The 144,179-nt window shown below is 39.7% G+C and overlaps 2 protein-coding genes across 4 annotated transcripts; both read right to left on the bottom strand.

The window, feature by feature from the left end:
• Nucleotides 1-29,347: 29,347 nt before the first annotated feature.
• TMEM245 (transmembrane protein 245) lies at nucleotides 29,348-116,632 on the bottom strand. Of its 3 annotated transcripts, XM_056331101.1 has the most exons (18): nucleotides 115,843-116,626; nucleotides 104,971-105,088; nucleotides 104,270-104,371; nucleotides 103,227-103,334; nucleotides 97,637-97,846; nucleotides 92,451-92,620; nucleotides 87,539-87,562; nucleotides 80,988-81,092; nucleotides 79,622-79,704; nucleotides 77,451-77,541; nucleotides 76,550-76,648; nucleotides 73,139-73,270; nucleotides 66,363-66,485; nucleotides 59,645-59,790; nucleotides 41,641-41,741; nucleotides 40,096-40,270; nucleotides 37,209-37,403; nucleotides 29,348-36,204 (listed from the first exon to the last, which is right to left on the bottom strand). In XM_056331101.1, exons 1-18 carry the CDS (start codon nucleotides 116,467-116,469, stop codon nucleotides 36,159-36,161), a joined length of 2,655 nt encoding a protein of 884 aa, XP_056187076.1. In that variant the 5' UTR covers nucleotides 116,470-116,626; the 3' UTR covers nucleotides 29,348-36,158. The 3 variants fall into 3 exon arrangements, 2 of the variants coding, with proteins under 2 accessions (XP_056187076.1, XP_056187077.1); XM_056331102.1 differs by lacking the exon at nucleotides 87,539-87,562 and having other exon boundaries at nucleotides 115,843-116,632; XR_008820681.1 differs by lacking the exons at nucleotides 29,348-36,204; nucleotides 37,209-37,403 and adding an exon at nucleotides 55,769-55,923 and having other exon boundaries at nucleotides 40,254-40,270; nucleotides 115,843-116,632.
• Nucleotides 116,633-126,207: 9,575 nt separating this feature from the next.
• FRRS1L (ferric chelate reductase 1 like) lies at nucleotides 126,208-139,802 on the bottom strand. Its single transcript, XM_056333206.1, has 5 exons — nucleotides 136,282-139,802; nucleotides 134,397-134,481; nucleotides 133,732-133,870; nucleotides 130,294-130,540; nucleotides 126,208-129,828 (listed from the first exon to the last, which is right to left on the bottom strand). Exons 1-5 carry the CDS (start codon nucleotides 136,487-136,489, stop codon nucleotides 129,656-129,658), a joined length of 852 nt encoding a protein of 283 aa, XP_056189181.1. The 5' UTR covers nucleotides 136,490-139,802; the 3' UTR covers nucleotides 126,208-129,655.
• Nucleotides 139,803-144,179: the final 4,377 nt, after the last annotated feature.

Raw genomic sequence — 144,179 nt, 5'->3', positions numbered from 1 at the left:
ATTTTGCGATGGTACATCTTGCAACAAGGTGTCACATTCTTTTTTGAAAACTTCAAGAGCCTGTCAGTTTATCCCAGTAGTTAATCACTCTTCCTGTTAAAAACATGGGCACCGTTTTCCAAACTCAACTGTTTCCCTCTCAGACAGAGTTTGTCTGGCTTTAACTTCCAGCCTGTGCTTCTTGTGATGCTTCTCTCCCCAAGATTAAAGGGCCTTTTAAGAACCCAGCATTTTCTTCTCATCGAAGTACTTGTGAAATTCACTCAACTAGTCACCTCTCCGTGCAATAAAGCTGAACAAATGGAGTTCTTGAAGTCCTTCACTGGAAGATGTATCTTACAGTTTTCCAGTCAGGCCTTGCAACCCTTTCTCCCCTTTTTCAATGTTATTCTTGAAGTGTACACAGGAGAACCAAGCATGCCGTAACAATCATCTGAGTATGAATCCATTGTAATCTTCCATATGTCCATAAACTCCCACCTATTTTAAAAGTGACAAACCCAAGGTACTGAACAGGGCTGGCTCAACACTGAAGAGCAACTATTAGCATGAGGATATAAGTGTAAGAATAATCTGCTCACAGACCTTATTCTCATGCCTTATATATGCCTAAAACTCATGCCTCTACTACAGTGGCTACTAAGTCATTTGGTACAGTGATTCTTTCCAGCATTTGATGCGTCTGAATTACAGATAGTAGCAAAGAAAACAGAATTAGAGAGTGAATGACTTTCCCTCCTTAAGCTGCCTAACAGCGTAGTGCCTACTATTAGCGAGAGACCAGGTACGTTGGGCTGGAGTTCAGGAGGAGTCAAGAAGTGGTTTAAAAACAGCAGCTCATTCCAACCTCCATCAGGTGCCAGCCCCCAGCCTTCCCCCTCTTGTACACTGCTGAGGAGTTCCTCAGCACCTCCACCTTCCTGATCCCCAAAGCAGCATGAGACACACTACCCTGTCACATTCATCTTCATGCCTACACCCCACCAGATTCAGTCATCTATATCTAATCAAGAGACCACCTCAAAATACGAGACCACTTTCAAGGAGATGCAAGTGGCAATCATTCAAATCTCACATTCAAGTCACTAGACTTACACACAGTACAGAGAAAGTTTTCCTAATTAAAAAAAATCCACAACTAAACAAAATTCAAATACCAGAAAAACACCAAGTAGGAGGGAGAAAATTGTGAATGGGAAAATTTCAACCTAACTCATTATCGATTACAGATAAAAGTGAGGTAGGCACACAAAGCCTCACAGACTGTCATTAGACTCAACTTAATTGTGCCTAATTAAGATTAAGGTAACAAGGAAACTGCACATGTATGGACAGTTGTTTGCAATCCCGTTTACTGCCTGTATGCCACCATCCAAGACCTGGTTACATTCACATACTGTTTCTTTTCAGACCAGGCAGCTTCCGCAGGAGACAGGAGAGCTGCTAGAGGAAGCTCTCACAGCTGAGGGACACCACCCGGCTCCCACACAGAGATAAAGAGCATCACAAATGCAGCACTTCAGATTCCTAGGGCAATTGCTCTTGATTTTTCATGTCTTTCCTTCAGCAGAAAATAGTATTGCAAGGTAACAGTGCCCCGGTGCAAGAATTAACCGTACATCCACCCACAGCACTGTTGCTCTCCAATTTTCCAACATAAATGCTCACTGAACAGAAATTAGTCGGCAGCTAAGTATATGCATGACAGTTATAATGTGTTAATTCTTCAAAACGAGCAGCCCTAACACTGGGGGCTTTGCTTGGTGTTGTGTGTTTTTTTTTAAAAAAAAACAAAAGAACAACCACAAACAAACAAAAACCAGCCACAACTGCCAAAAAAACCCCCACAAAACCACATTTGGCCAACCTTACATTCCATAATCAACAAAAGAAGAATGTACGTAAGATTCTCACTACCTTTTTGCTACAGGCATCTGCAACCTGCATTGGTATTTGTGGCTGTAGTCCAGAAATTGCTCCTGCAACTTAACAATCATACAACTCCATGGAGAGCTGATATTCAATTTTCTTTCCGCCCACCCTGCTGGATTCTTTACTCATAGCTATGGTAATTGCTGTGCAAAATCTAGAATGGATCTTTGCTTCCCTAGATGTCTAGGGAACAACCCCGCCCCCCCCCCCCCCCACCACCACCTTTCTGGCACATAGAGAACATGGTTGAATCCTGCAATTATAGAAAAGGTTATGAAATGAGCCATAGGGTTGTGGGGTTTTTGTGGAAGTCCATCTAAGTGGTAGAGAGAAAGACACTTAGAAAACCATTACCTTCCTCTTTTGAAGTCACAGGGTCATAGCAAAAATCCTTGGGAGTTCACTGCTTGCAAGCCAGTGATAGGACCATAACAATGACACACATCTTTGTAAGACAGGACAAGCCATGGGAATTTAACCTTCTGCCAAACAATATGCAAGAAATATTTTCTTACAGGGTTTCAGAGAAGAAAATAAAGCACAAAGGAGAAGGTGTCACCGCAACATGCTATGCAGCCTCAGAGCAACAAAAACCAAGCAGTTAAAAAGATACTGTCATGACAACGATGATGTGCTGGAGGGCCTCGCTTTCCATTGAAAAGTCCCCATTTAAGACCTCACCCTGGTTGTCCTGGCCTTGTTGAAACTTGTTCACAGGGTTCAGCAGCATGATGTTTGATGGAAGTAAACAACATTTTTCAGAAACATTTTCAGAAATGTTTCACATTATCTCCCCAAATAACTGCCTCCAGCCTAGGGAGGAAGCCATGGATTCTTCCCAGTGTATGCTACAGACCCATATAAAGGCCCCTGCACAGCTCATGGCACATACACAAATAAGGGCTTGTATCTCCCTCTGCAATGGTGTCTCACTGATTTTCCCACTCGGACAAGAGAGATGTTGCCCAAAGGCACTCCAGGCATACTGGAGACAGAAATGAGACTCAAATCTAATTCCTTTTGCTGTATTGCTTTCAGAACAAACAGGCTGTATTGGGCTTGTGTGGCGAGGTTTTGGTAGCTGGGGGGATCCAGGGGTGGCTTCTGCGAGAAGCTGCCAGAAGCTTCCCCCATGTCTGACAGAGCCAACGCCAGCCGGCTCCGAGACAGACCCGCTGCCGGCCAGGAGGGAATATCTTTGCAAAAATACTGCAGCGAAAGAGAGGTGTGGGAATATGTGAGTGCAACAGCCCTGCAGCCCCCCAGGTCAGTGCAGAAGGAGGGCAGGAGGTGCTCCAGGCACCAGAGCAGAGATGCTCCAGCAGCCAGTGGTGCAGGCCACCGTGAAGCAGGTTGTCCCCCTGCAGCCCATGGAGGTTAACGGTGGGGCAGATATCTACCTGCAGCCCACGGAGGACCCCACACCAGAGTGGGTAGATGCCTGGAGGAAGCTGTGACCCCGTGGGCAGCCCAGGCTGGAGCAGGTTTGGTGGCAGGACTTGTGACCCCATGGGAGGGACCCAGGCTGGAGCAGTTCGTGAAGAACTGCAGCCCTGGGGAAGACTCACATTGGAGAAGTTCATGGAGAGCTGTCTTCCATAGGAGGGACCCCAGGCTGGAGCAGGGGAAGAAGGTCAGGAGGAAGGAGAGGCAGAGAAAACACGTGATGAACTGACCATAACCCCCATTCGTCAGCCCACTGCACTGCTCAGGGGGAGGACATAGAGAAATCAGGAATTAAGTTAAGCCTGTTAAGAAGGGGGTGTGGCGGGGGGCGGTGGGGATGGTTCTGACTTGAATGGTAATAAATTAAACTACTTTTCCCCTACTTGAGTCTGTTTTGCTCGTGACGGTAATTGCTGGGTGATCTTCCTGTCCTCATCTTGACTCACCAGCCTATTGTTACATGTTCTCTCCCCTGTCTGGTTGAGGAGGGGAGCGATAGAGGGGCTTTGGTGGGCACCTGGTGTCCAGCCAGGGACAAACCACCACACAGGCCAAGGCTACAGACCTGCATATGCTGCAAGTCTTGTGTGTAAGCGCTGCTCCAGACACCATACTACACCTTGCCAGAAAGCAAAGCTGCTGTTTGTGATACAGTGTTTGAAAATATGCTGGCTACCAGAATCCCTAAACTTAGAGCCAAAGTTTGGAGGTACTTCCTCTACAAGCAAACCACACAAGAGAGAAACCCTAGTCTGTTACCATAGTTATGTTGGCTTAAGTGATAGAAGCCTAGGACACCTATACTGTGGAAAACACAGTATGTTCTAGAACTAAGGGGCTGTAACTATGCGAGTTGATCCATGTTGGAATAAGGACTACAGAGGTAACCTTTCCTCTTCCATTCAGAGTGTTCAGCTACACAATTTCAATGTCCTTTGAAAAGTTACCAGTGATGTCACAAGGGCACAGCTAATCACCTCAGAACCAACTGTCTGTGCTTTACCTGTTGGTCAGGATCAAATTCTATTTCCATTTAGGCCAGGTGGTGGTATGCGGATGCAATATATTTTCTGTGTTTCAAAACTAGCTCGTCACTGCACTTCCCAGTAATTAACACACCGAGCAGAAGAGACCAGACCTATATGGACCATGGAGATTAAACTAATTACTGCTCATAAGAAAATTCCTTAAGCGTCCCCCTCCCAAAAGGCAAGTTTGCACATTTATGTATGACAGTCACTTTTCCTAGCTGATCTTCTCCCACAGCACTATCAAGAGGACATCTTTTACCAGCATTACATCCACACTGTTAAATAAAAAGGGATGACTGGTGATGTGCAAGAGATTTATCATTAGTGCAAGAAGGGTATTATTTTCTGATTTTTGTACCATTTCACACACAGAGATGCACAGTAGTTGGCAGCCAAATTACTCCAGGAGTATTTTTCTGTGGCTTGCAGTTAAAGAAAGAGGTCCCAAACAGTTCTGGAGGTCTCTCTAAGCAGCTTCAGAGAAGTTCCTGAGATCGGATCAGCCAGAATAAAAAGAGAGGCCACAGTCAGAAAATACATCACCTAGTATAGATATATATGCTGGTGTTGCAGGTTCACCTTACCTGTAAAATCACTGCAGGCAGCTTCTAAAAAAATAAAGTTTGTCCCACAAAAGAGCCCAATGCACATCAGGCTTTGTTTCTTTCATAAGATCAACAAAAGGTAAGTCACAGCATTGTAATATATTTATCTTTCTCTCCAGAAAGTTAGACGTAATTAGGGAAGGGGGAAAAAAACAAGACACTGTAAAGAAAATTTCTAAGTACTGCCATGTTTTAACCTAATTTATTTCTATGGCCCCTAACCCAAAGTTAGACTATTTGCCATCCCATCAGTGATCTTGATCCAGCCTGATATAATCCAAAGCCTTCAGGAATACATGGCTGGTTTTTTGAATCTTTATTTAAGCTGCAAGGTGGTTGTGAAAACAGGGAAGTTACATTTCTACTTACAGGTACAAACTGCTTAAAGGTGTCACAACACTACAGTACATTTATAACTACTCTCAGGTAGACATGAAGTTCATTCTCTCACTTCCCTCCAACTAAAAGTAAGTATGTGGGAAAAATTAGCCTACCTCAGTGGATGACTGGTGAGTGGTTCACTAAAGGTTGTTGTAGTTAAATCACAAAAGCTCAGACTTAATTCAAATTTACACACGACAATTGAGTGAGTAAACAATATTGATTTTAGCTCAGTATTTTATTTCCATCAAAGGACAGAAAGAAGTGAGACTTGAAATGTTCTGACCAAATGAATTTAACGTAATTAGCCTTGAAACCTCTTTGCCATCATGATTTTATCATGATAGCGGGAAAATAAGACTGTAAACTCAAAGCATGTTGTAGAAAAAGACGGTCATGCAATACAGATATTTCCATCGCAGCTAGATGGAAAGCTGCACTTGTGCACACACATTTTAACAGCCACATAGTTATCAACCTGTCAGTCCTCTCCAGAAAAGTGTCACAAATACCTTTAGAAACAGTATAAAAATATCTACAGAGTGTTTCTGAAAATTAATGCCTCACCTGTAAAATTTTTCAAGTCTCAGAAATAAATATTTTTGCACATGTCTTGAAATATATATAAGACAATAATCTATGACCTTCATTTTGACCTTGGGAGAAAGCCAGTAGTGTCTCAGAGCATTATTTTTATGGCGATTAAGGTTTACATAGAGGCATGTAAGCAACTTCCTTGTTAAGCAAGTTTTTTTTGTTTGGGTTTTGTGGAGTTTGTTTTAAGAAAACCCCCAGAACATTTAAGTTTAACTTCTCAGAGAAAGTAAAAACAAAGTCTTCCCTGATCATGCCAGAATTTTGGTCTAAATAAAACAATTCCCTAATCCAAATAAAGTGTGAAGAAATGAATAAACATCTTTTGAGTTATCCATCATGTAACAAAATATACAAGAGTGATATTTCTGATGCTGACACTGAGAACTTATTTGGAGTTTCTGAAAGCTTTTGTTAATGTTCCTCACAGAAGCTTTATTTGGAAAAGTTAGTCAAGAGTCCTCTCATTAGCTTACAGTAGGGGACAGGAGAGTAACAGAAACTAAACAGATAAACAACTGACTTCTTGAACTTGGGCAAAATCAACAGCAAGGCACAGCAGGATGGTCACAGAGACAGGAGGTAGTTCATACACTTATTACTGAATCAGAAAGAACATCAAATTAAGTATTTAGATGACATTAATGTTTTCTATTTGTGAAACACTAAGAAGCTTTGGGAAAAAAACACACTGAATTAAAAAACTAAGCAAAGTGGCAGAAATATTGCTTTTTTTACACATTTATAGTGATTAGAGCGCTATCAAAGAACAGGCACTCTTCTCACATGTTGATGCACTTGGAATTTTCTAACAATCCTCAAGACACATGTGATAGCAGTGGCAGGTCAATAAAAACATTTCAGTGAGAGCTGTGGACAACTTTGCAGCAGCAGATGAACACAAATTTAGTCTGAAAGCAACTGGGATGGCTTAAGTTTGATAAGTGCACTATCAATGCAGTATTAGAAACAGGGACATGAGCAATGAAGAGTTGTCACAAAACGTGTTCGTAGGGTTTGAAGAAGTGAGCTACCCTCACTAGAAGTGTGAGATAAAACAGGTGAGTAAACAGCAAAGGTGAATAAGCACCATTTTTAAAATTTAGATTAGATTGGAAGATGTTTGTACCTAGATAATACACACAGCGGAGGAGCAATGAATAAACAAATAGAAGTCCGAGGAAGTCTGTCAGCAAAAAAAGAAACCTCTGACTAAGCACAGTGAGGTTTGAATAGCAGGAATGATGCTTGAGCTGGGAACTGCTGGCATTTTGTTCAACAGGAAATAAGAATGTGTTGTGAGAAACACATTAGGGCTCTACAAACATTCAAGGCAAAAAAGACAAGCAAGAGAAAAGCAAGACACTATAATTTGGAATCCCATGGGCTGCTGCCAAGTCAGGGAAGTAATTCTGTGCACAACTTGCAGAGGAACCAGCAGTTAAAGCCAGACAGCTAGAGTACTCTGTAAAGATGTCATCAAAAAAGGACGTGTCTGCAGAATCAGGCGATGCCCTGAGATGAAAGGTAAAGGGCCCTAAGACTCAAAAAGGTCCCAAAAAGCAACAGCCAGATCTTGTGAATTTATAAGCAAAGAGAAGCAACGTTGCTGTCTGAAAGAATGCCTGACTGATCCATGGAATAGCATATGAGCCACATACAGATGGAAATAAACTGATCAATTTAAGGACGGCTCATTGTAATTCCTATATTTTATTAATTGTAACATTGCTTGTAAATTCTCATTATTATCACTGTTTGCCTGGGAAAGGAAGATACACAGAACTGTGCTTTAATATGCTCTTTATAGTCAACTAGAAGCAGCCAAAAAGCCCTCCAAAACCCAACCACCACTGTGACATCACAGTCACAAGAATGGGTAACAATGCCTGCTTCAGGAATGGAAGAAATGCAATTGCTTGGGCTGGATCTTTCCTTATTGACTTTTTTTTTTTAACCTTGTATCTGTAACATTCTACTTCCATGACTATCTCTATTTCTGTCAACTTCATTACAGAGACTTTGTACATATGATTTTTTTAATTATTATTATTATTAGAAGGTCACAAAATCAATCCACTTCTGCAACCTCAAAGAGCAGTTTCACAAACCCTCAAAAGCCTCACCCGTCCCAAGCTACTGTTGCTTTTGAAAAGGTGTATCAAATGTCATGTCACAGCATTCCTCAAGGCATCCAAGACTTCCCCTTGTGCAGAAGTGGAAGACCGAGGCACTGAGCACCCTATTGCGGATAAATCCTCAGGCAAAGACTAACACAAACCAAACCTCCTCTCCTTCTTCCTCTCCCATCAGCACCTCTTATAAATTCTGGGTCATAGAATACAGTAGATGTTACATGGAACTACAACATCTTCCCTCCCCTCCTGTTCCCTGCTGCATCCAGCCCTCTATATGTACTGAAATGCACTTAAACATTGTGTTTGGTACAACACAAAAAGATATCAGCATTGACGACAGTTTTTGCTTGAGGCTTAATATTGGTTCCAGAAAACTCAACAAAAGCCAAGCGTTCCTGATGGTCCTAACTCCTCTAGCCTGTAATACAGAAAAATTTTTCCCCTACTATATAAAACAGAGAATTGCAAAAGGCAGGCTGTTTTTAGCAAGGTACTTTCTACGTAATGGTCGGGTTATGCTATTGCTAGAGCTATGAGGCAGCTGCTTTCCTAGTAAGATTGACATATACAGCTACCCTAGATTCACCACACTGAAACTTGCTGTATACAAAACCTGGATTTCAGTTTACTCAAAAAACAACTGCATGTCACATATATATTAAAAAAATAGTAAATATTATTAATATTATTGTATATATCTTATTAGTAAACATTAAGTTGTTATGATATTTAAAAGAAATATTTTATTTATCATAGCATTTATAAAATACTCCACAAGCTTTGCCTCTGTTCTTCAATTCTAAGGATAATTTAAAAATGATCTGTTATTACAAAATCCACACTTTTTCCATTTTTCCGCCTCTAAATCCTTTATTTGCCTCTTGCTGTGTATGTGTTTCCTCCTTTCTGATCTCCTCATCTGTTTCACTTCTCTCTCATCGTGTTGACATGGTGAAAATAATCACATATTGTACCCTGCCACATCACTTTATCCCTTAACTACATTATCAAGGTGCTTTTGCAACTTGCCCAGCCTTAACTAATCACTCAAAGCTCTCCAGTTACACCAGAAGTGTACCAAAACTCATCCAATTTACCTATTAAATTGTTCTTATCTCAACCCTCGAGTTTCACACTCCTTTCCGATTCCCCTCCCCATCCCTCTGGGTGAGGGGCAGTGAGCGAGCGGCTGCGTGGGGCTTGGTTGCCGGCCGGGGTTAAACCACAAAACATGCACAGAACACAGTCCCAAAGGCTGATGTAGCAGAAGCTGGGCTGCTGAAAAAAACAGTCTAGACTTGAGGCAAGGTCTGTCTGTAACGATTCCTAATTTTTGCCATGTGTTCAGACCAGCAGAAGACTGGACCTTCAGTCTTGAAGGTCTGGGGGTGGGTGCTGGAGGTCCCTGCACACAGCTCCTGCCATCGGGCATGTAGCCTCTTGCAGAGCCACACTGTGCCTCAGTGCCCTCCCCAGCCCCTGCTCACAGAAGCAGAGCCTTTCCCAAAAGCAGACACTAGAGCCTTGTGTTCACACACAGGCTAACGCGCCCTGCCCGTTTCTCCCAGCTGAGCTCTTGCAGCTGAATTCACAACCACACAGGAATAGCGGAAGCCTTCCTACTATTCAAAGGCAGAACCGCCCTGATGACAGCAGCGCTTGCAGGCTCCAGGGGACGTACTCAAACATTTCAGTTGCTGCAGCATAAAAAATTAGAAATACAACTGATCACAGAGATTGCTGTTTGGTTAAATATTCTCTTTCTTCACATTCACTCCAGTGCAAGATCACTTCCCCTTGGCTTAATCAAGTGCTTCCCTAAGGATACATTTCTTTTTACGAAATCAACATCCACTGAAGTTGATTTAAGAATTTTGAAGGCCTTGACGTCTGCTATTAACATCAACTTGGACAGCTACTCTGTTAAACACACACACTTACAGTGGTGATTCTTTTGCAAGAATCTGTGTGCACTGGCTAGTGAATTTATGTTCCATCAGAATATTCTGTACCAGCTTCTAGGAGGCGTCACTGTATTGTCACTGCTTGTGGCAGAGAGTTGTTTTATTAGTAACTGAAGTGTTTGCCTGAAAGCATTAGGCTTCTTCCACCTATCACATACCACCACCCTGAGACTCCTATCTACTTTTGCTATGCTGGTATGAGCAAATCATCTGCACTGCCTATTGGACCATCATGCAGCATTCAGAATAGAGAAGAGAGCCATGAACGCTTTACATAAAGTAAATACCACATTTTCCCAGATTTCAAATGGAAAAACACCTCAGAGATTTATGAAGATGTACACTTACTTTCTTTGTAAGCTTCTACTTACCTAACAAACTGGATTTGTGCCTACGTTTTCTCAAAAACGAAATGAAATATGATAAGAAATTACAGTGCCTCTGCTCCCAAAATTAGTATGTGTATTAACTATGCATATGTATGTTAATAATACACAATATGAGTAATACCTAACTCTTAAATAGTTTCACATCATATGCATGATGTGCTCAGACATTCGTGCATCTTTCTTCATCAGTGGAAAGACACACACACCCCACCCCAGGGCTTGACCTCCTGAATGCTGAACACTCCTGGCTGCTACTGAACTCCTGCAGTTTCAGGTGCTCGTTTCCAGGACTGAGCTCTACACCTATATGCAAGGTTCTAACAAGACAAATGCATGTGCAGCAAGGCATCAGAGACTAGCTGTACACAGGCAAGCACACACGGAGGCCACTCCACAGCTAGGAAAGCTGTATTAAGCTATACACACGAATGCATACTTACTACTAAAACTAAAAGTATACATTAAAAGCTTTTCCTTTTCTTGTGACTTTACTGCACCCTTTCTCCTACAATCAAAGGCAAAAAAGCAGGTGGGATGACAGGGTGGCCTGTTGGTTACAAAAGCGCCACCATTCTGCAGTTTAGCTCGCAGCCTTCTGCATCACCTATCCCAGCAAAGATGTTTCTGCAGAAAGTGGCTCATGACTTGTGGGAAAATCACTTGGAGGGGCGGAAGTTATAGAAAATTAGGACCTAGTAGAAACTGTAGTATTATAACAACCTTTTTAGGGAAAAATACAGTTGCCACTTTCAGGACGGCTGGCATGCACGGAATCTACTCCACCATGGTTCCCTGGGCAACACAACCTGCTATCCTAGAGGAGCAGTGAGGGTGGAGCAGATGGAGGCACGGCGGCCAGGCTCTGTACTCCCTGCAGGACTGGGAACTTGATGGTACCACACAGCCGATAAGCTGCATAGCGGCTGCCAAACAGAAAACATATGAGATTATGTCCGTTGCCTGGCCAACAACTGTGATGAAACTATTTTCCTTAGATGAACCTTGCTCTTTATAACCTCGTTACAATGCTAGCACACACCTCCATCCCAGTTACCAACCTCCGAGGCATGACCACCCCTCACCAAGCATGCACTTTCTATTTCTTATCAATTTAAAGACATAGGTCTTTAAATGAAAGCGAGAGAAGTTTACACCAATCAGTAATGAAAGAATGTATGACTGGAGTCACTCCAGCTCCACCTGAGAGTAAAGAAAAGTATAAGAAAGGAATGAATGAGGGGGGAAGGTAGGGAAGACCCCATCGTAACTTCTGGGATCAGTCAATGGGCTGAACCTGTCTTCTCCCCCACAAGAATGCCTATTGGGTGAGAGCTTTGTCTTATGTGCACTAAATAACTAAACCATGCTGTTATTAGTGATCAATGGTTTGATTATTCATAATCTCATTGTACATCATCATTTCAAGCTTGCATTTGCAGACCGTCCCTATCACCGACCATTAAGAATCTTAACTTGTCATGGTTTTATAATAAAGTGTGTTAGTACTAATCCTTTGTGGGCGCTAGCAGTTGCCGGCAGTGGGTAACACATTCAAATAAAGTGGGGGGACCTGCTAAGGGGTCCCCTGATGCTATTGGTGTGTTTCCCTGAGCACGGCTGTTGAATCGCCCTCCGATCCAGTAGGACTGTTTGGTGAAGGGTCCCTGTAACGGGACGCTGACAGACTGGTCGGGCACAAGGGTCTCAGCTTTCCTGGGGCACTGATAGACAGATCAAACACCTGGAGTTGGGAAAATCTACACACGCACACAAACCTTTCATGTGGCATGACTGAACCACGGCAAAAACCAGCCAAATTCACAAATGTATGAATAGATGCTCACTGGAGTGAGTTAGTTTCTTCTGAAGAGTTTTAAAAATGTTGGTTCTTAAGGCTCACTTGACCAGGGAGAGACCCCATCTCAGCTGCTACATACCTAAGGCTGAGGGAAAAAAAGCGACTGACTATGCAAAAAATGCAAAGCCTGTGCCTCATGATAATCAGGCCCAGAACGTCAAAATACACTTGAAAGACTTAACTTACACTTACAGACTCTCAGAAGAGTAGAGAGGCTTGGAGTGTTTCTCTCTCCGTTTCTTAAATCTATCAGCTTTAATTGATTCCAAAGAAACTCTTATTAAAATCAAGTCTAATTTTCACCCTCATGTATACCTCCTCCTTCACAACGTACTGAAAATCCAGGCTTAAAGACAGTATAAATGCAATTAACCTCACTTCACCTATCTGTTCCGGGGAACTGAAGTTGTCTGTTGAGCTGAACATATTTCAAATGATGGACCTTATTTGGTTTTAATGTTTTAAAACTTGCTAAGTTGTTCTTAAATGGTAGGTGAATTATTTATTTCAATCTTTACACAGATTCCTGTCTGACAAATACTCATGTAGAACAAACGGAAGTTTTAAAATCAAGGAATCTGATAATCCATTCCATAAGAAACATTTCAGCTGTGGAGTATGTTCACCATGTATCATGGATGATGCTGCAACAGAGTTTCCAGCTCACCTATAATTTGCAGTATTTTACACGTTACGTTTTATGGTGGTAGTTTTGGTAACTGTTGTTTGTTCAGGGTTTTTAAATTTTTTTACATTAAGTTACTTAAATCTCTCAAATTCTTCCTCTGTATTTCCTTATTTAAATTTTACTGAAAGCTTTAAAATCAAATATGAAATAGTAATTACATTGTATCTAATTAGGCAAAATGAACCAACATCTTTTACTGTAAGAGAAAAAAAACCTCTTTAAATAAGAAAATAGATCTAGTGTGAACAGTGATATACTGAACAGTGATTTGGTTTTCTTCCACAGCACCTCATGAAAAATCCATTCAATCCATTCACAAAAAGAGTAGCATGAAGTGTTTTGGTATACTTTTTTTTTTTTGCTATAGTGCTGCTTTTGCACAATTTTTCAGAGCAAGCGGGATGCCGAGAGAATTCTGTTTGTGTGCCTGATGATTTGCTGCACTTCATGGCTTCAGAACCATCATTTCCTAGCTTTATTTGCCTTGTGAGCAAGATTCATGTTAAGAAATTCATATCAGCTTCATCTCACATGCTCCACCAGTCTTTGGAGCGTACCACAGACAGCATTTACACAGCAACTAACCAGCACTGAATCCCTTCACTTTATGCAGTAATTACAAATTTCATCACTAACCAAGATCTCCCTTAATTCTTTCGATTGCACCTTGGATTCCTCCCTCTTGTTAAATTTAAAGCTGTTGACCCTCATTTTAGAAGGAGTTTTTAAGTTCTGTTCTGACACAATGCTGGTATATGACTGTGAAAGATCACTTAGATCACAGCTAGGTGACAGGCAGCTTTGGACCCAACAGCTCATACCAATGGAAATAAATCAGCTGAGGGAAGAGAAAAGACATTTGAGAGGTATTCATGTGATAAAAGGTTTGAAAATCTACAGTAGAGTTGGGAAACAAAACCAAAAATGTATAAATTATGGGAATTTCTACTGTTTTCCCATTTTTTATCAATTCCATCATATAATCTCTAGTGAAGGGATATTTGTAACACCCGTAAAATTTTCTCAAAGCTAAAATCTTTACATAGAAAATACCAACACAAATTTAATTACCTAGATGCAACTTCAGTAACTTAAAATTAGGAAAAAACATTCTTCTTCAAGTGCATTCCAAATGAAGAGTCAGGCTATCCAGTTAATAGGTAAAGACAAAACAACAAAGATCCTGATTGCAAAACCATGATTTCTTATATCAAAAGTGAAGCTTCCAAGGAAGGAGGAAAAATTCTAGAGTGATTGGGGGATGATTCCCCTCCCGCAGAGAAACAGCAGGGCTGAAGTACCTTTTGGCTGACATTTCATCAGGCAGCATGTAACTCTGTTAGTTCCACAACAGCAAACCACATTCTTATACTCTAAAAATCTAAGCTCTTCATTATACTGATTCAGAGGGTTGATTACAAATAACCAGTTGCGGGCACTAGCTGCATTCACCAACATGGAAAAATCTGCAGATGTTTGAGTAACACACAGATGTAATTATCACTGCAGATTAGATTCAGATAGATCACTAAAGCTGAAAAAATTCTTTATTCTCTCTGCAATGCAGGCACAAATACACAATAGCTATGATATTCCTCGGACACTGCTTAGCAGTTGTCTGCTCATCCAATACAAAAAATTACTTTATTATTTTGGATAAACATACTTGATTTAAAAAAAAAAATTATTCATATTTATTTCCCTGCAAAAAACCCCCACCTGATCTCTGTCATCCTTAGACCTCTGCAGCAGTATTATAAGTCAAGAGGAAACCAAGACAAATTAACATGCAATTCAGTTGAGTTCCCCTTTCTCTTGCACCTCAGAACACCCCTTTGCTGAAGTACAGGCTGAATTCTATCTTTCCTGAGACCTCAATATTATCATACAGGAAGGATATATGTTAGCAGCTCCCAAGTCAACTCTCACATGGCATACCACACAGTCTCCAAATAACATCATTTATACTTCACGGGGAACATTGCAAGCAGTACTTAGAAAAGTCAGTATCTTTAAACTTTTACACTTTTAAAATCTAACTATTACAAACTAAATCCAGTGGTTACTTAACTTTACCCCTTCATTCCTGTTAAAGCAGAAATTATATTTCAAAGTTACAGTATAAAACATTTTATTTCTGTGCTTTGCTACGCATGCAAAATTATTTTTCCCCTCTCTTTTCCAGAGGTGACACCTTAGGGCTCAGATGTGCAACCAAGTTACCATGGGTCCTGTGAGCACTAAAAATAGCTGATAGGAATCCTCTAATACCAGGGAAAATGCCAGGTAAGGCAGCTCTGCTGAACCAGCCTTTATTAAATCGACTTTCCTTGCATTTGCCCTGGGCTAAGAGCACACATGGAGACATGCAGAGATGTTGTAACTCATTCCCAAGCCTGATCGCTTGGCCTCAACAGTGCGACTGTCGGACAACTCCATGTTAACTGGAGTCAGAGGCTGAGGAAAAAGGCAAATATCTCTTATCCATGCCCTCCACCTAGAACTCCACCATCAAAAAGGCTGGGGTGTCTGTAGCTACAGCATTTCTCTACTGCTTAAGTTAATTGTTAGAGATGAAAGCAGAAATTTGTATAACCTGTGTCTAAAGCAGAGAAGGACCACACTACCTACCTGCACAAGAAGTTCTCCTCCACTGCTAGGCTCAAGAATAGGCTAGGACTCTGCTCAGGGTTAGGAAAAGTAATGCTTGAAGAGCACTCTTCCTTGTCTCAAGTGGATCTTTCTTCAAGCATACATATAAACACGTAGTCAATGTTGTCTTTCATATTTTCATGTTATAAATCCAACTAAATCACATCAGTCTTGCTCTGACTTATTTTCCTCTCTGGATTCCTAACTTGTTTCCTTGGGATGTTCTCCAAAGATAACCAGATAGAACACTATGCTAAAACAGTTTCAAAATCACCTACCAAGCAGTTCATGTCTTCTCTGCTTTGCATCTCTTCCTTTCTTTTGGTCAAAGACAAGACAGACAGTATAAAACAGAACAGTAAAAATTATAGCCATGCCTGAAAATCCAATGAAAACTTCAAGTACCCTTTCTTTGACAGACATAAGAATGAAACTGGCAGCAATGTCACATTTTCTATGGAAAACATACCACTTGGGGTAGAAATGTTCAGCCACCAAGGGAATATATGTGCCTATATGATAAATTGTAAAAGAGTACACTGAAGAGCTGCCAGCTTCATTATATATGTGAAAGCCATAGTTTAGATTTTAAAAATACTTTATTAAGACAAAATAAAAAGGACTCAAATACATGGCAGCATTATCTGTTAAATGCTGAAGCATTCAAGTGACCTTTAGTTTCAGGTGTTAATTATGCATCAGGCAACAGTATTCCAAATTCCTGCTAAGACAAAGCAAATCAATAGAGATACTTTCCCCAAGAACTAACAGCCTTACTTTACAACAGTAAGCCTGTTGACAGCACTGCATACTAAATTCTGAAATAATTCAGTGGAAGTAGCAGTTTCTCCAATACTGTCGGCTTCAGAGTTAGCCAGTAATTGCACCAGATTATAGGATACTCAGCTGTTCCCAGGATGGAACTATTTGCTGATGCTGAAGATCACCAGATTATTATTATTTATCAAGTGTCAATGAGATAAAACTGTAGGATATGCAAATACAACATATCACTCCCAAGGTATTTAGAGTACACACTAGAAAGATTATACAGTTTATCACACCACAGCGAGTAATTATATAAACTAACTTCAAGTCAGGATCTTTTCCCTGGTAGTCACTCTTTGTTCTAATGATACAGAGACACAAGTTTTGCAAACCACACTTCTCCTGAACCAAAAGGAAATATATTCATTTTCTAAGTTCACAGCTAAGCGTCTATTCTATGAAAGATTTTGGATTAAAGAAGTGTGGCAAATATATAGTTGTTGGGGTCTGCAGCAGGTCTGCAGACAAGTTTATGTTAAATATATAGTTGTTGGGGTCTGCAGACAAGTTAGTTGACTTCAAAGACTTAGTCGTGTACCTTTAAGACAGCCACAAACTGTCAGGTATGTAAACAGGGCGTGGAGAACTGGAACTTAGAACCGCAGCATGCGGGCACCTACAGCAACAGCAAACAGCAAGCAAGAAGAAGAACACAGAAACCTGTCAGGGTCTGACACGTACTGTCTAAGATATATAAGCAATTTGTATAAACAATAAAGGCCATTTTGGCATTTTGTCCGAACCCAGCCACATAGACATAGTGTTTTTCAGTCCACCTCAACCCTCGGCACCACATTTAGTAGACTTGGAAACTCCTAGCTTGGTAAACTACTACAACAACCGGTATTTTCAAATCACCTTCCCCTACCCCCCTGGAAAATCACCTATTTGTAAGCTAAGGAGAGGATCCTTTGCAGTGCCTTTCTGCAACAATACTTCTGTGAACGAAGTTCAAAGCCTATCTGTCGCTTTGCTGACCTAGTGCTTTTCACTTCCAAGATAATCACAGATGGTCAGGATTGGAAAGGACCTCTAGAAATCATCTAGTCCAGGGGTCCTCAAACTGTTTAACCAGGGGGCCGGTGCGCGGATGCAGTGGCAGGCAGCCATCTGCGGCTGCTTGGTTTCCCCCCCCCAACCCCCGGCGGGGGGTTCTGTAAATACCGGGGCCGGATTGAGGGCCCTGGGGGGCCGTATCCAGCCCGCGGGCCGTAGTTTGAGGACCTCTGATCTAGTCCAACCCACTGTGACAGCAGGCTCATGCAGAGTGGGTTGCACTGAGTCATGCCCAGGCAGGTTTTGAATGCACCCACAGAAGGAGTCTCCACAACCTCTCTGGGCAGCCTGTGCCAGTGCTCTGTCACCCTAAAGGAAAATAAGTTCTTCTTTATATTCAGAAGGAACTTCTTGTGTTTCCATTTGTGCCCGTTGCCCCTTGTCCTGTCACTGGGCACCACTGAGGAGAGCCTGGCCCCATCCTCTTGGCACTCACCATTAAGACATTTGTAGGCATCGATAAGATCCCCTCTCGGTCTTCTCTTCTCCAGGCTAAACAGGCCCAGCTCTCTCAGCCTTTCCTCATCAGGGAGATGCTCCACCCCCCTCATCACCTGCATGGCCCTCCACTGGACCCTCTCCAGCAGTTCCCTGTCCCTCTGGAACTGGGGAGCCCAGAACTGGACACAGCACCCCAGATGTGGCCTCACCAGGGCAGAGGAAAGGGGGAAGATAACCTCCCTCCAGCTGCTGGCCACCCTCCTCCTAATGCCCCCCAGGATCCCATTGGCCGCCTTGGCGCCAGGAGCACCCTGCTGGCTCATGGGCACCTTGCTGTCCTCCAGCACTCCCAGGTCCTTCTCCGCAGAGCTGCCTTCCAGCCGGTCAGCCCCGGCCTGTGCTGGTGCGTGGGGTTGTTCCTCCCCAGGGGCAGGACCCTGCACTTGCCTTTGTTGAACTTCATCAGGTTCCTCCCCAGCCAGCTCTCCAGCCTGCCCAGGTCTGGCTGAGTGACAGTACAGCTTGCTATCAGCCACTCCTCCCCTTTTTGTATCATCAGCAAACTTTCTGAGCATTTTTGGTTTCCTCAGGAGCTCTGTTCTGTTAATGAGGAAAATATACCACAAGTGCAAACTTAGGTGACCTTAGTTAACGTTATCGGAACATGACAATACTGATTGCCAGTAAGAAGTATGCATGTTAAATACCAGCCTTAAGAGAATTCTTACGACATCACTTATATCTGTTTTTACTTACTGAAGCCTCTGCATATTTTCCAAATACACATTTCTATTATCAGTCATATTACACTCTTTCATATCAACCATTGCACTAATCATACACTGTGCCTACAATCTTCTTACAAGTAGCTCCACCTAACACACACAACTATTCATATCTAATTTCTAATAATTATTTTTTTTAACAGTTTGTGTACGTGCCTATCTTAGCTACTGTTCCAGATTGGTCTGAAAAGGAAGGTATTTTTGAATGAATTTGTTAGTTCATAATACGTAGATATTCCTCCTTTACTGCTCACTGCATTCCAGACTAGCATAGTTGAACGTTCTTTACCTGACCACACAGTATTAGTCTAGGTCAAAATAATCAGGGTGGAGTAAAGCAAACACAGAGTCTTGAAATCTCTTTCTTCAGAGTCTGCTTTAGACTGTCATTTAAGTATAAAACTGTATGCTGAATGTCTCTCCCACAGTCAACAGCCACCACAGTAATACACAGCAGAACTCCCTGGCATTGGTACTTTGCATTTTCATTTTGCACTGTTTTCCTATTGTTTCACTTCCTGTTTTAATCAAAACTTAATTTTGAAACATCAGATTCTTTGCACGATGACCATCTTTCCTAAGGAACTGCAGCTCCTGGAAAGCATGTGGTCATCAGCACATCTGCAAACAGCAACATCAGAACCCACCAAACACGAAGGTCTTGGCAAATTTCTGTTACGTAAGCTGCCAAGCAGATCTTCATTAGAAATTTCATTTTTAACTGTGCAGTCTCAGCCCACTTTACGATGGTTCACTCTTCCATGAAAACAGATCTACTGCTGAAAATGGGGTGTGCTACACAGCCAATGCCATGATGCCACTGCTTTTTTTGAGAAATGGCTATTATTTGAAGAGCAATGTTTGGTTTTCATGAAGTTCTAACTCATTCAAGAACCCACCAAGCAGATGTTCTGGAAATGGCAAGTTAAATGAATAACTCCTCCCGAATTCAGAATCATACCCTTGGGTTTGGTCGTTTTTTTTCCCATTCTCTTCCAACAAGGACAGACGTGCTCTGAGCACTGTGTACTAGACAGTCATGGCAAAGATGTGTTTGGCATCCATTTTTCACTGGTGCTTAAGCAATTTTGCTTGGCACCATTTGGGCAACACCTTTTGGCTTAAGACTAAAAGTTTGGGACCTCCTAAAAGCATGTTTCTGATGGAGAACAGCAGGGAATAACTCTTCTTATCAAGCAGCCATAATGAAGAAGGGTCCATCCATCCCCTTTTTACCCAACTGTCTGAACACCTGCCTGAAAGGATTCATTACTATTTTCTGCCTAAAAGACTAAAACATTACTCCTTCCTCCTCACTTTCCTCCATCTAGATCTGGGAAGGCAGTTTCCTTTCTCAGCGGGAGCTGTGCTGTTGCACACTGAATATTTAAATAGCAATTAAATCAGAGTGAGCAGCAGGCTCTAGCCTAGATATAAAAATAAGTTCACTTATTTCATATGAAGTCAGTACCTGAGCAGCAGCAAGGAATTAGAATCCTCTTCCACACAGGCTGCTCTGAGGAAGATGACTAAGCTGAACTTGCATCCCCGATGAATATTTAAGACGCCAGGCTAATTTACAAAGGAAAAAAATCCCATATATAATGCTGATATTGGCCATGCTTTACAATACCATAGCAGTCACTTGTCTGTTGGGCCAAAAGCCCAAATTCAGACATGCAGAGTAGGTCCACTGAGAGTATGTGCACCTAAGAGAAGCAGAGGAACAACACTTGGTTACAGGTTTGGGAGGGCTCAGGTTCACGTCTGTTACCGAGCTGCTCAGCTCTGCCAAGCCTACGGGCTTCTAGGCTCATCCAGTTTTGGGGAACACAGTAATAAAAACAGTAATCATACAAACATTAGCTGCCTCAAGGGTTAAAATGAACTCAAAAATTCATTGTAACAATTGTGTTACTGGGCATATAAATCCAAATTCCCTTTCCAGATCTGATCTTTAGCCTGTGCCTCCATTCTGTGTCTGTGCATGAATGTGTATCAACACACAAAAAACAGCTTCCCTTGCTGGTCAGTATTTTAGACCTGTTGGCACACAAAAGCCCAGGGTTGCCTGGAAAGGAAAAGATGAACAAACCCCAAAAGATAATTAACCCCCGTGAGCTCCAGCTGCGGCCCCGGAGGGCAGGGAGGGCAGGAGAAGCGTGTGTTCCCTGCCACACGTCTCGAGGGGATGGCACACACCATCTAGGGACGTGGAGGTGGCTGGCGGCAAGAGGGGAGGCTTCAGGCAGTTCCACCAAAGGGGGTCCCTCACCCCCGTAACAACCACCTACCCAGGTCGCTCAGCGCCGTCTCACGCAGACCCACATCACCTGCTGCAGAGGTAACGTGCCGGAGCCCCTCCCGGATGAAGCAGCTCTGGTGGCAGCAGGCGTGCGTGGATGTGGCAGACACGAGATGTATCCCGTACGCAGGCAGAGCACACAGGGAAACAAAACCCCCGGTTCCTTGTACCACTGGGCTGCTGGCTTCCCCCTCTCCGACACAAAGCCCGCAGGGTGGGATTTGTCAGAGTTACTCAGTACGTTGGTTTAACTCTGATGCCACTGAAGCATCCGATTAAGCTCCCGCTGTTTGTAGTGAAAGTTTATCAACACTGTTCGTCCTACCCAGAATTTCCCACTACCTCATTGTACCTGTGAATAACCAACAGTTATCAACAGTCTCCTACTTCTCAGTGGGCTGAGCTGTTCACAAATTACCCGAACATCCTCATCTGGAAAGAAGTAAAAGAAAAAGAACTGTCGGGCAGTAGGAATATCCCATCTGTTTCCATGACGGACTCTGTGCATCAGCAAAAATGTTCCACTTTTTTTTTTTTTTAATAAAACGTCTGGATTATGCGAGGAAAAACTGTTTTAAAGACAACAATTAGTCATGAGCAGTCTCCTTACCAAGCCAGCACCAATGCCTCAGTATCGCTTAAGCATGATAAAGGGGCTGCAGCCAGCAAGTTTACCCAGTTGCTCTTCTGAACTGGATTTCACTGGGGGAAAAAAAGAAAGCCAAGAATAAGTGTCAGTCAGTGCCAGTGGGACTTTCCTATAGTTTTATCAACTCAGCAAAGCTACAAGGCCATTCTTGCACACCCTAGAGCGCTGTGGATTAGATTGCTGCTTCACCTAAGAGCAATTAATACTTGGAGGATAGGTGGACATGGCATGTAATTCCAGGAAAAGTACTGACTCTGGAAGAAAATGAAGAAGCACCTAAGCAAGCCAGAAAAGTTGACAGCATTTTCTAGCACCAAGCACCACAAAACAAACGTTACTGTTAAAAGAGACCAAGACAAGGCATCATCTTTTTAAGAAAAAAATAAACAAAACAAAACAAAAAAACAAACAACAAAAAAGCAGAATGTTTTTTCACTTGACATCACAGATACTTATTTAGAAAACATAAAAGTCAACAAGCTAACATCAAAGTAAAACCACACAGAGCTGAAAAATCTATCTGGCTTCAGCATGACTCATGAACCCATTTCCAACCCTAAACCCCCAGTAAAATGCTGTTTTGCAACCACCAGTTTTGTGTCACAATAAAAAGATACATTAAAGGACAAAGATCAGTAGAATGCAAGGAGCTATCATGAAATTTCAAGTGCTGATTTTGCAGCTGCCAAGACAGCAGGCCTTGCTTATCTTTGCAGACAACTACAGATGCTTGAAGTACACGAAGGGATTTAACTGAATTAAACATTCCGTATTTTAAGCATTCACAGAATTTTGTGACGCAGGGATTGGGCTAGCCCCTATTTTCCATCCTACACAACAGAGGCCATAGGGTTTTTTCATTCAGAAACTGTTGTCCTATCCAGTGTAATGAACCATTTTAAACCCTCAAGGATGATTAATACCTTCATCACTGAGATTTTTCCATTGGTTAATTAGTGTTCAAACACGTGCCTTAACTCTATGCCAAATTTATTTAGAATCAACTTCCAGCCACCTGATACTGACTTTTTTTTCCTACTGGAAACGAGGACCCTTTGATTTTTAAATCTGCTTTAAGGAGGCACTGGCTTCCAAAATATAATTCTCATAACAGAGGTATAATTCTGAATGTATCACCTTGCATTTGCCTTTATTAACATATACATTGTTAAAATGAGACCAGTTTGACAAGTAACCAAGATTTCTCAGAAGGAATTTCTACCTACCATTGCAAATGCTGAGTTATTACATTTAACCTTCAAATAATTTGAATTTTTCTTCCTATCTTTATATAAATCAACAACATTGTGATAGACCAAGAACAGTTTTTCACAGGAACCTAGTGCAAGACTTTCTGGAACAAGTATTCTCATTTATGGTTTCTACAGTTACTTGACTAGTTTATAATCCATCTAGTTTTCACGTTACCAGTTTTTTAATCCTGATGTTATTTTGACACGGCATTTGTCAGCTTTCACAGGAGTCTACCAGGTCAAGAAAATTCTTCACATCTAATCAATCAAAATGGAAGTATTTCCTTAGGCAAGACCTGTCATGTGTACGACTGCCCTGAAAAAAGGAATCCACTTTATCAAAGGATCATTTCAGTTTAGCCAAATAATTATTTTTCATATTTTATTTCATTTGTATGAACATTCAGAGCACTTCTACTTTAAAAGACAGGACATAACTGTAGAAATAAGCTGCTGTATCTAGGAAGCAGCAAGTGGCTTTGCTCTACGGCCATGGATATAGTAGATTTTTCCCAGCTAAGAGAAGTTAACCTCAATCATTTTCTTCAAATATTTATTCCTGAGAGATAAAGAGATGAACGACATTTGAAATTGCACAGGAAAATCTGATGTTTTCATACTGAGAAATTTTTGTTTAGCTACTTAATAACTACCAGCGCAAGGTAGTTCACTCTGACCAGAAAATTAAGTTTATTGGAAGTTTTTGTCACCACAGGACTATCGTTTGCCATCATAACAGAGTGGCAGTGCTTTGAAGGCAAGCTGTTTAATGCTTGTAAACCAGTGGTGATGGCAGGCAACGAGTCCACATTAATTGCAATCTCTGCAGCTTTATTAGGAACATTTAGGCATAAGGTTGACACTTTCTCTGATAAATATGGCTAGGAAAAGATACAGGGCTTCATCAATTTGCAATACTCTAAAGAGAAAACCAAATTTATTTCATTCTTGAGACAAAAATAGCTTTAATAGTTTAAATCTCCACAGAGAAATTTGCTTTACAGTGTACAAACAGCTTATGATTTCTCAGGATCTATCAAAAAATAACGAGTAGACTAACCACTGCTAGAACGGTTGCAATAGTATAGCAATGACAGTCTAGCTACAACTATCTACTAACTGTGTTTCATAAAGCAAAGAAATAACTTGTTATATGTCAGTTACAGACCACTGAGAAGTATACAAGAAAATATTTGACATTCCCAGTGTGTAAGCTTTTCAATTTCCCTGCCATTCAGTTCTTGAAAGTCTAGAGCAAAAACAGCATTTGATGAAAGCCAGCAGATTTGCTCTTCACAGAACAGAATTTCTTCAAAAAATTCTGTAGATTAACTTAATGGAAAAAAAAAAAAAAAGTCTGTCTAAAGAAAATCTGACGTTGCTGCCTCCTGATGGGGCAATATACTGGCTATAGGCTTTTACTCGGACATCTGAAAAGTTGTGATTTTTACCTGGTTGAATTGAAAGGAGTAGAACTGAACTGCCTTGACCAAGAAGTGTTCCAGAACACCTCAGGGAAAGATTATTTTTTCAGGATCTTTCTTCGACAGGGATCTAAGCAACCATTTCCTTTGATAAAAATCAGATCTAGATTCCCTTTCTGAATTGTACGGACTATTGTTTTGAAACACATCACATTTAAGCAAAATCTTAAACCAGAAGCCCACATTGTCCCCTTGGAGAATCATACTGTTCTCACTGCAAGACCAATATCCCCATTATCACAAAATACTGCAGCAAATTCCCAACCAGCACATATAAAATTACAAAGTTACCTTTAACTATCAAACAATATAATTCAACTCTTTTGTCCTCTATTTGGAGATCCACAGACTTGTAAACTCTAGGTGGACAGTTCAGGATTTGCTGTGTCTTGACACTCACTGGACACGTGTTACCTTGACACTTAGCGTAGAACACCTTCCCGTCCATCGTCAGTCCAATGCCAAAATCCTCGGGATGGTTCCAGCTGGCAGGGCTGCCATCTCCTAACTTCGCCGTCATTACTTTCAGTTCTAAAGCTACAGACGGCAGGTCTTGTCTTGAAAATCCCCTTAGTTTGATAAACCTACCTGGATAAAATCTCCCTTAAATAGCAATTATATGCATATATATCATTATAACTCATGAACTGTGGCCGCTTATAAAAGTTTAATTACTTAAATTATAACAGGTCAGTTGGTAAAACAGAGGTAGAATAGAATTATATGGAAATACTTCTTTGCTACAGTGCTTCTTGTTAATCTGGCAATCATTAACCTGTTTGTACCATTAGTTACTTGTTAATTTCCAAATCTCCATATCAAATGCTCTTAGCTTTTCACTCCATAATCACAGACCGAGGGCAGCAAGTTTAGCTGACCAGCATAAGGGCAAATGTCCCAAGAAACTGCTTAAATTCAAACAAGCCAAAGTCACCGAAGTATGCCTTTTCTAAACAAGCCCAATTGCATTCACAACCCTGACAAGGAAATTTTTGTCTTCAGAAAACTGAGACAAAGATGCAAAACTTGCAACCCAACCTCTCTCCAGTTCTTAGAGCAATCACACTGAGCAGTCAGCAACAGCAGCACTTTAAAAAGGATGTGCTCAGCAGGGTCAGGCAAAGGATTTTAATTACACCTTTTTTTCTCCCATTAAAAGAAAAAAAGGCAGCCTTAACCAAGGCCAGCCAAGATTACGTGTGAGTTTCCCTAAAACTTGTCAGACAACTTCTGCTGAAAGATACTACAAAAGCCGCAAAGGTTCTTGAAGTTTTATCACGTCTTTTCTCTGCTGTTTGTCTTAAGTGAATAAAAGCAGGTATTTGGCCAAGATAATTTTTAAAACTTTTTATTAATAAAAAAGATTAGATCCTGGTAAGAAAGGCAAAAGCAAAGCACAGAGCCTGTTTTACTTATCTAGGCCATAAGGATTTGATTCCACCTGTGAACCAAGAATGCGTGTTCACTGTTCTAAGTCTACAAGCAAATAAACAAGACCCACCCTGCGCAGCTGCTGGTACCTACTGCGACCTCAGCTGTCACCTGCATGCCTTCCAAGTACCTTCCGTGTTTCTTAGAACAGTTGTAGGGTAGAGAGAAGGAACTAGCTGAGGGAATGGATGGAGATTTTTATAGCTATTACAACAACACAAAGAACAGTGTAGAAAGCGTAGAAGTCTAGTGTCCTTCATTTCGGTTGTGTATTGCACAGGGGACTAGTGCAGTGTGTCCCTGCCAGCAGACCATCAGCTCCACTGCATGTGGTCACACAGTTTTGCATGGGGTGACAGCGAGGGCAACATCTCCATAAGCAGCTTTCAATAACTTGCTGCTTCCGGGCATTTCCACATACACAGCCTGGTCTCGGCACCACTCGCGTTCCCACTCCCCTTTGGTGCTGTGCTCCTACCCTACACACCTATGCTCAGGCTTATTCTAGTCTTAGCACTAGGGAACACAGCAGAAATTAAGAACATAAAATAAGGAGCCCAAGAGACCAGTAAGGGAGTTTGGGAAACATAAAAATCGTATTATCGCTTTGCTTCACGGCTGCCATCCTGTTTTTCTGTGCTAAGGCAGCAGAAACGCATGCAACATCACAAGACGGAGCTCTGGAAGACCGAGAACAGCTGGGGCTTTGTTTGCTGGAGACAGTTCAGCCCTACGAGGGGCTATGCACTCCCCTAGCACTCCCCTGCAGCCACCAAACCAGTAACCTCATGGCAGGTTGCAACTTCCAGAAACACACTCCCTCTTTCAGTTGAGCAGAACCATGAATTAGCTGTTTCATACCATCACGCACCCGCTAAACACGTTTCTGGTACGTTCCTTGCAACCATCTTGCATCCACCAACTTGATCAAAACGTTCATGTCTGCGCATGCTCAGAATTTCAGAAAAGCGGAACTAGATCCTCAAAGAAGTCATCAGGGCCCATCACAGCACAAATGATGGCAGCATTAATACTGTAATTTCAAAGATTACCTCTTATCAAGGAAAAAAAAAAATAAAAGTAACTACTTGCTATGATGTGAAACATGAACTTCCTTGTGAAAAGTAATTAGCATATGCAGTAGTTCCTGATTTTGAACGATAGAAAAAAAGCTATTGTTTGATACAAAGCTATGTCAAAGGACTTAAAACACCCTTCAGTCAAGAACGCAGGAAATTTTATATGGCAGCATGAGATACCATCCCAGTGTTATCACTCGTTGTGTGTTTGGATGTATGTCAACTAGATGTACTTGAACGTCCAGGGTACTTTTTCTCAAAATGCCAGTTGCTACTTTTATGAGTGGTAAAGCCAAAAGACTGCAATTGCCTTGTGAACAGGGATTTTACTGTTCGTGGGATTGAAAAACAAAAATCACCTTACCAGCTACTACTTTTCAGTGCTGTTGAACTAAAAAGCCAAGCTTAAGTGTATCGCTACAGTCTTCTGAAGCAGTAAGAATAAAAACCGTTGGAAGGAACCTTTGGAAAATTTACTCATGTTCAATCAAAGTTTCAATCTGATTTTTCAAGTGTAAGGCACTGGCTGTGTCTAAGAAGATACTCCAAGCACACATCTTCACAGCCAAATGTCCAGACCTGAAGCTGGATAAAACTATTTCTTACCATCATCAATCTACTCAAAATAAATGCAACCGAACTACATGCTTTGAACATACCTACACATAAACATCCACGCACACACAAGCGAGGGTATTTTGATATAGGCAGACATGGCATTTAGTACAGCAGTCGTTTGCTTTGGCCTCACTAAACAAGAGAGGAAATTCACATGTCACTGCTCACCCTGAAAAATAATTAGAAACCAACCTAATATAAAATTTGGTTCCAATTTATAATACATACAATAATTATTTTAGACTGGATGAAAAAAAATGCAATAAGGTGAAGTCTACTCTTCCAGTTTCATTCCCACCAGTCCCAAAAGACCAACAGGTTATCTTGCAAGTAGCAGCCAGCTACTTGCCACAGATTTTTTTCTCACATTTTAACTAAATGCTAACAGCTGAAACGATCTGATGGAGGGGCTTTTACCACCCCTTCCCCAGCAATTTTTTTAAATGCTAAACAAATTGCAGCAAGCATAACTGGGGAGGGGCATCAGCATGAGAAAGAAATTAATCTCTAAGGGAATCTACTGCCTTGTAAGATACTGTACTAGAAAATATTTGTGTAGATTAACAAGCCAATTGAATTCTCCAAAGAATAGATTTGTAGTTTGGCAGTGATGAAGTGATGATGGCTTCTTACAATGAAACAATTAGTTTTTAAATTTTATCTCTGGTGACGCTCAAAATACATCGGCAACGTATGTCTTTCAACACATTTTTTTGCCTATATCTGCCTGATAATTTTCATATTCTCTAGTCTCCCACCCCAAAATATTAATGAACGATATCAGGCATGCACCTCCTGAATGACTTTGAAGGAACAGTTGAGACTGAGCAAATAGGCTGTTTCACTGGTGCTACATCGCTATAAAGTTGCTATGGGTGCTGAACAGAACTACAGTTGTTTGACCTAAGAGAAAATAAGTATCTGCACATTATAACCACCAAAATGAAAAAACAAATGAGAGTTAAGGAGTTCTCACAGAATTGTATGTGCTTTGGGCTGCCTGATTACAGATGCATTTGTGTTGGTTCCAACTTAAGAGAAATTCTGAGCATCTTGGAAAATCTGTCCCAATTTTTGTTAAAAAAAAATATCATTATTACATTACTAGCATCAATTGCTAAAAAAACCCCCACCCTGTAAGCACTAAACTAGACAAGGTTTGATCCCTTCAGAGAACTAAAGAGATATTGGCTAAGATTGACCGTGCTATATGAATTAGTTCAAGGTGATGAGTCTGGTCACAGAATAGTGCGAGGGATGAGAGGTGGAACATCAGCCACATCCCTCTTTAAAAGGTGCGAGCAGTCATGCAGGGAGCGTTTGATCACTTCTGCTTTATAGTCATTAGAATGATCTAAAATTATGCTTAAGATGCTAAACAACCATTTCCATTTCAGAGAGGAAGCCACAACAGCAGGAACCTGAATTACCTACGGCTGCCAAATGTAAGCTTTTGTAGGGTCTGGCCACATGGTTGTGTTACTGCAGGCAGTACAGCAAGTTGCCAGATGTCAGCTGAGCCATAGTTACTGCTGAGGCACACGTACTTCATTACCACATTGAAAGGGTGAAGAAATAATGAGAAGTATGGCTTCTCTCTTTGAAATAAGTTATACACAGGGACTGCAGGTCCACTACCATATTTGCACTTTGTCTCCAGCAAACCTGTTATTTCACCAGATTAACTTCTTCTGCCTTTGTGGCTCATTCCAAAGATCCCATCGTTCAAACCAAACTCAGTTATCTTTACATTAACAGCATTTTATTTCAAAATATATTAACCATTCTGTGCTTACAAAGGACTGCAGTGTGAATACAATATTAAGTTAAAAGCTTCTTAAACCTGCTACAAAAAAACGTTTTTATTAGGAAGAGGACTAGTGCGTACAATCAAAATTATTTAAATACCTCTGCAGTCTACATGAATACTTCTCAGTCTTAACTCACACATTTTGTTCTGCCATGGATGGACACAGGGGTTACATTTTCAGTATTATACATGCAAAACCAGGTACTGTACCAAAACCAATTATGGCAACGTTACTTTTGAACATAGTTCCATTCTGAAGATGTATCACATGTACATTTACAGATAAAATTTGTGTCAACAGACAACAGAAGTTATTGCTCCAAATCCCCACAGGTTCTGGGTAGGAATGCACGCTTTAGAACAACCCGCGCTCTGTAATGCAAAAGATCCGCTGTTAGTTTTGAGTAGGGTCTAGCCAGTCTTAAGACTCAGCATCAGAAGTTTCTTTGGATTTGGTTTGGTCAAATTTACCAAAGGGGAAAAAAACCACCCGCTTCCCTAGTCTTCTGACCAAAACATCAAACACTACTTTATAAATATATATAGGTAAACACCAAACTATTAGTTTAAAAAGTTGGTTTCTAGCCATCACTGAAGCATAGAAAAATTGTTTTTAAAGGTAACTGAACAAATTGAATGCTTGCAGAATATACTGATGACAGAAGAGGGAAACTTAAAACACTGATCTACACAGCCAGTAAGTTATAAACACCACAAAAACAGTTGTTACTGATACTTCTTGGAAATGCTTCAGGTTTGGGCTGACAATGGCAGAAAGGGGCCCAAAAATTTGGATTTTGTTTTTCCAACTTCATAGCCTGGATGTCAGTTCTTAAGCTTAACGAACTTCTGTTCCGTGGCTACTTTATAGCTCTGTGATGTCTCCTGCTCTTAATCTACACAAGTACCATGAAAAGTCACCTTGAATTTAGGTCTTCTTGGCATCCAATGATGTAGTCTAGTGGCAAAAAGTGAGGCTAAGAAAAGAAATCAGCATTTTTGCTTTAAAACCATCAATGCTGAAAATTCTTCAGATATATACATGGATTCTAGAGCACTCACTCTGCCTTTATTAGCTTGCAAATGCATCCTGCAGCAAGCGAATATGCCCTGCTTCTAACTCAAACCTAGCTCTGGTATTGCCACATGGTGTTATAGCCAACGAATAATCTCTAATTCAATGCAACATGAATTACGTTTGTCCAAGTCCATCCATACGCAGAGCACATTAAGGACGCATTTACTTGCCAGTTAGTAATTCCTTCCTGAATTGGACATACTATTTCAGTATGGACATTCAAAGCATGCCCTTCAGGTCCTGGAATACATCCCAAAAGAGGATGAAGAAACAGTCTCATCTACTAAGTCAGATACAGACAGGGTTAAGAGACTGGGGAACTAAAGACATATTTCATGACCTATTAATTTTGGCAGCTCTTTAGTAGATATGTGCAAATACTTCCAGGAACAGTAATCTCTTAGCAATGTATTACTAGATGGAAGAACAGCTTTTCCCAGCTTTCTATTAACTACAACAACACAGTTCTAGTTACCCTACCAGTATTTGCTTGGCTTTTCCCCAACCTTTATCCAGTAAACATTAATTCTAGAAAATGCTGCTTGTTTTCACTATATACAAGCAGTATTTTGTCCTTTTCTATCTTTTAAAAAAAAGTAGTATAGGACAAAATTTCAGCTGAAGCCTTAATAGAAGAGACGCTGTTTATATTTATATAATACTGCATATCAACATACATATTTACAAACCCAACACTGAATCCCTGAATATGCTCATCACTTCTGGCATTGTTTCTGGTTTCAAAATATCAAGTTCATTTTCCACATTGCAATTTTTATTTTTTTATTTGCAGTTTTATCATTTATAAGCAATTTCGGAGAATTTTACAGTAAAACATTAAGGTATTTTACTAAAAGTGACAAACAGTATCAGGTTAAAGATCAAGCCTCCCTAAGGTTTCTTAAGTGTTTTAGGCAATTCTAGTTTTGTAGAAATAGAAACAAGAAGGAAATTGCCAAAGTATGCTTTACCAGAAAGTGTAAGAAATAATAAAAATAATAAGAAACCCTTTGAAATACAAGCCAATGTAGTTTGTAAAGATGATGCATCCATGGATTTAAGAAATACCAACTGTCACTCAGTAAAGATTGTTTAATTGGAAAATCAATTTTCACTTGTAAAACTGCAAGCAACTGCATCTCTAGAAGAATACCACCTGAAGTACTAAATATAATGAATACTAACTGCAGTCCCAACAGCTTTCAGCACCTTCGGAAGGAAGCAGTAGCCATTTCCAGAGATAGTATCCATAAAGGTGGCACTATATGCAGTGACAAACTTCAACCATTATAATATAAACACAATGTTAAAGGCAGTTGTGGGAGCATCTTCTACCACTTGATGCAAAGCTATAGAGTCTCAGTAGAATAATGGTATTTTCCCATGCTTACTGTATCAGGTCCATAGGAAAGGCAGCACACTGCAGTATTCTGTCACCAGTACCAGGGATTAGCAGCATAGCAATTCTGCTGCTGCTTTTACTGGGGAAAAAAATTTATCCAGTTTTGTGCTTTCAGGTTTTCTGAGAAAAAATGTTTTGACATTGCAGCCATACACCTATTCAAATGATATCCACAACGTATAATACTGGAGACAGCATCCAGTTTTCCCTACACAATGCTTTTTTCTCATTTTATTTAATTAAACAGATTATGGAATTCCTAATCCAATAAACACTGACAAGATATACATAATTTCCTCCCAAAGCCTTGAAGAGAAGCCACGTGGTCCTTGAAATCAGGAAAGCCTAAACGCACCCTAGATGACGTGCAAATACATACCATTACGCACAGAAATAGCTGACTGCTGTCTCCGTTATTAGATACGTGGGTATCAACTTAATTTCTGAAAAATGTATATTGTATGTATGACTATAATGTTAAGCAGTCTCAAAATAAGTTATTATTGCTCCCAACTGGTCGCGGTGCATCTGTGTTGAAAATCACCATATTGTAGTGAGGCTGGCAAAATGAACGTCTGCCAGATTCTCGCCCATTGCAGCCTGTGGCTTTATGTATTCAACAAGCCAGTATTTACAGTGACCTGAAGGATACGCTGGGCTGTAAACTGGCACACATTCACTTCTGCTACAGCTGCTACAGCACAGCAACATTGAGCTAAGCTACACGAAGGGGAAGAAGGGCTAACTTAAGACTCAGCACAAGAAACAGTCACCACTAGCCCTTCGGCACTACACTTAGTGGCAGCAAGCCTGATTTGCTAGAAAAGAATGAGAAAACCCAGCACAGTTGTATTTTACAACACTGTGAGACTACACTGTCTTGGTTCACTACAAGCATTCCCCTCTGAAATCTAATTTGTTTATGTTCAAATTGAATACGAAACATACTAAACACAAGTAAATACCTGCTCCTAGAATAACTGTTTACAGTAAATCGAAAGGCCATCAATTTCTTGCCTATAAGCATTATGAAAAAGATGGCCTCTTCTAAGAAAGCCATAGTTGAATGCTGCTGGCTGCTTTTGCAGATGAAGCAATACAACCAGGAACCGGTAGCTTACAATGATGAGAAGTCAAAATAACCAGTTTTTTTAATTTCACATTAACACAAAGTTGATTTAAACTCATCTGTTCTTAAAGAGGCTGTCCTTTTAGAAAAGGCTGTTAAATATGCAAGGACAAGTTCTTCTATTTCTACTGGCAATTAGACACTTACTAAAGACAAACCCTAAATAATCCAGGTATGCTTCTTCATAAGGTAGTCTTTTGTTGTATGTTGTTTTTTATTTAAACATGCCAAAATTCAGTGACTGTTTCATTTTCTAATATGCTATTATAGAGGGTTTGTTTCTTTTTTTTCTTTTCTTTTTGGCAGTGTACTGTTACTGTACCACCGCTGAACCATACAACTGGTTCCTCAATCCAGCATGGCACAGCACAGCATGTAGCATGAGCTCCATCAGCTAAATGTAGTGAGAAAGACTGTACTACGGATGGTTCTTCACGGTAAGTCTCAGCTGAATTTGAAAAAGGAAGCATCAGTATGAAGCCTCGTTTCAAAGGAGGGTGAACTAACAAGACTACATCAGATCTGAATTCTCTATACAAAATTATTTCTCTTCAAACCGGGAAAGGATGATTTTGAAATAGCAACACATTTTTTCAGCTGATTTTACTGATTTGTCATTATCAAAAGGTAACTGTGTCTGAAATACAGTTTTAATCTTCACTGCAGAGACCCTTCTTTGATCAAAGAAGGTTGGGTGAATCGGGAGGGAGAAAAGGAAAACTTAAAACAGAAGAATGCCTTATAATGACTCTTTCAAAAATGACTATGTTGAGTACCATAGGAATCTGAAAGTCTCAGAAATAACTGGGGTAGCAAAGGTGGACAAAAGAAACGTCTTGACCAGTAAGAAAAGAGGAGCAAGGGAACACTTGAGATCCATTAAACATCAGTATTTCTTGCCAGTAATTTTCTTTAAATGCTGTCTGCAAGAAGCTATAATAAGAACACAACATTTCAGTGCAAAACTGTGAACTAAAAAAAGTAATATAACAAAGAAGTTTCCCAACTATCACAGTGGTCTCATTCAAGCTGGTCAGCATGCTGCAGGAATACATAGGGACAGCCTCAGGCTCTTTGTCATCCTCTACTCCAGCCAGTAACAGTTATAAAAATGCATTTCATTAAAGATTTTCCATGAGCCCCATAACCAAGGAAATAAAAACACAGGACAGTTACTTAATTCAAACAATATAGCCTTCCTCTTCAGTTAGTTGGAATTGATGTGGAGGTCTTTCTGAATTTAAAATAGTAAGTGGGATGTTTGTGTATTTCAATGAACTCGAGTCAAACCACGAAACGAAGCCTGAGTCTGTCCTCCAAACACATACCTGCAAATTTGCAAGTAGAAAAACAGCATACCTGAAATCCCCCATTTAAGCGTAACATTTCACCAGTAGAATTGCAGCAGCTGATTTTCAGAATCTGAGGAGTAGGCTATTTGTGTCTTAATAGGAGCCTGGCTACTGCAAGCCTATGCCAGGACTTTCTTCCTTAGTGAGTATCAGATTACCTTCCGATCACTTTTCACCGCAATGTATTTTTAGAAACAATGTAAAAATACATGCAGTATCATGAAAACAGGAGCCTTCCACATCTATCAGCACTTTTGCAACTTGACCAAAACATCTACATTACTGAAAACTGTTTGTACACAAATCCCAGATATCTTTATCCCTAGATAAGGATTTTTGTTCCAACACTGTGTTATCGTCAGCAATAAATGCAAGAGATGCCTGTACTTTGTGTAACTCATTATCAATCAAACTGAAATAAACGCAAGAGAAGTTACTAGAAACTGAAAGGCGGTTCTTTGGTTAAGCATGTGCATCTGCTACTTTGTAGCCAGGGCCTCACCCTATTTGGGGAAAAGGTGTTCAATTATGAAATTTCTACCAAAAAAACCCACTTCCTATTTATAAACAGGAACCATTTATAAAGATCCATTGTGTCAAACTGTTTCAACAATCAATACAAAAGGCCTTAAATGCCACCAAACTGCAATTTCAAAAAAAAAAACTTACATACGAAAGAAAAGCACTAGAGGAGTCTGATGCTGTGACCTAGGCAACACACCATTTCAGGAATATAGGAGCTCTGTTTATTATTATCTTAAAACATTAAGATATATCTTAAGATATTTGGCCAGAGGCTTACAGAGGAAAAAAAAAAAAAAAAACCTGAACCAAAATCCATGCTCTCTCCTATTCCTCTTTGGAAATAAACTTAAATTTGTTTGAAAAGTTAACTGAACTTAGCCACAGCATTTGAAAACCAGCATGAAACAATCCCCATTCAACTTCTTCCTATTACTGCAACTAGACATGACAATCATACATTACCTCTGCCTGAAGACACTTAAGGCTTTTGATGAAATCTATTTGACAAGATGACTCCACTGGGATGGTGGATAAACAGCAAAATATTATTAGATTTCACTGCAAATGAGGGCAAGATTTAAACTATTTAAACAAGTCCTCCTATTTCAATAGGAAGAAACCCCACATTTACCAATTCGCGTGTCTGCTTATTGCAGGAAGATATAATACCAGTCTAACAACGTTACATTTCAGTGCATATAAAACTATAATATTTAAGTGTTATTAAGAGTTATGGATGATGGTCAAAGCCTCTAAGAAATAGTCTGAGGAGCAGCAAATAATTATATTCTATTTTCATTTAACAATGAGTGGTTTACACCTTTTTTGCCACCAGATTGAGAATAAATATTTTGGAATTGGCTTTCTTTAAAGATACTACAATCTAATAATACAAATAACCCAATAAATAAAAGCCAAGTTACTCATTTCAGCAGTTAAGACAGCGACTCCAGTGGATATACCTGTCCTCTTAACTATTCCATTTATGAAGACAGAATGTCTTCAACAAGGCAGTTGAACTCTGTTAGTGTGCAAAGCCATGGGAAGTAGACATTCTCTCTTGAAGAGGCAAAGTGTGCATTAATGTAAGGCCAGCAGATGTTCGAGAAGTGTTTTCTCCTAAAACCCAAGCTATGCTTCCCTGTGAGCTGCCCCTAGGTGCAGCTGGAAAGGGACAGAAGGCCATGGCTGTTGTGAACTCAAGACAGAAGACAGCGATTCTCCCATGTCGCGTAGCTGCGGCACAGCACCTTCATCACTCTGCAGCCATCTTCAACTCCTCAGGACTCTCTCTAGGTGACCTGGAGGGTGGGAAAAGTAAGACTCAGATTTCTTCAGTGATTACAAATACCTAGTTTCCTACAAATTAAACAGGAAACAAACACACATACAGATTTGTTGTGCGTACTGCAGGAAGGTCTATCTATTGCGTATACAGAAAATCTTGGAACATAACTTCTACAAATTAGAGACTACAGACAGGTCCAATTAGCAGCTTTTCTCCTAAGTTACCCATGTGAAAGAGGACAGCATTATTCATGTGAATGAAGCAAAGGATTATTTCTGACAAGCACAGAATCCTCTTAAAGAGATATGTATAATGAGCTAACCTATGTAATTTAACAAGACAGTAGAAACATTACAATGGCTACTGTCATTAGTAACTTCATGATACGATTTCCAGCTCTAATTAACTATTCAATTAGGAGTTTATTCATCGCATTCCTTAACAGTACAGTTTAAATGTACGTTTCTATATTCCATGTTTGGTAACTTTAATAAAGAGATTAATCAAGATCGAATTTATAATGAGATAATGGCATACCATGTTATCCCATTTGTAAAGTTCAAGTACGTTTATTTATATTTTGCAGTATTGTACAGTTACACAGAAAATGCAATATTTGCAGGCAGGCCTATTATCTAATAGTCAGCATTCATTGTTCTTAATATCTATGAATAACAGTTTTACACAGAAAGAAGGACGTCAGTCACCTCCTAGCACAACAGCAACATATAAATTATATGGTACAATATCAGAGAATTTTCGAAAGCAGCCTTCTTACAGAAGGCTGCGGAACACTAAAGAAACATTTCAAGTTTACAAGTTCCAGGGAGTGTTTTACTTTACCACAATTTCTATTTCTAGAATATAGGATAGCTGAATCCTCTCCAAATACTTCAATATGTGTGTAGGTGTGTATGCACATATATAAAACTCATACACACACTCCCCATATGCATGCATATATACACTGATCCATGTAAAAGCATTATGCATACATGTAAGGCATTTATAACTTACCGGTAAATCTGTAACGGCCATGCTGCTTGTGATGGAGTGGGCACTGAATTTGTTGGACTCACCAACATGGCACTATATATGTTGGAAGCAACCACAAGTATACAAAGTAGAATTGGTCCTATGATGGCTCCTTCCAGTCCCAGGTAATATGCTCCACCAGCGACTGCAAGACCTGTCAGGTAAGGATGACCACCTCTGGAATTATGGCACAAGCAGAATAAAATTAAATTAAGAACAATAAAAAACAACACTATCAATTATGAAATGCGAATTACTCAATGTTTTATTAAGCCTAGAAAATAACATAGCTAGCTATAGAAACCCATATTTACATTGTAAACTGCTTTCTGAATGACTGCACAAATATTCCAAGCTGTATTCTGCACTATATTTGCACAACAGATTAAACAATGTACTGTAGCCTATAACACTAGTAACATCCACAATGAGGTAGCCACTTCATAGACATCTGCTGAAAAATGCCTGAAGCTGATGGCAAAAACATCTCCATTTTGAAAACAGTGAGATGATTGATTACAAAGACTATTCACGCTTTATGGTCAAGAACTGTTACGTTTTAAGACAACTCGCAACATGTACTATGATCACCACTGAGCAAAGACATTAATTTACACAATGACAGCAACTTGCATCCCATCTTTCAAAGAACAGTAAGCATATATTCTTTAAATAAATAGTCATTTCTTCTTTTTTTTTTTTTTTAATAAACAACCTCTCAGACTGTTTGCTATCATTACCTTTTAATGTTTTCAGATGAAAAACAAAACCAGATTTTTATAAACAATATTTACTGGAAAGCTGGGGCCAATGGAGCTTTTGATAGAAAGCTATTATGGCAGCAAGTAAGCCATGCCAGTTATCTTTTCCACGTTTCAGTTTGGGTGCACAAGACAAAACTTAATCAACAGCATTTACACAAAACCTGCTCATCATGCTTAATCTTTATAGCTAAAATAAAGATGGTAATACAGGATTATCTAAGAAAAGCTACAGTTGAAACCTAGCATCCAATTTTCAGAAAGTTGCTCTAAACTGTGTGTGTAATGGAGTGAAAATACCAGGTAGTCAGTTTAGAGCTCTGGCAGTTTCTGCCAGGTTTCTACTATGGTTTTGACTTCTACCCAGCTCCCACACTGGCAGTCTTTGCCTTCATCACAACTGTGTGTGGAACGAGACCATGCAACTTTACATCATACACACCTCAGTCATGTCTTACCTAGATCAAATTTAACCTACTGGTAGGGCCAGATTGTTTTTCTTAGGGGACAGACTTGACCTTGAAGTTTTGCTTCTCCAACAGTAGACACATGATTAATTTCTAAATCTTTAAAAACTTTGAATACTTTTTTTCTAGCATTCGCATCAAACATTCTTCTGGCTAGTTTGCTACATTAAACAACAGATCACCTGATGAAATAGGGCTACAGGATAAATATAATGCATCTGGAAAATCCTGCATAACACTATTATATCTATTTCAAATAGATTTAATCTAATCTGCAAGACAGCATCATGCTTACTGATCTATTTACGGGGAAGACAGTAGACAGATCCTGCATCCTCTCCAGTCAAAAAATGTATTATAGTAAGCAGAACAATTATTGGCTGGTGAAATAGCTACTAGCTTAAAATTTAACCACAATTTATTCCTGGAAAAAAAAATCCTCATTTGATTATACTTCAACTGTTTGCTTTAATTCATGCAAAATAACTAATGCCATGGCCTAGGAGAATTAATAATATTGTGCATATTATCATTAGGTTCTCTCTGTTCGGTGTAATTGTATTTGGTGAACAAAAATAATAATTTCTAATAACACAGAACTGAAACATTTCATGTCTTTATTCTGCATTAACTCTACTGTAATAAAAATCTGCACAAATGAGGAACTAGTACCAGCACGTAACTAAGTCTGGACCATCAGGTCCTCAATTCAAACAGTTTAAGAGATGATCAAGACTGAAGCAGCAACTAGAGTCCAGCTTTCTATCTTTGTTGTACATGGTTGTGAACCTGTTTTGCACTTACAAGACTTTACAGTTCATATCTTTGCCAGCTCTGTTAAACAGTGCTGCTTTATCTTCTAGTCTTGAATTGCATAAAGGGATTCACTAGGTATTTCAGCAGCAGCCAGTATCGGTGGGCATTTCAGTTGCACTCCATACACAACTGCAAATGTTGACTTTGACTCCACAGATTGAAGTGCGTTTGTGTACAGTCTCAAAGTCAAAACCAGGAGACATTTCAAGTCAACAGAGACAGCAAAATACCTAGCAAGATTTTTCAAGAAATCTATGCCTACCTCCCACGACAGAACAGCTACTGTCTCAGTAGAAGCCCACCTCCAGTTTTGCAATTTCATCTGTCTCAACACATTTAAAGATCAATCCATAATCAATAGATTTTTACACTGGGGTATGGTGACACAACACAAAAGCTGAATTAAAAAAAAAAAATCCTCAAAATTCTCACAATTCATTCTGAAAAATGAAATATTTATTTTTAGGTCCCTAAACAGCTCATGGATTTCTTGTTTGCTCTGTAGCATCATCTGGCGTTACGTGATGTAAAGGAAAATGCTACACGGCTTTAGACAATGATTAGATAAAGAGCAAAAGTATTGTTAGAATTAGATTTTGCTGACTTTGAAAGTGAGTTCAAGACCTCTGAAGTGACAGAGTTTACAGAAGAGAGTCCTGGGAAAGTAAAGGCACTTAGGCCAGTTAAAAAGGTGGTATCACTTCATCTATTCCTATGCTTGAAGATACTGTTCTGCATGCTTCAGAAAGTAAGTTTAATTAAAGGTGTTGATGATCATTAAGCATTTTTACAATATTAACTTTGAAAAGTCTTCAATGTACTTACCCTGATATATCTGAATAAATTGCTGTATCTACAAAATAGGTCGGCAAGAGGTGAAAAACCAAGAGCAAAATGGCTTTGCATCCCTGTCCTTGCACAAGCCACAAATCTAGGACTGCAGGGATGGCTGCCCAGTATGTCCCCAGAAACGGCACTGCTCCAAGGATTGCTGCTAATGCTAGAGCACACAGAAGCAGAGGTATCAAAAAGACCAGAGAAACATATTTCATAAATATATTTGTAGTTAAATTCTGACACTTTTGCCACACTGGCAGTGCCACTTTATCAACTGTTGTAAATAAGACACTGGAGAAGTGCCACATAAGGCTCTTGGCATTTTATAGCTGTGGTTTAGGAAGAAACTGAAAATTACACTATTCCCCATATATAAAAGCTCCACTAACTGCCAGTCATAAGGAGCTACTTCCAAAAGAGGCACCAATTCATAAAAAAATTAAAGTTCTACCAATCACGCACATTTCAAACTTTCACATAACTAAACACTAGCAACTATGTGCAAGAAAGCATACAAGCAAAAGTCTTAATTGTAACTTAAGGCATCCCCTGCAGTTAACTGCAAGTAGGTAGTACTGTGAGAAACTAAGCAAATATCAAATCCATGACATATTTCTGTATGCAGATGTATACACACAGGCATATGCCCTTCTGATTATACAAATACCCATTGTAATCTCAAGTGTTGCAGCACTGCTGTCATTCTAACTAAATGCAAGAGGAATGAATGTAATACAAAAAAAATATTTTTCTCTCTTTTGCTGTCATTAACCCCAAGGAAAAACTTTTAAGATTTTGCATGTAGCTGAAAGAAACCGACCGATAACCTTCTAAGTAGGTCTTCATAACAAACAATAGCCTCTAAGGTAGCTGCATTTTATAATATAGTAATTTTCTATTATATAGGGGTTTGTTGCTTGATAGCTTCCCCTTTTGTTCCCTCGTACACGAAGGTACACCATTTTTTAAATTACTATAATTAATATTATTTTTAGAGGAAGAGGGGGAAAAGAGGAACAAGAGAGAAGACTGTTCAGTAAAAACTGTTCAGACATTTCCAAAGCTAAGATTAAGAAATAAAAGAAAACTAGAGGCTGGTAATACAGTCCGGCCACATCACTGAGAATAGACAGCATGCCTCTATCACACGTTTTCACACCACATCTTCCTGCATTTAGACATCTTGAAAAATCAGCACTTGCCAACTATGGAAGAAACAAAAGTCAAGGCAGGCAGAATGAAGTTAAAACCTGGAAAGACTTGGACTGAATATAAGGGAAAAAGAATTACATTCAGGAATAGAAACAGACAGAAGTAAAATAGCTGGCAGGGGATGTGTTGTGAAAACAGAAAGAGGCAAGGCTCTGAGGTAAGACAGCAGTCAGGGGCTTCTCTCCACCCGACCCATAGTCATGCTCTAAAAATAACTTCAAGACTAATATTATCAGCAACATTCAATCCTACTGTACTGCCCTTGTACAATGAATAATGTTGTATTATCTATAAATAGATTACCATAGTTCAAATTCTTACCAGATGGTATGAAGACTATGTTAATCCCAAATATAGTGTGAGTCAGCCAAGTGTAGAGTCCATAGAACCCAGCCATTTTGAGGGAAGCATCAAATACACCTCTAAAACAATCAAAGAAACTCTGTTAAATTTTATTGGCAATAGGATTCTGGGAACTATTAAGATATATACAAGCTGCTTTTAAAAACTGCAAAGCCATTAGTGCCACAAATAACACAACTCAAAATGTAACACTGAACCCTTTATGCATTTGTTCCCTACGAAAAGGATAAGCATCCATTGCATCTGTCATTTAAGGCATTTAGATGCAAAAACCCCAGACTGTTCTTTGCTGTAGTGAGTTCCAGGGATAAACTCCTTGAAAGAAACTGCTCAAGCATCAGACCATATCCTCTATAATAAAGATAACATTTTATCTACGAGAAGCAGTAACATTCTAAGTATGAACTACTTTTTATTCGCTCTTTCCCATTCTACCTGTTCATTCTTTTTTTTTTTTTTTTTAATCTGCTTACATACCTGCTCATTTTCATCAGATTAAAACCACTGGTCTACTAAGTGAAATTAGACTGCTTAAACTCCTACTTTCCTACATACTTACTCAGCTTTCCCGATGAAAATAATTAAGCACCTCGTATTTATTACTAGATTTTAGCCTCAATACCTTTATATTCCCAGGTTTTAGGTTGCTTACCAGGTTACACTACTAAAAACCAAACAGAAATCTGGCAATTTAATTCAATCCTGCTGAATCTATGTCCAGCTTGCTGGCCACAAAACAAAGTTCTCTCTTAAGTGTGACCACAGCTTCATGAGACGACACACAGGCAGCTAAGTGCTGTATCATTTTTACAGCACACTTACACATGTGGAGTATCCTAAAACTGAACTGAAAACCTGTGCTTTAGGACTACAGTCACAAAAACCATACTCTGAAGCCATCTTACTATGCCAGTTTCTCAGCCTTATTTGAGAAAGGCATGAAGTTTCCTGAAACCACTATTGTAGCTTGGATCTACATATCCCTGAGTTCCTCTCCCCCAAACAGTTCTAGCAGTTACATCATTGCAGAAGTGGTGGCACGCACACCCTCTTAGCAGAGACAAATGCAAAGCTTGCTGATGTTAACTTCCCATTTTACATGTCATGCTTTTAGTTACGCTGCTTGTGCCTTTGCAGTTTTGGGAACTCTGGCAGGAGGGCAGAGAGGACAGGAAGACATGTAACAGAAATCATGGAGCCAGACGATTAGCAGAAAGGTTTTCACTGCACTTCGAAGAGTTAACACAGTCTGCACAGAAAACAGCCCTTTCTGGAACTAAAGCCACTAAGAGCAAATTTTCTTTCCTTTGTTGAATCAAGAAAACTTTCTAGAAAATAAACTTCCTCTGCTATTAGACTACTAGGTAGAACCTTATCTTCTAAACTAACAGCAAGAATTCCAAGATTCCCAGTTTTTGCTTCTTTGGGCAATATACTCAATGTTACTTCCATGCGCAGTTTGCATATTTTTGCCCTCCTTTCCCACCTAAAAGCACACATAGATACCCAAGTGACTGCTGCATCAAAATTACCTTATTTAAAGATAATTTTAATTTAAACCCCACTGGATGTTATAACTGCATAATAAGCCTCACACACCAACACTGTTGTTTGAAATGCGAGATTCTCTTGACAGATTAACTACGAAAAGCTGTTGTCAGTCATACCCCCCCACACCCCCCCCAAAAAAAAAAAAAAAAAAAGAGGAGGAGAAGGGAAAATATGGAAAAAAGCAAGTGTATAAGAATGACCTGAAACAATAAATCCAACCTTTGACAGCCAAATACGTGGTGCTTGAAGAAGGAATATTTACAAGTATATGGTGGCCTCAGTGAAAATAGCCTGAATACTTCACGGTTCAGATAAACTTCTAGAATATTAAAATAGGAAATCACAGACCAAAATATGTAGAATCTAGAGATTTTGAAGAGCGAAATACTGACCTGTGTTTTAGTTATAAATAATTTTAAAAAAAGGCAAGACGACCCCCCCAAAAAAAGCCACAGTAAGAATGCTAAATGTGAGTTTGCATTAAAAACCTCAAGATGTTTTCATACTTTAGATACGCAGTCTTTAATCTTCTGCATTTTCTCTGACATTTAATTCATGCCTTTTCTTTCTGATATCAAAGGAACATAATATTTCTGTAACAAGAACCTGTTTATTAATTGATTGATTCTGTCAGCCATCAAGTATAAACAAGTATAAAAAGGGGGAGAAAATCAATCTATCAACGTTTTGTTTAAAGATGCCTTACAAAAACAGGCTAAATACCACTTTAATCCATATGTGCAAGTTATCTGTGGTTGGAATCCAAGAACTTAGAACACGAACAATTACAACGGGGTCTTTGGCAACGGAAACCTCTAGGCAGCTGGATAAATGAAGTGCTATCTGTACTGCAATGATCATAAGGATACAACAACAAAAAACCCCCATCATTTCTGCTGGTTGCACTAAAGATACATTTGTTCCCACTAAACCCTTCCTCAGCCTTGCTGGTCTCTTAAATCTTAGACCTGTCTCACATAAACCCCTTTGCACTATAAAGAAGGTATCTCACAATTTCTGAAACTCTTTATTTGGCAACACAAAGTTTTTTTCAACTTTTTAGAGTGCAATTTGCTAGGTCCTTCCAAAACAAAACCAGAAAGAAAAAGAATCCCACACATCCAGAACAGTTCATAAGAAGTTCATAAGAATATTAAATCTAAATATTTAGTAGTATCTATATGAACCCAGATTTCAACATGCTGTAATTAAATCTTTAAGTAAATATTTTTCCTATCAATCAAACAGGAACTGCACCACAAATACATCTCAGTTGTCAAAAATATTTCAAAATCTTTGAGTATCTTCTTATTTTCCACATAAAGATATTTTCTGTGCTGCAGTAAAACTAGCAAGATTTTAACAACTTTTGTAAGTATGGCCCAAAACAACACTTCAATATACAGGGGGCAAGGAAGGCTTGATGCAGGTATCTGAAGTATCAACTTCATTTGAAATTAAAATATCCATCTACAACTACAGAAAAGACTTTGTAAAGAGTCATTTCAGATTTTCTCAGACACTACAAAAGAAGAGAAGGCAGTCTTATCATGGTAACCAAGAGAAAGACAACCACCCAGAAAAACTATTTCATCAGCCAGAATTAGTTGCTGTGAATTTAACAATGTTAGGGTGTAACTGCAAAATTGGTTCTCATTCATAAGAAAGCACACAAAAGTGCCATTCTAATTTACACAAGTTTAACATTTCAGTTCAGACAAGCATAATTTTTATCTTCAGATTAATTTTATTTAAATTTAAATGCAAAGTCTCCATGTCTTTTGCCGATGTAGTCATGCAGCTTATAAGAAAACGTTACACTTATGTCCATTACTCATTACAAATACACTAACAGAATAGCAGAAAAGTTAACCACGGACCAACGGGTATATTCTGGTCTGACGTCATCCTGCAAGCTGTTATGTAGTACATTTTAACAGCAAAATAGCATATAACTCTAAAAGACTGTGGAACAGTACAGCACTCCCTCTAGCTCCTTGCGTCTAAGCACACACAACTAGTAAGCTGAAAGGAGAAGCATCACAGTGCTGAGAAACTGTGAGGTGCCAGTGGTCAAGAAGGAAGAGAGAGAAGGCTATATCCAGTTTCACTCTTCTTCTTTCTGCCTGCTTAAACTAGTCAGAAAAAAAGCACAGGGGTTCCTACTTTGTGGCAAGTGTAGCCCCGGAGAACTCTCAAGTCTCTGAAGACTTGTGTTTGTTACTTCTGTCAGAAAAACTAAGACTCATACCTTCAAGTCTCTAGAAATTCTTACCCATTTCACGTAATGGTTACGGCAGCTAAAAAAAGTAATGCTGCAAACACTAATCACAATCTTCATCAACAGTATGCTTCACCTACTCTGCCTCTGCGGTACCAGAACCTCAAGGTGATGTGGTATACTAGTGGAAATGCTGAATGAATTTATTACCATCTATAAAACGCAGACCTTCCTGGTGAAATTATGACAATAAATTAATTTCATCTCTTAATACCTCATTGGCATACATACAGCTTCCTTTTATATACAAAAGTAATTACACATTTCAGAAATCAGAAAATCCAACTGCTGCTCATGTCTCACTTTGGCACTGTATCCAGATGAACCACTTTACCTGCAAGAACAGTCATCTGCAAATGTGTAATTTATGAGCACTTCATGGCAATCTGGTGTAAGGCATACTTAGACATACATACTCCATTTTACTGAGCTTTGAAATGCATGTAAAATTAAAACCCAAAATTTTCAAAAGTATCAGAGGACATGGGTCATACTTCACATCACTCAGATTAAAAATGAAGAAACTTCCATCAAGTTGTCAAATGTTTCTGCATAGCTGGCCTAAATATTTTTTTGTTAAAGCTCTTTCCACTTCACTGAAAAGCTAGGGAATCTGCTTGCAGATTTGACAAGGGAAAGGACCAGCTTCTCATTTTATGGATTTTGTGGGTATTAGTGGATTATGTTTTTTCTCTCTTACTGATTTACCGAAAAAAGTCTACTGCTTCCCCTTTGCTTCTACCAAAGTTTACATTAAATGTATGTCCACCTGAATTTAGGTTCACTTCGCGTAGCCTGCAGGTTAAGATCTGTTCACCATTAGCAACATGGTGAAATTTCAAAAGTTTCAGCTTAACACTGCAACAACCCCAGCTGAAAGGAAAGAGGCAGAAAAGTGAAGACTCCTGGGATGCACAACATAACCTCAACCTTCAAATCATAGCGTTCATTTTTTTGCCACAGAATTAATTTTATTTTCTAGATCTCTCTGTTCCCACAGCACTGGAGGAAAAAAGAGCACATGGGCTGAAATGAAGAGAATTGGAGTTTCCAATAAGATTAGAGTAAGCATAGAGTAAGTTCAGAAGACTTTACTATACTAAATTTACAGTGAAGGTACATTGACCCTGGCCGCTGAATGGGCATATGGAATAAAAACTAAACAAAAGTGGTATTTATCTTTGGAAACATTTGCAAGAATTTGCATTTCCCTAAATACCTTAAAAAACACTTCACAAGCCCTACAGTGGTTTACAATCCAATTAAAATGTCAGTTTGATAAAAGGAACACCTAAGCCAAAAATACTATTAGAAAAAGACAATTTCATTTTTTGTCATCTTCTTTATCCCACTGATGTTTTGTATTTTCCCATATTCTCTAAATAGACATTACAAAGACTGTACTGTATCTTCATTGCAAAACCTTCCTGCATTCAGACCCGACCAATTCACAATGCTGCTGTAAGAAACACCAGCTACTCAATTTCTTTTCAGAACACAACCTTCACATCTTAAAAGTGGAGAGTTCAAGGCATAAAAGCAAATGCAATGCATTTTAAATTTCACAGCACAGTTTCACAATTTATTTCAAATCAGGTTAACTCAAAACTGCCACAACACGAGCTCTCCCATCCCCCTGTTCTCAAGCATTCATTTCTGCCCCAGACCACCTTTCCTTTGTCTACCTGCGAGCACAGTCTCTTTTATGTGCCATGACAATTTTTACAATGAATTCAGCTAATAATTATTTTTTGCCACGTTAGTTTTAATAACTCAGCTCTCTACTCCCCACCCAACTCAGAGCAGCGGCATAAATAGCTGCGTTGCCACCAGGAAAGGAGCCAGCACACACAGCTGGAGGGCAGGAACTCTGACCTGTACACTAGTGCTGTCTTATCCCAGCTGAAACTAACAGTCTCTGTCACCCTAACTGCAAAACCAAGTCACTTTTCCTTCAGACATCAACATCTGTTGCAAATGACAAGCTACCAGTGGCAATCAAAGGACAGCTATTATCTTAACAAGGACTGAAGTATTCTTCTACAATGATCCCCCAAATTTCAAGCAATCACCAGAACAACAGTGAAAAATGAAATAACTCAAAGAAGTCCTTTGCAAGAAAACTCTGAAGCTGCTCTATGACTCTAAGGGTTCTCTTCTTTTAATAATAATGACGACCCTCATTTTTCAGTTCCAAATTACACATAAAAATAACAAAGAGCACTAAAATATATTCCAGCTATAAATATAACAGATGCATTTCTTGACAGAGTAAGATCATCTCAGGAGCCATATAAACATGCAAATGATTTTCAGAGACAACTCCATGATGAGATTTCAACAGTTCTGCTGTTGAAATGAATTTGTCCTTAGGAATAATACAACTGAACAAAGAGAGGTAACAGTGCCAACATATGGAGACTAGTAATGACACTAATCAGATAAAGAAACGTAGTTTTGAACAAAGCATAGGTCCTTGCAATGGTTTAACTGATGCAAATATTACATCTCTCAAGGCAGGACATGGCTCCAGTGACTATCAAAACTTCAGACTTTTAAACAGCGGCAACTAGTTCAAAGGACACAGCAGAAAACAGACTTTCTTCTCTAACCAAGAAAAGTCTACAATTTTCTGGAAAAGAACAATTAACACATAGTCCAACCTGTAAGAAATTCTACATCTAATTAGTTCTTTGCAATACTTTCATGTTTGCAATATTTTAAAATTATTTTTAATTATTAATTTGGTCTGGTTTAGTCACATATACCACAAACTTACAATTAGTCTTCTGAGAAGCACATTTGAATGCATTAGTTATTTCTCAATCAACTATTTCTAACATTCTAGATCTTCACCGTGAGCAGACCACAATGCTTAAAATGGATCTTGGAACATAACAGAAAAATCCAAACCAGTTCAGACCAAAGGTCTGTCCGGTCAGCATCCCATATCCAGCAGAGGCCAGAAGCAGATGCTAAGGGAACAAAAGAAATAGGACAAACATATTTAAAAATCCACCATTTTTCCAGCCTCTATTTGCACATCAGGGGATATCATGAACCTGATGCAGGCTGTCTATTTAGTAATCCTAAGTATCTACTCTTAGCCCTGTCCAATTCTGCAAGTTCCTGCAACCAACATTCTTTGGCAAGACCTTCCCCATGTCTACTGCCTGTTACGTGAACCAACACACCTTTCTTAATTTTTGAAACTGCCTGCTTGCTGTTTCGTGGTCCCAAGATTTTATCTTGGAAGAGACCATGAGCTGTCAAACCCCAGCTACCCTTTTCACACTGGTTCTGATTTTGCAAACCTGAACTCTGTAACACCCTTTTTCCAGGCTGAAGAGTCCTAACCAGCTCAGTCACTCCTCATACAGAAATCGACATTTAGTTTGATTTCTCTAATCGGCCTTGTTGCCCTCCTAGCTTTCTGAGATGCACGAACCACAACTGCACTCAGCAACTCAGGGTATAGGCAAACCATAGATTCATACAATGGGAGGAACATTCTGTGTTTCCTCTGTAACAAAACTTAGTGTTTGATAAGCCTGGCAGATGTCTTCAGTATTGCTGAACACTGAGCTAGCATGCCTACCTGAAAATACAGCTCCCAAACAGTAACAGTTGGCACAGAGGCCATCGGTTTGTGTGTGAAATTAGGATGGGTTTTCAAGCACATGCATCACTTTCATCTACACTACATTTCATCAGTCATTTTATTCCACAAACATTGCTATCTGAGTTTGCATACAGTCCTGCTGCAATTCCACAATCAGTCTTCACCCCTACTAGCTCTGCAGCATCATTGAGGTGTCCCTCTCTACTTCCTTCCCAGGACAATTATGAATAGATAGGACAGTACAGGTCCCCACCTCAACAGCATTATTTACTCCTGCTCTCCGTTTCTTTAGAACTGATTCTTTATCTATGCAGAAACGTTCTCTATTATCTCATCACTACTTAGTTTCCTTGGAAGTCTTTGGAAAGAGATGCTATAAAAAGCCTTTATGAAAGTTCATCAGGATATAGCAGCCAGATCGACTTCTTAATGGTCCTGCTTGCTGAACCACTTCAAAAAACAGGAAGAGTATGGAGTAAGGCAGAACTCTGAGAACAAACTCCATTGACTCTTCACAACTAAATCATATTCACCAGGTGCTGGTATGTCCTTAACTTTAGTTCCTACTAAGCTGCACAGTACTGACGTCCAGCTTACATGTCTACTTCCTGGGTTTCCTGGAATATTTTTATTTTTATTTTGCCCTTCAGTTTTCTCTGGTGAGTTTGTATCATCCACTCTCAGCAATCTGCTACTGCTCATTTTGTCTGTTTCTTCCACAACCTTTTCTACAGTCACTGTAAATTCTGAGAGACTCTGGTGCAGCTCATCCATAAGAATGGTTTTGCAATGTGACTCCCTCCCTTCACTTACCTTTACAGCAACAAAGAACACAGCGTCAATTTACCTCTCCCCTGCAACAGACTTCTTGTTGCCGAGTTCTCCTTATCATCCCTCAGCTGCCCTAAGTGCTTTTTGCTCCTGCTGCATATGAAAAATAGTATTTTGTTTCAGCAGCATTTTGTGGAGCTTTGAGGAAATGAATCAAACTCCTCCTCCCTTCCACTTTAGGTCTATTTCCTATCTGCTAAAGTTTATGATCCTCTTCTTCATTTAGCCAAAAGTTCAGCTTTTTAAAAGGATGGTTTCCCACTTCCTTGGCCTTTGTTAGTTTGCTCTTCAGCTATGCAGTCAGTCTTCCCTTTAGTCATACTCAAGCCTTTCTTAGCTGTTAGCATGTGCTGGCACTGTACACTGAACATTTATTATTCTCCACACCACTTGGAAGATGTAATTCTTTTAGATCCCTATTTTAGCTTGAAAAGTTCATGAATGAGAGCAACAGCTAGCTGGACTCAATAAAGCTCGAGATCCATTTCAGTCCTATATTAAGAAGCTTCCAGTCTGTTCAGATTATTACTATTATAAAATTATGAATCACATGCATAGGAAAGAGGGTATTTTGATTGCTTATGCTGGTGGAAAGAACAAATAATGGATTGACCTTTTAATTCAATCTAATATGACAAAAAAGTTGTGATGTTCAAGTCTGAAATGTCAGGAAATCCTGAAGTTTTATATCAACCTTCACGTTTTCTTCTTACATTACAATAGATCTGTATTTTAAATAGCAGAAATCTAACCAAGGTTATAATAATATATACTGCAACCTTAAATACACACATTCTGTGAAAGCATAGAATCCTTCAGTATGTTATATTAAAAATCATTTTCATTGTATCCCAGAATTCTTAGAAATGCCCGATAGAAGATCTCTTCTGTGTATTTTAGTAATTCTTTCAGCAATCCTTGTCTTTCCATTCCTCCTAGTTAGCTACTAGGCCTGCCTTAGAAGCAAGGAGAAAAACTAACTGTCTGAGCTGAATTCCAGATGCAAGTGTCAGTGGTTTTGCTGGTACAGTCTATGTCACATACCAGCTACACTTCCATTCAAATAAAGACTGTAAGTTCTGACATACAAATAACCATTTAAAAAAGTTGGTGCTGTAACAATAGCAGCATATATTCATAATTGCAGAATTGCAATCTGTAATTAAAGGACTAGTATCTAAGATGCAACACACTTACATAATTCTTAAAGACCGCCCGCTCACCTGCTTACATGTTTAAATTTGCAGACGTGCACACACATGCATGCACTAACCCACACCCTCTATGTGTTTATAGATGCCTTCAGTACAGATGACTTAAACTGGACAGTCACAGAATTACAAACTACAAAAACAGACAAAGAGAAATTGCTGTTAAAACATACAGAACGCTCCATCTGGAATACCAAAGAAGCAAATGGCAGAATACTGGCACTGCCTGATATAAACTAAGGAAGCCCTCAATAATCCATCAACATGTTTGAAAATATAGTATAACAGTTTGCATGGTGTAGAGAACAGAACTGTTTCAGCATCAGCTTGTGCACTTACATAATCGTGTGAATTAGGGGTAGTAAACTGTTAAACTCCTACAGACTTTGTGACTTGCTTGACCCAAATTATGCATGTACAATAATGAACATTTTTTCATAATTTCAGGTAAATTTGGAAAAAGAGTATAAAGATTAAGCATGAGCAAATGAATTATTTTCTGAAATTTTCTTTCAATTGAGTAACTTTTAAAAATCATGTACATAAAGCAATACATAGACTGCTGCATTTAATAACAAGTACTTTTGATATTAAAGAAAAAGGAAATACAGGTAAAGACAAATTCCCCTTTTTTTCTTTTTTTGCATATAGGAGAGTATTTAAGACTAAAATAGTGTTATGAGTGATCCTTCTGGTTATTGCTACTAAATCAATTAGCTGATAAATACTACTATTTATCCCACTAGGATAATCAAGTTACAGTTACTGTCAGTTTGGTTCTGCATATGTACTGAAACCTTGTGGCATCTCTTTGTTTACAGACTACATTCTACTTTTTGTCAGTAACTCAACTGAAGCTTTCCTTTCCTCCATGTAATTGAAAAAAATAAAAAATAATTATCTGTTATTTCCAATTTTACACTAGGATATTATTTCATTAAGACAGAATAATTTTCAATTCTATTCCCATCTTGTAACATATACCATAAGTACAGCTTATAGAATTTCAGTAAGGCCCTGTTCAATGCATTCCTGTGACAAGAGATTTCTGCAGAAGATACTCCTGCTACTAAAGAACATATATTGCATGCAAAAATTCGGTCAAAACATAATCAGTCAACAGTTGTTGAAAAAATTAATCTGAAAGACATTATTAAGGTTGCAGTAAAATAAACAAGATCACACATTTTGCTTTTTCTAAGCATTACCTTAACATGCTGGAAGATTATTGTTTTCTGAGGGAATTGTATCACTATCTCATTTTCTCCATCATTACTGCCGGGATGCCACACCAAACTAGCCAGATGCTTAAACAGCTGAGATTTTTTATTATTTGTTTGCATCGTAGCTCATTTCAGATCTCTGTAAGTGCTAATAAATAAAAGCTAAAAATCCAGTACAAACCTATTTCAGCCACCAAGGCGCTATAGGTTTTCTTCATATCAAATCTCTCTTTGACTTTCTGGCAAATTTCAGTTAAGGATACAATTGCTATTTCTTCTTTAAAAACGCCTAATATTTTAAGAGACTTTTATATAGCCAATGAAAAATCTGATCAAATTTGAGGTGTACATGGCAAGTGAAGAAAATGAAGCAAATAATGATAACCCTTCTCAAACTGAAAACAAACGGTACTCATCTTCCTGGCATTACAGAACAAACTTCCACTAACACATGTTTCCAGGCATCACTCAAAATTCTGATATGGGTTTCAGACCATTTCACAATGTAATTAGGCCCCACCAAAATTGAAAGCTGCAGTAACTTTAAGCCACAGCCATACCCGTGTGCATGCACTCATGTGAAAGTATCGCACACACTAAATTGCACTGAGGCCGTGAGAACATGCAACTTAGTAATGTGCAATATCTCCACCAGAGCAAGCAGAATGGGAGCTTCAGGGAAGAAGGGTATGGTGCATTCAGGAAGAGAACGACATGCTGCTCGGGGAAAGGAAAATGGTTCAGGCAAAGGTGTGCATGCTACTACTTTGGAGACCTGTTAATTGGAGAATTACTGCTTCATCCAAGACAAGAGTACCACCTATGTAATTGAGGGGTAAAGGACAGGACTTTCCTACGTATGTAGTGAGGTAAGGGACATAGGAACTACCTTGATTTTAAAGAACCTTTCTGAACAAAGCATATCTCACACTGATATGTGCAGATAATGATTTCTCCCCATCCTCAAAATACTACCTTATTAATATAACTACAATGAGAAATTTCATAAACTAGTATTGAGAACTCAAATTATCTAAATACAGTAGACTGAGAACCACTTGGACCACACATTCCTAAAGCAAGACATCTTCCTAACCCTGACTGACAATGCTGCAGCTCAAGCCTTCTGCCACACTCACCAGTCCCCTCCCTGTTCCCCTTTCTCCACTGGTTCCTGTAGCTGACTTCCAGTAGTTTCAGTGAAAGAAATCATGTATTTACTATATTCACAGGCCACTAAACATCACTGCCACTCAAGGGAGACTCTTGCATGCGATGAAGGTGCTATGCTACCTTCTTAATTCATCACATTTTTGAGCGTATTGAAACCCACTTACATAACGCAGAAAACAGGGAAAAAAAAATAGGAAAAAAAAGGAGAGAATGACAGGAGGGAGAAAGGCAAAGGGCAAACAAAGCATTTATCAAGAAGAAATAGTAACAGTGTGGCCATACCATGAAAGTTAAAATTGGATAAGAGAAACCCGAGACTGATTGCAAACCAAAGAAAAAGAGAAACAGATAAACCAACTAGGCATGAAAGACCAAAACTATTAGAGAAAAGAAGCTATTTTGCTAAGCATTAGCAGTATTCAGGATTATTATTAATTCCCTAAAATCTTATTTCCCATCTAATTTGCAGGCAATGGCACAAGAAATTCCAGCTCAGAATTTGACATTGTGAATTTTGAATTAGTTGCTTTATCTGTAGCACCAGTACTTCACAAATCAGTCAGAAAACCCTGCAGTCACACATGCCTTCAGCAGTGATCTTCCACCCAGGCTCTTTACTACTTTTTTATAGAATTATCACAGAAATACTCATGCTCCCTCTCCTGCAGATTAAATGCTGCCTTCCCCAAGATGCAACCAGTCAGGAGGAGCAAAGGTAACAAAGCACACACAGGTGCTTACTCTAAAACGACAGGAGCATTTTCATCATAGAAGTTACTCAAAACTGGGAAAACTGATGTACAAACAATCTGCAAAACTGTTTGTTCCATAGTCCAAACACTGTCAGTTCCCTTCTGGAGGATTACTCGGAGGCCAGCAGGACCTACCTGTGAGAACTGGTACAACTACATCAAAGGCATGTATCTGGGGCAAAGGCAAATGCCCAGCGCACAAACAAAATCACATTCTCAACACAGGAAAAAGACCAAACAAGCAGCAGGCCATCCCTTGTGTTTTCCCTTTGCCTCATTGTCCCTGAAGAAGCCTAGAAACACTGAATTATGTTTCCAGGCTGAGAAGCTCCACCCTGATGTCTTGGCATCTCTACTTCTCCTCTGAGTGTCAAATCTTAAAAGAGCAAAAGCTTCTTGAAGATGAAGCCAGACACTCTGGGGCAGCGCAAAGAGTAGCAACAGATAAGCAAAGATGTTAGAGAGACAGCTGTTGCCTTGGAAAAGCAGACCACAGTTCTGCCAGAAAGAAGTACTAGGCTTCACCCTGAAGGTCGCTTCTAGCTGTTTCATTAAGAGCTCTTTTCAAGACTGGGAAAGAAACCATTCAAAAAACCCCAAACAATAAAACAACAACAAAAGCTACACATGCTTCCTCTCTTATTCGGCACCTTCATCTGCACTCCTCTGTCCGCTCCTGGTCTCCCCAGTCTGGGAAAGCTTTGTTGTGGGGTGGGTCAAGCCCAAAGCATTTGGGATAGTATGGGACACACAAGGGTAGGCAGAGGGAGCTGCCTCTGGTCTGCATCAAGAGGAGAAGGTTCAGCGGTGTACCCGAGTGGTGACTACAGCTGAACGAGCAGCACTAGGCCCAGGAGAAATCCCAGTTAGTTAACAGGGAAAGATTGTCACTATGAAGCCGCCCAGACAAAATATAGGGGCCCACAGGGACTGCAGAGCTTTCTGTCCTTCCAGGTACCCAAATGTGACTGAACAAAGTCACAAGCAACAGGATCCAACTGGGGCTGATCTGAGCAGAAGCTTGGACTGGAGACTGCCAAGCATCTATCCCAACATCTGTGCTCCTGTGGTTCTTTGAAGCTGAGCTTTCCTGCCTTCTCCAAATGGGAAGGAACACTTACAACCTTGCCGAAGGTGGCCTGTCCCATTACCACCCAGGCCCTTCCTTCAGACCATTGCCAGCATCAGCCCCGCCACTGACCTGGCACATGCCACCACTAGCAGCTGCCCCACAGGTGGGGTTTGCCCTGCTGAGCACAAAGCAGTGGCCCTCCCACCGTGTTGCAGTTCCCTTCTCCTGCCCACGCCTCACCCACTGGGATGCTGGGGGACACTGTGTCACAGGCCTGGCTAGAGCCAGAGTAAATGGCAGTCACTGCTCTCTCCGTGTCCTGCTAGGACAGTCACCTCCTCAAAGCAAGCTCATGTTGGTCCCAGCACACCTGGTCCTTGGTGAAGCTATGCTGGGTGTTCCCTGATGTCTTTTTGTCCTTCCGTGTGCCTCCATGCGATCTTCCAGCAGATGTCCGAGAAAGACAAGAGCTTCTTCCTGGAAACCTGCTGCAAGGTTCCAGCTGAGGAGTGGCTGTGAGGCTCCCTACAAAAGGGGAGAGCTCTTTATCAGAACGGGTAAGCATGAGACTGCAAAAGTGGTGAGAAGTTTTGTCCTTCATACTAGCCAAGAGAACAAGGGTGCACCTCAGAGTGAACCCACCCCCGCCCGGGACATCCCTCGGTGGTGCTTCAGCAGCTACTTGCCTTGTTCAGGCACAGCAGCCCAAAGGATGGCAGGCCCTCTCCTCCCCTTGCGCAGGCCGGCTGGGCCTCCCTTTCCAGCCAGCAGGAAATCTGGATGCTCTGTCACCTCTCAGCCACTGTTCAGAGTGGGGGCCGTTCCACTTGCAGGGTGTTGGGTCGGTGAGGGGGTCACTGAGGACCCCCAACTCTCCTGGAACGTGGGGCTGCCACTGTCTCATCAAGGGGACCCTGGGCACATGAGGAGGAGGGGGCTGGAGCCCACGGCTCATAAGAAGAGGTGAAGGGCAGTCTCTGGTCCTTGGTGAAGCTGTACTGGGTGCTCCCTGATGTCACCTCATCCTTTGTGTGCCTCCAAGCGATCTTCTGTCATTCACTGCTCTGCCATTGTACCACTAGGCTAGCCAAGCAAGCTCTCAGGTCAAGCTTGGCATGATTTGCCTTGGTGAATCCCTGCTGGCTCCCAGCACCTGTTACATGCTGCTGGCATTCTGCCTCCCTTCCATTCTGGACAAACAGATTTCCTGTTGAAGGCCCAGAGGGCATTTCATCCCATGGCTTGAAGCAGGTAACTCTTGGATTCCCTTCCACAACTTTAAAACTCCTGTGTCACCACAGCTGCCTATTTTTTTCTCCCACTACTCAAGTGCAAATTTAACATCTGAGGTATTGTGACAAATAGGAGTCAGCTTCAACACTTGGCTCAAAATCGACTGGAAAGCTGTTCTTACCCCAATACAGCTCATAAATCAATCCATGTAAACAGAACTGTCACTGTCTTTGCAAATTCATCACCAAGGGACTTAGAAAAATATTTATTAAAATCAATAGTTACTTATTATCCAGACAGCAAAAATCACAACACGGCTCCAATGAAAGCAACTGCTGTGGGAAAAGCTCTTGGTTTGATTAGGTGTTTGCTAGATAACAGGTTCAAATTAAAGGATTTCTTGAGCTACAGAAACCACTTGCTGACTGCCCTCCTTTGCTTTCCCCCTTGCTCTTCTGCTCACAAATAAATGGCACAGAACTCAAAGGAACAGACTTCCTTGATTGTATCCAAGTTCCCCAGTGCTTTTCACAAACATATTTTAAGTAAAAGAGCAACAGAAGCAACTGATAACATGGAATAAGAGTGTTTTCATTTCATGTGTTCCACAGGCAACAGAGATGTAACTGCATCTCTTGCCAGGAGGATCCCTGCCCTCCAGACAGGACTAGGTAGACGCAGTCTTAGCTCTGTGCACTGCTATGCCCTGCTGAAGGGTGATGGGAGCTGGAACAAAGTTGGTGACTTTCAATCTTTCTATACTTTTGGTCAACTTGAATGCATGAGTATCTTGAGGCTGAATTCATGTTGTGTAATGCTGTCAAAGTCTAATAATGAAAGTAACTACAGAAACATCATTATTTAATAATTCATAATACAAATGGAGCCTCTTCCTCCCACCCTACCACGAAGCATTAACATCCATTCTGCATACTTTTTATAGATGAGGTGAACCAGCCATTTTTAGGTTCCTACCCCTCCAGCAACAATTGATCTTCAAAAACAAATGAAAGCTGCTACTTTGTGACAAAAGAAACAGCTTGCATTGGCAATTGTTTATCATATAGCAACAAATTAGGCATGCATAATCTCATGGGAATTTGTTACTATACTCCATCATATTTACATGCTGAAGGTCACAATAAGTATTGAATGGAATGCAAGCTAGTCTAGAAGCATTGTGATAAATCCTTTGGTACAACTGAACAACAGAGAGGAACTTCTGAGTATCTCAGAAGAAGCAGTCCAAAGAATTCAATAAGGCACCAACTAAAGACTACTCCAAACAAACAAATATGACTGACTGATTCAGGCTACCTTAGTGAACACGCAGAGTTCCCTTGTGTATGACATTTACATTTCACATTCTCCAGACACTGGCTTTTTCTCATCTTATTTGCACTTACTGATGCATGCTGGCTCTTCCCTGCTCATTTTCCTGTGGCTTCTCTAACATTATACTCTTTCTTTTCACCATCCTAAACTCTGACAAATACCTTGGGTCATCTGTGTCACAGACCTATACACTTAAAACTGCATTTAATACAATTCTCTTTTGTAGAGTATCCATGCCCAGAGAAGCCATATCCTATTTTTTGACACTGCTCTCCTCTACCGAGAGCTAAAAAGAACAATTCGTGAGACAAGTTTCAGTTCCTAAATCTGCTTGCACTCTTCAAAACAGATAGAACAGGGATATTAAACATGCGATCAATGAAAACTCAACAGCAGTCACTCAAAAGAAGAGCTATTAACTTTTTGGCAGAATTTCAAATTCGTTGTTTTCTAGCTGGATTACTGCTTCATTTGAAATGGCTACAGCAGTTATCGTTGTTGTTCAAGATCTTACACAACATGACATAACCCTCTCATTTTCACAACGTACACAGAAACAGTTTAATTCCAGTACTAGACAACAGCACTCACTTGTAAAGTACACCTAAGAACAATGGCAAACATACGGAAATAAGGTTGGAAAGCATTTTTAATACATCACTGGTTTAAAGTCTATTCATGTTTTGTATGTATGTGCAAGATGACACAGAAAGCAATGGTGCAAGAGACAATGGCTGTACAGAAGTTAGCATGGAGTCTGTTGATTCTGCCCAGTCCATCAACTTTTCAAGAAGGGAGCTATGGCTTAAACGCCTTATTTAAAATCCATTTATTACATTACCAACATGTGAGTGTCTCAAGCTGCTAACAGGTGAAAGCCAACAGTTTAATTCATCTGTAATGAAATATATTACACTACTACCCCAAAAATTGCTGTATTGTGAAATCTCAGTGAACCATATTTAAAAACACTAAAAAATCCTCCTTCTCTTGCTGTAGTAGTACAGAAGTGAAACCTAAGAATGGTAACTAAGCATGAAACACTGTGGACGCACTCTGGAGGTGCAGTACAGTAGTGTTTTAAGTGTGGTAAGGACAGTGCTCCTCTGTTGTTCCCTTCAGTGTAATTTGATTCATGTGTATCATGAACTAGATTTCTCTTGGATGAAACTGAACTGGAAAATGCACTCCAGAAGCACCTCAAATACACTTCAGATGTACACTAGGTACTTGGGTACCTAGTGCCCAAGATCAGACTAAAAACAGTTCTAAGTAACTCTGACATGCATACAGCACAGATGTCAGGTCCTCCTTGTCAACTGTTCTGCTGTATGAATCTGCTCCTGCTAAGCTGCACGACCTGTTAATGCCAACACAGCAGCAAACACATGCTTCCTGATGGGTTAAGGATGTCATAGGTGTATCAGTTTTATAAAATACTAGTATTCACTATGGCACAGACCTCTGAAAATTTTTTAGGCAGGTCCAATCAAACTGCTTTTTTAACAATCAAGGGTGGTGGGAGGGGTGGGGGGGAATCATCAATGCTAGGTTATTGAAAATCTTTGAGATTTGCAACTCATCTTTGAAACAAGCTGTTACTATTGCTAAATATTTGTTGTTAAACATCAAATTTTAAAATGGATTTTCCTGAAAGGGCAAGAAATCAACAACATACCTTATTGCTTCCTCTACAGACTGCCCAACTATATTTGATGAGGGACCTGGCTGAGACAAAGGTGTCAGGCTTATCACCCACTTTACTGGCTTGTAGTACTCATCACTGGAACTCAACAGGTAGAATAGCGTGGTCAGAAAAATCACCTGCAAAACAAATTTGAGTCTTAAATTAAAAGACAATAAATACATATCTTGAACTTCACTGGAAAGACACAAAATACTATTCCACAAGCTTGGATTTAGAGAAACACACAGAGCTGGAAGAATAATTTTCTCCCCTGCTGGACAAAGGGCTTCACCATTATAGCTAAACATTATAAAACTCTAAGCCCCGTTCAGCTTCTTCTCAAAGTCACATCTAGTTGGGATTTTTTGGGTTTTTCCCCAGCATGTTCAGCAGATCAAAGAATTGCTGAATAGTAACACCTATTCTTAAAAAAAAAAAAACCACAAACAAAACAAACAAAACCCCACCAAATAAGCCTGAGTTGTCTCAAGAGTCATTATGCAGCTGAATATCAACTCTGAAGTAAATAAAAAAACTCACAAACAGAAGATTTATAATATTTATTAGGCTGGCAATACTGTGATTCTGAAGCTGAGTCTCAGCAGAAGCGATGGCAGCTCCATTGTTTCAGTTTGAAGATGAAAAAAATTCAATCAGATTGTATTAGCTTCCTTTATGTTGCAATCCACTGCATTTTCCTCATTTTTCTGTTAGTGGGCTCAGCAACTTCTTGGGCTATGTATACATCACAGAAACGTGTCCAGCTTGAAACAGAATATCTCAAACAAGGAAAATTCATTCTATGTGCTCCAATGGTAAACTATGGCTTATATCTGCTTCAACTGTAGCCTTTAGATCTTTTTCCTTTCTTCCCAAGATTAAAAAGAATTCTTTCATTTTCCTTATTTCCAACCTACTCGTATACTAGAATAAACCACATCTTAATCTTCTGATAAGCCAAACAGCCTGACTTCTGTAAGTCCCTTACTTTCAAGCATTTTATCCAGTCTGCAGACATTGCATGCCCTTTTCATGCATTCTCTCTGAACACACTCAGAAAAAAAATAAATGCAGACAGCATTACATGCAGTATTCTATTACCAGTCTCAAGAATGCCGTCTACTGGCCTCTGTTCCCAATTCCTTTCTACTCAGTGAAATGTTACTACTACTTTCTTCCACTCTCCCAGCTTTTAACTTGGAAGTCACATTCAGCTGTTCACCTACTGTGACCCCCCTACCAAAATGTCATATATAGATTTAGGCTGTATTCCATCTTCCCAGGTGTGTAACTTCTGCCTTGGGTGATAAACAAATCTATCAAAACAAATCATTACATCAGCACATTTAAACAGCACACTGTTAATCATTTTGAGATCATTAAAAAAAAACAACCAATAAACCCAAACTGAATTATGCCTTGGTTTAACAGGAAATAATCCACTGCCAGTAGCAATATTATCTGTGTTTTGTTACAATTTCAAACGAGCACATCTTAAAACTTTAATCAGATTTTACCATCCTCTGTAATGCTGCAAGTATGGTTATTTTCTCCTTGATAAGGCCTGCCATTTCTCCTAAGCTACTTCAGTATTTCGTTATCTCGCTCCAAAACTCCCTATACTGAAGCAGGCACCCAGGTTGTGTTTTGTCTTTCTTCCTCTGGGGATCCAGCTACAGATCCTCCTTGCAGTGCAGTTTTCAACACAGAAAGCAGCATGAAGTACAATATCCATTCATCCTGACACTAACAAAAAGCAAAGTGAAAAACAGCTCCACCGGATCTTGTTTTATTAGGACAGTCTCAGTTCACTCCTGAAGATGTTGCCTTCTAAAAACAATACAGCAGCCAGGGAACAAGCAAATTAAGTGCAGCAAACAGGCAAAGCTTGATTCCCTGTGGTATGAGAAGCATACACGGCTGACTTGAGGCAGGCTATGAATAAGAGCTGGGGATTAGTTCAAGTAGCAACACACACAGCACCTGTACTGACTGGAAAAGCTGTTTTTCCTCAGTTTACAAAAGAAACTTGCTTTCTTAGGGAGTAACAGCACACCAACATACACATACCCACCTGAACTATAAAAGCCAAAGTGACAGCTGAGGATAAACGGCAAGAGAATAAAATGGTGTTAAACTGAACTACAAGTCAAGAAAAGATATAAACCTAGCTCCATTTCTGTTAAGACAAGACGCATGTATTCTATAGCATCATTAAAATTCAACTGAATTTTAGATTATCTGCATTTGGGGGAATTAATATATTTACTTAAGCTCAATTGGTACAGAAAAGCAAAATGAAGCAGCAGAGAATTTAATAATTTATTAACAAGTGGCTTGCTGACTCTTCAAGTAGAATAGCCTCAAGAGTACATTCAGCAGCAAAAAGATGCATCCTACCCTATATCAACTGGAGCCTGAAAGTTTTCAGGCCTCTTTTACAGGATAGCTGAGATTTCCAATGTTTCCCAGATTGTTTCCTAAGCAACAATTCAAGAATCTGCTGATGACTATGAGGAAGAATTGAACAAAGATAAAATAATAACATCATTCCATTGTTAAACAGTCAATGGATTACTTTCTTGCTGTAGAATTTGTTCCGTAGACCAAATCGTTAAGTACTCTAATTTGAGAGCAGACTGAAATCAAGGAGAAAGCTATAGGTAAACACTTTATACTAAAATGGTAATTCAGCATCTCTCATTTCCACACTTACTGAGGAACACATATCTTAATTGCTTGTGCATCAGGTCCATAGACTCAGGAATTATTTCTGTATCTGCCTTTCATACTCAATTTTCTGCACAAAAGCTTTGTTCTTGGCTTTTCTTTTCCCCCCAGCATCAAAAATTTGTGTTTTTCCAACAGGACTGTAGTTGACTGTCAGCCAAACGGAGCTCTTCTCTTCTGACCTTTGTAACTGAGTACAAGCAGAGAGAGTGAGTGTGCACATACATGTCTGAGTGTGCATGTGTGGATATGGCAAATTATGTGGACACAATGGCAAATTATATACATCGATGTGCATGTGTGTGCAGATAGGAATTTCTATTCAGAAGTGAAATAGAAGTGCCAATCTTCTAACTAATTATCAGTTTCCAGATGTCTGTTAAGGCTTTGAATACAGTCCTACTGGATCATGGATGGATATGCTACACAGGTAACTTCCTACTGAGTGTTTCAATGGTAGATGTGTTTTTCAAAATGGAGGTTCTGAACAAAGTGTCCGCTATTTCTGTATTTTAAGGCACATTTTTCTAAAACCATTTACCAAAATAAAATTCACTATTTTTATTCAAGATGAATAAAACTGGACATGAATGCAATCAGTTAAAAAGTTAAGCACTTCAGAAATTATCTTGTTGGAAAATTTAAATGAGCTTGTGCTACTTCAAATGAGTAAAAACTCTTCTGTAGCAACTAAGAATCCTGCAAAATGAAAAAATAAAGAGTACAGTTAAAGCTGGAGTAGTGCTTTCTTATAAACACAGCTCTACCTAGACATAATTTGCAAGAATTCCTTCTGTTTCCCATTTAGAAAAGAACTACTTCCCTCAGTAGCCCACTAAATATATCTTTTGTCAAAACACAGACACGGCATTTTCAGAAGAGTCAGCTTTTTTAGCTGACAGTGCTGGCTGTACCACGGCAACATACAAAATGTGATCACGTGTTGCCTACCTTAGGGTTCAGTCCATTAAAAATGTAAATATTCCATTCCAAAACTGCATTTTAAAAAAAAAAGAGTGGAGGTGGGGAAACTATATTGGGCCAGGTAGCCATCAAAGATGCAGCAACTAAACTAGAATAATCAAAGACTCCAACACCATTTTAATGTCAAGGCAAATAAACGCTATGCAGAAGCTCTCTCTCCTTTCTGGAGAATAGTGAGAATTTTTCCAGGAAACCAGGAACTTTTTAATTCAAGACTTTCCAGAAGAGAGCAGAAAACAGCTCATGCTGAAATCTCAGCTTAAAGAAACACTAAAATATTAAAGATATCCACCCTTAGAAAGCAAATTACTGGCGGTGGGGGGAAATCTCACTATGTTGAAAGATGTAAATATGCTTCAAGACCACAGAAGAATAAGAACCGTTAAGGTCCCTTCTGGTCTTCTCTCTTCTTCCTCACTTAAAGGGTGTTTTTCCTTAACTCTGAAGGAAGGAACTTGAATAGCAGGTAAATGTAACAATGACATAGCACCAAATGGGAATCGGTAACAATGCCTATCACAAAAGTTAACAAAGCTGCAGTGATTTATCAAAGGCTCACATACGGATTTTCTCTGCATACAACATTAAGCTGTTGCAGCAGGGAAAGAGAAAAAAAAACACAAGGAAAAATTAAGAAGCAGTTATGTTATTTCTACATGGACTCTGCAACAGTTCAGTTGAGTTGTCCTTAGTACTTTAAGGTTTAACTAAGTTCTCACAACAACTAGCATTTTCATTTACTTCTTACCCCAAATGGGCTGCATTAGTCTTCATTTAGCGCAGGCTATTTACTGAATATCCTCAGTTTAAGTCCTTTCTCTTTTAATCATAAGCTGCTAACAAACCCACACTAAACACTATTAACACAAGTTCCATTAACATACTTTTTTGTGTTTTAAGAAAATCCATTCAGCTTTTGTAGCAAGAACCTTTGTGAAAGACTTTCATAAAGATGAGAAACTATGCCTCGGAACAGACACAATGGCCTATGAAATATACAGTGCAAACAAGACTAAGTTTAGCACTCTCCCACAGTGTTCAACAGCATTAATAACTACTCTTCAGGCAGACATTCAAATTTTAAACCTTCAAGAGAGGTAGTGCAGTTACAAGAATACTAACCCTTATACATTACTTTTTCTGTGCATAGACATGGAGACAAGCATATCCCTTTACCCTTGTGTATTTGAAGTACAGTTTTAACAGGACAATGCTCTTCAGTGATGGTTTTTTTTTTGCCTTATGTCTTAAAATTTGAAGTGTTTCTTCACTTCATAACTTAAGTTTATGAACTTAAAATTTATCAGTTCTGCTGTTTGCATTTCAAACTACCATTATCAAGAATCTACAGAAAGAACCTATACATTTATTAAAACAAATCTTTCCTATGTATGTAACCACTAGGAGTGCAAATGGAAACACATGGTCAGATCCAAGAAACAAGGAGTGCAGGACTGATGTGTTTTGGTGGGGAAAGCTTTATATGAGCATTTTAAGTTACACCTTCAACCTAAAACAGAAGTGGAGGAAACAGTAGCCATTAAGGCATCTAATCCTTAAAAGAACTTCCACACAGCAATGTCCGAACTAGCTCTGCTAAACCAGACTGCACAGTGCCCAAGCAAGTTGCAGGACCCACTGACAGACAAAAAGGCAGGATCACGCACCACAGCACCAGCATGCAATGAACTTGGTATAAGCCATCAGGCATCTAGAGGAGAATCTTGTGTCTAGGCAGTGAGCACATTGAAATCATCTGCAATTACAACCCAAACTTGTCTCTTTCAAGTATACTAACTTCTCAGACACCGTTTTCAATGTGTCATGACAGGTGAAGTTGTGGACAAAGGAAGAAGAGATATGAAATATTGCCATGAATTTTTTTCTTTACTAACTCAAAAGTAACTAAAGAACATTAAGTGACAGTGATTTTCTCTAGTTCAAGACAGCCATTCCATTGTCTTATTGTGATCCATTCTTTCTTATATATTGAAAAGAATCCACACAGCTGCCTTGAAGTGCTGTTAAACACTATTTCAATTTTGCAGCTTTGTCTACAAAGACCTCCCTCCTGAGCAAGCATCAATGAAAGCAATGAAGCTGAATTGGCAAAACAATTTGTTTTCTAACAGATGTTTTTGAATTCTGAACTAAAAACTAGGACACATGGATTTCAGTCAAGGTTCCAAGACCAGCATTTGCTTAGTTAAAACAGGAAAAAGTCCCAAGCCAGTCTTTTAGGAGTTTTTTACTTTAAGTAACAGCTGTCACAGCAAATGAGACAAAAGAAGCTACCTCTACCATTATAAAATACTCGACACAGCTGTGGCATTTAGAAGCAAAAGAAACTATAAACATCTATTTTACATAATACACTAAAAAATAATATCCCCTTTAAACAAAACACCTCTAATAAAAAGGTTTCAGAGACTACTAACTCAGCGTGGGCAATAACATTAACAAGAACTTTGTGTCAGAAGCATTCCACAACTCAGACCTCACAGAGGTTAAATAAAAACAATGCAAAAACCACCTTGCAGATCTGCTGAAGACACTTCATTAAAAAAGGGAATACAAGGTAATCCTTGTGAAATAAATACTTTTGCTGACATTTCCCTGTAACAATTCTCCACCTCTTCTGAGCACATTGCCTTGTTTAAGGATACGTTTATGAGGATATGCCATAACATTTCAGTAGTTATGCAGGATATCACAAGTTACAGCTCAATACCTTCAAGGCCAGAAACAAGAGCTTTCCATGAATGGAGTGATACGAAGACTGCCAGCTCCCTAATACTGACATTACAAATCTTGCCCTCTGCCTAGAATGCCCCCCAAGCAACAGATTTGAAAGGTGCAAAATCTTGAAGAATTTTGGTATTAGATAAGGTTAGAAGATGTTTTCAATGCTTTAGGTTTGATTTTTCATTGTTATAACATGCAATTAGGTTCCTTCAATAAAACAGCCCATGTAAACCGATGACATACCACTTACCACTGAAAGCACAAAATTGAGAAGAGCTGTCCCACTATGGAAGAGGATTGTCACCAATGTTGTAACTGTAGTAAACAGGAGGCTCACATTGCGACTCATCACTATCCACAAAGACTCAAGTATCTGGAAAAGGAGGGGGAATCGAAGATGAAGTTAAGTCAGTCACCAGATGGTATCAGCTAGGACAGAGAACTGCTTAGAGTGATGCATCTCCATCAAGTCATACAAAGTGACATTTTTTAAAAAAACATCTTCCCTCACTCCTAAGTTACAGCAGGTAATGTCAAGTGAAAATGTCTACTTTATGAAACACAAGTTTCTAGGTAGATGGTTACAAGGTTTTAGAGTTTTCCTCCCAAGCTCAAAATTATTTCATTATGCAAAACTGCAAGAATCCTAGAAGCACTGACTCGTTTATTGTGATTAACATCACCATCAACAGAAAGCAGGTCTTGTCTTGGGAGAGAAAGCTCATCTTTTCAAAGGCAGAAATGCTAAAACACGAAGAACAAGGAGTAACATCACAAGGTAGGAATAAATCTGAAGAGAGTGTCAAATCAAGTAACAGAATTACTACTTCAATAAATTTATTTTAAAAATGTTTTATGGTAATGAGATGCATAATTTTTATAATGTCTGCAGACAACTACACACTGTGATTGAGTAGGGATGCATCAGTTAGTCAAGCAATTACGTAAAATAAACAATGCCATACGATCTATTAGATTTGGTATTGGCTTTAGGAACTGATTGCTTATTAGTTACAGACAGTGTACAGTATATTTAAGATATACCTTTAAACATAGAATACCCACTATAGGCAAATCAGTTTATGTACGGATGCAGGCACATCAAGCTGAATAGGGCAGCAACTTCATGAGACATTAAGGACGTAAAAACATGGTATGGTATGGCACATGGAGGCACCCTAAATACAATGCACAGTAATTTCATAAAAAAATATTTCATTCAGAAGGACTACAGTAAGAATGTATTAGCCAAAGTGATTCAAACATAAAAGAAGCAAGGTTACAAACAAAAAGATATACCTTCTTTCAGACTAATATAACTAGAAAAAACTAAAAGTTCTGACACAAAACCCCTTCTCCAGGTTCAAAGCTGCAAGTGAAGACTTCAATATTAGCAACAGTTACTCTTGGTGTAATGAACAGCTTAATTAGACTGAATTAAAACAAACAAAAAAAGAAAAATCACAAAAAAACTCTAGTAGATGGCATTTGTAGAGCAGACAAAGGAGTGTGAGCTGAGTGATCACCTTTCCTTTGCAACTGAATGAAACATACAGAAGATAATTTATTAGCCATAATTTGGGAGGGAATAAATGCTGGGGGAAGTGACAGGGAATTACAACACATAGTAAAACCAGAAAGATCCACTTAGTCCATGCTTCTTACTATTTAATGGGAAATATTAATTCTAAAGCTCATCTTTTGAACAGATTTTATTAGTCTCTTGAAAATTCAAGTGAGGTTAGAAGGGAAGAGACCATTCTGCTGAAAAATGTCTCTCACTGGTACCTGTCCCTTTCCTTCTTCTATGGATTAAGAATTCATTCTTGGGGTGCAGCAGCAGTATACGTTCATGCATCCACCAGGTAACTTTATTAAATGTACATTACACTATGAGGACTGTAAACATAGAGGACAACGACTTTTGAGGGAACAATCTGTAGCTAAAGTAGAGGCCTCTAGGTGGTTTCAGTAAAGATAGTACCACCATTGCTAACAACAGGCCCTAAGTTGTATGCTAACTGTGCAAGGCACTCCAGTCCCAGATATTTACTCCTGTTACTAGAACTTGGTGTCACAGGGCTCCTATTAGAATGTGGATTTTAATCATGAACAGCAGTAAAATCCTTGAAAATAGGGACATGGGTTGAAAACAAAGGGATTTGAAACACAAGCAGTTTATTGAGGAAGAAGGTATTGAATATGGGTAACTTAAGAGCTAGGAAAAGACTGCTTTTGCTTTAAGAAAACATGCTAGCAACTAAGGAAGGGGGAAAAACCAACCCAACAAATAGGCAAGCAAGAGGACAAGCTACCTGCCATGACCTGGAAAAGTAATGCCTCTCCAAGTATCACACAACATACAGTCCAGGTCATAGGTCAAGGGGTGGGAGGTGCCCAGAAACAAAAACACCTTGTAAAAGGACAACCTCCTTAACTTGAGGGAAGATTATGTACCTGCACCTAAGAGTTTGTAATGTCATTTGATACTCAGAACATACCGCAGCTGAGTTCAAGAGCTCACTTACTACACATAAAAGATTTCTAACACCTTGCCAGCTGAGACAAGTTCTCCAAAACACAACTGCAAATATTTATGCAATAATGATACTTTTAATATTACTGTTCTTAATTAACTGAAGACCACACTTCTTTCCCCAAAACGCTGCTTTATAAGTAGCCTTAAGAGAACACTGCTTATAAGAGCTACAAAGCTGAACAGAATTCAAGACTCCCTTATGCATCACACCATGATGTGTCACCATCAGCATCAGTTGCTGTGTCTTTCCAATCCTTAGCAGGCAAGAAAGCTAAGAACATTAAGTGCAATTTTGATATCTAAGGTGTCCCAATGGCCACTTAAACTGGCCAACACCTGCAAGCAAGGTTTAACTTGTTCTGGTCAAGTACATTTTATTTGTTGAGAACTTAACACACTTCTGGAAGCCAGGTAAATTCATGTACGTAATTTGGTTATAGAGATCATTAACAGATTTATAAAGGAATAAAACTGGACACAAAAAGGTATTAGGAATAAAAAACTTTATCCTTCTGTATACTTTTTACTTTTTTCCTGTTCAGAAAGACATATCATCCTGACAACTCAAAAATGACAGCAACAGAATGAGTCAATAAACCTTTAAGGTAAAAGGCAAGCAATGGACTTTTGTGAAGAACAATACAGTATGCACAAGATCAAAAGCTCCCTGCTCCAGTTAAAAGCTGATTTCCAAATAAATGTTTACCCATAAAGTTCCGAGCTAACCCTTCAGGGCTCAACAGCTCATTTTTGAAAAGACATCTTTGCTTGACCTTTACATGAAACAGAGACAAAACAGCCACAGAAAAAGAACTATCCTCCAGCATCTTGCCTTTGACTTTCTGACTGTGAAGAAATCAACTCCTCCTCTAAAAATATGCATCAGGTTGAATTTCACCTACCCTGAAAAAACCAACACCCATTACAAAGATGGGAACACCAAACCTCTAAACGCTTACCTTACTAGAAAATAAAAAATGCATGGTAGTTGAATTATTACTGAAGAATGGACTGTATTAGTTATAAACTTCAGAGATTATCTGAAGAAATTCTCAGGATCAGAGAAAATAATAGGATGTGTGGTAACTCAGTGAAATATCTGAGAAGCTGACTTGATTTGGAACACACAGATCAGTCGTGCTAAAGGCAAGGATAGAGAAATCTAACTGAGCTGAAGCTCACAGTGTATGTCTTAATGGAAAGTCTTCTTTCTTCCTGTCCAGGAAATCTCTCAATGAGATACTGGCTGCTGGTGGAACAATGAATTTTCTTGTGTGAGAAGCAGAAAGATTAATTTAAGGAGACATTAGCAATGTCTCATATACCATCAAGGAAGTTCCGAGCCATCATTCAGAGATTTAGCCAGCAGCAATTTACTTTTTCAAGGTTTCAAGCCTTCAAGGAATGGAGGAAAAGGGAATGAATGGAAAAGCAGGTACGTGGGGAAGGAATGAGGCTTTTTTATTTTTCAGAAACTAAATCTTAATAGTCCAGCTATGGATTGCATATTTCATTCACCTGAAAAACTACCTTAGAATAGAGCACAGGGTGCAAAATTCAAGGCCTACATGAGGATCCACTCAAATTCTCTCCAAACTAAGAACAGGATGAAAAAAAACCAACCCATTTCAGAAATACATCGCTGGCCAAACTAGTTTATAATACTACTTCTAAAGAATACTGGGAAAATCCAAAGCTGAAAGGCAGCAGTGCTCCTAACACTAAAGCTTTTCAAAAAAAGGCAAGCTGCTGATTTGGAAAAGCTTCTCTTCTTATTAAATCTTCAGGCAATTTACATGTTTATACAGTGAATTATTTTAAAATAATTAAGGTCTGTCTACATCAAACTAGACCTAGGCATAACTGCTATATTGAACAGTGCATTTTGAGGGGAGTACATAAGTCTTCTGTGCTTTGTCTGATACTCAAAAGTACTGAATCGATACATATTTTTATAAACTAAATGAACACATGTGATTTCCCAGGACATCTATACCAGTGATTTAATTATATGCTTTCAACTAATATTAAAGTTTCTTCCACAACAGGAAAAGCCCAAAGTGAAACACTTGCATCTGTCTTCTTTTAACATTTTTCTTACAGAAAATGCTCCTTCTTTTAAAGAGGATGAACATTTCCTATGATATCCATCAATGGAAAAGAGCTTATCTGCTTGTGATTGCAATATGCCATCATCAAACAGTTGTATTTTCAGGGAATACAGAGTCATCTGTACTATTCAGAAACACTTCAGAAAGCCAAAGGGCTAGCAAGACAGTTATTCTATGGTAAATTCTAGCCTCAATCCATGCATATGTACTTCCTATGTGCAAGCAGTGTAATGTTTATTCTTTTCCAAAGGTGGAAGAAATCTCACTATAGCTGCATATCCACATATACTTCTTTCCACTTATCTCATTGTCTTTAAATGGTTTGTGTTTTAAAAAACTGTCAAAGCAGTTTTGGGACTGTACTGTGTCTTGTTGTATGCTTAAGAATTGTAGGTTAGCACTGATTTCAAGTGTCCAAATGCAGAAACATCCTACAGTTTGAATTGCAGCTAACCTATTTAAACCTTTCCACCAAACAAAAAACAAAATCCCATACACAAAAAAGAAAAAAAGCCAAAAAAAAAACCCCAAACCAAAGAAAACCCACCCAAAGGAAAAAAAGAAATGCTCAAAAACATCCCCCCTCAAAAGCACCCACATAATCTCAAACATTGATTCTTCCCACTTCAGTATGCCATTCTAATAACTCCTTGTTCCTCTTCAACATACCAAAAGATTTTCATGCTTTGATAAAAACACAAATCCTGAATACAGCAAGTTTCCATTGTATCCTAGGGTAGGTAAACAACTTGCTTAGAAACACTAAACAGGAAAAAACTATTCTTATTTTCATCATCTCCAAGTTTTAATGGCCCAAACAAACAGAGAAGTCAGATTTTCAGTGGGTTTAATTTGCAATATCAGTGTGAGTAATATTTACGCTATGCACTGTGGATGAGCAAGCCCCCAAAGAAAATGCTGCCCGCTAAGGATGTGACATCAGGATTTAGAGCTCTACGCTGACTGGTTTAGAGGCTGTCATTAAAGACACGAGTGTATGGAGAAAAAGGGCAGGTGTTTCCCCACAGATGATGAGTAACGAGTTCATGGAAATAAACAGGAAAGGAAGTCAACTGCTGGCACTCTTTTTTCCTGAACTTCTCAACCAGATTTTAGAAGTAAAGCAAAGCATGCTAGCTAGATGAAAATTTTAATATTAACATCTTTCAATCTTAAATATTTTTTCCTCTTTACACCATTTCCTGCATTATTCTAGCCTATTTAGACTACTGAAGCACACTTACCACCATGGTTTCTGAGCACTGTGCAGTAAAGCTGTAAATGACATGGCTAGCACCTATCGTAGTTTCTTCTTCTCTCACTCTTGCCTAGAAGGAAACTCCATATTGATTTTAAATGATGAAGCGTTGTGTATTTTTGTAACTTTGCCTCAAGCATGCATGGTCAACTTCCAGAAAGTATTAAGCAAATTTCACTATTAACTGAAGAAAGATTCACTGCAATAAAGAGTTTCTCTTGACTTTTTCTTGACTCACATCTGCTGTGACAGGAACTGTAACCATTTAAGCAGCAGTTGAGAAAGCACAGAAAAAGCACACATGCCCATCAGTCTAAACAAAAACCTGCCTTGAGGCAAATACTAGCTTTAATTGCATCCACAGAAATGTTACGTTGTCAGTTAGGTATAAATAACATTTTTTGCAAAATGGATAAATAGTAACCTGAAGATACTTTGATTTATGACAACAGCTTAAGTTAAATATTAACTATATCAGGGACTGACTATATTAAGCATTTCAGACTTAACATAATTTTCTAGAGAAACGTAGTTGCTTCAGTTTGGATTGCTTTCAATGCTTTTTCTCCTCGTGAGGAGAAAGGTCCAGTTCATCTATTCAGGAATTCACAGAGTGTAAAAAATTAATTTCATTCTCCACAGAACTTTCATAAAAGATGACAGAAATAAGCTGCTTTCAACCCAATGAATAGTAACTTGAGGGGAAAAAAAATAATTGTTTTCCAACCTCTTGGTCAATAGTTTCCACAATTATAACCTAGACAAATTGGTCTCATTTTTTAAAAGAGACAACTACATAACAAAAAGCATTTAAAATCAGCTTGCAGGTGACACACATAATCCTACAGTAACAATCTCTCTCAGGACGAGGTCTAGAAAGCTAGTATTAATGAAGATGCTCTAATCAGGAAGGCTTCTTCATCACAACCAGTTCCGTCTGGAGTATGGTCAGATCCTAAGTAGGCTTACAATAATCGCTTGGGTAATTGTAAGTAATACTAGCAGTGTTTATATAATTTTCTATGTATTTGAATCCATAACCTTAATGGTCGTCCAAGGAGGAATTGTTATCAGCTAAAAATGAGACCAATTTTGTAATAAGGGCAAAAAATACATACCGAAAGAAATGTTTCAATGTTATCATGAACAAACGATGCAACATCTTGCCAGTCCAGAATATCACCAAGCCAGCTGTTTTGACGGTTTATGTGCCATTTGTGTCCTCTGTGTCTTCCAGAATGTGTTACATTCTTAAAAAGAGAGACAAAGACATAAAGAAGAGAGACATTTGAGTAACTTACAGACAGAAGAAAGTTAGAGACTAAAGTTTTCTTACAGAGGAAGAGATCAAACATGCATCTAAATACTGAGAGCTGCTTTAATTTGCATCCTCAAAAATACTGGAAGTACTCTGTACACAGGAAAAATCAAAGTCTGACAGAAAACTGTAGTTAATCATCCTATGTAATTACAGTTCTGTATATAGTACTGATTCACCTCAGTTTAACTTTACTGCTTGACTGATACAATGATATCTGTCTTGCTCTTTAGGATAGTACACAAGAAACAGGCAATGATGTCAGTTACTGCCTACCTAATTTACTGTTTGCAACATACAACTTTTCCCAGTACAACCCACAAAGGAACACTCAAGCAAAAGCCAAAACAAGTAGTTTTCTCACAGTTAGTGTCTGCACCTCCACTGGCAACTTTCAGTCATGCAAAATCTAAAAGCTGAACTGAAAGCATGGAGGCTTTCTTCAGCAACACATTGGCCATCACCACAGCAGCCAATTCTTTAAGTGGTTTCACCCTACTTATGAAGTTACCTATTGTCCAACGGCATCACACCTGATCACCGTCTAGTATGAGACTATTTGACTCAGTCTGAGACTGTGACAAGCGTTTCAGGGAAGGATACCAAAATGCTACCATAAGCAAGTTTAAGCAAACCTGTTGACTACAATAGATCTCATCCTAATCTTTAATAACAAGAGACTTCTGAAGTTCGCAACTCTGTTGTTTATAAAAGCATCCCAATACTATTGTTAGAATCTTCCCAAAACTTTTAGCTTTATCAGTCTGCAATCAGAACGACAGTATCTTTTTTGACATACACAGCAAGTAGCAAAGTCCCTGCAATGATTAATCTATGAGCATTACATCTTCCACTTACTACCAAGTCTCCCTAGATGCACTGTTAGACTTTATGATGCACGATTAGCAACGTCCTTTAACAATCCACAGCAACGCAGAGATCTTTATTCTGAGTTAGCAGCTTATTTAGAGCAGAAACATAAGAGTAGTTGAAAATCCCCCTCCAATAGGCCCTTTGTATTTGTAAACTGTATTAAGAATATCAAGAACCTATTCCCTGTTCATCTAGTTCTATCTGCAGACAGCTCTTGCCATTAACTAGCAGAATTAGATATCATTTGCAAATTTTCTAACAGTTACTCATAAACATTTCAAGTTCATTGTTGTTCAGCAACTACATAATATATATATTGTAGTACCAAAGGCCTCAGGTGTTGATAAATAAGGAATCTGAAGAAATTATCATCTGGTTCCTTTTCAACAAATTGACTGGATCTTAAAAGCAAAACAAAATCCCACACCTGAATGGGCTAGGAAAAGGAGATTCTTGTCCTTGAAAAAGACAGCTTGATTGCAGAGTTACGCTATCACCTTCCAAGTGGTTTATTAGTCTGTTGCTATTTTACTTCACTGGGTACATAGACACAATGGTAACTGATCTACCACATCTCTAGAATCTTTTAAAATATACACCATTTGCTACCCACTGATCTTCTCAGAAAGTAGCCAGTTAATGGCTGAATCCATGTTTCATCAGCAGTTCTTCCTCAACTCTATGGCTTCCGTGGAAGAGCATCACCTGAGCCTGGGTTCTTCAGTCACCTACAGACTAGAGCAACACCATGCAGGCTTCAAAATGAAGTGTATTTATTATGCTCATACAATTGAAATAACGGGGAGCTTGAAAGCTGTACTGAGTGAGTTAGGTATGGTACAGTTGTCCTCCACACTGCACTATCATCCAGTTTACCAGTTTTCAGATACGCTGAAGGACCACACAAGGCTATTGTAATATTACAGAAGGAAATGGCCAGGTGGAAAGCACTTAGATGAGACATTTATGTGGATATGGAGTGTGATAGAAGAGGCAAGATCAGAAAGACTCTGGAGTAGTTACCTGCAGCCTGCAGATAATCAGCTGCAGCCCAGGAAGCCAATGGTAACATAGGATGTCTAGTATGCCAACAGCATCCAGGGGAACAGGCTCCCAGACTGTAGGCAGCAAGCATCAGTGTGTTCCTGAAGCTCTTTCTGCCATTTTGATTGCTAGGAAAGCTGTTTCTTACCCTAACACAAAAGCACCTACAAGAAAGAAGCCTCATAGCATTCCATCAAGTAATAGTTGCAGGAATGAAATCACCTAACGCAGTGAACAAAGACACAACCTGTGCTGCACACTGCAGCAACAAACAAGCTGTACTCCCACAGCACACATGGTGACACACAGCCCTGCTGAAGGATACAGTGCTATGGACCACCCAACACAAAGGTTTATCAGTGTAACTGTATCAAAAGTAGGCACTTTTCTTGGTCGAGCATTTAACACTGAATACTCCCAAAGTGCTTAAGGCCAGCAAAATCTATTGTAGATACAAGCTCTCCTTTCTCCTCAGCAATCTCATATTTCCTCAATAGTATGTAGTCTCTCTACATGCTCTTCTAAAACATTATCTTGTCAGAAAAAAACCCTGATTCTTTCCCTTTCTATTCTGACTGCTATATTGAAACTCTTGCTATAATACAGAGATCTTCTTGGAACTTTACAAGTACTTTAAAAAAGACCGTATAAAGAAAAGTGTTAATATACTATAATTGCAATTACTTAAATATACAGGAGTATTTCAGGGGTACATCTGGATTTTGATATTTCCATTGCACCATGGCTAATTAATTGCTTTTTCCTTTAAAAGGCAAACAGCACTGGCAGCATGGAAATGATTTAACTCTTACCAACTTTTCAAGATTCAGCATGCAGAACCTATTATAGGAAGACTAATACAGTTGGCAAAAACGCATTGTAAGAAACTTAGTGAAAGGACAATTTCTTTCTCAAAATTTCAAACTAATAAAAATTACACAAACCATGCAGAACACCAGTTTCTCCTCCTAACCTCTCAACATAACAAAAATTCAACAGAAAGCTCTGAACTATGAAATACTGAATATAATAATTAAGCAAGGACTAAATTAAATGGCATACATAAAAGCATACATAACTATTTAAGCGAAGGACATAGCTCTAGCTGTACTCAAACCGTGACTGTCGAATGATATATCTTCTTACAAACCCAAAATCTTTACCAGCTTTTTATTATGACTACCTTTACTCAGCATTCCAACTTTTTGCTGATCTTTCTCAGAAACGCATACTTAGAATAATTACCTCAAAGCACTAAGTGAAAGTTCATATAAATACCATTTAAGTTGCCTACCTTCACAAACCAAGAGTGATAAAGCCTGTCCCAGAGCTCTAGCACTTGTTTTTCAATCACAGCGGTGTTATTCACTTTTTCCCCTAAAATCTTGTGGAGCTAAAAGACATAGAAATCTTTTTATTATACAGGACACTATGAAGCTGGCATCTACCGATAAACTCCAAGCTAGATAAATCACCTAAGATTGTGAGTAAAGGCATAGCTCAAACCAAATTATTAGAAGAGCTGAGTATCAGTATGGAATACACACTTCAGACAACACTGTTCACAACATGAAGATTTTATCAGCAAAATAAATATTCTGCTGCACTAAGACAAGGACTTCTTTCTACACTGAAAAACCAATGCCATCTCTGAAATGCTTAATCCAAAATCCTTGATCATCTTTAAATATTTCCAATAATCTGAGATGTGTGCCAGATAGCAAAAGGTATAAATAAGGATCTTGGCAAATTCTCCTGAAGAAAGTTAACTTAAATAAATAGACTGTAATTTGAAAAATAAGATTTTTTTTTATTTATCTACCACACCCAGCCCACACAGAAATTAGAAGGGCAGGGCGGAAGGGAGGAATCAACATTGTCTGCAATTGGACAGCTAAAGCCAAATGAAAAAAATTATTCACCTTTAGTTGATGCATTTTTGCTGGCAATAGTATTAAAATGATGTCAGATTTTTCAGCTCTTAAAAATAATTATTTCTCTGAGCAGAAAAGACTACTGAAATCACTCCCACTCTTCCTTCAACTCACAAACCGGAGCGTTTAAAGAATAGATCTGTCACCAAAATGGTTAACCACACAGAAAAGAATCACTAACAAAAATCTTTTTATTTCTTTTTACTTTTATGAGATACAAGAAATGAAAACATGAAAAAAGGTGGGGGAGCTCACTCTTACCTTATGTGTGATCCATTCTCGGCCATATTGGTATACATTGTTAGCTGCCGAATTGAGTGCCTTCTGAATAACCTGGGCTTCTGGGAGCCAGCTAGTTGTTGGTTTTTTTAAGAAGGAAAAAAAAAAAATTAACTGCTACATATCTTACTCATTTCATTACATCCAAAACACATTAAAAATTAACATTTTCAAACAAACAGTTAAAGTTTAATACATATAAGCTTACTACAACTAGAATATTTCCTTTACATATCAAGGAACAGATTTTCTCAAAGCAAAGCACAAGTAAGTTTCGGGCATGTCATTGAATTTAGACTTCTCCAACGTTCCTTAAACCTTAGTTAAATTGGTATCTCAACTTTTCAAGAAAGATCTGCTCTTCCATCTGTAGGCATGCTACTCACACTACATTCTTAGAAATTTTCCTAGGGTTCTAGTTTTCTGAAAATACTATACGAAGCAGTCTTATCTGGCTGCAAAGACAACCTTTCGAATTACAAGCTGAATGTAAATTCTTCACGTAGTTTCCCTGAAAAGGTGACCAGATGAAGCAACAGGTTTGGCCACTAGTTATTTCTAAGTCCCCAGCATCAGGTCACTTTCAAGCAATGGACCTACTGAGTTGCCAGCATTTCAACACTTGTGAATACAGGGCACACATTCTCTGCTTTGACCTTCTTTCTACATCTTAATTCAATGGCACATGTTGCAGCCCTTCCAAAACATGAAAACATTCCGGAAATAAAACTGCTGCATTTGTTCTACTTCACTGAAGATCAACATGGAAGCTCTTCTGTCTGTGTAACACTTCAGAAATGGTCTACATAGGAATTCCAAGAAATTTCAGTCACCTCTAAACATAATGAGCATCAAGCTCTGAAAGCTGGTTAAGCTTGATGCATTTAGCAAGACATGTACTTACTACTAATGAATTAAAAGAGAGTGTTTGGATGCAAACACTGGAAGTAAAAATTTTAGCTAAAATTCTGCTAATTACTTAAATAGTACTCCAGTATTTTCATTATGCGAATAAACTTCTGACAGTCAAATTTCCATTTTCCTACTTATATTCCATTTTATGGCAAGACGGAAAGGCCGAACAACACCAGAGATGCCATGAAGGACTAAAACACATTTTGAAGTACTTTCTGTTCTCTTGATTGTGATTACTTAAGTATTGCTAAAGCACTTATTTTAACTGTAACATTTTAGTTCTGGTTTTGAAAATTTCTCTTGCTCTTACAATACAGCATGCACTTTCTTCCAATCCTGTTATAACCATCATCACTTTTGTTAAGAAAGTGCCCTTGAAAGAAGTCAACCATTTTTGTCCAGGAGAGGATTCTTTTTGCTACTAAGTACCTGGACTCATCTCTACCCCATGTCTGTTTAGCTGAAGCAAAACGAAAGCAAACTAACATCTTCCCCTTCAAAATCACACTCTTCAGTCTTGCCCATTCCCCCTCTGCTGTTCGTGCAAATACTTCTTTGCTTACCAGTGTGCCCTTGTTTTTCTCTGTATGCAGTTCTCTCAAAATCTTTATTCTCCTTTAATATTTGCCTTAGTGCTTGCTTTAATTATTACATAGACCAGATCTTACAAGCTTCCCACTACATACACTATACTCTTAACAGCAACAGCCCTTCCCAACTGATTCATACAAAACTCTCCCTATCTACCATTCTTTCCACCCTTGAACTCTTCTTTGATTCACTCCAAAAACATTTTCTTCAACTCCTATTCCTTCAAAGGCATTCTGCAGCCAGCTTTCCACATTGAAAAAGTAATTCAGCTCTCCTATCCTAACTTTCTATAAGAGAGCACTCTTTGCCATTACTTTTCTTTTGCAGCTAAAAGGGAAAAGAATATTGACCTCTTTATTCTCTGCACTATACAAGTTTTTTCTCCAAAACTGTAACTACGTAAGTTTATACAGCTGTCCTTCTCCAACAAAGTCCGAGTCCTCAAATGAGATACCACACTGACAGTCCTCCAGAGTAATGCATAAACCCTACTGCTGCCTAGGAGTTTAGCTTTTACATCTGCCTGCAACAGTCACTGCCATTTCCGCTCACCTAGGGGATTTTTTTAAATTAAAAAGCTATGCATAAGAGCACCTGGAAGCTTGCTCATCCACCCTATACTATTTGCTTAACTTCAGCATTCTTACTTTGCCCATTCTGGATGACTGGCTACTGTCTCATTGATCAAGCTGCTTGTGACTTGAATCATGTGAACACTCTCTTGATGTACCTAAATTAAATATAGAGAGGGAAAATGTTATGTAATGTAAACTAGAACTGTTCCAACATTGAGAGGCTACTTTTTTTTTGGGGGGGTGGGGGGAGGACCAGTTTGTACATTCAAAGAATAACTCTTCCAATGCAGACAACCCATTATGAAGAATGAAGTGCCATTAACCAAAAAAAGCAGTCAATACAATAATCATCAGTCTGTTCTGACAATTTTGGTCACACACTCTGTGACTAGTAATAGCAAACAGAAATTTAAAGCTTATCTCATCAGTGGCAAAAAAAATAGTGATGTCAGGGAAAGTACTAAAATACAGAGCACAGTTTCAGATATACTTTAAGCCATGGATCAAATAAGTGTAAAAATTAATGAATGCGCAGCTCTAACATGACTAACCACACTATAAAGTGCCTCAGCAATTAATTCTTTGATAAGAGTGATAAAAGATAGTTTTAATAAATATCTTAATGTTCCTTTTATGAACATAAGGAAGCTTTAGGCAGGAATGTTTGCACAACTCTTAAAGGTTTTCAATTTTAAGTACTCGACATTATACATTATATAAGCCTACATCGGGGGGGGCGGGGGGGGAAGATTGACATCAGAACCCATTGATTTTTGTTCCATAGCTGTATTCAAGTCAAACATTCAATCTCCGCTGACTCTTTTAAAGTATGAACACACGCTATTAAAAAAAAAAAAAAAAAAACACCAAACAAAAAAGTACACCAGTGACCTCTTCTGGTGAGCAAAAAAAAATCCTAACAAACCAAAACTCAATTTCAGAGAACATCTGATCATGTATCTCAGCACATTTAAACTCGGAACAGAATACCATAAGGTTATTACAGGCAATTACACAAACAAATCGATAAACACACCTTACGCATTTTGCAAATGTTTCTGATGCAAGGTAAATTGTAAAAAAAAAAAAAAAAATCTAAGCGGATCTGATGTTGACAAGAAAAGTGTAACAGAATGCAAAACAGATCTGCTCCTGTATTATATAAGCTAGTAATTCTTTCACTAGAATAAACTCCATTTTTCCAAGTGCCTATGCATTAGTGTTGTCATATATGTAAATAAACATATAAAGACAAACATAATCACATAGATTTTTACATATAAGAAGTCTTAGAATGGTAACAAGTTCAACTACAAAACATTTTAGTTGCTACATTTTTAAGATAATTCTTTAAGCTACACAATTTTGCATAAATATCAGTAACTTTCATTCAGCATTTAAAATAAGCTCTGTTATTATATTCCTTAGTGCACTGTACCTTTGCAGTAAGGAGCAGGGCTAGCAGAAGGGTTCCTATCACTAGCAAAAATATTATGAAAATGCTGATTATTTTATCTAGCATTTTCTCCAACCACACGATCATCTGTGCAGAAAAAAAGAAAAAAGACAAATGGTAGCATATAAATCAACCTTTAATGAAAGCAATGTTACATGACAGTATTGTTCTGTTTATTTACAGTCACAGTGCAAAACCAGGCTCTAATCAAACAGCATTTATGCCCAAGCTTGGAGATGAACAATTAACAAGCAATGTTAGCATGATTAAGATCATGGTATGACATGTGATTTTGCAAACACCACTTACATATTACCACAAGACACAGCAAGCTCTTTGCAAAGCAAGCAATAATTCAACATTTACGTACTAGAACTAAAGAAGCTAGCATTCATGTCAGCTATGAACCTAGAAATTTGCCTTTGTTTCTTGTCCTTCAGCAACTTGGAAACTTACAGATACTATCTGCACAGGCCTTGGAAGCCATGAAAGTACACTGTAATGCACAACCATGACTTTGAACCCTGAACAGCTACTGGCCATCTAAACAGCAAATGAGGTATTTCTGCAAGTAACCAAACTTTTAAAGCTGTTCGTCACCTTCTGAACTGAAATGGGACGGGAGGTTTTCTACATGATTGAACATCAGGCCAATTATTCAGCAGTGACTATTTCTATCCACTTTCAATCTCAAAAGGATGCTCAGTATTACACATGCATCAGCTAAACCTACTGATAGAGGAAAGAGGTGTGTACGTTCCTCTGTCAGTTTATGGAAAGACCCATTCTATACATGTCCACAAAGAGTGACAGCACTTAAGATGAGAGAAATTCTGATAACACCATTTAAAACAATAAAACTGCTCTGCAACATGACTATGCAGTGCTCTAGAACACAGCAAGCTGAGCTTCATCTCATACACAAAACTGACTGTTTACATAAAAAGCTGTGAAAGCCCATGCAAGTATGACCAAATAAATTTTCCTAGCTTCTATGGTTCAAATACAAAGGCTATTTCTACTCCATTTAGCACTACTGCAGGAAAAAGCAGCAGCAGCAGGGCAGCTGTAAAACTTTTGCTTTAAGAGGACTGAGGTCAAAGCCAATGTACAGTAGATGAAAGTATTTCCAAGTGAGTAACAAGGTATATATTCAGCAATTAAGCTGGTAACTTCTCAGTTAAAAGATTTTACAGAACTACTAATATGCTTGCTGACGGTTTACATTAGTTCTTTCTTCATTATTTATCCCATCCCTACACATGAAGAGGGCCCTGGAACAACTCACTCCCACAGACTGCTCTGTGATGACTGAATTGGTTAACATGGAAGTAACACCTCCTATCTGAACCAAAAGTAAGGATTTTTATTTTTTTTATGCTCATCCTGAAGAATCTGAACAGTTAAGTGCATGAAGCAATTATTTTTAAACTTCACGTTACCTAAATTAACACAAGGATTATATTCAGCATCTGAGAACTGTTGTTTAAAATTATAAAGAAAAAAATGGAAAAAAAGCAAAATCCTTTTACAAGAAACAAGGTGTTGAGCCAGCAATTTTTTGTAACAAAATCTGCACTATATTATGACCTGCAGAAATGAATTCCGAGAACCTGAAGAAAACTGCAAAATCTTCTGGGTTAGATATTTTTTAACATTTTTCAGCATTACTGTAATAATTCAGCCATCAGATATTGCCTCGCCAGTGCTAGAGGGAAGGTACCTTCCTGCAGCAGTCCTGTACGCTTTCTGAAAAACTCTAGTAGACCCTACATAGGGCTGCTACCTCTTTGGAAATTAGACCGAAAACAGAATTTGCTGTGCCCTTCCAAGCGAATACATCTATGGATTATGTGATAGAAAAAAATTCCCTGTTTTAAAAGACAGAACACAAAAGTATCACTGAAAAACTGACAGCCAGGGGGTGGAAATTTTCTAGCATGGGCTTCAAAATGAGGCTATTGAAAATTAAAGCTGCCCTTGTTATTTCTTAATTAACTAGGTTCAAACTATTTGCTGTTTACTTTCTAAGTTAGAGATGAAAGAAATCCACTGGCTAGTCTTACACATAGTACCTTAATCAGACTCACTGAATCCAAGAAATTGGAGGTACTGGGAAGAGATTTCAAAAAACACTAGCCTCAATGATTGTGTAAGTGGTAACCAATAGATAAAATCTCAGTACAGCTGAAGCTGGAAGCTTTAGATGTTTCACCATGGTAGCAAATAGTGGAGGACTCTCTCTGAACTGGAACGTGACAAACAGCTGATCTTTCCTTGACACTCTTTACTGTGGGTTGGAGTACACCTACACAGCCACTGAAGTGCAGCTGCAGCACATGTAAAGCCTAAACTACCTTTAATCTAGTTAGTAATGGTAGCACTGATGTACAGTACAGGCAGCAGCCTCAGCCATGCAAGCCCACCCTGTGTTTATTTACTTGGGCAGGCAGCCCAAGCAAGCTAGATGAAAGCCAGCTCTGATATGCCTACAGGTACTGCAATTACATGTCTCACCATAGTCTTAAGGAAATTCAAGATATACAACTGGTACAGACATCACAGGAGAAGACTGAATTGGATTGAGTATTGTAGAAGCAAAAGCAGATGCCCAACACTCATTTAGGGATATATTTACTCCTTTGCCTTTAATTTGCTTTCTATTAAACCTCCCATCCCTCCTCTACATTCACCCACAATACTTCCTTAAGAAGCACTCACCTTTGCGCACTCACGCTAAATAATGCAGAGGTGCTATGTTGCTGCAGGTAAGCTAGACTGTTAAATCCCTGTGTGCTCGTACTTACCACTGCATCAGGTCCAGACTTTGTTCTTACCCCCAACCCTGTCAGACCTCCCTTTACATCCTTCCTGTAAACCATGGGCATGCACACAAAGACAAACATGTACTAACTAAACACTAGTCATTAGCCAGGGATCATGAAATTCAGTTCCAAGCTTCTAATCTAATGGTTAGTCAACAGCAGGAAGCCAATGCTGTCACAACATCCAAAATTACACAAAGGTAAAAGGAAAGCCAGGCTCCTAAGCTACAGAAGGTCACACTTCTGAAACCAAACTGAAATGTTACTGATTTGTAATACTGTCCACCAAAAAAATATCCTCAATTGCCAAAGTTTTGAAGGCGAAGGTATCAGCTTTATTTTTTTTTTAATTTATCTCACTGTAAAAAAGTTTTTAAGGTAAGTTGCATTCTGTTCAAATGCTTCTCAATAATTTGCAAGTACTCTCTGCTTTCAACTTTGGATGATGATACAAACTGTATTACACTGAACTGTAAGAGAACTATAGTTCACGCTTAACAATCTAGAAACCTACTATCTAGTCAGGTTCTCCATGTTACGCAGAATGATACATCATCTATGAATTCATATTTTCATGCTTCACACTGCATAGCCATCAGAATACTAGTTTTTCTACTATGTTTTATTTACTGCTTTACCCACACAGTGAAGCATACCTGGACATCTACTTCATTTTCAATTAAATCTACATGAAATTACCAAAAAGGACTATTTTTTTTTCTTTAAACAACTTCACTGTCTATCAGGATTTTTTTCCAAGACATTTCTTAGACTTGATATCTCCTTTTAGTTCAGTTAATATTTGAGGATATCATCTTATTAATACCATCTGATTGAGAATAAGGGGAAACCTGCAATCAGGACACATCTCAGGGTTACGTTAAAATGAGTCAGATGAATAGTTAAGTTAGAAAAGCTACAGAATGGTCTATATGAGGTCTCAAGCCTACTCACAACCACTGTTCCTCCAATAGCAACAGCAGAATTCAGCAACTCTTTCTAAGGACTCCTGCCATAGACAATGTTATAAAGAACAAGTCATGCTAGTTCAACCAAACTTATTCTATTCTTTAGGCTACATATACAGTGTTAAACTATGTAATTATATACTATTGTTTGCCAAAAAAACCAAACACCAAACCACCAAAAACTTCACAGGTAAACTACCAAACCCCAAAACAACAACAAAAACCCAACAAAAACCAGAGACTTGCAAGCAGCTCCTTGACAGAAGCTCTTAGAACAGAAAAAACAACAACAAACCAACCCAAAAATGAAAAAAGTTTATCACTATCAGCCATAACCAACCATCATTTCAAACTATGCCGCCTCTAGATGGCATATTTTTAGTTTCTTGGGAGAACACAAAGATAAATATCTGATAATCCACCAAGTACTTCCCTTCAAAGACACACAAAAAGGAGAAAGGTGCAAAGAAATCAACCTTTTAACTGCATCCAGTGTTCTGTATTACAAAACTCCTACTTTCTTTGCCTCTTGTAGAGTATGATTTTTTTTTCCAAACGTAATTATTTTTAGAAAAATCACCACAAATCAACAAAACAAAACTCCAAGAACCTGATACAGTTTGCACAGTATTTTTTTGCCTTCTTTTTGTTTCCTTCCCCTTCCCATCTGGATTATAATATTATTACTACTTGCTCACACTACGGGACTTTCAGGATCTCCTATGACACTGTAAAGCTAAACAGTAGTTTTCAAAAATAGCTCCTAGGATCTAAAAAAACTCTGTTAAGAAACTATATCCATAAGTTTTGCCCAATAATGCAAATCTCTATACTAAAAATAAAATCTAGACTTACAGAGTTCAAATCAATCACAGAGAAAGTATTTTTGCAACCTATCAATATTAAGGAAAAAAAAAATAAAAAAAAAAAATCGACCTACATACATGAATTTTCAAACAAGCAAATGACAAACTCAGAGCCAGAAAAAGGAGTAGCTGAGCCTAAACTTTCACCTGCGGCTCACTGAACTCAGCTCTTCATCCAAACTGTGCTAACAAACCAATACCCAATTAAAAAAAAATTATGAAGGGTTATGGTTGTACATATTTACTAATTGTAAGTCACTCACGTAACACAAACATTTCAAAGTCAGAAAATAAAAATGTAATTTAAAATCAACCAAACTATATTCAAGGGCAAAAGAACGTTTAAAATTGCCCTCTTAGTGTACAGTTACAGCTGAATCATGAAGGAAGCAACTCTACCCTCTTGTTCAGAAACAGAGAGCCCCCCCATCATATAACCCTGAGTTCACTGATTAAATACTGAAGATCAGACTTTCTAAATTCATTATAGCTGCTCAGCCTGGACACCACAGGTGTCCAGCGTTATTCCCCATCTTACACCCACAGCTCTGCAGCCCCATTTCATTGTTTTCAAGAACCTTTTGCAGAGTTGTGTCAGTGCCTCCATGCTCTACTCTGTTCCACTTGTTTCTAACTACAGGATTTCAGGTGTCTTTCACAACATGCAAGTCAAACAAGATCTATGGTTTCTATTGTGCTAGCTACCAAATGGAAAGGATGAGTTGTTGTTTATAAAACCACAGTAACCACCCTGACTCTCCCACTAATACTGAAGTGGTAAGTGAGGATAAAAGTTACTGCTGGAAGCATAACCTATTTGCAAATATGGTATCTGATTGTCTCTCATTTAGCTACTTAGTTTTCATATATTTTATCACATGTAAGATTTTCACCTTTAAAATTCTGAGGTCCTGCACATATACATACACTTCAGACATCCCTCTCCAGCTCTGCACTTGTTTGAAGCAATGACACTGCCCAAGTCCCAGAGAGGTATCACTGCATTGAGATGATGTCCAGATTTCAGTTGCACATGAGGCCAAACATGGACTGAATCAGTTTTAACTTCTCTTGGGATGACAATCCCCCAAAGAACAATAGTTAGCTCTAGTTGACTAGGATGAACCATGGGAACTGAGTACATGTCTTATAAAAGATATCACATGCTTTTAAAAGCTACACAAAAGAAGAAAAAAAACCACCACGTTTTAGCTATACCAACTGCTTTTATAATTATTTTTTCTTCCCTGAAGACTGTCATTAGGTTCAGCAGCTCTGAGACCACACATATTCTCATTTCACTCCTGCTACACTAAATACCACAAAGTACACAGGCCAGTTTGACACTTCAGAAGCAAAAGATTCACAGCACCGACTGAAGCCAGTCAATGCACTATTTGCAAGCACTTACATTCATAGTTTCACAACTGTGCTTCACCCTCACCACTCCCATGTTAATGTAGTTAACTGATGTTTTCTCTGAGCAGAGAACAGCTCTCTAGTCTGGGAAAAAACTGGGTTTGTTATGCATACAAGTGGAGACCAGGTAGAAATCAACTGTTGTTAAATGGAAGTGTCGCTAAATGAAACTACCACTTGAAAGGCTAATCCAATATCCTGCTGTACAAAACATTTAACTATGTGCATTCATTTCGGTAGAAGACAAGAGATCAGGCATTATTTATGACCTTCAGTAGCTTATATCAAGAGCTGGAAAAGAAACACTTGGGAGAGAAAAAAAAATTAAGCAAGGCATGTTAAGGAGTGTTCATGCTGAAAAAAAAAAAAAAAAAAGCAGCACACCAAAAAAACCCCACCGCTCCCCAAAACCACAGAATCCATTAGTTGGAATCACAATTTTTCTGTTTATTTACCTTCTTATTAAGCCAGTGCCACAGCTTGTCAGTGGCAGGGGGAGAGGGAAGAAAAGGGAAAAAAAGACAAGAACACAGTGGAAAATTATTGGAAAATGCAGTAATAGGGGAAAAAAAAAAAACAACCAACAATGAGAGGCAGGCAAAGTCATCCACAGAATGAAAATGAATTTGTTCCAGACACAAGGGTAAATTGCAATAGGAAGAAAAGATCACAACTTCTAATGCAAGAATCTAGATTTTACTATTAACATGCACTTTTTGAAACAAAGAGGGATGTAACAAATAAGAACAATTTTAATCATATTAACAGAGCTATCAGCATGATCTGGGCAATTCCACTTTAATTATACCAAGAGCTAACATTTCAGAGCAGGATTTGTAGAAGTACTCTGAGAAGGGCACTTTACTGAAACATGAAAACTTAACATGAGATACTTGTTTATTGCACTAATAGTCCCATTCAGGCAGTTTCCTATGTATTTCAAAACATTCCTATCATGTCAACTACTGTTAAACAAATTTTGTATGGTTTTTAGTACCACATTCATATTACAACATTGATATTCAATGGCACAATATCAAATATAATTAATTAAATCTGATATACACACAACAGCAAATTGTTGATCAAATAAATGTACAGATTTCATATAATTTTATTGTTTGTGCAGAAGGCTCTCCACTTCTCAACTGTCAATTTCTCTTTTTGTGCTACAGTTATTTTTCCTTGCTAATTCTCACCCATGCTGCTCAAGTACACCCATTTTAGGACCTAGCTGATGTAGGACTATACTCTTAATTCTAGCCATTAGTAATCAGTTAGCAGCATAATCACAACAGTCAAAAGCTTCAATGTTATTCCTCTGTGTTAAGAGATTAAATCAAGTAAGTGAAGTTTGCTTCTCCCGGAAAACTTCATCACTGAATGCTCAAGTAAATCTAGTGTTTTCACCAGTTGCCAGAAAATAATAGTTCAATGAAAACATCTAAGAACAATTCAAATAAAAAAAAAAATAAATCTCAGACTGTTAATTAAGTTGAATCAGAAACAAGAAACAGGTTTATGAAGAAACATGAACATCAGGAAACGTGAAAATAAAATACGTCACAAAGCATCCGCTTTTACTACTCGTGGAAAGAATCACAGTAATGTAAAGACGGCAAAGTTCCGAAAGCCTCCAACTGACACTATAAAATTTGTTTCTATTTCACCTCTTCACCTATGGGATAATTTATCAGTCAAAAAAGGTGAAGTTGTTTACTGATTCAACAACACACTTTTGCCTCTAACTTCACTTCTGCACATTAAAACCCACTACAGGGGTTTAGGTTTGTTTTGGAACAAACAGAGATCTCATGGCTCTTACCTCTCCACTTTGTAAGTCCAATGCAATAGAAACTAGAGCTCTATTCTTAGCCTGAGATTTTAGCAGAATGTGAAAGGAAGTCTTTGGTATTTTTCTGTTATTTCAGCCTTCTGGCATTGGATCATAAATACAGTAACTAGGAAATAACATTATACGTCAAAAAACCAGCAATTTTTTATTAACATTTAAGATGCTATCTGGGAGAGTTTACCTGCCTATTATCTTACCAACACCAATGTTAAGTAGTTCTATAAATGTAAACAAACACATCTGAAAATAGGCTACAGCTTAATTTTAATCTTCAAGTTATCCAAAAAAACTAAGCCCACAGTCACTTTTGCAGTATTTTATTGGAAAACTATTTATATAAGATCTTACACATCTTAGGAAGTATTTCCTAAAATAATACATGCACTAGTAGAGATTCTGCTCGTTTTCTGTGCTTGGTTTAACCACTTGCTAAATTTGGTACCAGAAGAATGAAACCTTGACTTTACCAAAAGTCCAAACACTTTATTACTGTCCTCCATATAAAAAAATTCCAGTATGCTATACCTAGAAAAAGCGTAACAACTACATGACTCACTGAAGTCTACCAGAAAGCATGCAGGCAAAATACTAGTACATTCTAATTAATAAGTCTAGTGCATGCAGTTGAGCAACAGCCTATACTGCTCAACTCCCTCGCAAATTCCAATAAAAAACAAAACTACAGTCTCAATATTAAAGACAACAGTTGTCTTTTAAACAAAAAAAAAAGTTATTAGTTCCTGACTTGATAAAAACATGTATGATATCCTATCTACTAAGTTTTAAGATTACTTGATGAAAACCTCCTAATCTTTCCTCCAAGAAGTCTCTCACACCTGAACTGCTGCATCTGATGGCTCCACAGGGCAATGCACAACCAAGGACTAAGGAATACAGTAAGGACATCTTATTTCCATAGTCCATATTTAGAGCAGGCCTGCACATACAGGCACAGTTTGACCTAGTATTTATAAAGAAAATGAAAAGCAATGCCCTACTTTCTTTCCTCTGGACCAGAGCTTCTCTTCAGTTCAAATCTGTGTGCATTTCCAAGAGGAAACCAGAGGTCGACAAGCAGTGGGAAAGAAGCAGAGCAGTTCTTTTCTTACTTTTATTTAAGAAACAGACATAATCAGTAAAGCTCAGAGATTGGCATGCGTAAGCAGTACTCTCCCATAATTTCTCATAATGGGTCCTTTTCCCGACCATCTACACTAGCCTCCTGCACTTCATCTGGGAGAAGACAACATGCCACTCTAAGACGCCTTCCTCATCCTCACTGCCTTTTACTCAAAACTGGAATTATTTCCTAATCAGGCATACCACTTTAGAAAGACCAAGTAGTACCACTAGATATTTATGTGAAACAGACCTCAGCTAAGTACAAGAAGCCATTGACAAGAGCCCCAAGAATTCTGATGCTGAGATTCAGCCTGCAATTAACTCCGTATACAGAAAGCAAAACCAAAAAAATCACTAGGCAGCTACAGCTCCCAGGAAAAGAAAGTTACAGATAATACTAAAAAATTAAACATCTAATTGCAAAGGAAATGATCTCTCATTCTTGGTTTCTCACACACACAAAAAAGGTAAGCTGTAACAATATACTCCATGAATTTCTATTTTGTGTTTGCATATTTTTACTTGCTCTTCAACAGTGCCTACTGAAGCCAAAATGTTTGGTAATCATACAGCTCTTAAATACAGCTCTTCCATCCTTCCTAAAAAAAAATTACAAGGATGTAATTTTCATTCCTCTCCTTTCCCTGTCCCCACAAAAAAAAAAATCACAACTGCCAATAATCTATGGCATTTCTTCCCAAATTCTCAGAGATAAGATGCATTCATGATTCTAGAACACACGGAATAAGCATACCCTAGAATTTAAAAGATACGAAAGCATTAGTGTGACAAACATTGGAAGACCACATATAATTCCAGTCACCCATGATAAAGCCAGGTGAACTGTAATTAGAACAGGCACAAACAAGGACAAGAGAATCATGCAGAGTATCAAATGTCCTTCTTGTAATGGCTAGAAGAGCAAGAATTTCTTTAATATACAGAGCACATACTCAGAAGAATATGACTGTCATCTAAAAAATGGGGGTGGGGGAGGAGATGGAGAAATGAGTTTTGCCAACACTGTTCTTCTGCTTAGACAAGAACACCACCAATATAAACTGACCTCAGATACATGTAAGCCAAAAAGCAGGAAGTTCTGCTGCACATTACAACAAAAGCCCTACCTTCTTTAAGGAGAAAAGACTTAGTGGAATTAAGAAGGACACTGTATCATATAGTTATGCCATACAAGGATACTAAACATGACAACTCATGAAATGTAACACATACAATATTATGTCTGGAGAGTCTTCTTACAAAAGCTTTTAATGAAAGGCTTTGTATAAGGTAAGCTTTGATCCTCACGTGCTAATACTTTCCACTACCTTTGAAAAAAACCCCTTTATCTCATTCATAGCTGTATTCTGAAAGGCTTTTCCTCTTTCAAATACTTCCCCAATGAACTCTGAAATACTTACTTATTTCCTACAGCCATTTTAATGCTTTTGTTGACCTTTTGAATCCATCTACGCATTAGATCTGGGCTTCAGCTCTTCCTTTTCCTGCAGGAATTCAGAGCTATGAACTGCAGACAGTTCTGCCAAAGTACAGATGCTCTGACAAATGTACTTACAAGGTTCAGCTCTTCAGTTCTACAAACTCTGAAGTAACAGCTTTTTCTAAATCAGAGAATACTTCAACAACAGTTACAGAAAGCACATTTTTACACACTGGCATCGGTATTACAAACAAAATCTATCAGTTTAAGTCAAAACTTACAATTCTGAATGGAGGAGCCTTCATAACTTTGTGGAGCTTTCCAACTCCGCCATTTGCAATGCAAATGTGGGTGCATTTTGAGTGGAGAAGGGAGGGGAGCACAGAAGCCTCATTCTATGGCACTTCCCAGGTACCTTATGCCACATTATTTCTTCTCTTACAGAAGGGAGCCTCCCTTCTGTACCATCACTCCACTGTGTTCAGCAACTGTACTTCTACACAATATAAATAAATGCGTTCAAACTAGCTCAGGCCCTACTTACAGAATAAAATGGGTTACTTTTTATATTAAGTTTTCACAACAGAAGTCGGAATGTCTCATCCTTCAGATTAAAGCTCATTGTTTAACTTCAAAATCTCTGCGATCATGGTAAACCATGAAAAGTTTGCTTTACTCAGATAAGGAATCTTCTAAAGCTAACTCGACATTTAAAAATCAACTTCTGTCAAGCTTTGTATGTAATCATTTAACGAAGTTTGAACGTGTACTTAAGTGTGAATAGTGACAGAAGAGACATGGTTTAAAATACGCCATAAAACAGATATAGTCTTACATGAGAGACAGGTCCATTAGTGACAGACATTTATTTTAGAATTAAAGCGTCTCAGCATACAGTGAACAGAGAATAAAAAACTTTCAGGTTGCTTAAGGAAAAAAGTAGAAATACCTTACTGTCAAGCTTTAGCATGACTCTTCCAAGCCCTCTGATGGGCCGTGGAGCAAGAGCTTCCTGACGTTCCTTCACAAAATTTTCAACAAGCTGCCACCAACTGTTGCAACGGTTTGCCATGAAGTTCAAAACTCCAAAATGAGCCACAAGTTTTTTAAGTGCCCAAACTGTAACCACAAGAAGGGAATTAATTATGAGATATTTCAGAGGAGCTCCACAAGACTATGCAACTATTCCATTCTGAAAGACCTATGAAAAAGAACAAAAAATATTCTTGAGTTTTATTTCCCATTAGACATCATTTTAGTACTAAAATCACTTGAAAATTCCAAATCTCCTCACTCACTTTACAGCTGTGCTTATCCACAGGGCATTTAGATGGCAGCAGAAGAAAGGTGCCTCCGCACTACCCAAACACACAGCTAACAGACTTGAGCAAGGCCTGGCATTAGCAGGTGCCATTCCACAATTCCAGTAAAGTGGATTTATAACATCTTCACACATACACCACGCCACACGACTACACATAAAATACCACATTCAGAACTTAACAGTATGTTATGCATAAAATAAAATTTTCAGCTTCAATTCCTAAATTTTAGGCCTTCTATACTGTTCAAGCTCTTATCTTTCCTTTAAGAACTAACAGATCACATGCAATTTCACAGATCACATAAACCTACAACTGAAACACAACTGCTGATTAATTTTGCTTTTAAACATCAAAAACATTGTTTTGAGATCAGTGTATTATCCTGAGTTGAAAACAATCGCACAAAGTTTCAGAAAAATTCATAACACTCCTCAAAACCAGACAATAGTTACAAGTCTTCTTCCCCAAAAGAAGAATTTTGCTACCACAAGCAGCTTTTCTCCAACAGTCTTAACCTATTTCCACTGTAAAATAGAGCTTCTCAGTAACCCTAGAAACATCCAGCATTACAGTTACAGAAATAAAAGCTCATGTCCATTTACTTGCCATGAAATAAGGCCCAGAGACTTCTTGCGTAAGGCTTATTGTTCCAGTTCTGTGATGGCACTGCTCTCCCTGACTTACCGAGTACACACGCAAAACTTGTGAATCATCACAATCAGGAACGTAAAAGTAAACCCACATGACACAGATGAAACTTTCTTTGGACTCTAACTTTAACAGCCATGAACTACTTGCCATATTCTTTTTTTATTCAACATAATGTTACACCAATTATCTATCTTCTCATCACTGAAAATAAGAAAAGCAAGTAATCTTCCAAAGCCACTAGCAAATTTACTAACAGAAGACTTAATTAAATCACATTATAAACAAATATTTGTATTACAACTGGTTTAAATGGAGTACTGTTGCAAAAGTATCAGTCACAAAGACACTTTTACGTAGCAGTAACAGACCAGAAGGTCTCATAACCCAGTCCTGGCATGAACTACTTACACACAAACCTCTGAACAAAACTATGCTCCATCCCCAAAACCTGAAAACTGTGGTTCTAAAGGTAAACAAAGTGAACCTATTATCAACAGTCACTTCATTCTCCTAGTTGCTCCCTTTTTATACCAGAATTCAGTAACAGCGAATGTCACACGTAGACCAAAAACTACAGTCTGTGTTAAAAAAAATCTACTTAACACAGTAAAATCACTTTCTGCAAAAATGCTCCCTGTACGCCTCCAATTGTATCATATTTATAGCACCATTTGATACTGAACTCCCCATCAATACATTCAAGCATATTTTTAATAAAGTGTTTTGGGATTTTTTTGTATGAAGGACTACTCTCCAAACTAGATCCATTAATTACCGCTATACATCAACAGTACAGTAACTCCTTCAGCCTCAAAAATTCACCTCATGCTTCTACTTGGAGATGTGTACAATGACATACATAGCCGAAAAGTTTAACTTTTAATAGCTACAGGGCATTTACCAAAGTTCCACAAGCCCCGGTTACCTGCAAAGCCACTCGTGTAAGTACTGGTTCAGAGAGCTCGTTCAAGGATTTGCCGATACTTGGTTGACTTGCCCTCTGGCACCACCTTGTGGCCAATACGGGCTCTGTTCTCTTAAATAAAATAATCTTTCTACTAAAGATCACGTGGCAAACATACAAAAAAGAAGAAAACACAGTGCAAGTGCCAGCACCTGAATTACAGGTTGAAATTTTGTATAATGAAATGCAACTCACGGCAAATACACAAACTGCTGCTCAGCAAAAGAAGGCAAGCTTGCATTTTACAAGGTGAACAACATACCTGAAACGGCATTCTAACCTTTTGCTATTAAGTGTTTAAATAGTATGTTCTAGAACAACTGAGTGCACGCTCATTGCAAAGGTGATGTCAGAAGGTGCTACAGCCACACAGCTGTAACTATGTTAGATTAAAAAGAGGCAAGAGAGAAAAGGCTGAAGGAGGGCTGTTTTTAGAAAGTTCTGAGCAAAAGAGAAAGGCTGCATAATTAAGAGATTCCACACATTTCCAGGAAGCAGAAAATGACCTGCAGACAGACAAAAACAGAAGCAAAAAAGAGAGATGTAACAGAGCAAACAAGGAATGAAAGCGCTTAAAAAGAGACAATACCATGATTCCCAGGCTCACATTACTGAACAAAAGGCTACAAGCGTTCTACAACCAGCTTTATTGCTTAGCCTTTGAATTCAAAAGTAATCTTTTCACCTTTTCATTTGATGGTGCAATTATAATTCTTCCACCCTCTCTACATTAAGCAATTTAAAAGAGCATCCCATTATACTGAAGTACAAATGCATTAAAAAAAAAATATATGTTAACGGTACCAAGGTATTTCTAATACTCTAAATGCTGCTTCGTGTTCCTTATATTCGTAAACACAATGATGAATTTAACACCTTTCTATTTAAGGCTTTGAAGGGTTATTTTATTTTACTAAACATAGAAGCATTCTCCCTAGCATCTCAAAAATGCTTAGTTATTAGTCTCCTTAAACTCGAACAGTTGCAAGGAAACTTCCTTTATAAGCCCTCCTATTTTTACTACCACCTCTCTTCTAACAATCCAGGTTATCATCATTCACCATCCGATGCTTAATGTGATCCACTGTTCTAAAAATGTGGTTCTCCTCATCATTATATTGCCTCTTCACTGTATTTTTGTGGTGATCTAGTAATAATCAGTTACATCACAAGAAAAAGCACTTAAACGGCCGTGTCACTGCTAAGGCAAGTCACAAATATTCTCAAAATTGATTTATATTTTGACATGAGTTTATTTTTTCAGATAGCCTTTTTAGACCTTATGGCTGGCAGCAGCAGTATTCATCCATTTCAGTTCTATACGTGCGCTTTTTAGATTTGTCTGGCTCAAGTTTAAAATCATTCATTGTTGTCTGCCTAACTGTAAAACTATCGCATCCATTTTTTGTCCCAGCCAAGTATGTATTTCTGAACAGCGGTTATGTCACTCCTTGACTTTTCAATAAATTAAGCCATGTCAACTCTGCTTCTAGCAAGTCTAAAATTTATTGTCTAATCCTTTATCAGTTTTATGATTTATTTATGAGCTACATCCAACCTGGCATCGCCATTTCCCAGGATGCCCACACACCAAAGCTGGGCAGTTTCTTCTGTAGGAACTACGCTGGAATGAAACAAAGATGAACCCCCTCTCTGCTCTTACGCTGCGTTCAGCTGTTCATACATCTAACCATCGCTTTACCCTTCAGCTGCTGCTACAGCACCACAACCAAACGTGCAGCTGTTCCCTGCACCATGCCTCTCAATCACCGTGCCTCACAGTGCCCACAGCTCCTTGAACCTGTACACATGGCCCCACAGCCGTAATTTCCAGATGCACAACTAGACTTTGTTTATAATGGCTTTGTGTATTGAATGTAAATTGCAAGGTTTTGGTAGCAGGGTGGCCGCTGGGGTGGCCTCCATGGGGAGAAACCAGGGGCTACCTTGTGCCAGACACAGTTGGTTCCAGGTGGCTCCACAATGGACCCACCACAGGCCAAGGCTGAGCCCATCAGGCATAGGTGTGGTGCCTCTGTGAAAATATACCTAAGAAAGGGCAGAAAACACTAGAGAGGGGGAAGAGGAAGGAACACAGAGAGAACAGGTGAATAGAGAGGAAGAAGAAACAGAGGGAATAAAAAGGCCAGGGGAGTAAAAATGTTCCACAGCACAGCAGGCACATCACTCAGAGGGACCATGGCCCGCGAAGGACCCATGCTGGAGCAGATACACCTATTGAAGAGACTGTGGCCGAGGGATGAGGAGACACCTGAGCTGGCACCTCCCCAAGGGGACTGCAGCACATGGATGAGCCCACACTAGAAGACAGAAAAACAGCGATTGACTTGAGGGCGCCTGGACACTAGCTGGGGCCAACCCACCACACTTGCTAAAAAGTAAAATAGTTACATATAAGTGTTACATAGATTTCAAAATGTTGAAAATTAGCGTTTTAACTGAAGTTTAAAGAAAATCCAAGCAAATCAGGAAACTCATTTTGTTTACAATAGGGGGGTGGGAGGAAATGCCTTCAGATTCATAGTAGCTCATGCATATTCCCAGAGTTCCCGCCTTCCCTATTCACTCCCCTTAAAGAGTATTAAAAAAAAAAAAAAAAAGGCATTCAGTTTTATAACCACCTCTTTAGATAGCTACCATAACTACTCCATTTTTGCTTGACATATAAGAGAACAGATGCATGTAGATGTGAAGCAACAAAGCTAATTAACCTTAGAGCTAGAATTAGAACCAAATTTATCTTGTCACTTGTCCACAGAGCCTAGCAACCCATTTTTAATGGAAATTAAGTTAACATGAGCTGTACTTCACTACTGAATAACAGCTAAAATATTTTTTCTCTATAGGTGCAAAACCAAAGACATCACGAAGAAGAAAAACAAAAGTACTCTAAATCAGAAGTATTTTTACAATGTAAGGTATGGCACTAAATTATTCCAGGTAACTACAAGAGACAAAGCAATCCTACACAGTTGTTCACTACATGGTGACAGTACAAATCAATCTTCCTATTTGAAGCTACAATTCATATCTTGTCTTAACAAAAAGCCTTGAAAAAGTTTTAAATCACAATTCATACAAGCCTACAAGCCTTTCCTTCTATTTTATTTAACAGAAAGCCCAAGGCTATCAAAGTCATTATTTAACATGCATTTCTAATAATTGGATTATTACCTGCAAAAGGCACCGGCAACAGCTGCACAATCCAGAAATTTAGCCAGATCTGGACAATGACAATGGCCCACACCAGTGTAACAAAGTAAATATCACTAGTCTTCTTTTTTCTAAGAAAAGATCCAATCTCAGGTCTTTGTCTGCTCCCAGAAGATGAAGAAGAGGAGAAAGATGATGAAGCATGTGGAGGCTCATCACCTTCTGTTGCTCCTAAAACAAAGAAATGCAAACAAAGAAGTGGAAATATCAGATTAATGTTCACCACAGAACAGAATATGCTCCCTAGTCCCAAATTAAGCTCTTTATTTTTGTTTTGGCTGGTTTTCTTTAAATTTGTTTAAAAGACAGAGACTGCCTTGGCACTGATCTGAATTTTGAAAAGCTAGAACAGGGCTGTGTAAGCTCTCCCACGTCATGCAATACCATGCCAAGCAGTGCTGGGAGCAGGAGAGAAGAAAAGATGCTGCAGCCTCTGAGAGGCCTCCTGTCACTGCAGGTAAGTTACAAGCCAAATATATTTTATCAAAGAATCACAAAACCCTGAAAAATACCTAATGTAATTCAATTCTAAAAGAAATCTAAAGTCTTAAAAGAAATCTTTGATTTCTCTTTATTTCAAGTATTGAAAAACAAATCTTAGGTTTAGCCCATTTAAAGAAAACAAAAAAATACAACATACATTGAAGAGAGAGCTTGTATCTTACAGATTTCTTACTACACTTTTTCTTTTCGTGAACACTCACATTACAAAAATAGCACTTGCACCATCACCCTAAATTACTTGCTTGTGTAACATATTTTAGTAACAACAGCGAGCATAAATTATTAGGTAACAAATGTTGTCATTCGTAAGTTAGTAAACATGGAATTCAATTTAAAAATGTGAGCTGATGTGTCAAAGGCACTTCTAAACAAACAGTAAATAGTCATTTCAGGCCAAAATATTATATCCAAATTAAAATTCTTGTATAGAGAACATTGTCATTTATTTATTTATTTAACTTTTAATTGGTAAATCTGCCTAGTATGGGTGACACCAAATCCACCTTCAGTCACTCAATGTAGAATCTCTCCTGGACAACACTGGTAAAAACTTCTACTGAGGCCCCATGCTGGTGATGAAATGTACACGCTTTCCACACATCAGTACTTGAGAAAAATTTGCAGCCAAGATAGAGAACACACACACAGAAAAATCTCTAAAGTTACTCTATACTGAAGAATAAAAGGCAATTTGTTATGTTGGTACATACTGCAGCAGGTAGGTAAGCAATGAACACAACTCTTCCACTGGACTTTTATCACATCAATACCAATTCACCTCCCTCCCACAAAGAAAAATTGCTGTACTCTTGTTATAATATACTACATGCATACCAGTCAAACAATTCGTGTTCCACACATGCAGTTTTAGCTGCAATGTATCACTAAAGCCATTCCTAGCCTAGCATGACAGCTAGAATGTACAAAAAGACCAGACCAATGTGTCATACGTGTACAGTAGTGGTAAGTGACAAATTCTGCAGCCTCACACATTGGATGAACACTCTTCTTTTGTTGTGGAAATCTGCACTGGTGTTCTACAAGTAAGTGGAATTATTTTTAGAGCTTATAAACACTTCCCCCAACACACCAATACAATAATGCAGATCTACTGATTAACCCCACTGATAGGACACTGGAATGATGACAGAAACATCAGTTGGTTGCTGGTAACCGTATTTGGTGAAACTTCAGAATATTCCCAAAGGAATTACAGCATGCAACCTAAAAGAAGGAACTCTGCAAGCAGCTAAACACAGCAGAAGCTTCAGGTGGAGTGCTTATGGGCAGATCAACTCATGTCTCAAAGGGAGGAAGCCTATCATACCAACTAGACTTGGGAGAAAAAGACACGAGTCCATTTTTTAATAAGGGGACAGGAAGCTACCTGTAAACAGAAGTTTTCCTAAAAAAACAAAGTATTTTTGTTGTAAGAGATAGAGTACATTGCCCTGTACTTCTCAGTCTGCTTTCAAAGAAGCAGAACAGTACTAATAGAAACAAATGGATCCAGCTTACTATGCACTAAAGGAACACTAATCTGAAAGCAGTACATCCTTAACTGAGAAATCTCCCCTATCAATTCATCTCACTTAGCACTTTTCTTCTTACCTTTTTGCTCCAAAATTAATAAACAGAAGTGACATGACAACAAGCAGAAACTCAAATATTTATTACAGGGGAGGGAGTGTTAAAAGCTAAAATAAAAAAAACAAAGGAATTTAATCTGCTGAAGTCTATGCCTCAAGATTAAAGTTATCTGATAAGGGCTTTTGGAGCAAAAAGTAATAAGAGTCACTTTTATGGAAGAAAAAAAGAATATACCTTCTTTCAGTAATGAAAAATTTGATCAATGTATTTTTGCAATGAAGAAAACCTTAATTAAATAACAGTAATGTTAAGAGCAGTACCAATTAAACAGCCTCATTCCCTTACAGTTTCCCTATTAACTTATGCAGACTGTATACAGAATGCAAAGCACAGATGGGAAAGAGTTGAAAGGAAAAAAAGAAAAAAAAAAAAGACTAAAAACTCCTAGAGGATCCCAAGACAAGAAAGCTTTTCCAGAATGCAGTTCCACAGCACTTTAAGCAAAACTGAATCAGCACTGCCAATGACACAGTATTCTCCCCATGACAAACACAGACTCCTTAACATCAGAACTGCCATTCAGATGTCTGTATCCAGTTGGTTCACAAAGCTGATCCATCCAAAAAAACCACCAAACTTTCAAAATGAAAAAGACACATTTTGTTGGCAAGGTATGTTCTGCAAACGGAGGCATGACTCATGCAAACCGTGCCTTATCAACACAAATAGGAAAAAAAAAAACCCTACCACAATATCGATTTAGAGTAACTTCAGTTTCTGTAAAATCCCATTTAGCGTGCTTCATGATATTTTTAGAGATGAAACCTGAAGAGCACCTTTCCATCTTCCAGCTAACAAAAGCATGACAGTCTTTCCCAAATGGCTAACATAATAGCTAGTGTATAATTCTAGCAAAATCAGAATGTATGATACTTATTTGAATATAATAAAAACAAAGTCAATTTTCCAGGCTGTGTTAAGATACATTCTTTTCTTCACACAATGTGTTCTCTGTCAAGTCAACTTCTTGCTGACATAGCATTTTGAATTATTATCCTCCCCTTCCTTAAATAAAAGGAAAAGGCACAGCAGCATAAACAGGAAGGCAAGTGTCTATCACCATGCAGCAGGGTATCAAAATAAAATCTTCAGTTAGATGAAACAGTGTTGTTATTATTACCAATGAAAAAAATCTTTCAGAACACCAGAACGAAGGTACCCCTTCATGAATAACCACATCTTTCTGTAATTTCAAGAGAAAAAGATTATTTTTTATTTGTAAGAAAACAAAGAAACTGGGGCAGAAAGGGCAGGTAAGAGTCATGAGTACATACATTTAAGGCTTTCAGTATCTATCATATTCAAAGCCAACAAGACAACAGAAGCTTGCCTACAAGGCAGCTAAAAAAATAGTGCAGTGGTATCTGCTTCTTCAATTGTGGACTTCTCATTTACTGTATATACTCTGGAAATACTTAGAACACCAGGAAAGTGAAGTTAGACCACCTGCACTGGTATCATTAAACGCCTCACCTCCAACACTAAATACCACTATTCAACCACGAAATAAGGAAAAGCATGAGTGTTCAGGAAAAACTATAAAATCAATACAGCTTACTTCCCCTCCTGTTTTTTTCACGAACAAATTTAAGCATAAGGAAAACAGTGAAAACTCAAAGCACTGACTGTTCTATAATTGATTTAATATGGTATAAGCATTGTTGTTGCTACTGACAACTAATTAACCTTGACAACCACTGACAGAATAGATATAAAAAAGGAAGATCTCCTGAAATTCGCTATCCAACTGCTGCCTGAAGATGTGAAAGCTTTCAAAATATTACGCTTCTCATAAAATAGATGTGCATTACAAGTTCCAAAACAAGATAACGAAACATCCAAAAATCACTGCAAAGGAAAAACAAAAGAGCTGTAATTTCTTAACCTTGCAAGTAAAACCTTTTGCTGTACAAGCATAACATTTCATCACCATTCACACAGAACATCCAAACCAGACGACCAAAAGGATGTGTTTAACACATATCAAAGAATAGAATGCTAGTTCCCAACAGATTGTTGTAAAATTGTTTGAACTATTGTTTAGGAGTAAACAGTACACAAAACAGTAAACTGTATTTGTTCTTTTCCTGCTGTGAAGGAAAACAACAGAATTCAGAAGACAAAAAAATCATCCAGTAAACTGTCTCAAGAAATTATGTCAAAATAAATACACTGTAAAAGACACCTTTTTAAATCTGCTGTAGCTTTCTTTTGGCCAAGAAAGGTTACAACTTGAAAAGAGGAAAAAAAACCAAACTGTCTTAAAGAGAAAAAAATTAAAAACTGATAAGTTTAAAAAAAAGAAGTAGCAGGGGCAACAAACAAGAACACAACCACTTATTAGCACATTTGTGGGAGACTGTTGCTTGACCAGATGTTCAAAATTCAACTAAAAAAAAAAAAATCTCATTTACAAAACTAAAGATTAGAGACAGCAACGTAAGAGAACTGTCACCACAAAGCTCCATTCTCAAATTTTCAGGACATATATCCATAGGGTTCTATATTTTTATAATAGTCATGTACAATGTAGAAACAAAGGTAAGAAAAGAATAAGCTGTTTGAAACTGCCCTTTTCATATTTAGTTTTGTAAGTTCACATTCTGTCAAGTTGAATGACCCGTTTCGTCTAGTTGTGGGAAATGGATGAACCCTTCCAATTTCCAGAGATCTTCATAATAACTTATTTTTCTAGTATCACATTCCATCAAAGGTCTACCTAGAAAAATGATGCTAAGGTTCAAAACCAGTGATGGACAATTAAACACCTTCTTTGCAACTCTTTCAAGCCATTTCTTACAGATTTCTAGTTGGTTACTGCAAGTGGAAGTATTGCGACTCAAGCTATAACGTCAAGTACACTCACTACAGGAAAGACTTTGAGCATGCCACAGTGAAACAGAAAACAAAGGTTTTTTTCTCACTCTGATGTACACAAAAATTATTCCAGTCTGTCTGTACCTTGTCCTGAAATCCAGTTATATCTCGTAACTGCCAAAAAATCAAAAGGCAGCTAGGGAAAACTAAAAAATGAATAATAAAGAATAGGAAAAAAGATGGCCTCATTCCAAAAAAAAAAAAAAAACAAAAAAAACCACAAAAAACACCACAAAAAACCACCCACAAAAAAAACAACCAAAAGACACCACCACCATAATAAATCCTTCTAGTCAGGCCTTCTAAATGTAGACACAGCCACGTAAACTATCATTTGCAAGAGAGCTTTTATATTATCTCCTTATTAACATTTTAAAAAACTTGTTTCACAAAGCAAGTGTAAATGTGCTATTTTGGACAGAATGAAGAGGATGGGGACTATTTTAAATTTTTTCTTCATTCCCTCCAATGTCATGCCTTTAGAGCAAATTCAAATGTTTCTTACAGAGTGTTCAGTCACCTGAGGGTTGTGAGGAATGTTCATTATTGGATTCATCTTCTGTCATTGAAATTGCCATGGCAATTGTTGAAGCAGCAATGGAAATCATCTGACCAGGAAGCTCTGCCCCTGTAAAATATATATGTGTATGTAAATAAAGAAAAGCTTAATCTTAAAATGTTTTATTTGTTGCTTGATGTCCACAAAAGCAGTGAACCAACAGAAATTATATGGGTAGACACTTTGTTTTTAGTATGCATTATATATATTCAATATGGTCAATCCGGAATGAGTGCCATTAATTTTAATATTACAATACACATGGAGCCAAAATACAAAACCAGTTATTTGCTTAGCACTATCCTTGCTAATGAACTGCTTCCAAGCCATTCAGAATTGCTGGCAGTCTGATTAACCTAAAAATCTCTGTATCAGATACTCAAATTTTACTAACCAAGTTTATTACAACTTCCAAGAAAACAGTAAGACAGGAAAAAAGTTTCCCCAAAATAATCATATAGCTGATACTAGAAGGCAACACCTGACATTTGCTTTCATGCAAAATTGACTCACAACAGGAAAACCCAATTTTGCTTGGCCTGAACACAAAACATAGTTTTAAGAAACTGGTATTTTAAAAACAAATGAGTGGCTATAAGAAACTTGCTGAACGCAATTGTCTCAAGCTTCTCTCATACTTAATACTACAGGAGCTACCAAACCCATATTGCTCATCTCTTTCAAAATTAGCCTCCGATTCCAAATTTCCTGGGCTTTCTTTATGCTTGAAACTACATGTAGGATTCTGCAAACTTAAGTAATCAGGCTTGATCATTAGAGTTGCTCCTTTGCTATGAAAAGGAAACATCCATACCAATGATTTTCTGTAACGAATTAAAAGATTCATTGCAGCATGAGTAAACGGTAAGATTTTTAGTCTGTTAGTTTCAAATTCTTGCAATCCATATGACGTTGAATTTACATTAAAACAATCCAGATTCTTTCATGTGACTTAAAAGAACTTTTGCCTCCAACAATAAAAGAAATAGTGACTTTCTCCTTACCAGAAGACTCCTTTCCATTCTGCTGTTCATGCAACATGCCTACAGTCATCAGAACAACTATAACCAGAAACACAGGAATTCTCCAGGAACCTGCCACAGAAGCTGAAAGATCCAAGGGTTTGTGCTTTTTATGAGAAAAATTATGCCATTAATAAACTCTACATTTAGCAAAACCAAGAAAGACACCACATCAACAAAGAACAATCTGGACAGAAACTAAAATACATCATAAAGCAAACAAGTTTTCCACATTGACAGAAAAGAATAGAAAATACAGGTGAACAAGCTTCTCGGTGAATAAACCAAGTTGTTACCATTCCTAACTTCAGCAACTTCAGACTATGCTGACACAAGAAAACAATTTTAACAACAGAAAATGAAACATGTGACCCCAGCCCTCCTTCACTGTCAGGGAGTAAGTACCAGGTCTGTCAGCCAAAGAAGGGAAAACCATGGGGAAGTACAAACTGTGCAGGAGGAGTTGAAGACACATGTTGCTCAGCATCTTGATGCCTTCCCATTCCCTACTCCAGCAGTCCCTGCAGGACACATGTAGCCAGAATTACTGAGCAGAGAAAACAGCATGCACCCCAGCTAAGACTCCATTATAAAGATTTAGCAGAAGTGTAAGCCACTAGCTTTGTTTGCAAGACAACAGAATCCCAGTGGATGCATTACAATAGTAACTCCTTGTTACTCACCCAAGTGAAAGAGCAGCATAATCCAGACAGGGACTGAGATTGCTTTTAAGTAACGTTCAGTGCTTATATTCCACTTGAATGAAACCATCAGCAGGTAACCAACAACCAGCGTCCATATCTTTAAGAAAAAGATACGCACAGGTATGTATACATACACGAGCACAATAGAACTGTATTTTGATATGTGTGTATATACACACACACACCCCCAACTGCCGTGGCGAGAGAACTGAAGTTAGAACCTGACTTCTGGTTCTAATTCTTCAAGAAGCCTGCATTTCAGAACTGCCAATTAATTACATGAGGGTTTGCTCCATGTAAGAGAAATGTAAAGTTTGTGCAAAGCATAAGGGCAGGCTAGACACGCCTTTGGCCTGCCTTCAGTATGGTTCTAATGTCAGGGGGTATACAAGCTTTCCTGGACACAAACCCTGAAGGAAGATGGTTTTGCACCTGAGACCAAGCAATTATTCTGGAACTACCACTGAAAGGTGAGAAACTAAATGAAACAGGGCCACCAGCACCACCAACAGGGCCACACGGAGACAGAGCCAGCAGAGCACCGCTCACTCCAGCACAGAGCAGCTTGCCAGCTCCTGTGTTCCAGTCCAAAGAGACAAAGGGGGTTTTAAGCCACAGATAGCCATTCAGAAGCACAACAAGAACTGCTGTTTCTGAGCAGTGTTGGTCCACAAACCAGTCATGTCTTTTAATGACTTGTGACATGAAATTTAATCAAATATTTAACTAAAAACACTAGACAGAAAAATGTCTGTGACAATGTATCAAGAGACAGATGTGATCATACTGGTTTTGCTGCTTCTAACTGCTTTCAATAACTCAGATTTATCATCAGATAAATCACAATACAGAATTCCAATTAAGAATCTTGAGACGAAGAATTTGAGCTTGAAAATGCTGAAAAGAAGAAAGCAGAAACCAGAAGTGGCAACAGGAGGTCAAAAGCTGCTACTCAGCAGAAGATGTGAAATAGAAGAGGTATGAAAACCTGTGAAAATAGAAACTCAGTGTTCCATCCTTAACAAAAAAAAAAAAAAACACCAACCAAATTCAACAAACATTCTCTATCCATAACCAGTTAAGGACACTTTCAAGTTTACACTTACAAATCCATAAATCCCAATGAAGTTTAAACAGAACCTCTATTAACAGCATTTGCCGAATCAGACGTCACTGTAAGAAGCAGTAATGTAGTGGCAGAGACATAGCACAAGTAGTTAAACAGAATACACCAGAAGAGCTTTCACCTCTTTACTTTGCACATTATATGACTCACACTGAGGAGGCAACAGTCCCTCTAAAAAGCAAGTTTGTGCGACATCTCCCATGCACCCAATTGGTGCAAAGGTAATCTTAATTGTACTGAATGCAGCAGCAAAGCAGTGATAACTTCAGAGGGAACACTCATACACATACACAAAACGTAATTTAAAAATCACTTAAATGTGAAAAAACTTACACCCTTTTCATACTAATCTCTCTCATCAAAGCTGATCAGCCCAACTTCCCACTGCTATCTCTAGTTTTGCATCAACGGAGCTGGATAATGCTTGTGGCCAAATGTGGACTTGAGACAAACGTCTAGAACTAACACAACCCTTAGACAATAAGACTAAAAAAAAAAAATTAAGTTGTGAACTGACATGCACAGCAGCACTCCTTTAAAAGCACAGGCTCGTAACAAATTCACTCACAAGGCATATTACAGCACAACTGTAATTGCAAGAGAGAACTCAGCATGAAAATGCAATCCTAACTCCCTAATGTCAGCCACACAACATCATTCCATGATAAATTTTCCAGCATCAAGCCAATTTTTCTCTTTAGCTTTTAAATTTAATAAATTTCTAATAGGAGACTCAGTAAATCAAATAAATTAAACTTTCTGATTAAAATTACACCAGAAAAGCATAATAATAGAGCATAAGCCTACATTTAACAGCCAACAAAGTGAAACATGCTGCACTACTTTTAGCCATGCATATAGCTGAACTAAAAGCTAGCATTTGAGGGTTTAGGTATTCAATAAATTTCTGTGTTGTAAGTTACAATAATTCATCAACTCTCATTTCTGAAAGCTTAGCAAATGACCCAATATTTCTTATTTCTACTGAATAGTGAGAAACAGATTATTTTAAAATAAACAAGACATCTTGCTTTGGAGATCAAGCAATAACAATCCCAAAGCCCTGTAAAAAACATATATAGTTAACTGGCTGGTGCAAGAGGTATAATTTCAGTGACACCACGGAGAAACTAGTTCTTTATCAGTTAATGTTATGGCCAAGCACTTCCCTATACTGCAAGAAATACACTGTAGAGGAACCTGGGTAGCCTACTTCCAACAATTCGTAGCTGAAAGCAACTGACAAAGCAAATTAACTTAAATTGACATGGACTAGGATTTCATCCCATACTAACTTGGCAACAGCCTACTTTTTTTTTTCCTCCTTAACTCTTTAGAAGGATGTTATATAACCTTTCCCACTGTTCTTCTGAATGGTCTCCAAAGGCTTTAGCTACACTAGAGTGTAAGAATATTAATGGCCTCTTTACTATCACATGTCCATCTCAACAACTGACATAATGGAAATAAAGAATAAAAGATACTGCCTACTTTTATTAAAATTAAGCTACTGTAATTACTGCACTGAAACTAGAGTGGATACAAATTCCATGCTAAACCAAATTGCCTATTTCTCACATCTCCTTTGCACTTCGTAGCATCCCTCACAAACTGAACAAAATGTTGTCTCGCCTTTAGACAGATAAAGAAAAATTGCCTGCTTTCCTTTATACATAGCTGTAACTACAGTATAACTTCTTTGATTTCAGCATCCACTTTTGGGTTACAGTGGTAAATTTAAAATGCCAGATTTAGACACATCAAGGTAAGTCTGAAGGGTTTCAGTTCTCTTTAAATTGCCAATTGAAGGCAAAATTACACCACAGAAGTATGCAGCATTTTGATTTTTCTTTTAAATTTCAGTGTTGGAAAGTGTAGGATTTATCAGCATGACTGTATCACCAACGTTACTGAAAGTTTGTTTCCAGTTCCAGTTGCAAGTTGAGAGAATTTGAAAATCTGTGACACTTGTTTTGGCTTTGGCATCATTTCTTAAGAATGAACTCTTTCTTACTACTCAGCTCTTTGCAACATTTATATTGATTTATACTGAAGGATGGAATTCTTTATTTACACAGTTCACTCCCTTTTTTTTTTCTCCTATCAGCAAGTTAATCTCTACAGGAGAGGTTTTACAGATGAGCTCATTTAACAGCTCACTGCTACTGGAAGTGGCAGTTCATTCCCTTCCACCGCCAGTCAGACAGTCCCACATCTGCTGCACACCAGCTCCAACATTCACGGAGCTAGCTCAAGCTCCCTACATTGATAAAAAAACTATCCAGAAAAAAAGCAAATGAAAAAAACTAAACAAGAGTTTAAGATCTAATTCAGTTACAGCTAAACCAGCTCACACAGGTAAGATGGGCACCAACAAGGCAACTGAAGCATATGTCACAAATGGGGTAAGCAAGAACAGCTCTTCACTGGTAGCAAAGCTTCCAAACAACCCAGCCTTCAATGGAATATTGCCCCAACAACTCAACAGCCAGCAGCAAACACATTTCCTACCTGCTTCATGTAAACCACTCCACGGTAAACATAACAGGGAAGACTGAGTAGAATAACCAACAGCTTCTTTCGATATGTGCCCTGACAACCTTCCAAAAGCTTCAGTTTTTAACAAGTCAAGACCTACCAAATGGTATTGTTTCAAATCTTTCATTTTCTAGTTGTAGCTCTAACTTCTCCCTTTGCCATTTTAAAGTCTTTTTTTCCAGGCTCCTCCTTCCCACTTGGAAATCATACAGCAAAGTTTTTTATGGTTTGGTTTGTTGTGCTGTTTGGGTTTTTTTTAATTCAGATTTAAAACTGTTTGACAAAACTATGTATTCAATTCCATTTCCTATTTTCCAGTTTGTTTCAGGGTTTGAATAAAAAGTCTTATTTTACCATTTCCCTTTAACACGTAAAAATAAAGTTTTCATTTGGAAATAGAGATTTTCTATTGTAAGAAAAACTAATGAAAAACCTTAAAAACATTGACCAAACATTCACATGCCACTTTCTCAAATTTTTAAAACAGTGCTGCACTGAGTGAAGCTGGTTGAAGACGTGAAGACAGTCGTTCATTATTTCTACCTCTTTCTCCTCAGTGGTGATGCAGGCTGGCGAAGGAAAACAAACCCATGGCAGAAGTTCAGCAGAGCAGTGTTGGACTTGAAAAATGAAGTGACACAAGGCATTAAACGCATCAATAAAAGCCAAACTGTGCTTGCCATTGTGAACATCAGAGTGTTTTCCTTATCTGTCTGTTCATTTGAAAAAGTTTTCTAAACAATAAAAAAAGACAATAAAGGGACAGGCGAGGACTTACAAAAATGTCATTCTGATTCCAGTTTTCAGAACCAAAATTAATTCCATGTGGCTTTACTGTATATTCCTTATTACACAAGAGGAAATATCCTGTGATGTGCAGAGTTTTGCAGAATGAAGAAAGTGTAATTGCCTTTCATTTAGCATGGAGACAGTCTTTGCCAAACAGATAGAAAACCAGGAAAAAAAACAAACCCAACTGATCACACCTACAACACTAATGCCCACCTCAGAGCAAACTCAACCACCTCTTCCCCGCATTAAGGGGGCTGTCATTTACCTAAGCTGGTAAATGACATCCTGATTTTTTTTTTTCTAAGTGAACACAAGTAAAGGATAAACCTGACAAGACTGGGTTATTCCTTCTCCTAAGTCCAAACGACTAGAACAGCATACCTTTCTGTTTCTTCTAGAACCCCCAACTGTGAAACATATCCATGTAGGTATGCCTGGCATTAACACACGCAGACTGCTAAACCATGTGAAACATATCCATGTAGGTATTCCTGGCATTAACACACGCAGACTGCTAAACCATGTCAAACAGAAACCTAGTGTTTACTGAGACCACCCCTTTTTGAAGGGACAAAAGTATGAGCCTATAACTAGAAACTTGGGGCAGAGGGGAACTGATCATCGAAAATCAATACTGCCATACACAGGTTAAAAGTATTTTTGATGTGCCCTGAAACATTTCCTACACTGTGAATTAAAGGAAATCTATTACATCTAAGATACCCAGAAGACTGCAGCTATAGATGTTGAAAATGGTTCTTCTTCAGTTCACTTTTCCTGTCTTAATACAAGTTATTTATGAGAAACTCCGTTAATAAAAATGCTATTGAGACAAGATTCACTTGTGGAAACAGGCTTTTCAAAGCACATAAAATTCTCTCCCTGCAGACAGAGTACCACTCCTCTGACATGCTTCATGATGACACTTTCTTAAGAGATGGTTCCTCAAACAACGGAACTTCTTTACCTTCTCGCTTTATTATACAGAACACAGTTCAAATTTTGCTGGACAGTTCCGTAACAATCATTCCTTTCAGAGGTCGTAGAAAATGTAGTATCACTGTGTTCAAAAATTTAAATACCAAAAAATAATTAACATAATGTAGTATAGATCATTAGGCTCAAGGCTAGAATCAGCTTAATGCCTGAGGCTGCAGTTCCTGTGTATAAATCTAAACAAGCTCCTAAGCCTTTTCAAGAACACATCACACAGCAGATTCTCCCAAAACTGAAGGTGGGTGTGGAAGGGAAAAACAAAAGCAGAAAAAAACCCTACTATCAACTCAGTCTTTCCCTGCCCCTCCCCATCATGTTTTTAAATAGGCCACATGTGGTCTCTACACAGTTTATCTCTAAACCAAAACCTGTGGTTTTGGTAAGAGGTGTTTACAATCAGTACATGGCTGTATGATTTATAAGCTATAAGACCAAATAATGAAAGGATTACTATAATCAGCAGAAAGAATACTTAAGGGCTTTTTCAGGTGGTTGTTTTTTGGTGGGTTTTTTTAAGCTGGATAGATTTAGGAACCTAAATTTCTTATTACAGAGCAAGCCTGCTCTAAGCTGGGGGGACCTACCTGAAACACTCAAAAAATAGAAATTATATACACCTCAAAAATCAGAACTGTGTTTTTATCATTTATAGTTAATCCAATATTATAGTCAAGCTTACCCCCTTCCTTTGCTAGAAGGGAAATTGCCCCATCAGGTGAACTTGACAAAATGTAGATGCTTTTTTGCCTCCACGGGTGATATTCAATAGCACTGTGGAAGACAAGCATCTTGGAGCCTGTGACCCAAAACATTTGCCAAGGAGCACGTTTGAGAATTTCAGTCTGCAAGGGTTAGTTTAGGGACTGCTGACATCTAGTGCCAACACAGATGGAGGGTTCCCTGACTGATGTCTTTGATAGCTTCCCTGACAGGGAGCAGACAGTCCACTAGCCAAAACAAACACCTACTTTGACCATATTCCAATGCAGTGGTCACAGCAAATGGTGTTTCCAGATTTGCCCAGCACCGCAGTGAGAAAAAGATTGATTAGGTCCTCTAATTGCATGCTAACCGCTAGAACATGAGTTGTACCTAGCACAGTTAGAAATACAAAAACAGACTGACACACACATATGAGTACATAGTTCTGATCCTGACCAATAGCTGTGACAAACCAAGGAAGAAAGACTGGCCAGCAGAAAAAGATTTTGACAGCCCCATAACCAAGTTCACTCCAGATAATTCTGCCAATTATATCATATTTAATTTACTAAAATGAACTTCAGAGTCAATGTAAAGCAGCTGTGTAATTTATGTCACCTGCCAGGATCTACAAACTAACCATTTTCTAAATAAATATGAGCATGTGAACCCTACCAAAAATAAAAAAAGAAAATACAACCAATACAGCTGGCATTTCCTGTATAGTACTCTAAGTGTAAAACATCAGGCTAAATGGAACTCTTGCAATAAAGCAGAAGAGTTTCCTGTACCTTAGATACGGCACCAGATACAAGCATACCTCCTATAAAACTAGGATGACAAGACAGTCCAAGTTTAGTCTTCAGAAGGTATGCTAACTGCAAGTGTAACCACATTGAAATTGTCAGAGCAGATAAACATGTAAGGGTATATTATGCCTGCTATGAGATAAACTCTCCCTTCCTACAAAAAAAAAAAATATACAGAAAAATGTTCACCTTCCCTATTATCTGTGAAGTTCATGTAGAGTGCATGTCCTCTACGTAAGACTTCTAAAACAACCCTAGAGAAGGTCGGAATCAGAGCAAGGAACTCATCTAGAATTTATAACCAGCTCCTAGCTTTAAGGCCCAGAAGCATACTACATTTCTTGAGCAAGTTTCTTCAAAGATATTGCAAGAACTGTAAAGCAGAAAGGGAAAGAAAAGGAGACCGTGGGAACGAGATGCTTGTAGAATAGCTTAAGATCTTGAAGTTTTTCTTCAATGCAGTGTTTTGCAATCACCTATCAAACGGTCCTATCATGGAGGTAGCTAGGATTCCCAGTTCCTAAACTGCAGGTGTGACTGAAGAACCACAGACAGGAATATAGCTATTTCCAAACCTTAATTCATCAACACCATGAATGGCTTTCCTAGATTTGAAGACAACAGTACAAGAAAGCTCAGTAACACACTGGTGCCAAGATAACAGTTTACCATGTCATTATCACATGCAATTGCTGTATTTTGAGAACATTTCTTTCTGGAACTTAAAAGAATGTCTGTCTGTTTCATGGCCTAGTAGATACCATAAAAATACCTTTAGTTAGAGAACACCAAATTGGTACCCAAAAACCTCATAGTTGTTCTCAGTCAAATTCTAATGATAGGCATCTTCTCACTTCTCTCATACAGCAGAAGGAATGAGAAAGGGAAATGACAACTGTGCATGTTTTTCCCCTCTGTAAGCAGCAGTGCCATCCAGGTGGGGCAAAGTTCCAAACAAGAACAAATACATTGTACACCTCTGCAGCCCAAGGCAGGCTCACTGGTACCTGGAGCACAGACATTCATAGCTCAAAAGATTAAACTTACCACAAACAACTGCACTATGCTAGTCAGATACTAGTCTCACACTTAAAACAAACCATGCTTGCTTGTCTTTTTCATGCTTTTAGTAAATTCTATATCGTATTCTTGGCAAAAAAATATTTCTTGCTAAGGGGAAAATCTACTTATATTAATAACATTACTGCATATTAAAGTATTTTGAAACACAGAAATCTAGATTGGCTTAGTGGGCTGCTAAAAGAAACAGTGCAAAAAATGGAATTACCATTACTTCTGCATATCACATAGAGTATCTACAAACAAAAATAGTTATAATCTTCATGCAAGATAAGATACAGAAGAAACCGTGAAGGATTCACATCCCAGAGAAGTACAATGGAGCAAACTGACTTGTGACAACCAAAATTCCTGTGCAACTAACAACAGAACTTATGCATGAAAACAGAGTCCTGCAATATAATATGGCAATTAAAGGGCTTAAAATGCTTAACCGAGGTTAAACCAGATACTACTAATGGGTCCACCTCGAGGCTCAACAGCACGAAGAAAATTAAACTATCCTGCTACAGGTCTGAGATAATAAATATTAATTAACAGCAACATTCAAAAAAACTGGACTAGGTTAAGGTTATTTACAAAGGGAAGTCCAGTTTCTTTCTCATCTAGCACCCCAGAAAGAGACACCGGCAGCTTCCTTAAAAAACTACTGTAACTGGTTTGCTTAAGGACATCTGTGGTCAGTTTGACACAAACCCAAAATCTTCCCAAGGAACTCAGGTCTGAAGAGTTCTGGGAGCTTACTACCTTTTGCCCAGTTAAAATCTTACAGCACTTCAATGAACACAAGTATCACATCAGAAACATTAGTGCAAAACAGAAGTATCAGGCACTGCTAACCGAAACTGCACTGAGCGTGCACATAGACCAGTGCATTACAACCATAGTTACGAGGTTAAATCAGTGCAGCTTCCTTTAGTACCCATATACTCACCCCATGTAAGCATAGCTTAATTAACAAAGTTTGAATAAAGGCCTGGACTTAGCCAAGTCAGTTAGTGTAGTAATATTGCTGATCTGTTAAAAATAAAACAGGCCAATGCAAAGGAAAGTAAACTTTATGACAACTAATCAAATCTTCCCACCAGTATCAAGCCATGCTTAGATTCTTGTACCTCTCAGCTGAAGGTAAAGATGGTTGGGTTGTATCTTGCCTCTTCATAAAAACAGAGAGCATGTCTCTGTCTGTCTACTCAGTCTTAATTATACTTCTGAAGACAAAACACACCAGAAACAGATCTCCCCTGACACTTTCCAGCATATGACATCTCAGAATAGATAGCCAAGAAAATCTCTTCTTCCAATGTTTACCTTCGAGTGACAAAACACATTCTCCACTCCATCCTATTTATACTAGAAAAAGCTCAAAGTGTCCTTTGTCAGAGCATTCAGGAAAGCTCTTGCTTCTGGTACACACCTCCAAAGTTTTGTTTGAGATACCAGCATGCACCAGCTCCACTAAGGGAATAAAACTATATTCAAAGAACATGTGTAATTCAAAATCAGAAGCCTGCACAAGCTTGTTAGTTTGTTGGGCGACTTTTCTTGACAGTTTCTCTCTCTTGTCCACATAAAATCAGTTTTAGGTAGTTCTTCAGTTTTATCTCCACATATAAAACCACTAAACCAAATGTGTATGTCATTCTCCACTCAAGGGGGAGGCATCGTTTTGTTTGTTTAAAAAACTAGAGCAGCTTAAAAAAAATAACAAATCCTTGACACCAGGCAATTTGAGCATGCCTATTGTGCATCAGTATTTAATAAAAGTACAACTTACTGTTCCTTCTGTGCTTTCACATATCCATTTACTTAAGATATAATTAAAAGTGCAAAACCCACTACATAACGAAGTGAAAATGAGTTCTGCCGGAGGTTTTAACTAGTTTACCTACTGAAGACAACAACCGGGGAGTGTAGTCTGCCAGAATCTTTATTACCTTAAATAACATCGCTAAATTAAACAGCTTCACTTTTCAACGTTCAAACTGTTTGCATCGTTTGATACATTAAAAAGAAAAAAAAAATACACTGAGAGACAAGCCTTAAGGTGCCATCCCCCCCCCAAGTTAACTACTCGCGGAGCTGAGCTGCTACTTCACAACACTTACTACACATTTCACACCTCCACAGGAGTCGGTGCTTGCTCAGCACCTCACCTGAATTACCTCAGGCTTCACAGCACCCCAGCACCGCGCAGGACTGAACTGGACGGGACACAGCGACCGAGGCAAGGCTTCTGCTCCAGCTGCACCCACGTGATGACAAAGGACACTTCCCCGCGCCCCGGGTTACAGCACAGGAGCTTTTCCCCAAGTTACTTCACACCCGGTTTCCACAGCGCAGGTCGGCTGTGCCCCGGTACCCCCGTGCCCGCCCCGGGGCTGTGCGCCCCCGCGCCCCAAGTCGCACCCACGTGCTGCCAGGGGAGTTTCTGCCTTCTGCAGCGCAATAAAATACAAGTTTCTAAAAAATAACGAAAAGGCGCGGCGGTGACTTCAAACAGCCGCCTCACCTCCGGGTCCGCCACCTTCCCGCCCAGGCAGCCCCCCCTCCCAACCCCGCCGCGCAACAAGTGAGATGGCGGCCCGCGGCGCCGGCCCCCAGAGCAGCCACGGGCCGCCGGGCGGGCAGGCGGAGGGCGGGTGCCGCGGCCCGCCAGAGCAGGAGGGAGGCCGGGGGCACATCGCGCCCCGGCCCGGCGGGCCCCCTACCCCCGGGGCGGGGAGGGGGAAAGTGGCGCCCACCACCGCCCCCCCAGAGGAGCCCGGCCGCCGCCGAAGCCCCTTCCCGCCCGAGGCGGGCACTCACCCACTGGCTGCTGAAGTAGTCCAGCCCCTGGCAGATGAGGCGGGCGGCTTGGGCCAGCAGCACCTGCACGCCCAGGGAGCTGCCCAGGCAGTACAGCCCGTAGAGCAGGGGCCCGCCGGCGCCCAGCAGCAGCAGGAGCCGCCGCCGCCGCAGCACCTGCTCGCCCAGCGCTTCCACCCCGTAGTTGGCGAAGCAGATGGGGAGGAGGAGGGCGGCCAGCAGGACGGGCGTGCGGGAACGGTGCAGGCGGCCGAGCCAGCGGCGGCCCAGCGCCGTCAGGGAGCTCTTGAAGGGGTGCAGGAAGGTGCCGCAGAGCACGGCCCAGAGCAGCGGCCGCAGGAAGGCCTCCAGGATGAAGTAGACCAGGACGGCGGCGCCGCAGCAGAGCCCCGCGAAGAGCAGCGCCCCGGTGTTGTAGAAGGCCTGCTTGATCGGCTTCTCCAGCCGCGGCAGCGACATTCCCGCCGCCCCGCCCGGGCCGCCCACCGGCAGCCGCGGCATGGCCGCCGCCGCGCCCTCCGCCCCGGCGGCACCCGCGCTGGGGGAGCCGCCCGGCCGCCGCTTCTGCTCCGGCGAGCCCGGAGGGACGGCGGCCGGAGCCGCCGGGGGCTCTCCGCTGTCAGCCATGGCGCCCGCTCCCTCCCGCGCAGCGCCGGCCGCGGCTCCGGACGCCGCTGCCAGGGAGCGACGCGCAGCTGCCGCCGCCGCCACGGGCGAGGGCGCGGAGGTGGCCGGGGCTGCCGGGGACTGTAGTGCCGCCGCCAGGGCTCCGGGCACGGGCGTGCGCCCAGCCCGGCAGGGAAGGGGAGGCGCCGGTGGCGAAGCGTTCTGGGAAATGTAGTTCTGCGCAGGGAGTGCCGGCGGCCGCGCCCCCCGCACGGCGGTGGGGCCTGCCGGGGCGGCGGGGGGCTGTCCCGGCACTCCGTTATCCCGCCCCCGCCGCTGCCGGCACCGCCGAGCGCGGGCCGAGGCTTCCGGCGCCCGCGTTACCCTCGCTGAAGGCGCCGGCCGAGGGCTGGCCCTTGGGGAGCTCAGTAGCTCGTTTCGCGTCCTGGTCCCCATCCCGGCGGCACAGCCCTGTCTCGGCTCCGTTAAGCGCTCCCGCTCCCACTGCTGCTTTAGTCTCTGGAAGCAGAAAATACCCGGAAATCTGCAGTGTCATCGCAAGGGGGAGAGCAGGGCTGGTTAGACCAGCTGGAGAATTTTGCCTTGTCTGAACACGTTCTGGCATCAAATTATTTAACAAGGAAACCTCTGCGCTTTTACTGGGAATTAGCCCCACTGTAGTTGTTCTGCCTGGTTATTTAGACCTGATGTTTGTGACATTATTTTGCATATTTTTTTATTATTTTTTTTTTGCAAATGTTCTAGAGAGGAGCTAATTTCCTGCATCTGGCATACACCAGACCCCTGTATCCACGCAGGAGGGTGACAGCTAACATTTTACAGGTGGTCTAAATGCCCCTATAAATAAACATGCTTGGCCTGAGCAAATTTTGTGAGGGCTGGAATCCATGACGTTTGAACTAGCTCAGTGCTGGCACTGTGCTGCTCAAACAGTTTTCTTTCACACCTAATGCAACCCTTCAGCAGGGACTAAAGTTACTGGCAACGCTACCGTAAAGCCCCCAGCACTGGCATCTTTCCCTCTCTTCTGAACAAGAGTTGCAACATAGCTTCTACAACTTATTACAGAGGTTGCATGTAAAAAGTATATAGATATGGAAATTTGATTTTTGGTTTTGTTGTTTTGGGGGGGGTGGTTATTCTTTAGGATTTATGTAATTTCATGGTAGATGTCTGTCCACCAGGATTTTGGTGGAGCATTTCTTGCACAATGCAGATGTCTAAAGCTGAAATTACCTGGACACACATTTTAAACTTGTAAAGTGGGAATACAGCTGTTCATAGCCCAGCTTTTAAACAAAACAACAGAAAGAAAACAATCTATAGGTGAAACCTATCCCTATCACCATCCCAAGCAGAAAAGGTAAAGGTTTTTCCACACTCTTCCGGTAACTCTTTTCCACCCTACAGCTGTAGGTGGGGCTGGGCCCAGCGGGTTTCCTAGAGCTTTTGAACTGCAGTCCCGACTTGTCCACGCTGCAAAGCCTTCCCTGCCGTGCTTTTGAAGGTCCCTCCTGGCTGCTGCAGCTCCTTGTTTTCCTTTGCTGAATAGATCACATGTAGGTTCGACAAAGGGCTTTAATTTCATGCAGCAGAGGTATTTATAGACCCACAGGTACCTCGTTTGATCCGGACAGTCGTGAGCCATTACAAGCAGTTTTCCATATGAGAAGCTTCTATTACACCTTAAAACAATACTGTCACTCACTGCTCTTCGGTCAGACAGATCTGCCTCCTGGCGGGGTGTTGAAATAGGTAGAAGTATTCGTTGCTACCTGAAACTTTTTTTCCTTCAGCTCCTGCACAGCAGAGGAAGCATGCCAAAAAGATACTCTAATGGCTCATTATAATACATTTGTTGCATTAAAGTTCAATTAGCAGGTGTCAATTAAGATTTACATGGGTGGCGGGGGGGGTGGGGGGAGTGGAGTTGGGAGCACGAATCCTTCTGTTAGGTAAACAGAGATGCTGGCAAATCTAGTCTTCATAGGCACATCTTTATTCCTTTGATTTTTTTTTTTTAACAGGCTCTGGCAGTCATGTTCTTCAGGAACAGAAATTAATATCACCTCTTTGACTTGAGTGAAGCTATAAATACTGATTTACATAAGCTGAGGATTTGTTCCCTCCTCTAGGAAACATTTCCTTTCCATTTCTGTTCCACTATTCATTATAAGCAACTAAACTTATTTCTGTTATAGAAATAAAATTAAAAAATACCCAAACCACAAACAACAAAACCACGATGCAATAAAATAAAGATTTCTAACTCATGTCTTACTACAACACAAACACTTAAGAACAGGGACACAGCCATAAACATTAGAAAACAATCTCTGAGGTGACAGCTGAGAGAGGATGTATGATATTCACAAGACATACCTCAAGCTATGAAAACTGAATTCCACAACAGATACCAAACAGTGACTGCAGCCTTAACAGCTGGTTTTGTTTAAGATCTGAAATGTTATGTGATTTTTAGATTAGATACCCATTTAGGTATAAATTGCACTAATACATTGTGGTTTAGGCATTTTTATGGCCATAGATAAGTAGTGCACCTCAGGATCCTATATTACCAGAAATTCTCCAACAGTCTTTTTGCAAGTAATTCTTCAGGGGTGAAAAGGACAGCAAAGGAATGCTTTTGTGTCAATGTAGAAAACATGTATGTGCCCAAAAGTACACATGGCAAGTATTAATAGTCCTTGGTGCTCTCCCCTATAGAGGAAAATATAAGAAAAGGTATTCCCTATTAAGAGAGAAGCTTGTAACTTCTGTCTGCTGCTACACTGGCACCCATGATTTTGCGCATGGAACTGAATCTTTTTGAGTCTCCTTCCAGAGATCCCAGGCACCTCTATTTCTTATTTACTCAACATGCAATGAACGCATCCCCAAGGTACAAGCTGCCTTACATGTGATACCTAAATACTCAAAATACTGGGTACTGAGGTGGCCATGAAGCAGAGAAAACAGACAGCGCTGACAATAGCAAGTTAATAATGATTTATACCTGAAATAACTACACGTAACTATGAAATAACTCAGTAATGAAGCCACAAGGTGTCAGCACTGGCCTGTGTATTAAGGAAATAACTCACTATACCTGCTAGAGACACTTTTTGTTTGTTTTAACCTGTGTTACTGAACATTTGTGAACATCCAGTAGAGGTTAATCACACTTCATTAATTCACTTCAGTTTAATGACAAAGTCATATCCTCTTCAGGTGAATGAAAAATACTCAGCATAAACTACTATCGTTGCAACAGTAGCAGAACCAAAGAAAGAAATACATAATCTTTAAATTTCAGTCATTGTTGAGGTCATTGGCACATACATTTGAATTTTGGGCTAAAGAAAGAAAATCCTTTATGCAAATCAACTGCTAAAATGAGATGACTCCAAATTAAATGCCATTTGCAAAATAGGGGTAAAATGAAGACCAGCTCTTAGGAACACCAGCTCTGGTTGTACCCAGTGATTATAGCAGTGACTGACTTTACTGCAGAAACTTCGTTCAGTATCTTAAAGTACATGGCATTATCAGCAGTGCTATACTTGAATGATTCATATAGAAGACTATGACTCTTGTTCAGTTAACAAGGGGAACGAAATGCATGGTTGTAAGGCAAAGCAGTCGGTAGCATTAACACAGAGTTGTTCACTCAGTGGACTCGCATGCAAAACAGCACCAGGAAGACCTTGGGAGGACAAAATCCAGAGCACTGTCTTGCAGGGTTAGCCCATGAACAAGAGTTGGACATACAGAGATCCAAGTAACAAGAACATTTTGGCCTCAGTCAAGTTTGTGACGAAATGGCTTACCAACCTGTCAAGTGTCATGTGGCAGAAGACAAACAGAATATAATATAAGGCCTTCTACTGAGTATATTTAAGGCCTTTATTGACCATGGTCACTTGGATAGTGTGCAAGTAGCTGACACACATGAGATTCATTCTTTCTTGCAGCCTGCAACTACAGGGCAGCAATACTACAAACAAAACAAACAGAGCACACAGTGTAAAAAGTACATTTCTTGGTGCCTTGAGGCAACTTTTTGCAGTACACCACCAAGGAGCTAAAACAGCTGCTCAGACCTGAGAGATCTCAGAAATTGAAGCATCCCTGTTGGAGAGACTTCTACAGCTGCTTTTGCTTGCTGAGTATCACGGGACTTCCTCCTCTCTATTGCCAATCTCTAATATAATTTCATTTTCTTCTTTTCTGCAAAAGCCTGTTGTGACTGCTTCAGGAGTGACTCTGCCTGGCCAAGCAACAGGGCAGCAATGCCAGCAAGTAAAGAACACCCAGATTTGTTACATTGGCAACGTGATGATAGTTGCATCCAATAGGTTACAAAAACACAGCACAGAGATTACCACAGGAACCTCTACATTCTACTTACTTATAGTAAGTGACAATTGGGTTAATACTTTATTAAAATACAGATGATTACATTTATTTACAGCTTCACTGTTATTCAGATGGTGAAAAAGAAAAAAAAATATGTAGTCCCCCACATCTGTTAATTTGCTCCTGTGACCAGCCTCATTGACTTAAATGGAATTACTCAGGGTAATAAATTTAAGCCCATGGCACAGGATGGAGTTGTTAACACAAGGCAGCAGCAGCAGCAACTTCTTTAGCCTCACAGAGATTTTTATTTTTCCCCTTTTACAAATGCCATACCACACATTTTCTTAAACTAAAAAGGCATTTATTGTAACAGGTTTATAAATATTGTTGTCTGTCACTGTCGAATAGCTAACAAGGCTCACTTGAACACCAACATGTAGTATAAAACACACATTACAAAGCAACATTTTAGGGCATGCACTGATTGTAAAGTAGTCCCGTAGATAACCATGATTTCATTATGTATTCATTCAGTGTTATTTTCCTGAAAAGACTAGTGCATAAATACAAAGAATTTGGAGGATTACTTCTGGACTACGAAACCCCAGTTCTGCACTCCTATCCAACCAAATGCTCATTGACTTCACGTGGGTGCTAGGTACTGGCATACAGAACAGAGCCTAGCATAAAGAATGCAGAACACCAATTAACAATATAGTTACAAGTTGCTTATTTGTACATTTTCTCTATGTATTAATCTTGAGAATGCTGAACAAAGTCAAAAGTTAAGAGGTGACATTTCAGCTTCAACCACTGCACTTCATGTAATACAAAACAAGTAGCAAGAGTTAACATAGTTGCAACAGCCTGCTTACTTGCAAAGAGTTTAAAGCAAACCAGACCTCCGAACACATTAATCAGAAATACAAAGGCATACTAGGCATCTGTTTTAACCTAAACAGAAGTCATGCTGCTTCAAATATGCTAACAAAATATATTTTGCCTAAATAAAGGCTGGGACATCACACACAAATATTAGGGCCCCACCATTTCATTTTTCTAATGAGTTAATAGGTTTGGGAATTTCATCTTTGAATCTGTGTCAGGACTTGAATGAATCTTCAAGTTTTAGAGAGTATCTATTGTGGTAGTTTTTACTAAGTCAAAGTTTATCGTTGGTTTCATCTCACCAACTGAAAAACTGAAGAAGTAGTAATTGCTTTGTACATGAACAGTCCAATATTTCAGAAGCAAGTATCGTATTTTAGGCTTAAATAATAAGGTTTTTTTCCTCCTAGATTTAAATATGGCATCTGTGCTTCCTTTCCGATTATCCTAATACCCTATATGACAATATTTTCTTGACTTATTGAATTTATCTTTGCTTTATCTTGTCTCGAAAAACAATTAAAATAATACTGTAAAAAGACTAATGTGAAGCTAATTTTTATACTGAAGAAGGTGACAGAAGGTTAGTATATAAAAACTGCAAACATAATACCCTAGCACTTAATATTTCAGGTTTCTATATATTCTTTTGGATCATTCTGCCTCCCAAAAAATCAGCTAGGAGTCACAGAACATGTAGGATTCTGTGTTTTGTCTTCTTTTGTCTCCAAAGCAGAGTCTAGCCTTCTGTTTTTAAACTCCCTTATACAGTTCTTAGACTTACACACACACACAAATACCTTCAGCAAAATTACACTGCCTAAATATTAATTCTTGGGAAAATATTTTTGATTTGCAGATGTTGTGAGAAATCCGCAAGAATATTTGCATTCCTTGGCACACAACTGAAGTGTTCCTTTATTTAGTCTTCTACTAATACCATATTATGAAACTGAACTGAATGTCTAGGCTTAAGAAAGATGTGAAACTAAATTAGGCAACATGTTGCAATCACTAGTTGCCATAAAATGTTCTCTGCTGCAAGTAGGCATTGGAGCCATAAAAGACTTGCAGCTGTTCGGCACTTTTAAAAAATCCAATTACTACTTTAAAAATGTAAACATGAATCTGAGTATCATTTAGACACAGCTCAGAAAAGTACCGCTATCAGGTAATTCTGTAACACTCTAGTCTAGAAAGAGCACAACACTTTTACAAAAAGTTTCCTAAGAGCGCCACACAAAAGTTCACCTTGTAAGGACATTCCTAAATAGCCTCTAATTGCAGATCAAAACGAGCCTAAACGGAGCAGCAGCTGTTCTAAATATGGTATGTGAAGTCCTGCACACGTTGGTTTGAAAGAACATTCCTACTTAGATAACACAGAAGTAGGGCAAAAGCAGTTGTGAGTGCCTATGAAGCTGTGTCAGGGGAAGTTCTGATTGGACATAATGGAAAAGGTTCTTCACTAAGAGGGTGGTCAGTCACTGGAACAGACTCCCCGGGGAGGTGGTCATGGCACCAAGCATGTCAAGAGTTCCAGAAGCATCTGGATGACACTCTTAGTCATATGGGTTAGTTTTACGTAGTCCTGTGAGGAGCAAGGGGTTGGACTTGATGATGGGTCCCTTCCAATCTGAGATATTCTATGAGTGCAATTCAAGCTACTTAGCAATCCAAGGAGAAAAAAAAAAATTAAAATCTGCCCCTTTCCTTACAGCAGATTCATTGCTGTTGCCAAGTCAAATCACAGATTTTTCAAAGCAAGTAATCTTTTAAGTCTGCTTTTTCACACCTATCAACTCCACAAGCTGCACACGTCCTCCTTGACATTTCAAAATTACACTGGTTTTGCTTCACTATCTGAGCCCAAATTAGATAAGTTAAATAACCAAGTTCAAGGATATAATTTTACCAAACCCACTGTAAAAATTAAAAAAAGAAAAAGGAAGTTACCAAAATTATTATTTCATACTAATAAAACAGGTTTATGAAAGGGAAGGTTTACCTAGATCTTATTCTGTACCTGCAAAAATCAGATACCTCAACATAAATTACACAGAAATAACTAGATATGAAAAAAGATGTGAAAAATTGACATATGGTGCAAAAAAAAATCTTTTCTTTTGATTAGTTTTTGTGCTCAGGAAATCAGAATTTTCTTTAAAGCCTTCCAGTCAGATCCATGTCTATGCTGGACAGGTTGTGGGACAGCTGCATTAGGCCCTAACACACTAGTACAGAAATACTGATGATGAAATTTTAATTAAAGGAAATAGATAAATGTAAAATGAAAGCTATGAAGATTTAGAGCCCCCATCTTTTGATACTCAAACTGCCCCAAGAAGACAGTTTGTAAAATGGCCAGTGAGCAGGTGCTTCCCACAGCAGCCAATGCCACTACTGCCTACAGGGTCTTGACAGGTTTTCATACCTCTGAAGGTGAGGTCAAGCCTCTACCTCTTACCTTGGGTTCTGATGGGAGTACGTATCTTGTGGCATAGTCTGACCTTGTGCCCACATCAGCCCTTACACAGCTAGGACCTGCATAAAAGCTAAATTCTCATTAGAGTCACTCCGTTCCTTCTGTTCACATCAAGTAAGTTACTTGTGATTAAGAGTCCAGATGTGCTCTGCCACACGCAGACTCATGCAAAAATAGGAAGTATGCCAAAATGTTAGCCCTTCCTTGTCATTCAGCCTTACTACCAGTCTTTCCATTCTTCTGTCCCAAACTACTTGAGGTCACCAATGACCCACTGTGTAACATTCAAGCAGACTGCTTTACCTGTTCATTACACACTGTGGAGTCAGGGTTGAAATAGAGGATGCTAATTCTTATGAGTTATGCACATACACAACTCCATGAAACAGTGAAACAACTGTAATATTTAAACATGTTTCCACTTCTATCATAAATCTAAGGCTCTATACAAAGTTATACGTTGTAGAAAATATTAGCACTCTCACAACAGTTATCTCTGAAAATAAGTGATATCAGACCTTTTGTAATTCTCTGAAACACATTTCCTGCTCCTAAAGATATTACCCAATACTTTTGTTTGGGGAAACTCTTTGGAGATGTTAAAAAAAAAAATAAAAGGGTAAGGGGGGAGTATGCCTGCTACATATCGGTGTGGCAAACCCATGAAAACATAGAGTCATAATAATGCAACTTAATGCTACTAAAAGTTATGAATTTTGTGTATAAGCTTTAATTTTGCCTCTAGAGTATGGCATGGTACTAACTTCCAGTGGACCCAGGAGAGATCACAAAGACCAGACAGAGGATCTGTTCTCTAAGAGGATAATAATTTGCTTCTCTGCGTATGTCTGATGCATTGGAGGGATGGGAAAATGAGGACAAGACAGACAAAAAAAAGGGAGGCCAGTGTCTTCCCTTAGAGCAGTCATTTAGTTACAGATTTACTCACAGAACTGGAGTATCATCAATGACACAGATTTCTAATTGTAACATAGATAATGACAGCTGTGTGTCAGTCCTCCTTACCTACTAACTCCTCTTCACAGCTGGGCTAAGACTTCTCAGGATCACCTTGCTAAATAGCATAAGGCATCTGTGAAAACATGCACAGGACATAGGCTACTGACAAGGATCACAGTACTTTTTGGAGGAAGACTAGAACACCATCCACAGTTCAGCAAAAAAAATCAGAACGCTTTGGTATGGAGGGGATCTTACAGATCACCTAGTTCCGAGCCCCCTGCCATGGGCAGGGGCATCTTCCACTAGACCAGGTTGCTTCCTAATATCTGATTAAATCTACCCTCTTTCAGTTTACTCATTCGCCCTTGTCCTGTCGCTACATGCCCTTGTAAGAAGTCCCTCTCCAGCTGTCTGGTAGGCCCCTTTAGGTACTGGAAGGCAGCTACAAGGTCTGCCTGGAGCCTTCTCTTCTCTGGGCTGAACAATCCCAAATCTCTCAACCTGCCTTCATAGGAGAGGTGCTGCAGCCCTCTGATCATCTTCGTGGCCCTCCTCTGGACTCGCTCCAACAGATCCATGTCCTTCTCATGTTGGGGTCTCCAGTGCTGAATTTTCCTTCTAATAATATAATTTTGAAGAAAGCATCAGCCTGTATGCAATGACATTATCAAATCACCTCAGCCTTTTTTTTTTTTTTTGATTGGTTTTGGGGGTAAGGTGTGTCAATTAGCATCTAGGAGTATCTCAACTATCCATAAAAATATACAATTATTTGATTCCAGCAAAGAAAAAAATTAATTTCTGAGTAACTGCCCTCTCCACTTATTTTTCTTCCTTTCCTATCCTACTTACTATTAATGTTATTTTGGGCCTAGCTTATTATTTGTAGCAGGACCAGTCAGATACTACAGTCAAAAACAAGGCCCCGTTGCAATAGGCACTGACACAAATACAAGCAGTTGATCTCTCCTCCAACTAACTTGCAAACTTTAAGTACAAAACATTGTAGATAAGATGGACAGAGTGAGCAGAAGGTGATATTATGGTTGATTTAACAAGCAATGAACACAACTATATTTTGTTCTGCATGGAAAGAACATATTCAAGGACATTAATTAATATCTTATGGTCTTTGGCTGTCCTATCTTTCTAATTAATAATCAAAGTTAAATTTCCAAAGGACACCATACTGTAAACATGCACTTTCTAAATTCTGTGCTTCTGTATTAGGTCACCCTGCAGCAAGTAATTCTCAAAATAAAAGCACTTTGGAAATGTGTTCTTTAACAGCTCCTTGCTAGTAGTCACCATAAAGAAACTAAAAACTATTTCATTTGGAGAAGGAAATGTCTGCTTCCTTTCCCAAAGGAGGCCTTTTTCTCTAGTTTGTGTTGGTATCTGTTAATTACAAAAATCCAGAAAACAATTTTAAATGCCATCATCTTTTAAAAACTACTTTGAAGAAAGTTACTTTGTAGTAACTTTGTATAACATAGATAAATCCTGCTTTTCAATATTAAAAATAATTTTAAAAACCAGATGAAAACCAAAATACCTTCCATGACAAGTTACTACGTCCACTAAAATATTAGGACTTACCAAGTATCAGACAAAGTTAAATACCATTGAGCTAAAGCTCTTTCATTTCTCTTACGGCCTTTTCCTTCTCATATTCCTTCCCAACTGGTAATTTCTAAACACTTGTACCTTCTTTGTTTGTCAGCTTGAATCTCTTATTCTGCTTTTCCCACTCTGAAGAGCAACTCTCAACCATCAGTTGATATGCCAAAGATTAAATTGCTTTGCTGTTTGTTGTAGCCTTTTATTTCCTCCCATTTGATTAGAAAAACTTAATTAGTGCTAATTAAGTACTTTGAAGCTTGGGTGACAGTTTTCATAGAATTGCACATTTCTGCTAATACTTCAACAAGAGGAAAATTCAATGACAAAAACACTAGACAGCACACTGAGAAGTAAACTGAAAGAGGAAAAAAAAAATAAATGTATTTTTTACCCTAACCGAGAACATGGGTACATCTGAAGTCTGAGGCAGTTTATACTTTGCAGCAGATGTATCCTTAAGCAGCTCTGCCCCTGCTCTGAATTTGCTGTTGCTTTATAGCCTGAACTTAAACACAACTGACTCGTGTAAGTGGAAAGCAGTTCTATGGGTGTTGCACATTTAGCTTGGTATTATTATTGTCATCTTTAACATACCACTGTCCTCAGGTCCAGCTGGGCTATCCTAAATCCGGCACTGCATTAAAGAAGAGAAGAGGAGCCAAAATGGGTTTCTATCCTACTTCAGTACCTTTCAGTTATTAGCTTAGCCCTTTAGCGGGTGATCAAGTAAATGGCTGAAACTAAAATAGCAAATACAAGGCCATAAACTAAAACAATCCTGAGGCTACTTTAAATAGCTGTGATCTCTGAGAAGGAGCTACACCATCTCAGCTGCCTACAAATTAGCACAAACAAGAAATAATTTGCCCTAATGACTTCTTCACTTCAACTGGTTGCTGAATAGAAAGCTCATTATCCAGGCTTCAGCTATCCGCTTCAGCCAATCTTAAGGCTAAATTTTACAGTCGTCGTGGACCAAAGCAGACCTTCCTTATTAGGTGGTCTCTCCTACATATTTCGTCAGATGATGAATAGGTTATCCAACTCGAGAGAATTCATACTAAATAAAGCTACTATATGCACTTTTAAAGTTCACTTAATTCTGGATTTCTCTTCCCCGTCCTGAACTCTAGACCTGTAATTTCAAGTGAACAAATCCCTAAAGACATCAATGAAAATATCTATTACAAAGCAATAATTCTTTTGAAATAGGGATAAGGTGTTTGTGATGGAGTTAAATTAATTTTCAATCTAATTCACATACTTTAAGCACAGGTTTGAAGAATGCTGAGCCTAAAGAAAATTAGCCTGCAAACTTCAGTCTGTGAATAATGATGCAAACCCAACAAAGCTAGTTATTCTTTTTACACTCTATGCAGCAACGAGAATAAAAAGGAGGTCCATCGCATACTTTACCAGATTCTATGTTACAGAGTCCTCTGTTACATAGAACTTTGGCCCAACTGAAGCTTTAATTCTATCTAAACAGACTCTTAATGCAGGTTGGGAAGTGAATGATCAACCTTATCTAAGCACATTTAATCGCTACATGTAGAATTGTGTCATACACTTCCTATTATGTGAAGAACAGGAATTCTCCACAGGAACTCCAAGTTTTCATAATATTCTGTGGCTCATAAATACATTTTGACAAATTCCAGTTCTGTAATGTTTAGCATTCATCTTTGTAATATTTATTGATGATAAAAAAATCTAATGTATTTTCTCCTTAGCTCATAATTTTCCACAGTAACTACATCTTAGCAATGGTTTGATGAAACTAAAGATCCTGCTCTTATTAATCCCTATCTTTCCTTACAAATAATCTCAGTTATATTTTCATTTCTTTGAAAATTAACACCAGCTGTCCATATTCATCTTTAACATGAACAGGATACGCAGGCTTACAACACAGAAGAACAGATTACTTCATACTACTACACAACTGCTTAAAAATATATTTACATGTCAGCAAAATTACTGTTTTTTCATAAAAAGAGAAAAATTGATTGGGAGGATGTCCTATGGCTTGTTGGGAACTTCTATGTTCTCTATGTTTTACATCGGTTTTTCCTATGTATGGAGAATTTACATTACTGTATTCTCCCTTCCCCTTGTTTAAATAACTTTATATCTCACTTGTAAAAGAAGTAGCCATTTCATTCAAGGAGGCTATTGAAACACTATTATTATGAAGACATTCATCACTTATTTTCTATTGAAAAAAAAATCATGTTAATGCTTGATTATGCAAGTTTAATTTTGGAAAGTACTAATCCTAGAGCAAGTAAACCTTGATAAATATATATATTAAAAAAAAAAAAAAAATTGGGAGAACTGTCCATTACTGAAGGGCAGGCTTTATACTGCTGTGTCAGTATCCGGATCTTAAGTTCAGAAACTGCACTTGGAGCTGTGCTGTCTGCTCCAGAAGTACCAAACAGCATTATAATGTTTTCCCAAATTTGCTTTTTTGGAGCCATTTGGAAGGCAATTTTGTTATTTGATAAGATGTCCATCACTAAATTTGCCTAAACACATGTACAGACACCCCTCCCAAACACTCACACAGACACACACACGCATAAACATTGATTTTACAAGTCTCCTTTTCTTTAAGCAAGTAGTTACAACACTGGAAATATTTGTTCACTGTGTTCACTGATTATTTTTAAATGATTTGTCACCACTCTGCCACTTAAAGGAGATGGTTATTTCACTCTTCTGAGACGTGAACTATGTTCAAAAGCAGCTAGATGAGGATGGTGGTGTGATATAAATTCCAATAGAAAAATGCATTGTCCATCCATATAGCCGTCCACCCTGAGAAACTTCCACTGACAAATTCTTGCTATTTTTCATCAGTCATGGAGTTCCCATCAATAAATAGAAGGTCAGTGCAACAATGAGGAGCAAGCAGAATGGAGACGAGAAGGTCTGATAGGCAGCTGATGGCATGAAAATATCTTCATACTTGTAAATACTGACAACACGCTCTGATACAGGTGGTGAGTCTATATCATGACGAGTTATAGAACCTTTAACAGGTAGAGGGCAGAAAGAAATTATGTCAGATGCATTTTTTCTATAACTCTACCAAAGAAACAGGTAGACAGCCAAACAATTTTCAAGCCTACAGGAGCATGCAATATGACACCGTCAATGAATAGGGTCGTTTCTCTGCTTTCTGAAATTAAACTTCTGAATAAAACAACTTAAATTCATATAAACAATAAACATCCTTCAAAGGAATTCAGAACTTCTAGTTATGAAGTTCTTCTAAATTTAGCTTTGGGGAGTAGGGTAATAACTATATTGCCAAGAGAACACAACAGGTAGGACTCTGTTATTTATCTTTTCTTTCTTTTTATCTGTTTTCAAGCTTCATGGTGCCAGAATTTTAGTTCATTTAAAAAAAGAGATTCCAGTAAGAATAATGTAATTGAAAGACATTTATCAATTTTGACACCTCTGTTTTGTCAGTAACACAGATATCAACTTACCCTGAATTGCTGGGCCCCAAGCAAACAGATAGTACCAACTCAAGTGCAGATCTACGATGGTTTCCTCTCTGGGAACATATACAGGACGCTTGAATCGACATGTTACACGATTGTTTTCAAAAACCCCTTCTTCATCTCTAGCAGGATTTCTCTGGATTTCTTTAGCCCACTGACCAACATTGTAGAAGTGCTGTATTCGGACTCTTCCATTATCATCATGAACACAAGCCATGACATCATCTCCTCCCTACATGGTAAAAAATATTGGTAGAAGGAAAAGAAAAGCATTTCCCACATGTATATAATTTTAATCGTCAAAAACCAATCAAGACCTAGGGCTCTCATTCCTTCTCTCTAACTTATATATACACATATATTTGTTTCCCTAACCATGTGTCTTCAATCAGATTGAAAAGCACAAAGTAGACAGTAATATTTACTTAGCCTTACTATCTCTGAACCCTCTTTTGGATCTTTCTAAGAGTTATTTTATCTATTAGATATAACATATTTATAAGATACGATATCAACCTGACATCACATAATTAATTGAGTAGCAGAAGGCTGTTTTCTTTCATAATTCGTGAAGTTCTGGGATCCTGCTTCATAAAAACTAGCAGTTTTGAATACTTGACATGTACCAAATCCATTGCATCAGATCATGAACAGAAAACCAATATAATTTAGTATAACAGAGGAGATTAATCTACCAAATATGGGAAAATAACAGAATAAATCACAGCCTGTCTTTTCTAATCTCTTCCCATGTTCACTTAAGGGACCATCACTTCTATATCTCTTAAGAGAAAATGAAAAATGATCAGCATGTACTAACAGAACACAGAATACCAAAAGATACAAGAAAAAAAGTAACAGTATGTGCTTCTTCACATAGCATAAACAGCCACCAAGCATTACAATCAAGCAAAGAAACAACGGACAGAAGGAAGTGTGAGACAATTGCTTGTAAAGGTGACTTGTAGAAATATTAAACCAGTTGCTAGAACAGTTCAATTACTCAAGGTCACTATCAAAGTGGTAGAGCACTGTATCACTCAGGAATTAGCATTAATTTTAGGGGCATTCTCTCACAGAAGCCTTAGTATCAAGAGCCATTAAAACACTGTCCAAGTTGGACAAATGGCATTTTACTGAGCAGCACTGCCACAGGTATCGGTGCCATATTAAATGCAGGCCCTACTTCTCCAATACTCACCTTTCTGATATGTCATGCTGATGATAGACACGATGCTTACTAGCATGATCATCTCTCAGTTCTTTGTTATAGGGAAAGGAAAGAAAAAGGGTGTGTTTCAGCTCTCTTAAGAACATTGCTATCTAGATTTGTAAAAGATGTGCCAAAAGTGAGGAAAAGGGGGACAACTACGTAAAACAAGCTTGAATAGTTTGTGCATCTTGGTGCTGCTGCAAGCAACCTTTCCAGCTTCTGTCTTGAGCCTATCCTTGCTCTCCATAACTTATTTTCCAAGTTTAGTTTTTGTATCTCTGAGTAGAAATCTCTCATTCTTAAGTACCATGAGGCGAAAATAAAGCTGGTTTTGCACAGAGGGAAAAAATAAAAAGGAAAGTAAAAAGCATTCTGAATCTCAATTAACAAAATGATATTACAAAATCCTGCCTAGGCACAAAAGCCTGCAAGTGGAAAAGCATAATGTTATTTAAGACAAAGAATAGGTCACAGGACTTTGGGGAAAAAAAAAAATATATTGAGGACACAAAATAGTTTTTTTTTCCCCTGAACTCTTGTAGCTATCCAGGCCATACCATTTTGATTAGGGCCTCCAAAGCACAGCTCACTTCTCACAGCTAAGCTGTTTTGACCCAGAGTCATTTTACCATTAGAGCATGTGCATCCCAGGACACCAAAACATCCTGGAAGTTATGAGAAAGGATGAAGTCAGCAGGAGAACAAGAGAGGAAGACAGATGCTAGCTGGTTTAGTCCAGCTGACTGGTGGGCATTAGATCACATACGCAGCAAATTTGGAAGCAAAACTTTACACTTTGGACTTCATTCTTCTTAGAATAAGCTGAGACTTAATATGCTGCTTGGTGTGCCTGGGACAAAAGGTAACATCTGCTTTTCAAGTGGCTGATGAGATGCAGGCAATGGGACCCTGAGGTCTACTGCAGGTAGATCAGAGTTACAAACTGGTAACACCATCTCTGATAGCTTGGAGCCAAATAATTAAAGGTGCTGAGCTGCTTTGAAAACCCTGTTGAGTACTTGTATTTCCAGGCATCTAAACTAGTCCCAAAATTTGGCTGTAAAACTGTTTCTCACCACACTGAAAACATGAACTGTTTCTTGTCACGTGAACTGTTCTGTATGACACAAAACACTTCTGTATTTACAGTGTCATGTTAAAACATATATAGTAATGATGAAAAGCACTTACCCTCACATTTTCTTTCTATTACTCATTTTGGTTCTGATAAAAACACTGTTAAGTCAGCATGAGTTTCTTCATTCCTGTTTGTGGGTCCTAGCCCAGGACGTCCAAATTCTGTATTTTTTCAGACTACTGCTCAGAACTGTACAAGAAATAGTCCTGTCCTTTGACGGGGAATTTAGGAGATAGGCTCAGTATTGGTTTATATTCTCAGGAGTGTTTCTGTGTATGAACACCTACATTACGAACTGCATTTTAATCCTGAACATTTTACCCAGGCTCACAGACAAAACATCTTTGCCTAAGTTGTCTGTTGCTCAGGTTTTTTGAAGGTCACACACTACATGCTCCTGTATTGCTCATTAAGACACAATGAAACATGAAGCTTTTGAATGAAGAAATACAGGAATAAGCATAAACTGAAACCAAATAAAATCCAGGAGAGATGGAAGAAGAAATTTTAACAAGACTGCTTTCTGAAATATGCATGTTTAAATAAGCAGGAGTAACTTTGTCACACATTTGTGGCTTCCCTGAACAACAAATACACAGGTATGAAAGAAACAAAAAGACTTCCAAAATTTAACAGCCAAAGTCATATTTATATTGCTGAAAGTCAACTGATTTACTGAAGACTAAAATAAGTTGCTATTTAGTTTCTGATGTGCCTTTTGTCCAAGTAACACTGCTATAAAGTGCAACAGGACATTCTCATGTGAATTGGCTTATCCCTGAGGGCTTTTCTAATAAAAAGACAAAAACCTAATAACATTCAGAGCTGAACCAAATTACTGCTGTAATTCTCAGAGAAGAAGGGAGAGGACACGTTAGGAAGGATGAGGCAGTTTTCTGGGAGGCAGTAGGCCTGGCTTCTGCTCTCAGGGTAGCTACCAAATGGTGCTTCCTTTTCAGCAGGTCAGTTTTCCCTTATATGCTCCATTTCTCACAGACCTAATATAAACCATTTATAGCCTAGCACGTAAAAGTGTGCACACTGTCAACACGAATAACTGTATGAGTCTTACCATTTTCTTGTCTGAGGAAAATCCCACTGCCACCCAGCCATCAGTATCAGCACTCAACTCAAATTCAACATCAGCTCCTATTCTACGGTAACTCAGAAAGTAGTCACAAGTCTCCGCATTGCATCCAGGTTTACCATACCTAAATGGAATTGGAAATGTATGTAAAATTTTTACTTGCAATTTTCCACTATGGAATTTAATTACATCTTTGCAAGAAAAAACTGAAAGACTGAATTTTGGTATAATGCAGTAAAACATATTATATTATGCTATACACAAAGTACCATTACTTAAGTGTTCACAATTATTACTCTTTTTGTGTAAGAATGTATGGTATTTGAGCAGTACAGCAACCAATTAACTACACACAGTATTACTCTTGACATTGCTAGCCCTAGTTTTGTAAGTACTTCATGAAAATATAAGAGACATGAAATAACTGTAGTTCCATAACATAGGTCCATAACATAGGTCCATAACTGTAGGTCCATAACTAAAATGTATATCCTTAAATAATCTGGTTTCCTCAGATAGTATAGACCATAACTACAAAGCATGTTCTTAAATAATGAAGTTATTAAAATGAATATGGAACATTTACCAAAGTCTCCAATGCAATCAGTCAGCATTTGCAAACATAAAGGTATCTGCAGTCTTAGACTGACCTGAAGCAACCCTTGGTTTTTCCACAGTCATCCACTCTGATTTTTGCAAATGGATCCACAGGAGGAGCAGTTGGGAAGGGGTAACCTGTATAATCAGAATATACCATTACTAAATAAAATACAAGGAATAAAAAGTGGTAATACTAAAGAGAAAGGGTTTCAGTTTACTTTGCTGATAACTAAGCTGTTCAGATGAGGGACTACTTTGTCACATACACAACCCCTTGCTCAGGTGGTCCTGGATTCAGGTACCAAAGTAACACTGATAACTGAAAACAAAAATTTTCTCAGGTTTCCTACGTTCATCGAGAAGGGAGAAGCATGGCTTTGCTACACGAAGGGCAAAAGTTAACTTAAGGCAGCAGGAACATGGAGTAGTACAGTCACTTAACAATTAGGGATCTCCACTCAGCTACCCTTTTGTGCACTCTCAGTCCGCTCAGGAAATCCATAAGGGAACTAAATCTGACTCCTTAGCCAGAAATGACAGTATTAAGTATAAATGCAGGGCACCAGGTTCAGAGCTGTAGGAATGGATACCATAAGGACCTTGTAATACATCCTCCATTAAGAAGTGAAATAAAACACACATTGCAATAAAAGGTGAAAAAAAACCAGGGAATTGCCCCTAGTTATAAGCTTCAATCACTTGTGAAAGAAGACCCAGAAAGGCTGGACAATGAGAGTTATGATTCCAAGCAATCCCTGTCTGCTGTATAATAACCCCAAAGAGAAAGTGCAGACGTTTGCAACAGACTTCTGTCTTGGCCGGTAGAAGTCTGTGTCTGTCGCATGAACACAGACATTTTAATAGGACATTCTCTTACTTAGCCAACTGAAAACCAAAGTGCTAGTTATGAAACCAGAAAGTCCACTGGAAGTGCTTCATTAAAATTGGAAACAAACACTGATCAGTTACGGCATCTGCAAACAAGCGTTTAACCTGCACAGCTTTAGGCATTTGGGAGCCATTGATCTGCTTTCCTAGATTTCTGAGAATGCCGCGTTGTAAACTGCAAATTAGAGCCTCCATTATCTGTATCAGGGGCCTGGGTAAATCACCCAAATTAAACGCATTAAGTTGGCCAAATTTCACAGCAGCTGGCAGCGGAGCACCACTGGAAGCCTGGTCACAGGACATCCTATCTTCTCTCTTCCTCCCTTTTTTCCAAATGCATCAAACAACTGCTTTTCAATGCAGCCTAGCCACAAATTCAGAGTTTTAACATTCTGCCATTTGTAAATTCAAAAAACCGCCCCAAAATCCGCGACTACCGTGCTGCTTACTACTTGGGGCATCACGCGACACTGCGAGACCCACAAACACCAGGACTCCTCTTAAGTGCGCGGTCCGGACGGCTGTTCGCCAGGGGCTTTGCACCTCGGAAGGCGAACCCACGCCGGCCGGCCGCGCTCAGCGGGACGAGGACGGAGCCGGGACCCCCGGTCCCCTGCCGGGCTCCTGCCGCCCCCCGCGGCCCCCGGCCCTGCCGCCAGAGCGGGCTGCCCGGCCCCCGCCTGGGGGAGACGCCCGGGCCCCGGGGTGCCGCCGCGCCGCGGCCCGGAGGGAGACAGGCGCCAGCCCTGCGGGGGTCCGGTCGTCGGGCAGGGCACCCGGGGCTCCCCCCGCGCCCGCGCCCGGGCCCCGAGCGGCACGGCTGGAGGCCGGCAGGGCCAGAGGCCGCCCGGGCGGCGGCGGCGGGCGGAAGATGGCGGCGGGCGCTGGCCTTCGTGCTGAACGCCAACGCCGCCGCCGCTCGCCCGCCGGGCCGCCACCAGCCGCCCGGCCCGGCCCGGCCCGGCCCGGCCCGGCCTCCCCCCCTCCCTCCCCGCGCCGGGCTCGCCCCGCCGGCCGCCGCGCCCCGCCTGGCCCCGGCCGCCGCACCCTCCTCGGAGAGGTAGCGCAGGTCGTAGAACTCGCTGGCAAAGGTGCCGTACGAGGAGTCGTGGTGAGGCCGCGCCGCCTCCTCGCCGTGCTCCCCGCCGCCCGCCTCCCGCCGCCCGCCGCCCTCCTCCGCCGGGCTGGCGGCGGAGCCGGCCAGGAGCAGCAGCAGCAGGAGCCGCCGCCAAGCGCCGCGGCTCCGCACCGCCATGGCGGCGGCGGCGGGGCGGGGAGGCGGCGGCGCCCGAGCGCGCCTCCTGCGCGGCCGCCCGCGGGCTCCTGCGCCGCCGCCGCCGCCGGCGGAACGGGGGAGGCGGAGGGGGGGAGCCGGCCCCGGGGCCGGGCGGTGCCGGAGGGACCGCGGCGGGGGGCGGGGGGGGTGCCCGGGGGGAGAGGCGGGGGGGCGGTGTGAGCGCCGGGCCGTGCGGGCGAGCGGGGCGCCCCCGGCCCCAGCACACGCCCCGCGCTGCCGAGCCCCGCGGCGGGGCCGCGGCCGGAGCCGCGCTGTGGCCTTGGGCCGGCGGCCGCCCTCCCCTGCCCCCCGCCCGGCAGCGACCCCCGCTGGGACACCCCCTCCCGCAGGCCGAGGCGCGGCTGGGGGGCAGTGCCAGGCCGGTCCCGGCCGCCCCCCGGCCTCGATTCACCAGCACCTCTCAGCGTGTGCTTCAAGAGGACGTGATAAATCCCGCTCGGCAACTGCTGGGCGAACTTCTCTTATCTTTTTATTTTTAATGACTCCTGGGACAGGACTGAAGGCACAGCGCGACTTAACATTCGTTTCAGGTAAAACGCCACGCTGGGGAGCGTTTGCCATCTGAGCGCGCGCTCTTGCTTTGTATTTTTTGCAGTGGCACTGCAGCGGTACAAACGTGCTGAAAACCCGGCAGGACTGAGAGAGCCCAGCTCGAGCCCCCACGGTTTGCTTGGGCTCTCCTGAGTGTGGCTGGACGCGCAGCTAGGCGTTGAGGAGACCTTTGCGTTCTCGCTGTGCCGTGATGTCTCTGGGTTGATGGAGGAGCAATGACCGTTCATCACCCGCGTTCGCTAAAGTGGCTCTTTTCTCGGGTTTGGGTTGCTATCTTCTGTTTATAACTGTAATTTCTTTTTTGTTTTGTTATGCATGGTTACACTCCCTCCTCTGAGAGTCTGGAAGCAAAACACCAGCGGGGAGGGAGGGAAAGAGAAGAAGACGCAGCGGTTGGCAATATTCTGAGAATTAAAATAGCCTTCAGTTTAAATCTCTTTTTTTTTTTTAGTATCAGTGACTCAACCGACTTACTTTTTGATGGGCCACTGAGACTGCCCGAGACCTAGGCTGCATTAGGAAGAAGTTCATTCCCTTGGGCTGAGCCATTGCTTGTAATACCCGAGTGTGCTCAGCCACATCGAATGGAGGGCGTTAATTCATGTCTCCTGCTTTAGTCTGGTGGAGTAGCGTCCTATCTCACTGCAAATAGAGGACCAGCCACACAGAAGTAAAAAAGAAGTTGCAGAAGCAATTTCGATTGCATGCAAATTCAACATGTTCCATAGTATCGTGTGGAAAAACCTATGGGAGAGCAACACCAAGCTCAAGTGCAAAATAACGAGTCCCTTTTTCCCACCTCGCTGAGCTTGGCAAACTTGACCAAGTGGAAAACAGGCAAACAAATGGCAATAGAAAAACCCTTATAAATCAAGCTAACAGGAAAACAAGGCTGCAGCTTATTCTTTCTGGCAATAATACACTCTGATGAAGGCCTCCTGTCTCCTTTTTGAAATAGCTAGCTGAGGGTTGTGATGCCTGTGAAGAAGCATTTGCTGAGTGAGGGAACAGCTGTCAGCTGCATGCTGGTTTTTCTTCCCTGGAAACAGACTTTTAGCACACTGCAATACAGGCAATGCTTCACAGTCATAGTAAACACTTAGGATATTTATCATGTATTGTTTGTACCTACATGACAGCTATCATTTTAAACCTGACAGCTAAGATAACTGTCTGCGATTACAGTGGAGCTGCACTGATTTCCTAAGGTGAAGAAGATACGGCTAAAAGACTGACCCTATTACAAGTGCCTCCCTCCTAGTAAATTGTTAAAAATTAAAATACTTTAGATGCATTTTTTTCCTTAGCAGAACCTCTTGTGTTTGCCTGAAGGTTGTACAAAAATGGATTGCTTATAAGAAGCAACATCTTATTGCTGCTGGTGGAGTGCTAATGAGTACCTGCAGTTTTCAGCAGACAGGAAGGTCTATGTGGCAACTAACAGCACTGCCTATGCAGCAGCAGTTCTGCAGGGAAGATCCTTATGGGACCAAGTAGTTGAGGCAGCCATCAAAAAAAGCATTAGCAGAAGTTGTCCAAACTGCAGTTGCATGAGCAGCATTAATCCTAAAATTTCTGAATGCTGTATTTCACAGCCTGTACATGCTGGTAGCACCTTTCTTAGGCGGGGTGTACACATGCCCTGTGGGAACCTTGGGTTGGAAGGCTTCAGCATCACCATCCTCTGAAAGCAGGAGTCTTCTTGCTTTTAGCGAATTAGAGATGTGGTCATTTCTACCACTTCTTGTGCAATTACCTCCTGCCTCAGGTGAATCCAGCAGTCAAATTCACTGCATGATTAATTGCCCTAGCTTGGGCAATTCTCTGGTGCTGGCACTCAGACTAGCAGTGTCTTACCAAAATTGAGACTGGGATTATCCCCAGCCATCCCTTGAACCCACCCTGCCTTCTCTTATCGCTCTGTTTGTTACTCAAAGTACACCTTTTAACTGGAGGCTCATGCTTTTCAGGGCACTTGGACTAGAAATGAAAGCTTCAGGAATAAGTAGTGGTTTGTATAACAGACAGGAAAGAAATCTTGTCTTGGAGTCTCTAATTGCAATATTCAGGAGTGGCTGCAGCTCCCATACTGGGGGGTAAGAGGGTAAAACCTCACTAGTCATTTAAGAGCATGGCCTGACTAATGAAGAGAGGAGTGGGGAAAGGCCAGTGATGCTGGCAGACCATTAGGCTACAGAAAGCCCTAATACAGCATTCTCTGTGCCCACTCTTCCTTAGGGACCATGCACAACAAACAAGTTTTGCCCCCACTGCTATGGCAAATTAGGCTGGATCCTGCTCAGTCTAGTTGCTTTTCTGCTTCTGTGCATGATTTGGAGGGTTTTCTCCATTTGCTAGTCCTCTTATAAGAGGCTCAGCTTCCTTACTCAGCTCTTGATAAGTTATTGCTATTCCCAGTTCACTCCAAAAAGCCAAAGCTGGTGAAGTTCATACTGCCCTGCCTCTTCCCAGCTACTCCCTCAGCATAGCCATGCCTCAGGAACAGCTCCATGAAGTTTAGTGCTCCTGGTTCTTTCCATCAAATCCATGTGTATTTAAAAAGCAGTATGTATCCACCAGTGTTGACTAACAAAACTCCTGAGACAGCAGTTTTTGTACAACAAATTGAACCAGAATTTTTAATTCATACGCAGTTTTCTCAAACTATTACTATAACATTGTTCAATACAGTGAATGTATCTACACTACCAGTAATTTATCTTGGTCTTTCCTGTATTAATCAACAATAAATATTTTAGAAATAGAGAAATCACTTTGATTTAATTAATAGTCATTCATCTCATGCTCTACATGTGCCTATAGAAATATGCTTGCTGTGTTAGTTACTTAGACAAAGATATGTGAAAAAAATATGCTAGAAGTTTCTTGCAAGCAGAGCTTTTTCACAATGTACAAAACTGATTGACTCAGGAAAAAATGTCAAATGCCAATTCATTAAGAATGTCTCCCGTACGAAAAGTAAAAACTAAGTGATTGCCTTAGAAAAAACAAAACACTATGGAGGAAAAATATGTGTGCTATTTCTGAAAGCTTCTAAACAAAGAGATGAGTGAGCTTTTTAGAGGTATGGTACTGCTTCTGGTCTTCTGGAGAAAGGCAAGAAAATAGGAACTCTAAATATGTTATCGTCCAAACAAAAACTGCATTAGATCATTTGATATTTTTTTGCTTAGCCCTGGTAAATCTTTCTTTTCCTCCTACCATTGAGTTATGTATCTGGTCTTACTCCAAGGGTAATCGTGCCTCTGCAGCCAATACTGCTCACAACAGCATGCTTTCTTTAGAATTAATCTAATGTAAGAAAAAAGCAATGTCCTCAAGCTCTTTTCCACAAGCATAACCTACACCAATGTAAAGACTAAGTCCACCAATCTTAGACAGTGAATCAGCAAGAGTTTTGCTTTAATAAGCACTATGGACCCTTCCCAAGGTATATTAAAACTGTGTGGTTTGTGTGTGTGTGTGTATTGGTTTACATTCGGCAGCTTATGTCTTTTCTTCCAAGACTGCATTTTTTTACCTCTGGCAATCTTTGCTACCCCAGCATGAATGCAGTGCTGGGAGGTGTACCTGCCCTGAAAGCCAGATCTGCCAGATGGTGGCACAATGTGCACCAGGAGATTTTGGAACAAAAGTTTTCACATTTCTTAAAAAGTCCTTGTTACAAAGAGGTTATTTATAGTGTTATTCTAATAAGGAGCCGAAACAGAGCAGTCTTTTATTAGAACTCGCAATAGAGGGCATTACATTAAGGCCTCCCTGTGCATAAACACCATTTACTTATTGTGCAAAAATTGGCCTGGAAAGCTGAAAAATTCAGCTCTTATTAGCAAGGAGCTCATTTAGGTAGGAATGTTTTAAAGAGTTTAAACAGTACTGGCAGAATTCAATTAATTTTGTGTTTGACAATGTCATTTCATCCTAATTAGTTAAGAACTCAGAAATAAGAAAGAAGAGAAAACCCTTTTCCTCGTGAGACTCCACCTGAAGGTTACGATAAAAGTTCTGTAAGTTTGCCTGTTGGAAAACAGTCATTTAAAACAGCCTTTCTCCAACCCAGATACCTCTGAGTCTAAATAATGATAGTAATAATAATAGTAGTAGTAGTAATAATGATAAGGATGATGATAACAACAACAACAACAACAATAATAATAATAACAACAACAACGCCCTTATCTTCCAGGTGAATATAAGCAGGCAGGAGAGATCAGCAGAGAAGCCCCTTCTGGCTTGCTCCTCTGCAGTCAAGTTACTTTCTATACGTCATCACTGAGGCAGCCCCTGCCAAGGGACCGGGGTCCGTAGGTCCCTTGTCCCCTCCCGGGGAAAAGCAACAGGAGGGGGGGATACTCCGCTTCAGACAGCCCAGAGAAAAATTCCTGGCTTAGGAGAGTTTTCTCTTTGTCCCGGGGGCGCTGGAGCCCAGGTGAGGGGCAGCCCCAGGCCCCTGGCTCCAAGGGGAGCTCCCAGCCTGGCTCTGGACTGGGCACCCCGGCTGCCCCGGCCGAGCCCCCCAGCGCCTCCCCCGCACCCGCCGGGGCCCGGGGCGCAAGGCGCCCGCTCTCCCCGCAAGCGCGGTAACGCGCCGCGTTACAGCTGCGAGTGTGGCTGCGTTATTTTGAGGAGGGGGCGAAGGAGAGCGGGGGGAGTGAGAGAAGCGGTGGGGGAGAAAGGGGCGAGCTCCCCTCTCACACACCCCCGCCCGGAGGACGACGCAGCCGGGAAAGCGCAGGGAGCTGCGCCCGCCGTGCCCTTCCCCCGCCGGGGGGTCCCGGCCGCTGCCCCCGGCCGCTCCCCGGGGCGCGGCACCGCCGTCCGCGGCCGCCCCGGGAAACCCGCGCCCAGGCGGCGGGCGGCGGACAGGGCTTCCCGCGGCCGCCGACCGGAGCGGGGCCGAGGGGCGCTCCCGGGCGGCCGGGCCCGGTCGGGAGCCCGAAAGGTGACGGCGAGGCCGGGGAACACGAGGCAGCCGGGGTGGTCCCTGCGCATCCCCACCTCTCTGGTCCCCGAGCACGGGCAGACCGGCCGGGGGGCGCCAGCCGTCAGAGGGGTGGGCTGAGCAAGGCGTGCGGCAAATGACCGGGAGGCACCGGCTTCTGGGGCACTCGAGCGAGTTACACAGTGCTGCAGGGAAACTCCGGCACAAATTCCAGCACAAACTCCGGCTGCTGTCTCAAGCTGCCCTCTTTGCGCATCAGTACCTAAAGGCACGTCCCCAGTCACCCGGGTGGCAGAGAGCGCCGGGTGCACAGGTGGCTTCGCTGACTTAAACGTAATCCGTTCTCTTGTTTGCATTTAAAACAAGTTCGGGAGGCTTTGGGTACCAAATTCGTACGCTAGTGGAGAAGGGTCATGCCCCTTAAAAGCCTCACTGCAGGCTTTGTTAGAATCCACCATGTGGGGATGTGGGGATGAAGTAAGTGTAAAACCATTTACTCTGAAGTAGAAAAGATCCCATACATCTTCTAATGGTATAACAGCAAGCAGCTTTGGAGAGCTTCGATATATTGTTTTGAAATGCTCATAAACTAAGTTAAGAGAACTTTTCAGTGTTCTAATTTATTTAAGTTGTTACTAATATTTAAATTATCAAAGCCAGGTTTACTCCTCCTCACAATGTCAATGAAGTCAGAGTTCAACCATCTAGAGATGCTAGAATACAGGAATGTTTTATAAAACACAGTGTTACTGAACAGAACAAAACACCGTGTAATGGCCAAGATTTAGAAACACAGCAGTTAATGTGAGGATACAAACATTGTATTGGAGGGTTGTTAGAGGAGAAGTTGCCTTCTTGAGAAAGGATCTCTAACCACAGTTACATCTCTTGTTTCTACTAACCAAAAGGTTGTAGAATTGATAAATGGTTGGAATTTTCTTGTTAAGATCTTACGTGACACCAGCAATAAGTAATACTAAACTTATGTTTTCTTGTTTCTACTGCGCAGCTACGTAATATATCCTAAGGTTACTTCAATGTTTTTCATGCAGATGTTTACAAGGATAAACCTAATTATAGAACAAGTATTTAACTGGTTTATTTTCATTTGACCATCAACATGTGCACAGAAGAAAGGTTTCCAACAGCCTAAGGTGTATGCTGTGCAATAACTTCTTCCCTTACACTTCGAATAAATGAGAGTGTATTATGAATTCTGAAGCCATTTCAGTATGTCATTAAGTCGATGCTTTTGAGTTTTGTTCTGATGCTGTTGCTATGCCACTTTGAGACAGGAAAACAGTCTCTGAGCATTTACTGGAAACAGGGCTTATCAATGGAGGAAAAAGAAAACAGGAGGGAAAAAATCCAGACAACAATCTGGTGCTTGGAGAGAAATTCACACTCCCCTGTTCTGATGGTTGGTTCTTCAACATGTGCACTGAGCCCCCTCCCTGCCACAGTGAAATATTCACATGTGTCAACGCCCCCCAAATGCAGCAGCAGAGAGCAGAAAAGCACTAAGCTGAGGCTTTCCCACCACTCCTCACGGGCAGGCTGCAGTGTTACTCTGCTGGCACCCAGCAGCTTCACTAAGCTCAGGCCACACAGGGGCAAGAACCATTTTCTGCATACGAGTAGACATGTACAAACTCCAGACCCAAATACAGGAAAAGCAATTTAGCTGGTAGTTGCTTTATGATGAAGACACTTCAAATCTGCCATCTGAGTTTTTTTCTGGACATCCCCAAGTTAGTTCGCCCACTCCCTTAGCCCTTTCATAGCCTGGCCACATGCTGAAGAGAGACATCCCAGGCGGATAGCGCTATGCGACTGGTGGGGAGGTGCTGTGATGTAATGGTGCAGGCTCCAGGCAAAGCGGTAACTGTCAGGATGCTGCTGTAGTCCCAGCTCCATGTAGCCCCTCAAGGATGGAGTTAATGTTGTGTGGCACTAGTGCTTGCGAAGCAGCACAGTGTTTTCTATCCATAGTAAACAATGCTTCTTGTTGTAAAATGTCTCAGCATTTAGCTGGACTACTTTTAGAAGCGTTCACATTTGCTAAAACAACACAAAGTGAAAAACCTCAACTCAGAATTCTCATCTGAAGTGAAGTATCAGTATTGGTAATAT

The sequence above is a fragment of the Falco biarmicus genome, chromosome 3, assembly GCF_023638135.1.
Source record: "Falco biarmicus isolate bFalBia1 chromosome 3, bFalBia1.pri, whole genome shotgun sequence".
NCBI classification, from domain to species: Eukaryota; Metazoa; Chordata; class Aves; order Falconiformes; family Falconidae; genus Falco; species Falco biarmicus.
Note: the sequence above shows the minus strand (reverse complement) of the source record. Positions and strands in the feature narration are given on the sequence as shown.

Bases quoted from the DNA above. Each gene is read 5' to 3' on its own strand.
- TMEM245 (XM_056331101.1), bottom strand. From the start codon at position 116,469: ATGGCTGACAGCGGAGAGCCCCCGGCGGCTCCGGCCGCCGTCCCTCCG. The intron at 103,335-104,269 runs GTAAGGAGAAAG...TATATTTTACAG, and splicing joins GAATGGAAAGGAGTCTTCTG to GGGCAGAGCTTCCTGGTCAG. The intron at 92,621-97,636 runs GTAATAATCCAA...TTGTGGTTACAG, and splicing joins GTTGCCGGTGCCTTTTGCAG to TTTGGGCACTTAAAAAACTT.
- FRRS1L (XM_056333206.1), bottom strand. From the start codon at position 136,489: ATGGCGGTGCGGAGCCGCGGCGCTTGGCGGCGGCTCCTGCTGCTGCTG. The intron at 134,482-136,281 runs GTGCGGCGGCCG...CTGATTATACAG, and splicing joins GCGCTACCTCTCCGAGGAGG to GTTACCCCTTCCCAACTGCT. The intron at 130,541-133,731 runs GTAAGACTCATA...TTTACCATGTAG, and splicing joins TTTCCTCAGACAAGAAAATG to GGAGGAGATGATGTCATGGC.